This window comes from Silurus aristotelis (assembly GCF_946808225.1).
Source record: "Silurus aristotelis genome assembly, chromosome: 11".
Classification (NCBI taxonomy): Eukaryota; Metazoa; Chordata; class Actinopteri; order Siluriformes; family Siluridae; genus Silurus; species Silurus aristotelis.
In genome coordinates this window covers 12,217,247-12,360,943 of record NC_139584.1, presented here as the reverse complement: position 1 = coordinate 12,360,943, position 143,697 = coordinate 12,217,247, and the positions used below count along the sequence as shown (strand labels likewise).

Here is a 143,697-nt window from a genome sequence, read left to right as displayed (position 1 = left end):
TATGATGCCATTATCACCACAAAGTTGAAAAAGGGTTTCCTTCCTTAAGAATTATGGGTTTTTTTTAATCCATGTATAGTTACTTATAATGCAGTGGAATGTGGTGACAAGGTACTACCTGTTAGTATTGCATTATAACAGATATTAAACAGACACCTGCTTCTCTTTTATATCTCTTGAAGCTTGATATGTTATTAAGAAACCACAGCATTCTACATTCAAAATCTATATAAAGGATTAAAAATTTTCCTTTACTTAAAAAAAGGATTTGAGAGAGAATACCCTTACCCTTAGCATTAAATCCTCTGCATTGACGTAGAGGGTCACCATGCTTTACATCCTGTCTTCTGCTCCTCCTACAAAAAATACAAAGTCCAAAAAAGATTCAAACAAATATTGTATAACAAGTTTGCCTTGTTCATTACACAGCAATACTGTCGAGTTTGTACTGACCATTACTAACCTTTTGGTAGCCTGTGTGAAGGGGGTGCAGCTCTCTCCATCCCATGCACAGTAGGGGTCACGGGCCAGGCAGCAGTCTGAGCAAGCCTTACCATACACGCCACAGCGATGCAATGACACCTGGGTAAGACCTGCGTCTGATGTTACGTACAGCTGTTGCTGTAGAGATAAGAAGAGAAATACTGCACAATTAATTGTCCTTTGGTTTTTATTTTATGTAATAAATCATAACACACTGTTATTAAACTCCTAAATCTGAATGACCACAATTAAAAAACACTTTGGATGCTCTGCTGAACTCCAAAACAAAGTTTTTTTTATTTATTGAGTGTGTGAGGATTTACTGCTATTGTCCTTATACTACAGTGGTGACAAACATGTCTAGTTTTTATTTTTTTTAATGAATGACATTTCCTAGACATGGTAGTTCATGTTCTCAGTTCTTCTTCTTCTTTCGGCTGCTCCCATTAGTGGTCGCCACAGCGCAGCCGTCTACATACTGCACTGTCCTCTACATCTGCCTCTTTCAAACCAACTACCAGCAAATCATCCTTCACCAAATCTATAAACCTTCTCTTTGGCCTTCCTCTTTTCCTCATTCCTGGTGGCTTCATCCTCAGCATTCTTCTACTGATATACCCAATGTCTCTTCTCTGCACATGTCCAATCCATTTCAATCGGGCCTCTCTCACTTTGTCCCCAAAACGTCCTACATGCGCTGTTCCTCTAATAAACTAATTTCTAATCCTGTCCATCCTAATGAAAATCTCAGCATCTTCAGTTCTGCCACCTCCAGCTTCACCTCCTGTCTTTTAGTCAATGCCAATACTCTTCTATCACAAATCACTCCTGCCACTCTTCTCCACCCACCCCACCGTGCACGCTTTTCTTCACTTCTCTAACACACTCTCCATTACTTTGCACAGTTGATCCCAGGTACTTAAACTCATCCACCTTCTCCACCTCTTCTCCCTGCAACCGCACCACTCCACTGCCCTCCCTCTCATTCACACACATGTACTCTGTTTTACTCTTATTGACTTTCATTCACCACATACCTCCACCTCTCCAGGCTCTTCTTAACCTGCTCTCTACTCTCACCAAATAAATCACAATATCATCCGCAAACAACATAGTCAATGGAGACTCCTGTTTGACCTCGTCCGTCAACCTGTCCATCACCACTGCAAACAGGAAAGGGCTCAGAGCCGATCCTTAATGCAGTCCAACCTTCACCTTAAACCAGTCTGTCGTTCCTATTGCACACTGCTGTCACACTGTCCTCATACATGTCTTGCACCACCCTCACATACTTCTCTGACACACCTGACTTCCTAATACAACACCACAACTCCTCTCTCGGCACCCTGTTGTACGCTTCCTCTAAATCCACAAACACACAATGAAACTTTTTCACCTTCTCTATACTTCTCCATTAACAAGCAAATATTGCGTCTGTGGTGCTCTTCGTCTTCATGAGACCATACTGTTTCTCACAGATGGTCACCTCTTCTCTCGGCCTGGGTTCCACTACTCTATCCCATAACTTCATGGTGTGACTGATCAACTTTATTTCCATGTATTTACTGCAGGTTGCCCTTTTTCTTAAAGATCGGTACCAGCACACTCCTTCCCCATTCCTCAGGCATCCTCTCACCTTCCAAAATCTTGATTAAACAATTTTGTTAAAAACTCCACTGCCATCTCACCTAAACATCTCCATGCTTCTACCGGTATGTCATCTGGTCCAACCTAATTTTCACTCGTCATCCTCTTAATTGCTGCTCTCACTTTCTCCTTACTAATCCTATCCACTTCCTTTCACCATCTCCACACCATCCAACCTTCTCTCTCTCTCATTTTTATCATTCATCAGCTGCTCAAAATACTCCCTCCATCTTTTAAACACACTTTACTCACCAGTCAACATATTTATTGCTCTTACTTTTAGCACATCTTTCCCAGCTCGGTCCCTCTGCCTTAACGATCGATACAAATCATTTTCTCCTTCCTTAGTGTCCAACTTCACATACAGCTTCTCAGATGACTTTTCCTTGGCTTTTGCCACATCCCTCTTTACCTGCTGCTGCATCTCCTTGTACTCCTGACTACTTTTCTCATCACCCTGTCAATCACAATTCTGTTTCGCCAACCTCTTTCTCCTTATGCTTTCTTGCACTTCCTCATTCCACCACCACGTCTCTTTGTCTTCCTTTCTATTTCCAGATGTCACACCAAGTACCTTTCTAGCTGTCTCCATTATTATTTCTGCAGTAGTTGCCCAATCATCCTTCTCCTTCTTCAGTCAACAGTAGCCCAATTTCCACCAGTACCCTGTTGGCTAATGATACTTGTGGTGGTTGTTGGTAACCCGGGCTATGACTGATCCGGTATAAATTTCTGATTAGTGATCCGCATATTTGATTTGGCACGTTTTTGATTATTTACACATAACATAATAAAATGTTTCTATCATGCTCCACTTTAAAATGTTGAATCGATGTTAACAAAGCTACTTTCAAATGTTTTACCCTTTTAGCAGATATCCTCATTGTTTTAACAGGAACTGGAATCTGTAGAAAAAGGAGAAGGTATTAAGAATTATACACTCACTAATATTGCAATGTTGTTTAATTTACTTAATTTACCCGGAAAACTTCCACTTCTTCTAATGTCAGCTCTTCCAAGGTGGTTGGATCTTTGGGCAGAACTATAACCTTCTGTACTGTTCCACGATCTGTAGAGTCAGAAAAAATGAACAGGTTTGGTTAACCTTTTTTGGTGATCGTTTTTAATAAACACAGCCTAATAGATTAGCATGTAAAAGGGAGGAATTAAAAATAAATAGATAAAATAAAAGTAAATACAAAATGTATATAATTAACCTGTGCCAAGAAAAAACACCTCGTATCTCCCATCTACAGCATCCACCTGGTCTACAGCGATGGTGGTAAATCTGTAGTCTACACCTGATCTCACCACCAGGGGGCGCTTGTGTATAGGATAAACAGGGTGATACATGAGCGGGTGCGCCCGTATGAAGTTCACAGCCTCGTCTGAGAACGCCTTAGTGGAACTCAAACTTGGTGTAAACGTACCTCCTGGACACTAGAGGGTAACACAGAGCTATGTTACTAGACAAATAGCAATGCAGACAGTAATTCTCCTCAGAAATGCAGAAAATCCACAGAAAAACTTATAAAGATTTTTATTATAAATGTTTAAATGTGAGCAACTCACAGTTCCAGGTCGAGGATAGGGGATTTTTCCTGTGTACATTGTCCATTGGTAGTTGTGCCCATGTTTGTGGGCAAAAGGCCCATTGAATACATTACGTATGTCAGTCATAGAGTACACACACACAGCTGAGCCCTTAAAAACAGACCTGAGACAAATATTTGAAACTTAACTGAGCACATATGAAAATTTTATCTTTATATATAGAGTAAAAATGGAAGTTATCCTTACCCTGCAGTGGAGAAAACCGCATACACCATAGGGTTTCTCTCATCCTGTGTGGGCTGAATAAAAACGTCTCCTGAAAGGGAGATGCATAATTATATTAATTTGCAGGTCACTGACAAAGATTTAAATATCAAACTTAGCTCAGTATAAGATGTGGGTGGCCACCCAGGCTGGTCTGTCTAGTGGTAGTTGGCTGGTTTGCCTTCTGATCTTTTGATGCCAGCCTGTCTAACAGGAACTATTTTGACCAGTTAGAATTAAACTGACTAACTAACAGCTACCTCATACTACCATCCAGTAATTGTCCGAAACCATCTGATTTTACCAGCTAAAACCAACCTGTAATTTTCCAAAACATCACATAAACAATCAAACCTTACAGACCAGATAACCAGCCTGTTGCAAGTGTTCAAAACCCCTTTAAAATCACCAACCATCATAAAACCATAAAATGATATAGAACCATTCTGCTTATATAGAACCACTCTTGAGTAAATTAGAACCAGCTTCTCCAGACAGAACCAGGCTGGTCATCTAGAATCAAGCTGACCATCTAGTATCAGTGTCAAAAAAAACTATGACCAGCATACAATGGTCGAAACTCCTTTAAAACTGCCAAAAACTTACCAGATAGAACCTGTAAAAATCATCCAAAAAAACTCACCAGAGATCCACTAAACCAAATAACCTCCCAGCTTGACCAGCTAAATCAAACTTATGTGCACAGAACTTTATAAATATACTTTTAGTGTAATATCCATTTAATTATGAAGTGTGTTCACTTTACTCACTCAGCTCATCAAAGAAGGTCTCCACACCGTCCTCACCCATCACAGAGCACACTAGCCTGGCTTTCAGAAACGTTGTCCACTTGTTAACTAAAGACTTCTGGCCTCCTTCATCATTCTGGTAACACAAACACATTCACACTCATTGAGAAAAAAAATCGCTATATTTATTATATCTGACTATAGATCTGTCACAAGGCAGCTAATACAACTGCATGCCAGCAAACTGCATATACATTTCTTTGTATAATTTCACATTATAGATGAGACTCTATTGTTCATTAACTATATGCTGTGAGTGATGTTTTATCCAGCCAAGAATAATTTTAGAAATTTCTGGTGTTTACATTTTTTCTTTTGCTTTGTGATTAAATACCTTTAACCATAATACCCTTGACCACGTTTTTTTTTATTTTTAATGACCTCACCAGACACACTCTTCCCACTCTGGCCAACACGCTAGGGCTTGCAGTTCCTCCAGAATCCACACTCTTCTCCCGGAAGAAAAAGTAGAGCTTGTCATCATTCTTCTCTGAGCTGTCAGGAATTTGCTTTATTTGAATGAACACTGGTTCTGAAATAGAGATAAAGAGAAAATCAAGGCATTTCATTTTGTCTTTATTACTGTCATAATAATTCGGTATCCTTAGTAACTACCTGATCAAAGTCACAGTGGTTTAAATTAGGCTAACAATGCCGACTGAATTTTTCTGAATATATCACAGGAAGGAAAAAGCTAAACTAAGTGCACTATCAGGATAAACAGAACAATTATTGACACATGTGATGCTGATAGTGCTGGAATTTAACTGTGTGGCCCCCCAGAAATGTTACTAGGAGATTAGTGGCAGAGTTAAGTCTATGATCTATGTTAAATCCTATTACATGACATTGATATTTGGACCACTGAGGAGATATAGAGCATGTCATTACATTATACCAAATTTTTAATTGTATTTAATTACCAGGTGAGTGAAGTAACCCACTTATAATGAAGTGGACTTAAACAGTTCAAATTTAGAAAAATAAATCCATATCCACAACACCAAATACCTACCATTGAGCCACTTAGAGTCATATTGCTCTGTTCTAATAGCTGTCCTGTTCCCCATCGTCCTAAAGATGGCTGGATCAGTGGCCATGAAGTCCACATGGACACCAGCATACAGGTTGCCATCTGCAGTACAAGAAACAAAAATTGTGTTTGTGTTTTGTGCCGGGTTCAAAGAACGAGTAGTTTGCTGGAATCGACTTACTGATGAGAACAGCTGCATCTTCATGATTTGGGTCATATGAACATTTACCCTTCCCTGAATCCAAATATCCAGGGACCAGCCTAAAAAGGTAGTCCTACAAAGATAAAGGGAGAAGTAGACAATGGAAGAGGCTTTAATAATTTATCTATAGGCTTTGCTTGTCTGTGTATGTAAAATATGTATACGTGTGTGTGTGTGTGTGTGTGTGTGTGTGTGTGTGTGTGTGTGTGTGTGTGTGTGTGTGTGTGTGTGTATAGGTGTGTACCTCAGCTTTCCAGCCTCTACTGATGAAGGTACAGATGGGTCTGTAAGCTCCAGTCCCACAAGTATACAGATGAGTCCTGTTCCATGGCTCAATCATGCGCACAAAGTTGGCACACTCCCCCTGGGAAACAAATACAGACAAACCTGCATGCTTTCACAAGAAGTATTTTTAATTTCTATGTATATTCTATATGCATTGAAAAATGCATTTTTTTCAGTTTATTATGCTTTGTAAATCATAAGCAAATTGCATAATCTGTGTTTTAAATCTGCTATGAAGAAGGGAAAAACAATAAATGAGCTAACACGCTGTCAAAAACCTAGAATCGACAATGAGCTGACTAATAAGTTCTCACTTTATAAAAGGATTTTATGTCAAAACAAGTGAATGGCATGAAGATTTACATTTACATTTATGGCATTTAGCAGATGCCCTTGTTCAGACCGACATAAAAAAGTGCTTTGAGTCTCTAGCAAAGAATAAATCTACACTGGTACGCTAGATTACAAACTTAATATAAACATAACTCTTGAATCCTACAAAGCAAACTTGCAAAGTGCTAATTTAGGTTTTCAGGAAGAGGTAGGTCTTCAACCGTCGCTTAAAGATAGCCAGGGACTATGCTGTACGGACATCTAGGGGAAGTTCATTTAAAGTACAGATAATATGCTATTTAATTACCAGTTGCTTTTACGGAAATGACAGCTCTGTGAATAAGCAGATTTGTATACATGTGCAGTCAAACAGCAGTCGTGACTTACAAAAGTCATGCTTCATGCTTCTCATCTTTGTGAGACTGTGTGATGTTCTTGCGTTATGACCAGGGCTGTTAGAACAAAGCAGCTCAAAATGATCTGAGCTAACATTTCAGTAGAAGCCCGGTGCTGCAAAAAACACATACCTCCAAATACTGTCTATAAAACTCGTAGCGACACACACATGGCCCTAATTTACAAAATGGAGACAGACAAAACCAAACACAAAACCAGCCACCACTAATTTTCCAAAGTTCAGTACACCAAACAGAAAACACAATCCATTTCCTTGCAGTTTGTTGTCATGGAAACTTCCTGCATTTGGCAGGATTTTAATTTCATACAAATGCCTATGAATAAGGACAGGAACAGCACTTCATTGCATGTTGCAGCATGCATGTTGCTTAGTTTGGCTTGTAGGTCAGTTTCCTACATAACTCACAAGGATTTTCCCCACAAGCAAACTAATTACACATAAAAACAGGTCTGTTGCATTTAGTATTCAGCAAAGGTACTTTCACTCATTAATTTTTTTACACAAATATCTGTACTTTCTCCTTATTACATTTTAAAAACAGATTACTTTAGTTTGAATCTATTTGGTGACATGATCAATATCTCGCTTCTCACTGCGTGCAGTTTTCAGCCCATCAACCTATTTCTTGTCATTATGTGGCTTTTCACTGGATCACTGGTGTATCATTTTCTGGGTTCTCACACACCACAGAAGCAAACAATGAGCACAGTAGAAGGCAACAAGATGTATGGGGCTAACGAGGATGAGACAGAGGGAGTCAGTGATGTAAACATGACTGAGAACAGACACATTCCTGATCACCTGATCATCATCTTTTCTTTGCTTGTGTTCTATATGGTGGCTGTTCAGCCTGGATACTTTCATTAAGTAACAACATTTTAATTATTTTGTTTTAATATATTATTATGATGTGAGGTTCGGTTACCAGCATGACACTAAAACAGGTAGCTACTTTTTACTTAAGTATTTTTTTTATTTTGTTATTTTGTTGTATTATACATCAAAATGTCCTTTTTTATTATGTTGGAAAAAATTTTCACATTTTATCTTCCTGAGGAACCAGGATGGCTGCAATTTTTGGAGTCGATTCATGACAAACAAGTAGTAAAACATCATAGTGAACTTGTAGTAGACATTAAAAGGTGCAGACTCACATGTTTTCCTTTCCCTGTCATCTGACACTCCCCCTTTCTTTGTGTTGGAGCAGGCCAGTGTATCTGAAAGAGAAGAATAGTGAGAAGCTTGATCCTTGAATACACAGATCGTTTGTTTAGTAACTGTTCATAAAGATGATTTAGATCAGCAATTTTGGAACTTTTGACATCCATGATACATTAATGAGATGAATACAGTAGATATGGCATTTATCTAACAATATTACAAATGCTCAAGGACATGTTCAAGCTCTTCTTACAATGAGAGGCTCCTTGTTGACATTCTGCATATCCAGGGAGACAAGGTACTCGCGGCTGCCCAGGTAAAGACGGCCCTGATCCTGGTCCATGTGGAGGATCCGGTAATCGCTGGTGTTGAAGGATAAGCTGAACGGTCTTGCTGTCCGAGTGTCCATTAACTCTGGCAAGGAACAGTGACATACACATGAGAAATTTTAAAAAATGATGACTGCATTATGTGTTAACATGGCTTTCTAAATGAAACATAAGCAAACCAGCAATTACAGTTCAAACTATGTGTCATCTGGATACTGTGAATACAGAGAAGGTAACAAATTGAACCTAATAACATATACCTTTTAAAATAAAATGATTGAGATAGATTATCGTAATAGATTTCAACCTCTGTCGGGAGGTCATGTCTCAGTTTGTGTTCCATTGGCAGTTTCCTTGGCAGTCTTTACATCCACTTTGCATTAAAGTACTGTGTGGTAAATACAGGTTTATGAGCTTTTTGTCCTTAATGATCTTACAGCTTATGCAAAAACCTGGTGTTCCTAATCTGCTTCCTCTGGGAAATCTCCTTGCAGGGAGTTAGATCAATTTTCGCAAGCATGATGCAGAAATTCTTGGGAGCAAAGTTCATTTAACTTAGCAATAGTTTGCCAGGCTGCTATCTCAGTCAGGGGGAAAATGCCTTTTTCAGAGATGATCTTTCACACATTCCTTATTCTTTTTGACATTCAGACATTCAGTATAATCATTAAGGTTATCAGAAGGCCTTAAAAACAAATTACCAATAATTCAGTATGTGGTAACAATTCCAGAAAACTGTCAACACTTCTGCTAACATCTGTTTAGCATACATCTATAATAGTAAAAAATGAAAAACTTCCTCAAATTTTTGGTCTTCATTTAAAACTCACTCTGAAACCCTGACATAAAAAAATTATCTGAAAATGCTTGAAAACCCTTCCCAGTATTTACAATGAAGAGGTTTACATAAGCATATATCTGGCTAAGTGTAGCCTTACTAGGACTCAGATGACTAGTGTTCTCATCTCACATGTGTTTATATGCTTAAAGGCTTCTGTCCCACCCCAAATACAGGAGAGCAGAAACATTGCACCAAACCTGACATCATCGTCTCTTCCTGAACACAGTGTTCATTATGTATCAGGGATTGATGTAAAAGTGGGTTAAAGTTGATCTTTAGTTATTACACTGGACCTTAATAGCTGTGAGGTGTTAATGCAGTTATATTTTAAGCACTGACTGTGAAGAGTTGCTGTAAATAAAATGATGCATTCTCTGTGATCCCACCTTTTAAAACTTCTCACCATAGATGCTGGATGAACTTGAGAAAACATCTACATGTCTAGCAGTTATTACAAGGAACACATGGAAGCCTAAATTAATCATACAAATATTTTATATTTAGATAATGTAAAGCTCTCTTGCACACACTATGTGTTTGTTGTGTAACACATATTCATGTCGCTCAGTTGCATTATATAAATGTCTGCTTGTATATTAATGCAGCTGCCCAGTATAGACAGGGCTTCTTTGAATCTATGTTTTGAGAGCTTCCCCTTCCTTTGGAGGTCATCAGTGACTAATCAATAAGGATGTTTGTTTTACAGAGAAGTCAGGAAATGCGTGTACAGCTTCACACCATAAATGCTCCGAATAGATATCATAGTTGTTGTTTTTTTGCAGCATGACATGGATATGCCACTAGGACCAGACCTCTAGGCAGACAGGACAGGGTGGATAAGAAAGAGGAGGCTCCTGAACATTTTGCTTCCATTCTCCTTCCTTTACTATAAACACAGGACACACAAATGCAGGCAAAACCCAAGTAGTCAAAAGTGGACACTGCTCAGAGTTCAACACAATCTCACCACCATATATGGATATGCTAAACAAAGAGGTACAATAGTGACCCGAGCGATGGAACAGATCTTGTCAGGACTGTTTCTAGAAACATACTAGACAGGCGAAGGGAAAAATGCAACTGCTTGAGAACAAACCAAATCTATTTTTAGCAAATTTTTGCAATTTTCACATGTAGAAAATAAAGCGGGAATTGCCTGGCGTGGACTTCAAGAAAGAATTTCATTAAAGAATTTCTTTTACTTTGATTTACCTTTTATACAAAGAATATTTTATTATACTTTAGGTTATGGCTCTTACTTTAATTAGTTTTTCATGCAGGTCTGCAGACCCAGGTGAGCGAGGGGACAAGAAACACATGTTTTAGTACTCAGTGCTCACAGAACTGAAATGCTCTCATGTGTGCAATTTCTTTGCACGCTCACTTTACTGCTCCATGGTATTGAATACCCTGTGCAGAATACCATACTGCTCTGCATGCTTATGCAATTTTAAACAAAGAGAAAATTAGTTTCTATTTGAGATCATTCACAGCTCAGGTTGTTTTTACCCTGTGTGAAAATTTGGCATGCCACATAAGTATACATATCATTTAACCATGTCGTGTTTGCTGCATCCTGTAGTTCAGGTTGTTTAGGTATTTTCTCTATCTCTGTATATTATAGACTTCCACTGAGAGTTTTGCAAACAGCCTTCCTCCTCTTCAGGCGCCTTCGAGACAAAGGTCATCCCTGAGGCGAACAATGAACAATCCACCTCTGAGAACACAGAACACACCAGAGCCAAGCAGAGAATTGGTCTTTTCCGGCCCAGTGTTCTTGCTCTGGGGGAGGAGAGTACATCGGGTGGGGAGGTTAGGAGGAAAGATGTGGGCAATCGATCCATGGGAGATTGTTCTCATGTAGAAGAAACAGAGCAGCCTGAGTAAGAATAGTGTGAGTGCATGAGTAAAGAATGAAACCAAAGACCACAGATGAGTTTTAGTTGAATTACACGCACTAGTGATGAAGAAAGGAGGAATCAAGCAGTCAATACTGAGCCAATTTCACCAAGTGCAAACAGCTAAGTGTTTTCATGCAGGTTTCTTGACGGTGAGATGTACAAAAATATTTTAGCCTTCGGCACAGATTTTGGGACTTACAGCTGAAAATGCCCTACCTAATTTTAAATGTTAACAGTTCCCAATAAAAATTTGCTACATACACAATTGAAATATCTTTAAAAAAAAAGACACTTTGAGCTTTACTGTCCATTATTCAATGTTGATGTTATAGAAAGATAATATGTTATAGAAAGTAATAAATGATGAATCAATCCTGGAGCAATCCAGAAAAGTAGCAGGTTAAAAGCCACATGTCTCATGAGTTCATATTTAAAATTGAATGAAGATACCATGAAAAATGAGATACCTACAAACATTTATCTGAGACTATGTCTGATCCTTTGAGAGCCACCTGCGAAACTCAGGTGCATAGAAATGAATGGCTGACTATTAAAGACTTTTGGTATACATGTTTGGTATACATGTATTACATGTCTGCTTGAGGCTTAGACCTTTAGAATGATGCATAGTTAGTCATGGTTACTCTTCTCCCTTTTTATTTAATCTATTGCTAAACATTAACACCTGAGAACAATGGGATATCGGTTGCGCTGGCGCAACCCTGAAGACTAAAAGGAGAAGAAATGTCAAGTATTTTTCTCAATAAATACGCAAATGTTCACATGAGTTTCCTGTAAATCCTATGGTCTGCATTGTGGTTTTTCAAAAACTCAAATCATGAGAATTGGGTCAAATGTACTAATGCTTCTGTGGTGTGTTGCAGCTTTCTTCTTATAGTTCCTGATAATTCAGTGAAATTAAAAACAACTTTTTGCTGACAAAAGCACTTCACTCAACTACAGGGTTAATCTAGTATGTAGGAGGCAACCTGATTCAACATTTACTTATCTTTCTTGCCAAAACAGTTTATATGGCAAAAATAAGCTCATCAGGTATTCATGAAAAAAGTTCATTTCTGACATTAGCAATTCAAACCATTTAGCATCCACAAAACTTAAGCAACATATTAGTATTCTATGACCTAAGTGGCAAAATGAAACAGAAAAGAACTTCACTAGTGAGTGGAGCGGAAATACGGTTAATGTAAGCCACACAGCAGTGGCTTGATGTCTAAACAGTTACTGGAAAGTATGACGTGTAAACAGAAAATGTGCACCGAAAATCGTTTCATGGATCTGGTAAAATCCAGAGGCTTAGTACACTTCAACACTAACTTTCTTTTCGGCTTCTCCCGTTAGGGGTCGCCACAGCGGATCCTCCGCACGTTTGATTTGGCACATGTTTTACGCTGGATGCCCTTCCTAACGCAACCCTCCCCAATTTATCCGGGCTTGGGACCGGCACTAAGAGTGGCTGGGGATGGTTCCCTGACCGGGAATCTAACCCGGGTCACAGCGGTGGGAGCGCGGCATCTTAACCACTAGACCACCAGGGGACCACTAGTACACTTCAACACTAATCTTACCAAAAAATTATCCGACTATTTTAACAAAGTACACGTTGCAATTATTACATATAAGCAAAAAAGTGGTTCGTTGTTTCATTCAAACATCATTTGATTCCTAGATTCTGGCCAGGATAAGAGGCTCATCTCAGAAACGCTGGAAATTTACCCTGGATAGGACACCAGTCCATTACAGTACGGCATGCACACACATTCCCATGTTCCTTCACATGGAGGGTCAATTTAAAGATATCAATCTATTTATATTTTTTTTAGAAGTATGAGAAAACCAGAGAACCCAGAGGAAACTCACAAGTGCCCATGATCAAACCAGTGAAACTATAGCTGCAAGGCAGCAATGCTATCATTTATCATCTAAGTGCACTTTTAAAATAGGTGCAGTAAGGGTTCCTGGGCTTAAATACATTCTCACAGCTTTCTGAAAATAATCCACCATCTAAATATGTAGCCATATAATGGTCTCATTTCACATATGAAGTACAGTGAACCTGGCACATTGTGGAGAACAGCAGATGGAATATAGACAGTAAACTGTCACTTAGTGTGTTTGTGTGTAAATATGGGAAACCCCACTGGATGTTACTGTAGTTACATTTTGGCAAATGGCCAACCATGATGAAAAGTCAGATTTATTTATTATTTTTTTTTATGGATACAACATGAGTCATGATCTGTGGGATGTGCAGATGTGGACCTGGCAAAGTTTTTCAGCAGATTTCTTTAATACTGTAGAAGAACTTATTTTTATATGAAAAATACCCAAGGGCATTTTCTTTAGTTGTATATATGTATACACACGTTTATACTGTAGTTGTGACATGGGGTGCACATGATTGTCAAGTGTTCTAAATATACCATAAATTAATACTTTTCAAGTTTTCAAGTAATACTCTTATGGTGTATTAAATTATGTAAATCATCAGGACACCAAAGAGAACTTTGCTATGTTTAATTTCAGGATATATATATATATATATATATATATATATATATATATATATATATATATATATATATATATATATATATATATATATATTAGGGCTGTCAAAATAAATGCAAATTTATATATTAGGGCTGTGTGTGTGTGTGTGTGTGTGTGTGTGTGTGTGTGTGTGTGTGTGTGTGTGTGTGTGTTTGTTTGTGTGTGTGTGCATTATTGCAGGCTAAGCTTTCTCTCACACAAAACACATTTTAATTATACAATGTGAGCAGGTGATGCTTTGATGCAGTAGCAATGTATTAAATTCCCTTTCCACAATTATCTGTGGCAGTCTAAAATGTCGAAACAGGAGTAAGTAAGATTTGTCATTTTATGATTAATTCAGATAATTCTTATTTACACAGTCGTGTATATTAAAAGTACCCATGTGTCTGTCTTTTTTAAATTGTGCAAGTCAGATGTCTTTATTTATTATGTGTGTGTGTGTGTGTGTGTGTGTGTGTGTGTGTGTGTGTGTGTGTGTGTGTGTGTGTCTGATTGTCAGTGCTGACAGGTTAATGTACTATAATTACTGTAATTGTTCAGGATCAAAGCTTCATCCACACTGAATGATTCACTAATCTTTAAATACTTAAAAAACTATAGCAGTTCCTTCTCATACATTAACAATTAAACAAAAGAACAAACTTCTGGGAAGAATTAGGAGGCAATAAATAAATAATAGACCTCCTAGGAATAATGATGCAAATAAAAATAAAAAACATTCCCACTACTAAACACACCTACTACTGGCAACTGGGTGAAAAAACATAGTTAAGGAAATGCAAATACAACGGTAAAGTCGTTGTTTCCACATTTCATCTCTCATCTCATAGTGCATATTACTATTATTATAATTTCCTTGGATGTTAAACAATAAGCCTAGACGGAGTGTGTTACGAAGCGAGTATCCGTTGCAAATCTGGGTGACAACATCCACCTTTTGTTCTCTTTTAGAAACAGTCGAGCAAATGACAGGAACTATGCAATATTACGGCATGTACGTGTGTGTGTTACTGTGAGTGTGTGTTTGTGTGTGTGTGTGTGTGTGTGTGTGTGTGTGTGTGTGTGTGTGCATGTGCGTGCATGCCTGCCTGCAGGCAGATAAATGAATGAATGGCTGAATAAAACAGACAAAGCCAGAGAACAGTCGTTGTTTTAAAATAATACAGGTGTGTGTGTGAGTGTGTGTGTGTGTGTGTGTGTGTGTGTGTGTGTGTGTGTGTGTGTGTGTGTGTGTGTGTGTGTGTGTGTGTGTGTGTTTGTGTGCATGTGTGTGTGTGTGTGTCTGGGTATCTGTGTATGTGCCTACCTTTAAAGGCCAAAGCCACTCTGGGAGCCGAACGCAGGATGCAGGATACCCTGCAAACACACACTACCAGCAGCAACAGGATGACTCTGGTTCCCATAATGCCCTTGTGACTTGAAGTCCGATAGAAACCTAAACAAAAGAGACCAGCTAAATATATCAAAAGGGCATAGAAAGGAACACATACGATATGAGACGTCAAAAAACAACCGCAAAAAAAACCCCCAAATAAATAAAGATGGAAGAAAGGAACAACACTGAGATGAGCCTGATGCATCACATTTTACATATCAATATTTTGCCTTTATCATGTAACTGCTTGAATGGGCTTGTCATCATCCTCTTGCAAATTCAATGCATCTACCCGATTTACATTTGGATTCCATGTTTTTATCAGAGGACGGATACACCGGCTATGCATCAGAGTGTTCTGCCTGCAGGTGAAAATGGGATCAGCAGGAAATAGCATCACATCAAACACCACACACCTGTGTAACCATGCACTGAGCAGCACGTGCCTCGGAAACACCGGCACTGCCAAAGTGTGTTAAGCTGCTGTAAACTCCTGTCACACTGCGTCACATTATAACCTCTAACAGGACATCCCTCCAGGCCCAGTTTAGATCTGTTTCCACTAGCTATTTATCCAAGCCACTGGTGTATGACATCATGTGATTTGGGTACAAAGGTGATGTGACAGGGGCAGCCGTGCAGGGTGTGCATTTTTTGCCCCCTTTCTCAGCTTATAAAAACAAATGAGGGATTATTAAGTGGCAGCAGTGAGGAGCAGCTGACTCGAAAGCATGTTAAAACCCGTTATAATCTTAGAACAAACACAAGTGCTTTGTATATTGACATTTCCATAATGAACTCTGCACATCCCTTTACACAGTTCTACATTATTACAATGTACAGCTCAATTTCAATGTTGCCTTTGTGCATATATGTATAGAGAGATCAGGAATAATGCTCTTTGAAACAAATTGATGATGATAATAATAACTATCAAATTCACCATAGTTCTAGACCATTTTAGAACTAGCTCTTCTATTTACATCAAACCTTATATGTCCATTATGCAAACATAGTATGTCAGCATTTCTAAAAAACAAAAAAAAAACAAAGACACTAATTTAAATAAATATTGATTATAGACAAACAATTATACAGTACATAAAAGAGCCCATGAAAGTTTTTGAAAATTATTAATTACAACAAATGTAAGTAATAGAACATATAGAACTAATACCTAATAAAAGCATCTGCTTTTTGCTGCACAGACACAAACACAGCAACTAAGTAGAGAATATGTCTGACTTTTGGCAGCTGCCCGCAACACTGAATTTCACACACCTATTCTAGAAAAGCTACAACAGGTTAATGTGTGCACGGCCTAGACAACACCTCAGCGTTTAAAAGAGGGATACATGAGCAGCATAAAATTAACTTTGTCACCCAAACTGCCTCCAAACTCTGACCTCAAATCACATCTGTGAGAAATCTGTCACTCTTATGTAATTTATACAGAATTAATAAATCATATGCAACTGATGTGAAGAAAAGCCTTTATTGTATCGTAGGTATTTTGCCCAAATCCCTTACATAGAAATTTTAGAGAACCTAATAAAATAATAGTTTTATGTGCCTTTTTATTTTGCAGTATTTTGCTAAATAGAAATTTGGAAATGTATCTAAACATCATTCTCAACTTCTAGCTCTCTAGCTCTTTCAAATATTTTGCTCTTGTCCCTCTTTGCCACCACTTTCTAAAATCCTTGCAGTTCACAGGCACTCCACAGTAAAATCATTCCATGCATATTTTACTTGAATAAATAATGCAACACTTCTCTATTTTTGTAGTCCTTTTACTTGTGACTAAAGTTTTAAAAAGTTCAATAGCCTGATTTTAGTTTAGTGCCTCTGACAGCATAGACTATAATTAATTAATTAATCATTCAAAGTCAATCAGATTCTTATCATGTAGTAACTGTTTTATTGTGCACTCCGCTGGCACTAGGTAGAAATATTTCCTACCCATTTTTTTGCTGCTCCATTTGGCTTACTTAAGGTTTTTCTGCACATACAGTTTCAGCACTGAATCAGCACTGAAATAAATAATTATTTATTCCGATATTTTAATGGAAAATTTAATGAATTCAAAAGTTGTACAATGCCATTTTAAGTAGCATACTTTCGGAAAATGTTCATAATGATTAGAGCATGCAATCATTGTAAAACATAAATGTTGTATTTAATTTTAGTTTTTATATGTATTTTTGTTTGGGGTCAATTTATAACATTCACAAGTTCTAAGGCAACCAAGCATTAGATGGGAAAATCCTGATACTTTTAGAATAATAAATATATAAATAATAAATTTGTATTTAATTTGATTTTAGTCTTTTATGGTGCTAATAAATACTACTATTTTAGAAAATTTGTTCTTATGAAATAGAATAATTGACCACAAAATGACAATTAGAATAATAATGTAAATGTCTTGCTTGTTATTAGGACATTATTATATGTTATTATGCCCATTCTTGTGGAGGGTGCCAATAATTCTAGTTTAACAAAAAAAATTAATTGCTCAACCACCATCAACTTTTAAATGAAGTTTGAAGTTCTCTTTGGAAAGCTGATCTGCACATTGTAAATCTTTTTATGTGGCAGCCTCGGGTTCCCACTCAGCACATCTAGAGGCTTGTTTTGGAATGCACTACATGCCCAAACCGCCGGATAGAGGGAAGGAGAGATGGGTGAGGAAAGAGGGAACATGTGAATGAGTAATGGTGTGAAAGAGCAGAGTTGTTAAGAGAGCAGGAGGATTGAAAGCATGAGGCACTGATGTGATGATAATCTCTCTGCACTATGGTTAGAGATGGATATGCCTGTACTGCAGGAGAGATTGAAATCACAGCAGGTTAGGAATTCCTGGGGAGGCCTTAGAAACAAGCTGCAAAGAGGTTCATAAGTGCACGAAGATTGAAGCCTGGTGGGAAATTACACTGAGGGAAAAAAAGACTAGCAGTCTTTCGGGTCATTGGCTCATTCTCCGAGGGTGTTGGGATTGCAGCAGGCATTTTTTTTTTTTGCTGCCTATTTCTGTCTACTGTCTTTTTCATCCACTCACCTCACCTTTTCTCTTTTCTTGAGTGTTTCACTGGCTGACGATCAGACTCTGCTTGATCAGATCTGGCTTCTTCTCACTCAATTGTCAGCACAGGTCGTACGCTCAGGTGTTATCACATGCTGATTCTGGCACTGCTTCTGTTGGAAGGTGTGGCAGACACACATACACAAGTTCAAAATAGACATACATCTGAACTCAGCTATTTAACCGCAAGAGCGCACACACAAACACACACACACACGTCTTAATATACTTCTAAAAACCTTCCAAAAAATACATTTGGTCCAGACCAAGAAATAAACTTTATGTCCAGACATATACACACACACACACATATACATACAGGTGTAATCTCACTGATGTATGCCTATAGAAAAACAAGCCTCAGGCTAAAAAAATTAGGTCATTATGGGTTATGTTTCCACCTGCTGAGGTGCTGAGTTGAAAATCTCAAGCCCTATGTAATTAGCCAAGATTTCTCTTTCTCTCTTTTTCTCTCTCTCTCTTGCTCTCTTTAAGCAAACTGTCACTTGATAAAACTGAGTATTGAGGTTTTTTTTTTTCAAAAACACTTCACACCCTAAAACAATTTTTCAGGACACAACAAGAACTGCTTTAATTACGTGCGTGCTAGACATCACACATTGAAAAACTGTGTGGCTCGATTAGACCTCATTATCTAACAACTCTATATAAAGTCTATATTATGTACTGTATGCAGGGCCTGTTTTTCATGTCTTATATGAAAGAAGACACACACAAAAAAACAACTATTCTTATACAAAATTCAATTGCAACTGGTTCTCATTTTATAATAAAATAAATTCTCTAACAAACCGAGTGTTATAAAATAATTAAATCAATGCATACAGACAGAACTGTACTCACACTTTGTACATTCACACATTTGATTAGGTTCATTTCTTCACATTGTCTATCACAGAAGTCTAAAATGCATCGAACGACTCTCCTCAAGAAATCCACAGTCACATGTCAAAAAAAAACAACAACAACTACACAGACACATTAAAGTACAAACATCGATTGGTTTGATGGTTACAAACCCCTCTGTGTACACTAACGCCAGACCAGTATGAAGTTAAAAACCCGTTAAGCGGCCTATTTATTGCTTCAACGGTTAAGTGCGAATTGGCAGGTATGGACTGTTATATTTTCATGTACACATGCATTATAGATGACTGCACTCTACCCGAATGGACTTCTTATGAATTATGAATACTAAAAGCCGAAATCTATGACGTCCATTACATCCCGCTCCAAATTTATACCTTTATTCTAAACGTTTTTCTAAACTTGGCACTGAAACAATCAACTGTTCAAATGTGTATTGAATGTGAACTAAATACAAAAAAAGTACTGCAATCCATCTTTTGATAAAAACAAATGAATGTTGATTCCACCTCATTTAAATTTGTGGTCTAATGTCTAAGATTGATTTATATTGTAAATTGTAGCATTGGATGAGGGTATGTTTTCAAACTAAATCTTTTTTCATCACATTATATTGACTTCTAATGTTTTACCTGTTTGAGACTAGAAAAAGAAGCAAAAGGGCAAAAACAGCAAGCAATTTTCCAGAAAAGACACAACAGACACTTAAATACTTCAGCTCTCTAAAATTATTTTTGTATTTTATTTTCAACTTCATTTTTTAACCTCACTTAGTTTTATCAGCTCACTCACATGGACTTTGATGAGTGTAACGTTGTGTAGCAGAGTGGAAACTTTGGTGTGCTGCTGTGGCTCACTCCAGGTCCTGAGTCTGACACTAATGACGAAATCACCTAAGTGAGAGTAATTTTTTCCAGAAAAAAAAACCCCCCACCAAAATGACAAGAAAACCAGAAAGTCATCAAAACCCCATACGAAAGAAAATGAAACGAATCTTACTCACTTTGTCACCAAGCTTTTCTGCTGTGCAAAGAAAGGCGAAGCTGACTTTTCTCTTTTTTTGGCGCAGGTGAGATTTTATCACCACATTCCTCCAAGTCTCGATGTGATATTCCTCAGTCTTTGGGGGGGATGAAGAGAAAAAAAGCAAAGACGCTTTAATCCGCCCAATAGAAGTTCACCTTGAAAAAAAAAGAAAGCGCTTCAATGTCTTTCACTCTTTTCATGTGAATCCTTTGCTCACGGCGATCGATGTACTGTGAGCGTGTGTGTGCGTGTGTAAGAGCAAGGAGATAACTCGGAGTTACTGCGTCGATCTCTTATCTCCCAGACCGTGAACGCTGAAATGCAACAAAACGCCAGAGAATCTGTTTCCCTCCTGCTTTCGTGACACTCCGACGAAAGATAACTGTCCGAGTCTAAAAAAAAAAAAAAAAACCCAAAGCAAACAAAGTCCTGTAGTCACGTAAGCTCTACTCGAACCTCCGAGGGTTTCCTAAGCCATGGCAGGTGTTCACTGCTGGATCCCTGTATAACAACTCCCTGCCTGTCACACTCCCACTCCCAACCATACACAATTAACTCATTACACACCGAACAGTGATACACCGAACACAACTCCCAAACTAAGAAACAATAACATGAATGGTACACATACATGCACATACATAACTGGGAAAAAAAACAACAGAAGAGTTCAGTCAGAGTATACACTCCAAGTTATCCCAGGCAAGTGGCAAAAACATTGCCAAGTTCAAATGTGGTGACAAATGACCACACACACACATATACACACAGGCCAGTGTTTCTGTGTTTATATGTGTTGATACAGCTGCATGAAGGGTATTTATTCGCATACACTCCTGAGCAAGAATAAAGCAAAATCTAAAGCTTTTTATGATCTTGATAAAACCACTGCTCAGGAAATTAGTGGCTTATCGTGGGAGAGCTTTTTCCTCAGATTTTTATTTAAAGTCTTTTTTTTGCAGAAAGAAGAGTGTGTTGCTTTTTTATTGGACGGCTTCAAACTTTTTTTTTATGAAGCCAAAATTGTGTTGAATTTTATGTCAAACATTTTTATTTGTAACATCATTTTACCTTTGCAGTCAAGGAAACAAAATAACTTATTTTCCTGTTTCTAGCTTTTTCGCTGCAAAAGAAAATAAGCAAATAATGGCAAAAAAAGATAAAAAGATATTGGATTTGTTTCATTCTTGATCATTTCCTGACCAGTGATTTGTTTCGTAAAAATAAAAGCTTAATACTTTGCTATTTTTGGGCTTTGACATTTTTTCTGCACAGGAGTGTATTATAATCTATGTAACTAAGTGGTATTTTTGTGAAAATAGGTAAACAGCTAGTCAGATAGATAGATAGATAGATAGATAGATAGATAGATAGATAGATAGATAGATAGATAGATAGATAGATAGATAGATAGATAGATAGATAGATAGATAGATAGATAGATAGATAGATAGATGAATCAGGAATGCACCCTTGTATTGGACATCAGTCCCACTGTGCACACAATTATTAACACACTTATTTACACATCTGGGCATTTTAGAATCTATACACCAGGGAGACATAAACAGACAGTGATTCAAGTTTAATGGGTGCATGAATCTGAGGCTGCACTACTGTGTTATTTACATTCTATTAAAACATTATAATTGACGTTAATGGACGAACAAAACTATAAACTCTAATTAAATGGCATATGTTCATAATTGTGTTAGTATTATTTTGCCAATTCTGGTTACATTCTGACAAACATTTATGCAATTTTACTCTCTAGTCTTCCAAATGTGTGTGATGTCAATGGTGGCCTATATGTTTATCACATTTGTTATTTGGTTCATCTTGGGTAATAACATGAGTGTAATTGTTAACTTGACATTAAAATATATTCCCATGTTTCCCCTTAAAAGGGGCATCTTATATACAGTTTGGTTGCTCTTGAGAAAGTGCTCTTGTTTGACTGACAAATGTCTGACACCTGTCCTATTTTGAACAAAGGGCCCCTGTAGAGGAAACAGTTAGAAAAGTTCACCAAAGGGCAATAAAGCGTTCGAAAATTCCCCAGATTCTTCACTTGGCATTTGTGCGGCTAACGACAACGGAGACAAAAAATCACCGGGGGGGAAGGACTGTGAAAAGACTCTCCCGCACAGAAAATTGCCTCGGTGCGGTTATGTAGGCCTCAAAGAGTGCTTTACTGTGTGCATGCGTGTGTGTGTGTGTGTGTGTGTGTGTGTGTGTGTGTGTGTGTGTGTGTGTGTGTGTGTGTGTGTGTGTGTGTGTGTCTGTGTGATCACTTTGAGAAAAGCTGAGATAGGCCAGTGTACTACCATCTCCTCTGTGTCAAATTCAAAAGGGTACATAACAAATACCCCCAGCATTTTACTTAAGCTACATCCCTACAGTAGTGCATGTCAAAATAGTCTGCCACGCAGACACAGAGTACTTTTTAGACATTACCTACTATTTAGTGCAGCAGTTCGTGAATTTGAACATAGTTCAGCCTTGTCGGTCCATGTGAATATAATCATAGGTAGTGTAGAGCTTTGACAAAGCTTACTATTTAAAAAGGTAGTATGTAATTATGGCCATATATTCTGATTGTGGCTTATATTAAAACCACAGGATAGTTTAGGTGTTAATTCAACACTTTGGAATTAGGTCTACTTCATTTATATATCTTTCAAACACTGTATTTTACTTTGTTCATTTGCTAGCAGCCTTTATAATTTGTTCAGCAGCCTTTTTTTTTCTTTTCTTCTCTTTATTTTGTCCTTAAAGCTGACCTTCAATGACTGTTTGAACAGTGAAGTCTTCTTTTCCACCGCCTGCTTTGAGGTGTGCCTCTCAACTCTCTTCTTTATTACTTTCTTCCTTTTGTAGTGCGGTGCGGATGTGGAGGTGGTTTCTTGTCTTTTTCTTTCCTTGTGGGAGGCATCCTTTATTTTCCTCTCTGAGGAAGTGACTAAAATGTGAGCTTTATGCTCGGGTTTCTGTGTCCCATTCACCCACAGTGGCCCTGAGCTCCAGAACTTAGCTCCTCTCCCATTCACTCCCTGCAGCATTCAGCTTATGTCAAAGGCCAAACACTATGACTGATCCATCATGTGGTCTACGGACAAAAAAGCAGCAGGTTTATGTGATTATAAGTGGTCAGGCTTTATTATAAGGGTTTGAATATTTTCTCTGAAATGACATGTAGCCCGACACAAAAGTAAATGTTTTGATTACAATCACAAATGGTGAATGGTGATTCATGAAAATGTGCAGACATAAAAAACTAAGATGTTGTCTAGACTAGGGGGTCAAACACATGTCCTGTGCAGGTTTGTGGTTTCTCATTTCCGACACATTGTATTCAATGATAATTATTAATTCATTCATATTCATTAGCCACTTTATCCTGGTCTCGGTTACTCCGGAACACACAGCATGAACTGGGGATACACCCTGTATGTGAGGCCAATCCATTTAAAGGCACAATGAAGACACATTCACACTATCAGTCATACCTTGTGACTGTATAACCTTGTGACTGAACCTAGCAAGAGTAGTGAGGTTTGCTGTGCTGCCCTGCTGGGAGTCATCTGGTGGTAAATAATACAGTCCTATGCTATGGTCTGTTATAATAAACACTCCTTTGGTTAAATGATAAATTGTTCACAATGAACTCAATGGAGAAGCTTTACACATTATTCCTGTATCTGGTTTCAATTTTGCTTAGTTGGAGAAAGTTTTCATTGTGGGTGGTGTCTCAGGGGTGGTAGCACAGTGGTTCGGGTTTTGAGCTCTAAAGATTGTGAAATCAGGGTTGACAGAGAGCCACTGTAAGGTCTTTACACAAGACTCTTAACTTTTATTTGTTCAGGTATGTGTTTAGTTATGTATCCTCTCTCTTATAACCAATGGTAGAAAATTTATCAAGCAAAAGTAAAAGTAAAAGTACTGCCACTGGAGTAATAAATCACTTGAGTAAAAGTAAAAGGAGTACAAAATCACTCAAGAGAAAATATAGCATCTGATGAAAAAAGTGCTTAATTTTCTGTCTTTTTTTAACAAATACTGTACGGTAACTAACCAAGTAAGATATGCTAAAGTACTAAACACCACCTCGATTATCGAAAGCATATTAAGAACGGTAACAATTACTAATTACTTATAGGGTTTCAATAACTTGCTAGATAATTTGATAGACAAATAGATCTTAATACAGAGCTTCATACTGTAAAACATCAGAAAATCTGGCTAGCTGGCTAGCCAACTGTGTACTTATACATGTTGTTATAGGTTTAGATGCTGAGATGGCAATAATTGCACTGCATTTGTAAATTATTATCAAGCATTATTTAAAACAGGGCACATTTGATCGATTCTACCGATGAAAGGGATCATCAGTTGCCAGTGTCTCAGTTATTGCTGCCTCTTTATAAGCATTTGGGGACAGCTGTAGACTCTTTGACAGAATTCTTCTAATGTGGAGAATGTATTGTTATTTATTTACTGTGTAATGATGAACAGAAATCAGTACAATAAAGTTTTATTGCTATTTTAGTATAATGCTTTAATCCTACTCAAATCCAGTCCTACAGTTAACCACAAACTCCTGTACTCAAGTTTGTTACCTTACACACCATTTATAAGCCCCATAGGACAAAAGCGTCTGCCAAAACATAAATGCAAATGTATGCAAAATATCAAAACCACTTGCTGCAAAAACCTGCAGTGCATTTCTATTTGTTTAAGTAGGTGCTTTGTTAAGTGCACAGGTGTGGTGGTTTCCACAAGGGATTAACTCTGTCAGATATACTATAGCTATACATCCAGTCAACAGGTCCTTTGAAATGCATGGTGATTATATATTTCTCACACTTTTGTGGAAATGACAGCAAGGACCCTAAGATAAACACTATACCTGGAGCTTGATAAAAGATCAAACGAATAAGAGGTATGAAAACACGCTCCTGTCACATGACCTCTAGGTGCACAGTCAAGGCACTGTATAGATCTGCACAAGAATGTGTGTCTTCATGCATGTAAGAGCGTGTGCTTGTGTGTGTCCTGGCTCACCTTAAAACAGGATTTCAGAATGGAAGCACATTCCTTCTTCATGGTCCTTCAGTCTTCATCGGTTCCCCCCCAACAATACCCAGCAGGCAAAGGCTTTTTAGTTTACATACTAACTTCAGAACAAAACTAATAACTAATATCAGGACAAAAGTGCTGGGTCAATGTGAATGTGAAAATGTACGGTGTGTGGGACCATCCTGCATATGTGTCTGTGTGGGGTAAACCTGTCAGCAATTTAGCGTTAGCCTAGAAGGGGCCAGAATGGAGCAGTGTGATAATGCCCTTTCTTATTAAAGATAGATGCACTGCTGGGTTTATTTTCACTGAGGTGTGTGTGTGTGTGTGTGTGTGTGTGTGTGTGTGTGTGTACTGCTCTATTTAGCAGGAACTAAAGAGTCTGTTTTGGCTTTTCAGCTGTGTGATGGGTTCTTTCTTAAGGAGGCCCAATGAAACACACATTAGCTTGTTTTGCTAAATTTGTGAGAACCTTCCAGTGACAATTAATAATGAATGTAATTAATTCTCTCTCTCTCTCTCTCTCTCTCTCTCTCTCTCTCTCTCTCTCTCTCTCTCTCTCTCTCTCTCTCTCTCTCTCTTCTGTTTATAGGGTCTTGTATTTGGATGATGCATGCAGCAGTATTCTCAGATGATTATGTGTTAACAATTAACACTGAAGCATTGAACATGTTCCTTTGTATGTTTCTTCTCCTGTACACTTAATGTGTAGAACAAAATACACAGAGGCCCAGCTAATAAGTTTCACCATTAATCTCATTTTCTTTTTTGCTTCAGTTCTTTCACTTGTACTGCTGCCATTGTATTTTATTATTTTTTCCAATTTTACTTTTTTTAAATGGCTTTTTGCCTTTATGGTCAGTATGCCGAATAATGATGCACAAATTCAAATCCCCAAAAAGACATTCATGTATAGTAATAATCAATAGTTTAATAAATTAAGTACTGAAACACCTCTGAAACACTTCAGCACTCATGTGCCAATGCTTTTATTGTGCTGCTGCAACATCTAATTATTGCAAGTAATAACTTTGTTAACTTTTATGATTAATGTGTACTCTATGGGTCTTGCTAACAGGTGGTGTAACAGGTGCTGGTGCACACCTTATATAAAGTGGGGTTTCTGTTTATGTGGAGTTTAGAAGAGAATTAACTGAAAGCCTCTTATGATAAACAAAAGACAAAAATAAACATCAAGTGAATGAAAAAGCTTGGACCATGAACAGCACAAAACAGATTTAGTCGCCATGCGGGAGAATTACATCATACACATTTGCAAGCAGTGACAGCAGGAGACAAGCGTAGCCCATAATTTTGTGTAATTCATGTCCATGTCCTATAATAAAAGGAAGGCCTGATTCTCAACTGCAGGCCCGACTGCATCGTTTTTTATAAAATCTGGGCAGGTATTTGCTGGTGGAATATTTATAGTATTGCATTAAGAAAGAAATCAAGTGTGGTTAAGTGTTCCATTGCAACATTGACTCTCCTCTGTCGAGGCCTGCCCAGAAATACCTGGCTCAAGGCTGTCTGCAAAGTCAAAGTGTCAAGTTTGTGTATTTAATGGTAATTTTCTATTGACCTCGGTTGTTTCAGTAATGAAACTTCAGGTTGCTATTATATTTATTAATAAAGTTTAACAGTTTGCACTAACTGTACATAATTCTTGGTAATTCTATGATCATTATTTGCAGTGGTACATTTATGCAAAAGGTCAATATTTAGTATTACAAGCTGATTCAGTGGTGAAATGAAGTAATTTCTCTGAGACACATTTCACATTGCTACATCTATTGATGATCTTGAACAGGGGTCAGTCAAACAAGCTATGCTTTACAGAAACATGGAACTTATTCTGAGAATTTTTTTTCTACAGGCTGCAGTAGGATAGTAGAAAGTGAGGCATTATAGATATTATTATAGCATTTATTTTAAAGTAGTGTTTTAGGAAAGGAAGGAGAAGCTTTAAGAGTTAAGAAGCAAACATCTAAAGGGATTCCTGAAAGTAAAAAATTGCTTTACAATCTTAGAACATTATAACTGTTCTGCTTTAGTTGCGCTTGTGGTATCTACTTAAAAAGAACATACAGTTCAGCGTCAGTTCAACAGCAAGCAGAACATCTAGAGAGTAATAAATGATGGAAGAAACTCCTGACATTAACTTGCCAAAACACCTGTGGCCTTAATTGCACAATTGTTTTTAAAGTAGTTCAAAAGACGTTTGTGGGCTCATGATCATTTTATTAGATCTTAATCAGTGTTTGACTCTTTAATATAATTTTATTAATAGATTGGTGTGTTAAAAGTAACATTAGAGTCTTTTTACATGAACTGATTTAATGAATCACTCACTCAGTCTTGTGACAAAAAAAAATGATAATAGGACCATTATAGTCATAATAAATCATAGTAATTTGAGTACTGAAGTACATGTGAAGGCAAATACTTTTGTACTTTTACTCAAGTGAAAGTTTAAAGAGAGCAGTTTTACTTTTACCAGAGTAATGTTAAAGATATTTGACTTTAAAATGAAGTTAAGTTTAAAGTAAAAGTTTACCCAAATATAAATACTTCAATTACAGATAAGTGAAAAAAACTGCTTGAGTACAGTAACTAATTAGATTTAATTCGTTACTGTCCACCACTGTTAATTTGTCAAAACAATTTTGAGACCTAACTGCATATAAAAGCCACAAAGTAAGTCCTTGTATATTTTGCAAAATATCATTTTGGCTATACTGCCCCCTAACGGAGACAAACAAATGTTCAAGTCTGTAACAACATTTCTTTTATATTTTTGTCTCTCAGGTGGTAACTGTCATACCTTCAAAATGTTCTAAAAATTTTAACATGCATATTTGTTCTTCTCTCAAGAAAATTTCAGTAATAATTTTTCTTGGGAAACAGATATATACTAAATTAACAGTGTAATGTAAAAGCTCAGCACCCTTTTTGTTTTACTAAAGAGTGTGGTACTGACTTTTATTGCTACTTGTAACATGCTGTTGTTCATGTGCTCTCGCCATTTCCTTCAGTGGCCCAGTTACAGGCACAGTTTCACACTTTATGAATACGCCTCGAGCTCTTTAGCTGAATTCTTACCTAAGGATCACTAGTTGCTGCGACTGCACAGCATGTTTGTTGAACTTTTTTCCAAAATGAAATTATTGATACCAATGATTACTTTTAGAAATAATTGCTATAGGGCCTTGCCAGAGAGCTCTTCTACACGCCATGATCATTTTCTGGAACTTCTTATCAAGTGATAGCTTATGTGAAAAAGGTGATAAGAACAATGAAGATGTTGGGAAAATGCTGGAAAGAATTAAAAAACAGGTAGAATTTTTGTTCATGACTTAATTTTTTATTAAAACTTTTATTAAAACCGTTTTTTTATTAAAACCATTTTTTATTAAAAAATATAAATAAATAAATAAATATTTAAAAAAGAGGCTTAATTAAAACTTTCAACACAACACATTTATTCACAACGTTCTTTCTTTACTCTGATATAAAAAAAAATAAAGATGCACACACATATATGTATATATATATATATATATATATATATATATATATATATATATATATATATATATATATATATATATATATATATATATATGTGTGTGTGTGTGTGTGTGTGTGTGTGTGTGTGTGTGTGTGTGTGTGTGTGTGTGCATCTTTATTTATTTTTTTAAACAGAGTCAAACAGAAATTAATAAAATTAGTGGCATTACTATGTATTTGACAGCTATAATATACAGTGAGGAAAATAAGTATTTGAACACCCTGCTACTTTGCAAGTTCTCCCACTTAGAAATCATGGAGGGGTCTGAAATTGTCATCGTAGGTGCATGTCCACTGTGAGAGACATAATCTAAAAAAAAAAATTCAGAAATCACAATATATGATTTTTAAACTATTTATTTGTATGATACAGCTGCAAATAAGTATTTGAACACCTGTCTATCAGCTAGAATTCTGACCCTCAAAGACCTGTTAGTCCGCCTTTAAAATGTCCACCTCCACTACATTTATTATCCTAAATTAGATGCACCTGTTTGAGGTCGTTAGCTGCATAAAGACACCTGTCCACCCCATACAATCAGTAAGAATCCAACTACTAACATGGCCAAGACCAAAGAGCTGTCCAAAGACACTAGAGACAAAATTGTACACCTCCACAAGGCTGGAAAAGGCTACGGGGAAATTGCCAAGCAGCTTGGTGAAAAAAGGTCCACTGTTGAAGCAATCATTAGAAAATGGAAGAAGCTAAACATGACTGTCAATCTTCCTCGGACTGGGGCTCCGTGCAAGATCTCACCTCGTGGGGTCTCAATGACCCTAAGGAAGGTGAGAAATCAGCCCAGAACTACACGAGAGGAGCTGGTCAATGACCTGAAAAGAGCTGGGACCACCGTTTTCAAGGTTACTGTTGGTAATACACTAAGGCGTCATGGTTTGAAATCATGCATGGCACGAAAGGTTCCCCTGCTTAAACCAGCACATGTCCAGGCACGTCTTAAGTTTGCCAATGACCATTTGGATGATCCAGGGGAGTCATAGGAGAAAGTCATGTCGTCAGATGAGACCAAAATAGAACTTTTGGGTCATAATTCCACTAAACGTGTTTGGAGGAAGAAGAATGATGAGTACCATCCCAAGAACACCATCCCCACTGTGAAGCATGGGGGTGGTAGCATCATGCTTTAGGGGTGTTTTTCTGCACATGGGACAGGGCGACTGCACTGTATTACGGAGAGGATGACCGGGGCCATGTATTGCGAGATTTTGGGGAACAACCTCCTTCCCTCAGTTAGATCATTGAAGATGGGTCGAAGCTGGGTCTTCCAACATGACAATGACCTGAAGCACACAGCCAGGATAACCAAGGAGTGGCTCTGTAAGAAGCATATCAAGGTTCTGGCGTGGCCTAGCCAGTCTCCAGACCTAAACCCAATAGAGAATCTTTGGAGGGAGCTCAAACTCCATGTTTCTCAGCGACAGGCCCGAAACCTGACTGATCTAGAGAAGATCTGTGTGGAGGAGTGGGCCAAAATCCCTCCTGCAGTGTGTGCAAACCTGGTGAAAAACTACAGGAAACGTTTGACCTCTGTAATTGCAAACAAAGGCTACTGTACCAAATATTAACATTGACTTTCTCAGGTGTTCAAATACTTATTTGCAGCTGTATCATACAAATAAATAGTTAAAAAAAACATATATTGTGATTTCTGGATTTTTTTTTTTAGATTATGTCTCTCACAGTGGACATGCACCTACGATGACAATTTCAGACCCCTCCATGATTTCTAAGTGGGAGAACTTGCAAAATAGCAGGGTGTTCAAATACTTATTTTCCTCACTGTATATTACACACCCCTCATATTTTTGCAACTATTTCAGTATATATTTTCAAGGGACAATACTATAGAAATGAAACTTGGATATATTAGAGTAGTCAATGTTCAGCTTGTTTAGCAGTATAGATTTACTGTCCTCTAAAAATAACAAAGTGAGTACACCCTATGTGAACATGTCAAAATCTTAAAAACATGTCTTAAGCCTCCTGGGCATTGAATTCACCAGAGCTGCACAGGTTGTTGGTGGAATCCCCTTCCACTCCTCTATATCTGACCTGCTGGATGTTAGACACATGGCGCTTCTTCACCTTTCGCTTCAGAATGCCCTAAAGGTGCTCAATAGCGTTCAGGTCTGGAGACATACTTGTCCACTCCATCACCCTCACCATCAGCTTCCTCAGCTAGGCAGTTGTCATCTTGGCGGTGTGTTTGAGGTCGTTATGTGTTGAGAAACTGACGTTCAATCCAGTTTCTGAAGGCAGGGCATCATGTTCTGCTTCAGAATGTCACAGTACATGTTGGAATCAATGTTTCCAGCACTCATGCAGCCCCAGACCATGATGCTACCACCACCACTGTAGGCAGGACACAATTTTCTTGGTACTCCTCAACTGGGCATCGCCACACATGCTGGACACCACCTGAGCCAAACAAGTTTTTCTTAATCTCATCAGAACACAGGACATGGTTCTAATAATTTATGCTCTTGGACAGGTTGTCTTTAGCAAACTGTTTGCAGGCTTTCTTGTTAAACAGCTTCAGAAGAGGCTTACTTCTGGGAAGCAAAGTCCATGCAAACTGACTTGTAGTGCGCAGCGTATGGTCTGAGCACTGACAAGCGGAACTTCTACTTCTGCAACTTCTAAAGTAATGCTGCAGCACTAATGTCTGTTTTTAAAGCCAGCTTCTGCACCTGACGCACAGCATGAGAACTCGACTTCTTCGATCGACCCTTGCGAGGTCTGTTCTAAGTGGAACCCGTCTTGGAAAACCTCTGTATGACTCTGGCCACTGTACTGTATTTCAGTTTGGGTGTTTTGGCTCGTCTTATAGACTCGGCCATCTTTGTGAAGAGCAACAATTCAAATTCTCAAATAGTTCTTTGCCATGAGGTGCCATGTTGAACATCCAGTGTTCAGTATGAGAAAATTGTACTCAAAGCACCAACCTTTTATTGCTCTAATACAAGATATGTGTATTAGATTAGAGATTAGAGTAAGACGTGTGTGTTTATAAATATAAAAAACAGTATATTGAACACACACAATACACACACAAAATAAAGCCTTTATTTAAAAAAAGGGATATTTATTTAAAGACAAATCATACCATATATGTGAAATTTGTAAGCTATAAACTTCAACACACAAAAATAGCTTTCTTTTCTAGTGCTTCAGGGGAAATACATTTTAAAATTACAAAACTAACAAATTATAAACCCTTAATTAAGGGTTGAAATTTACACTCAATAAAACATCTTGAATGTATAAACTTAGTATTCTTAGTTTTGCCAAACGAAAGTTAAGCTGTACGTGTGGCTAAGGCATGAAAATTACAAATGGCAGTTGATTACTTACAAATCCCAATAAATAATTATAATAATAATAACAATAATAACATGATGAGGGATACAGCAGAAAATGGTCAGTGCTGCCTATGATGATACAGGGAAAGTAAACCCTACATATACATATTCATACAAATGTATAATTAATAGTTTAAGAACATTATAACGCAAATAGTTTACTGATAGTGAGATCACAACACCTGGTCTAATGAGTTTTGATTTATTTTCATGTCAAAAAATAAAAAACTATAATTATTAATTACAGCCTGTGACTGCTTATAGCAAGTTGATGCACATGTATTTACAGTGTGCTGCCATCTATTTGAGTGCCATTATTATAAAGAAAGCTGCCATATAGTACAAACAAGAGACCAAGTTTCCTACCATGCACAGAAAAGGTTTTTCATTGTGGCAGAAGTGTTTCTGCTTATTCTTACAAAACAATGTTTTATAGTTATGTAAATGCATTTATAACTATTAACAAATCAGAGCAAAGTAACAAATCCTATTATATTCAATAAAAACACAAATCCACTGTAATAAACATCCCTGAGTGGTCCAGTTTTGGTTCAGAACTAAGTGCATCTAGTTCATATTTATCTAGAACACACCCTTCAAGAATGATTACCACAAAAACATTTTTTTAAAGAAATTACAAACTCACAACCAACAAATCTGGTTAAAGGGTTTAGATTTTGTGGTATTGGTCATACAAATCCTTATGCATAGCAAAAAAATACATATATGCATGCATCATGAAAAAACAAGCAGAAACGGTGCTGTGGGCAAACAGGAACTTTTAACTGGTCACAGTTAAAGTAAGTGTCTGGCCCACTGAAAATTACCATGCAATTAACAAAAAAGTATGCTGTAAAGATTGTACATATGAATTGCTTCCTGCCATGTTAACATATTAAACTTTCTAGTTTTTATATCTACATCCTGTTCCTTAGAGCACACTATAAATGACATCATCTTGAAATATCTTGTATTACAACCAGAATCGTTTTTATTTTTTGCTACCTCTTTAATAATGGACATGATTTTTGATTGATCAGACATGGTACATTTACTTACAATAACAATGCCCTAATGAGTCCATTATTCGATTGAGGAATAACACTAAACTTTATCTGCATACTGAGGTTAGTTTTCCTCATCCTCATTCACTTCAATATTTTCTTCATCCTCTTCCTGGCCCAGCTCTCTGACTTCGCTGCTGGCTGAGTGACACAACTCATCAACTTCCTCTATATCTACTTCCTCTTCTTGCCTCTCCTCAGTGGAAGATTCCACCCCTTCTTCATCACTGTCAGCTGCACCTAAAACAAACATGTAATAAATAGAATGATTAAAGATAAAAGAAACAGTAAACTGTTAAAACATGTCCTGTTTATTTACAACTGGTATTTACATTATTTAATATAATATATATGTAAATACAAGGTATGCTGCTAGGTATCAATTGATAGCTGTTAAATAGAAAAAAAAGAGCGTCTATTGATAAAATACAGTTAAGAAAAAAATTAGCCAATGATATTTAAGGTTACAGTCAAGGCAGTTGGGCCCGCCCACTGCTGGCAAAAAAGAGAAAGTAATTGTGCAAGCAGGAGCTATAGCTGAGAAAAGAAGCTGCTTCTGAGTGCGGGGAATGATTTTGCTTTTGCAAACATATTTTGTCTTTCTCGCCCGAGCTTGTATTGCGTGCATGAAAATACAAACCTTGTGCATGTATGGGTTTAAAAAGAGCATGCCCGCTCCCCTGTTATCATACATCTATTATTTGTCTAATACATCTATTTTCTCCTCGCACTTGCAATTAACCATGCACGTTATTTATTAATACATAGCTCATATTATGTAGCTTAAATAACAAGCTCATATTGATACATTACCACCATTAAATAAATACATTCTTGAAGTATGCATATATGTAGTACATAGCATATTCTACCATTTTCTATAACCTAAAAGCCATAAGCATATTGAAAATTTTTGCATGTTATACAGTAGTTGTTCATTACCTGTGACTTCACCTTCTTCTTCAACATCATCATCATCATCCTGATCTTCTAAATCTTTTTGTCGGTCCTGGCTGACCAGTTCCTGGTCATCATCCGAATCCGATATGATCACACACTCATCTCCGTTACTGTCTTGGGCTGGTTTGGATGTGCTAGCAGAAATAGTGAGTTTAAAGAGTGAACTGTTCTCAAATTCTTAATACATTACAGCTATACAATGTACAATATAAAGGTTTATTCAAAAAAACTGAACCGATTTCATTACGCAATATAACAACTGAACGTTTCCGGAAGAACGACGTGACTACATCGCCCCTGTGGCAGCCATTCAAAACTTAGATAACTCCTCTTTCAAATGGTCATTGATTCATTTTATTACGATGCTTGAGAACTGAAGCAATGCGTCATGATATCTGTTTATTCTTTTTGAATAACCCTGTACAATATATACATATTCAACTTGAATTTTTTGAACACACAAACAAAGCAAAGATTGCATGATGAATAAATATTTTTTTGTGGATTTTATTACCCGCCATTTTCTCTTGGCTCCCACAGTGGTGTCAGGTAATACCTAAGAGGGTCTTTGTACAGGTCATCCTTCAGGATCTAGATCAGAATTAGGTACAAATGCATAGCATAGTCTCATTATTGAGCCTAAATGAACCAAATCAGTAACAAACTGCATGAATGCACTTACATTTCTAATTCTTTCCATATATTTAAGGTCACCCTTGTAAGAAACGGTCTGTGCCATATAATAAACTCAACTGTATTTTATGTTATATATACACATACACTACAATTCCTAATTATTCAAACAGTGTCAATTTGTCTCTGTGAAATACCTTTTTTCTGGATGCTGCATACGGATACCACATTTGTCTTTTATAGCTTAAAAATGCAATTTTTACCTTCAAATGTATATATGGTGTATGTATATATAAATGTATTTATAAAAGATGTAAAGAAGATAACCAGACTGTAGTTAGATTTAGACACATCATATGTACTGAAACAGATAGACACTAGGATACAAGTACTGTATGCTTTCCACTCCAAATATATAAAAACAGCTCAGCTCCAGTTTTTCTGAGTGTATTTTTTTTTTCTAATGTGCTTATGTTTATTTTCTCCATTTCCTTTATTTGCACTCAGTTAAAGGCACTTAACACTTTACTTTGGAGTATGAAGTTTTCTTATGTTGCAGGCTGATACTACAATCTTTAAATTTTTTATTTTTTCTCATTAATCTACAAACTCGTAATTCTTAATGGCAAATCCTCTCTTGCTGGCCTAGGTTGTATGGGGACTATCTGTGAACTGCCACATTTATTTATTTTTTTTATCTTTCCAGAGCTGTTCCAATCAGGGTTCTGGCTGGGACATTTAGAGTTGTCCTTAAGCTACTCCTGTGTTGTCTTGTCTGTGTGCTTTTTATTGTGTGTTGTTTTATTAATGATATCTATGTACTTTGCGCCGATTATCTTTCCCTCGACCCTGACCAGTGGCCAAGTCTCTGCTGCAGAAAAACTTCCCTGCAGCATCATGCTTAACTTCTGAGATAGTTTGGGGCAGGTGATGAGCGGTGCCTGATGTCCTCGAGACATACTGGTTAGAGTAGACACTAAACAGCTTAATCTTGGTTTCATTCGACCAGAGAATCTTGTTCTACACAGTCTAAGTGTCTTTCAAGTGCCTGTTGGCAAACTTCAAGCTGGCTTCCATGGGTTTTGCACTGGGGAGAGGCTTCTATCTAGCCACTCTGCCAAAAAACCCAGATCATTGGAGCTGCAGTGATTGTTGTCCTCGGTCACAGCGAACATCAAGTTCTTGGTCACTTCTCTTACCAAGCGCCCCCCGATTGCTCAGATTGGCCAGGCGACCAGCCTTTGACCTCATGGCTTGGATTTTTGCTTTGATATGCATTTTTTAGCTACAAGGCCTTAAATAGAGAGGTGTGTGCCTTTCCAAATCATGTCCAATTAATAAACATTTCCACAGGTGGACTTTAATTATAGTGTCAGCAACAATCAAGCGAAATGGGAGGCACCTGAGCTAATGTTCAAGTGTTGTTGCAAAGGGTCTGTAAACTTATATACATGTGACATTTCAGGTTTTTTTTTTTTTTTTATTTACAGAAATGTCTGAAATTCTGTTTTCACTGTGTCAATATAGGATACTGAGTGTAGATTAATAAGAATTTATTTGAACAATTGTAGTATCAGGCTGCAACTTAATATAAAACAAAATGTGAAGGGAGTCTACAGATAGGAATGTGTGAGTATGTTACAAAAATTGTTGGGGTTTTTTTTGGTTCATGCCTACCTGTGCTATTTCATCCATCCCAGGACTACTGTGGTCATCAAACCAGTGGAAGAAGCTCTCGTAAATGCCTCTTGAATTCCGCCTTGGTCCTCCATTTCGCGTCAAGGACTGTCCATGGTGCCAAACAATTGGTGTTGAGAAAGAAACTGGGGATCCTGAGGTGATAGCAATACAATCACCATAAGAAAAATTGGACTTGGTAAGAAAGTCCATCATTTAAAAATGACCAGCAGTTCAGTGATTTTACCTCCCATTCCAAGATGGAGCTCTTTTACTATGACTTTGTTCTGAAAAAACGGGTTCCGGCGGAAATTAAAGCAAATCCGGTAGCCAAGTTTGTTGTTTTTGAAAGTCTCGATCTGTGCAAAACACCGTATGGGTAAGAAGTGTTAATGAAATTTGTGTTATGGTAATAGAGGGCAGATCTAATCATGTTATTGAAAGGTCATTAGACATAGATTAACAGAAGCAAGTACTTTACCTCTAAATTGATCATGTAGCTTAGAGCATCTTCATCATTTTCATCAATTTGTGCTGACAGGTGTGGGTGGTTGAGAAGCTGAAATATTATTTGTTAAGCAGCAAATATTTTTTTAAATTGGTTCGAATTAATACAAATGATTGTGTAGAACAAAAATCATCCTGTCCAAGTTTTAAGAAGTAGAATTTCAGTCAGCAGTCACATAGTGTTATAGCATGTCTAAACATCACACAACATTAGTAAGCCAAGAGAACATAAAAGCAGAGCAGAACACTCGCACATAGAGACGCAGTGTGTTGTACATAGTACACAATTCTTTAAGATATCATCTAGAAAGCACCTACACAGTGCCTTCCCCTGTGCAAGGCTTTCTTGGGTCTTGGGTCATACTCTTTATGTTTAGATATCTTAAAACTGAGTTGTCCAATCTTATCAGTGAAGGACCTTATGGATTGCAGTTTTTCATTTCGACCAAACACCCGATAGACATGTGAAATACAAGATCAACTGATTATACAGATCTTACAGATGAAATCACTTGCAGCTTCTGCTTGGTTGGAAACCTGCAGCCATAACAGCTCTTTGCAGATACGTTTGGACTTGTCTGACTTAAAGTCTATTAATGTGCAAGGAAAAGTTAAAGCATGAGGAAAATAAAGATTTTTTTGTGTGAGTATTAGAATGTGAGAATATACTCCCTTTTTTTTTATTTTTACCTAACCAGTTTCTTTAATTCTATACACACTTACTCGGGAGGACAGGATACCATGTCAACTGATATGTTAGGACCAAAAAGCTCAAAAAGCGACTACATCAGTGAAAGTGAAAGAACAGTCTGGGGAAAGTGATAAAGCCCTGTTGGCGCACTTTGGAAAAAGGATACGGCGGTGAGCCAGAATCCCGGGATGCTCTGCGCGATGGCGGCGCGCTGCTCGAGGTGAGGACGCCGCTGCCGGCCCAGGCTGAGCTCGAGGCGCCGGTGCAGGCGCGCGCCCTTCTTCTCCAACGCATCCAAGCGCATCTGCACGTGCGCCAGAAGCGCGACGGAGCGTCGCAGCTCGGGGGCCATCTGCTCCGACACTATGGCGCACTCCTCGCGTTCCTGATCGTCGTCGTCATCGGACGAACTGGCTGTCAAGGACGACCCGGGGAGGGAGTCCTCCTCATCATCATCATCGTCGTCGTCCTCTTCCTCCTCCTCATCTGCGCGGCGTGCGCGCACCCGCGCCTCTACTCCGGCACTTGCAGATACAGAGCCTCTGTCCTCTGCGCGTCCGCTCCGCTCCAGGTCGGCTCGGCTTTGATTACTGGCCGTGTTTTCACCGAGAGCTTGCTTGGATGAACAAGGCGCTTCAGCAGCTACTTCCCCGCCTCTGGTGAGACTCGCCAGTGCTTCTGCAGCGACTATGGTTGCGCAATCTGAGCGCGCTTTCTGGCCTTCGGACGACTCTGCGCCTCCATCTCCGTTCTTCCGTTTACTTTCACTCATTCTTTCTGTCCTCTTTGTATTTTCAGGTGCACCGCTGGTCTCCGATGCGCCATTTTTGTGCTTTAATCGAACCCCGTCCTGTTCAGCGCGTTCACGCGTATGACTCTCTCCATCTTCCTCCTCGGCCACTCTGGGTCGTTTGGACAGCGAGGAGTCATCCTCCTCCTCCCCCTGCAGTCTCGGGCTCGCGCTTCTCTTCTTATTGCATTCGGACGGCTTGTTGCTGCTGTCCGGCGCTTTACTCATGTTCTATTCAGCAGCGAACACTTGTTATTGTTAACTTACGTATTTGACTCACTGATACGGGTGAGCTTACCGATGAGCTAAGCTAATCAACTAATTCGATAGCTAGCTAACCCGTTTGCATAGCAATTCTCCTCTGCGGAGTTACCTTGAGTTTTCAGGCCTACCTCGGCTATATGCTAACTATCAAAAGTGTTATTTTTCTCCGCGCTGACAGCACTGCTGCTAGTAAAATGTAAAATTTTCCTACTTAGCCGTGTAATAAGGCCTCGTGTTTCCCAGTTCCGCGTACTTGTTTATAATTTGTCCTTCCGTGCGCCATTTGGCTGAAGCCAAATGCTCATACGAACTAGGAAAACAATGCTCTGATTGGCTGAAACGCGCCGCGCAATACCTTCCTCAGCCAATGATAAAGCAGATCAGCTGCATCTCAAGGACAACACAAACGCGTCCCTTTTCACGTTCAGCACACGATTTTCATTTCCGGACTACAAATATTAGATATTAAAAAAACATCAACAAACACCCAAAACGACGCATTTTACACTCAAAGTAATATATTGTTTTTATTTTGTAACATAGGACATATTTAAATATAATAAAATATCACACGATTTGTGTTACATATGATATTTAGGCGTTTTACGTATAGAGGGCATTTGTCTTTCTGCAGCTAAAAGGTTCAAACGCATCTGATGAGAAATACCAAAAAGTTCCACTGGATTTCAAACTGCAATTCAATTTTCACGGTTTGCAAAATCCGAAACTAAATTTCATCTTTCCAAAATGTGAATTTTTAATCGCTTAAAAAAAAAATTAAAAACCCAACTTATTTTTGCACATAGATAAAAAAAAAATACATGTAAATACCGAAACCCTGAAATTCAGATTTTTATTTTATTTTTAAAATTTTTAAATTCACAATTACAATAAAATGTATTTAAGTAATTAAATACAGTTTAGTTATTTGGCACGTCAAATAGTATAAGGTCAAATGAAAATTAAAAATTACTCATAGATCAAATTTGAGGTATTGGTGTGACTTAACACTGAAAAATGTTCATTCACGAATACAGCATGGAATAGTGTGCCACCCAGCTCATGTCCTGGTCCCTGGGAAAAAAAAAGGATACAATTGGTCATTATTAGACTCTAATCATATGTACTTTTGCATTTATATTTTAAATGCATCAGTTAAATTCACCATACGTATGAAAAAGAGTTGCATTTCCCATTTCACTTATATCCTGACAGTTCACTGGACAGTTGAGGAAGTATACCTGTGCAATTTCTGCCCTCTCCTTCTCAGAAATTCTGCCTCATCCACTGTCCAAACAGAGCCTTTCCCTCCATCAACACGTACAAAGCACTTATGGAGGCTTAGGTTGTGCCGGACTGCATTCTATATTTGTAGGGAAAAAAGACAAGACAGCAGTGCATTATACATTATCAGGTTTCTGTTCACTGCTTTAGTCTACTGACTCACACCAAATCTTTCTTATTAAGCTATCAAGGCTGTTTCTGTCAGTTATTCTCATGTTTCAATCTGTTTAGTTAGATAGGTGTGATATCTGTGGTTTGAGACTTCTGCTTGTGGCCAGAGTCAGAGCTACAAGGCATATTTTACCTTCCATGTGGCTGTGTTATGACGGAAATAGAAGAACTTGCGTGTGAACCAGTGATAGATTTCATTCAGTGTTAGATGTTTTTCAGGAGATTCAAGAATCGCCTAAAATAAAAGATACAAGTATGTACATGTAAGTATATATATGACTGATTAATATTAGAAAGAAAACCAAACAGAACTTTGTCAGTTGGAAAAACATTCAGTGCTCACCCACCCATCTTATCATGGAGGCATAAGTAAATGGTGGCCTCATGTTTGTGTATTTGTAGCACTCAATACTGGGGACGAGTCCTGCAGAATAAATGCAACATATTCAACACACAGTTACATCAAATCAAAAAGTTCTTTGTAGCACAACAATTGTTGGGCATAATCACAGAGGTAAGCACGGATACCACAGAATACAAAAGCCAGTCAAATAAAAAACTTATTTTTCTTCAACTGATACTTGACTATGCACCAATTGGGGGGATCTCAGGAACACTGAGCACAAAGCAGATTAAATATCAAATAGCATCATACTGTATGTCCACATTCTATATACAGTGTTAATCGTTGACCTTTCATATTGCCTGTACTCAAAATATCTCTGCACAATATCACTAATACTGATATTGACATAACTGCTATAACATGCCCTAATATCACTACTGCTTTTAGTGACATGCAAGCCTTTTGAATAATATTAATCAAAGATGGTAATGCTTTTAGTTCTATTGCTAAACTGAAACCGTTTAAAAATCAGAAGTTTTTTGTACAGGGTTGCTAAGGTGACATGGTGAATATTTCTAATAATATGTGGCCATGAACTAATATATCATGGTAGTGGAGTAGGAGTGATTGATATTATTACTTTATGACAGGCTTTGAAGGATGCACAAACAGGTATCAATGCCATTGCAACATAAACCAAGTAACCATCACGTTACCTTAGACACTAGGAATGTTTTTGGTTTACTGTGTGTGTGTGTGTGTGTGTGTGTGTGTGTGTGTGTGTGTGTGTGTGCGCGTGCTCGAACCTGGTATAAATGGTGTTGGGATCTGCCAGTATTCTGGTGGTAAGGACTGCAGACTTGCTGTAGGAGCACTGGTATGCTTAACCCTTGGGTTAGCCTGGAGTAGAAGAGCAAGTGGTCAATTGCTGTTAGAGGACTGCAGACAGTGTATGAATACTACTTATCCGTTTTAAAATTTCATCATAAATCATGCATTATGCCATAGTTATTTCAGTGAAATTGCTTACATCAGACAAATGCAGGTACATGGAGTGTAGCCTCTGCTTCTCCACAATCAACTGCAATAAGTATGCACATCATCAGCATCACCAGTGACTAAGCTTTAAATCAATATGCTTCATAAATGTTTTGTGTATGTACCTGACTCTCCATGTGTTCAACCATCTTTTTCTGCATTTTCCATTGTTCAATGGTTTTGTCCCCAGGGCTGTGCTCCGAATAAAGATGTCTTTATAGTTTTCAATGAATAACAAGAATTTAGCATTAATTAGCGTTTTTCATACAAAATCAATAAAGATGGGATGTAAGTTAAAGAAAATTATTTGCATAACAAAAAATAAATACTAAATGTCATGACTTACTCCAGGAAGTGATTATATTCCTTGAACACTTTCTTGCAGCCTGGCCAGGTGCACACACCTTTGTTAAATAAAAGGTTTTCTGAGACGTGTGGAGGACTAGAAAAGAAAATAAATCTGATCAAATATTGATTGTGGTGTATTTGTTAAGTTAGGAATAAGGTACTGGGATCATCTTGAATATAAAAACCTTTTATGAAATTATTTATTGAAAAGTCTAGGACGAATACTAGCATAAAACCCTACAAATTTCAGATAGTTGGTGGCAACTTTGCTGTACTGAGAATTTAGTTTTACCACTATGGTATCTGTTTCCCATAATAATAATAATACTAATAATTAAAAAAAGGTTTTCTTATAGATTACAAAATTTAGAAATGGGCATATTATATAATATTGATTCATCAGGCAAACTATTAGTTATTTAGGGTCTTCTGTATTAGTCCACAAATTTGATCAAATCATGATCTATGTTCTGACCTGCACAATCGAAAAAGAAGAAAATTTAACAAAGGGTTTTTGAACATCAAATGCTTGGATCACTGACAAAAAAAAATAAAAAATGAGCAAGGAGAAAAGAGTGAAGAGAAAAAAGGAAATAATTTTCAATTATAGTTAAACATTGTGTTTGTCTATTGATTTTGTACTCTAGTCAGAAGTATGAGGACACTGACTATCACACCCATGTCTTCAGCTAACTGTTGTGAAAAAAACGCATAAAATTGCATTTAATTTCTTTGTATGATGTAGCTTTATGATTTCCCTTCCATAAAGACATGGTTTGTTGATGCTGGTTTGGAAAACCTTAAGCAAACTCCACAGAGCTTTAGAGACCCCAGCACTTCAAAACACCTGTCAGACACCAGATTGTCATCGGCCTAAATCACTAGTGCTCTTGTGAGTCAATAAACCTATATAACAATCCAAAATCTAGTGGAATGCTTTTACAGAGTAGTTGAAGCTGGTATAAATGCAAAAAGAGATCTATTGATTCAAATGGTTTTGGAAAGGAATATTCTACAAGCACATCTGGTTATAAAATCACAACCAGGCCTAACCAAGCTTATTACCATATAGAATATATATTGTCATTTACAAGCAATTTTTTTGACACTGTATATTGGAATTAATGCTAATGTCATAGTTTGGTATTGCAGATCTCGTAGATATGAAAAGATATTTTAATACTGGGTTAATTATTCACTGTTATCAGATTTAGTATGACTTTTGGGCCGTTCGCCAAAACAGGAATTAAATTTACTTTGTTCCAAGGTAGGGTGTGGCCTTAAGTTGAAATGCTTATGTAAAAAAAAAACCTGTTCGAAATGCAAATTCATCTATAACCAAGATAAAAAAAAAATAATCCAAACACAATGTAACTTTGTAAAACCTCATTCACTATGTTGATTTATGTAGTAAATCAACAGTCCATATTTCAAGCTAGTATACAAATTAGGTAGTTTCACTACTTACTCTGTACGGGGCTCAGTTCTGCCCTGAGCAGGACTTGGTCCGGAAGCATTGACTCTGGTGGGATAGTTTGTGTCATAATATGCCAATCTGACTGGCAATTTACTATCCATTTCTTTCTTAAATACAAGTTCAGTTGAACATTCACTCACTCTAGACTGGCTGGACAAGACTGCAGAAGGCATAGGCTTTTTATTAGAAACTCAAGTTTTATTAAGACAGTCATTTATGAAGGAAAATATCAATTTGGTTTTTTAAGAAAGTACCATGTGGCAGAATTTGGTTGCCTTTGCGGAGAACTGATGGTCTCTGCAGGATGGACTGCAGATGTTGCTTGCTGTTTTTTTCACTGGTGCCCTGGACACAGTAAACAAGTGGTGACATAGGCAATATATGTAAGGAATAATACACAGTGGGATGCTGTAATATTGATCAATGGTGTGACACAATGGCTGATTTATTTTATAGAATCTTTTGTTTACAAACAGCACCCTAATGCTATTTGTTAATAGTGCTAATAACACATTTCTGTATTATAGATTGGCACATTTACTTTGCAATTATTGTTGAGAAGCAGCCATGGAACATGTTAGTTCCTGATATAAACAGTTATTCCCTACCAGCCCCTCTCTCTCTCTCTCTCTCTCTCTCTCTCTCTCTCTCTCTCTATCTATCTATCTATCTATCTATCTATCTATCTATCTATCTATCTATCTATCTATCTATCTATCTATCTATCTATCTATCTATCTATCTATCTATCTATCGATCTATCTATCTATCGATCTATCTATCGATCTATCTATCGATAGTCTTCTAATACTGAAGACTCCTTCTAAAAACAACCTATTATGGAAAATGTATCCAGAACTACTGACCAATCAGAATCAAGCATTCAACAGCCTGGTGTTATGATTAGGGTACATATAACATACTTTTTTCAGTTTTTGGCTCAAACTCAATATTCAGATGTAGGTTCAGACCACAGTATTAAAAACATTTACGTAAAGTAATAAAAAATAGACATGCTGATTGATTTTGCCTTCTACTATTGTTTCTTCAACCTTTCATTTACTTTTCTTTTCATTCTGTTCTTCACACTAAATGTCATTTAATTATAATTTTCTCCTCCTGTTTTTTTCAAAGGCAGTGTTTTTTTTGCTCCAGTTTAAATGGGAGTGAAACTTTACCTTTGTGATGATGCACTGAGTTGCTTTTGAAGATGAATTGTCTGCTGTATACGTTATCTGTGATCTGGACTCAGAAGGCTCCTCTAACAGCCCCTTCTGATCCTTTGCACTATTGCTGCTGTCTTGTCCTCCACTTGTCCCAGCACCGTTATGAAGCATAGCTGCAGTTTATATAGACGGTTAGTTATTATTTATACCCATTTTTATTAGTGGTAGACTTTAAATCTGTACAAAACTGCATGAAGGTGTTCATATTACAGCATATTCAAAAATGCATATTTATATGATACTTATTAAAAACTGCTGTTGACCTACAATATAAACAGGCTTACCCAAATACAATTCCTTTAAAATGAAATACATTTGATATATCTGAGCTTATGTTATTTGACTTGAGCTTATGTTATTTGACTTGACTTTATTGACTTTATTATAATTATTTATATATTTACTTTACTGTATTTGTGTTCCATAATGTTTTGGCAAAATATAATTATATGTTATATGTTACTAATAAAAATACTTTACTATAAAAATACTATTTTGTGTTTTGGACTAATTTTGAATAATTACATATATTGTTAATATGTACATAAATATGCATATACATACACATATGTGTATAGCAAATGAAGCATTTAATATTACTGAGCATGTTGTTCAAATGAGTAACTACAATAGAATGTCATAAATCACTGAAATTCATTGAAATATAAAATGATGAAAACCTGTGTGCTAAATTTTTTGTGTACAAAATGTAACAGTTAACTATACTTGAGTGAAACAGCTACAGTTTTAAAATATCAATCTCAGATCAAGTAACAGTCTACCCAGATGATGACATTGCTATAAGCTTTTTTCCATTGCATAAAACAACCAAAGCTGGATCAGACACATCCATTGGATTGCTGATGTTGTCTATACCAGACATTTTGTTTCAAAAATATGAAACAAAACCATACACAAAACAAGCAACAAAAAAAAACAACAAAAAACAAAACAAAAAAAACATGCATATCCGTGTGTTTTCTGCTGTTGTGGTGTTGCACAGGTGTGCAATGAACTGAAGACGTGGGAAGCAACCTGTGGACCACAGGAAAGCTTGCAGATGGAAACAACACATACATACGCGCACACACAAACTCACACACACACACACACACACACACACACACACACACACACACACACACACACACACACACACACACACACACACACACACACACACACACATCCGCCTTGTCAGGGCCCCCCAAGTTAAGGAAAAATAAGCTAAAGTGATTCTCTGTTTACTTGCAACAACTGCTTTTTTTTATTTTACCAAATTATTAAAAAAATTATTATTATGTGTTGCATTTGATGTCAGTAAAAAAGAGAATTCTTTCTCTAAAAATATTTTACTCTAAGACAGGAAATCAATGTTATACTGCCTTTGCATTTTAAAGGCCATATCACTCAAATACCTATACTTGTGAAGTGATTATTTTTTTTTTTTTTGACAAATTTACAACAGAACATTAAAAAGTACTTTCACCTTTGGATTTTTGAATGCTGTTATTGAATGCTTTGTGGTTTAGTTTTCATGTTTAGGCCTGAACTGCGTTTTTGTCTGCTATCTCTAACAGGTGACAGGTGACATTTAGGCATGTAACCACATAGAAGTCACTTTTTTTCACCCTGGGGGTTTTTCTAAAAAGTCAGAACTTTGCCAGAATTTGATAATAATAAGAGGAAGTCATTTGTTTTGCAGGGGTTTGGGGGTGAATGGGTGCACTTAAAAATATTTTTTTGCTCATTTCTTCATCCAATTTACTTGTAATGGTAGCAAAAACATAATGTTGCTGACAAAAAAAAAACTTTTCTTTTTTAATTTGAGAAATAAAGAATTGATCGTAATATAAATGCCTACAATTTCTTGAAATTTATGCATTAAATAAAACACTATGGAACATGCCTTCAAAAGAAAATAATCTGCATAAGATCATGGTTACCAACCTGAAGTTGTATTTCTAATACAGCACATAATAGTGTCATAAAAGTGTCATCCTTTTAAATAATAGCAATATGCCATAAAATAACATTTATGATTTTAATACTTTATAGTTGTTTCATGTTGTGAAACAACTGTGAGAAATTGTAGTTCTTGTTATCACTTACATAATAAACAGCTGTTCCCTTTACTAGTCCCTACTTTATATTTCTCGTGAAATTAATAAGACATGCTATCAAGAACCCGTTGTTTTCTTTCCCTGGAAATGCATAGTTCTGTATTGCATATTGAACTTGAAAAAAAATTGTATGGTAAATAAATGTACCTGTGATTTGAATTATAGCTGACAGTACTGTCTGAGCTGTTCACACCTTCGGACCAATCATATTAGAGAATTTAAGCAGTGTAGTGTATAAATCTAAAACCACATGCAAATACTACAGGAATCATAGTATTCATCCTTATGCTTGTTATCATAATACTGTCTTAAAACTATTCCGATATTATTTCTAACAAACAATGTTTTGACAAAACCAATATAGTCAGATACAAAAGCATGTAATATCATTGCCAATCCTTTCCCATCCTTCCACTAAATATTTACATTATTAAGACCAAGAATAACCCACACATGAACAAAAATGGATTCGGTCACCATTGCTAACCAGTTTTCCTTACACCACAATACGAAAAATGTTATTCATAGCTGTGTGGCAAGGCAGAAACCACTGCTTGCTAGTAACATCAAGGATGATTAGTATATCAGAGTTGCCACAAAACACCTGCATGAACATTGAATCATTTGTCAGGTTTGAAACAGATACAGGAAACTGAAACTTTATGAGCAATAGGACTATATTATGGCCTGTCATTCAACAAGACTATAAATAAAATGCGCCATTTGTGCTCGAAAACTCTACTAATTTACATTTGCTTATTTGCCTGAGGCTTTTAGCTAAAGCGAAGCTTACAAGGGAGACAGGATTCAACTGAGCAGTTGAGAGTTAAGGGAAGTGATCAAGTACTAGAAATCCAATAAAATCAACTGCATAGAGACGCCTTAGATTTATGACCAAACTTTTGATGTCACCCATATGAGGATGGGTTCCCCTTTGAGTCTGGTTCCTCTCAAGGTTTCTTCCTCATATCATCTAAGGGAGTTTTTCCTTGCCACTGTCGCCACGGCTTGCTCATCAGGGACAAACGCACACCATTCACCTTCACTGTTGTTTTCTGTAAAGCTGCTTTGAGACAATGTCTGTTGTGAAAAGCGCTATACAAATAAACTTGACTTGACTTGGCTTGACTATAGATTTGCACATTTATGCAGTTATCTATCAAGCCGATCAGGCAATGCATAAAACAATAAGATACAGGTCAAAAGCATTAGTAAATATATTCAAATCAACACAGAGTGCATAGAAAGCATCTTGTGAGCATAGGGTCTGCAGCGTGAAATAGACACGAGCCTAAAGCCATCTTGTTAATGAGAAAGATCAGAGAGGAATGACCAGTCATGTACATGGCAGAAAGTGTGTCATGAATAAAATCATCTCTTTTACTATTTTGGTAAACAGAAAAGCATCTTGGAAAGTACAACACATGAAATTTTGAGGTGGATGAAATATAACAGCAGAAGGGTACATCAAGTTCCATTTCTGTCAGCCAGGAACAAACATCTGAGGTTATCATGAGCACTTTCTAATTAAAACTGGATAGATAAAGTTTGAAAAAAAAAACATATTGTCCATATTCAGTGAGTCCCTGTCCCTTGCAGCTTTAAATACTTGCTCTTGGCTTTCAGGAGTGGAAACCAATTTGGTCAGTTTAGCATGTCCATCTTAAGCTTCAGTGTTTTGTGCATATTTGTAAAGAGTGATTATATAAGTTACTATATCCTTTCTGGCAGCTCATGCCAATCCAGCCTTGCTTATTAACATTGCAATTCCACTTTTAAAGCTGTCCTTCACTCAGTATTTTTTATTCTGATGTTGTATATTAACTGAAACTCTTGACCTGTATTACCACATGATTGACTTGATAGATTTTACCACACCCATATGAATTGTTATGGCACATCTAAATTCACATTTTATCGAATATGTTTAGTCAGTTTAATGTACTGTTATGCACTATTGTTAGAGTCAGTAAATTAGATCTTGCAATTCTAGTCTGAAATGTCTATTATAGTCCATAGTTTTTAAAAAATTCTGAGCTTTAAAACACATTAAGAACAAACTTCCAACAAGCAAAAATATGCAGGAGACATCGATACTTAGGAAACTGACATCTTAAGAATAAAGTTCTTGAGCCACTAGTGAAGCTCTTTCAAATATGTATTTATTACATGTACAGAAGACACTGCACTTTGCACAGCCTTAGACAAAGCCAAAGCTTTCAACCTTGTAAATGTTTTCAACAAAAGACCACAAATAAGTACTAGTTGTAGGAAGAACAAAAAGATCTACAACTAAACATGAGAACTAGGGCATATATGAGCGCTACCCATACTCTGACTGTTAAAAAAGAGCAGGATTACAATAAAACATGTTTTGTCTAGTTGGCTGCCATATCCTCTGCCAGTGTATCACTTCTGGTGATAAGTGCATATTAGAATGATATCTGTATGACAATGTTGTCTAATGTCTAATGTTTTTGCCTGCGACTAGTTTGGAAGTTTCATTATGAATAAGCCAGTGTATTACCAGTGTCCTCAAAACTGATTATGCACATATATTTTATGCCTGCATTTAGTGACTATAAAACAACCAAATTGGAAAATAAGCATCATTAAAATTATATGGTAATTTCACTATTACTCTGAACAGATCTGTAAATAGAAATGTAATATCACAGAATTTGCTCGATTGGTCTACTGATGACCTTCTACTACAGCTTTTGACATTCCACTAACGATTCATTCTGACTCAACAGTCTAGTTAATAGTATTTATTTTTCCATTACTTGTATCCTTCTACACCCTGCATACTAAAAAAGATAATGAAGGGTGAAGAAAATATAAAATCAGACATAATTTGATGTTGAGTCATAATGAATATAACATCCGTGTTAGATGGGTTCCCTTTCTTGAAAAATGCGTGGTTAGCCAAGTTGACAATTTTCGCTTGAAGCAGCACAGCACAGAGCAGCTAGCCACAGACTAGTTTTTTCCTTTTAAATTCATATGTAAGATTTTTTAAATCTATTTTTCCAATTACATGACCAACAATTAACCAACCATTCCCAATTGCATGACCAGCTATTTACCTATACATCTGTATAAATGATTAAATCTCTATCTACAATGTTTATCATTAAAGATGCTCATATTGTGCTTTAGTTATTAAAATGTGCACATTTCTACTACTTAATCATAATCTCATTTTTACTTGATCCCCCATGAATATGAAAGCCCAATTATGTTTCTATATAAGTATCACTCTATGCAAATGCAAAACTGATGATCTGTTTGTTATATCGCAACACTTCCCGTGACAAAGGTACACTCCTTTATATTAAAACAGTACTAGATGCTGATACAGATCGAGAACGCTATGTGCCAAATACATCCTTTCATCAGTCCCACATAACTGTAAGAATATAACAAATGCTATCCATCTTAAATAAAATACCTATTAGCAGGATTAAAAGCAAATCATTGTTTAGTTCCTTTATATGTTACTGGATTTGGTGTTCAAAGAAACTAACAAACACATATATTATAAACTTCACCCAGGTGATGTTTTGTCCATTTTCAGAATCTATAACTTACCTTGTGATCTTTCAGCACTAAAGAATACTTGTATTCATGTTGAATGAAGTTATACTTTTCACTACTATTACTCTGTTCAAGAGGCAAGGAGTGTGTCACCGTTACCTCTTGCTGCCTTTGTCTGTCTGTCTTTCCCACTCACTACTGTATGTCTCAATATGGTTTCTGCAAGTGCAGATCCTTTCAACAGGAAGAAAAACCATAAATGAGTTCTCTAGTAAGTGTCAAAGAAAAGATTCTCCATGTGCCCTAGATTGTGACTGTAATTGAGGAAATGAACAACTTTTTAAACTTTTAACTTTATGTACTTACGTACTTCGTAACTTAGTACAGGTTCAATCAATCAGATCCAGTTCTATAGAATATAAAGCCATACATTAATGTTTTCATAAATTATTCACTTTAGTCAAGCTATTATAACTAAGCTTATTTTTATTCATTAGTACTATAGTACTAATACTTCTATGCTACTGATTGACAGGTTTTAAAATATCCATTGAAAATTTGTTTATAGTGATATCAGCTTAATATTCTAGAATTGCCTTATCAATTCTTCAACCTGATGCATACAGGAAATATGAATTGTAAAAGGAAAGCAAAAAAATAAATGTGCAAAAATATGAATAACTGTAGATGCTGTAATAAATAGAATCATTGACTGAGGACTTACCCGTTGTCTGCTGATGAACATGTACTGGTCGAATGGTCGGGTCATCCCCTTTATAGGTTTCAAGTTATATGCAAAAGTAGCATCACTCTCTGTATATGTGTGTGTGTGTGTGTATGTGTTTGTGTATGTGTGTGTGTGTGTGTGAGTGTGTGCTTTAATATTTTGTGTATTTGTGTAAAAAAACAAGCAGGTATCTCTATCAAATTTTTACAGTCTCCATCTACACATCAAATACCCAAGTTCCTAAAATTATTTGTATATATATATATATATATATATATATATATATATATAAATCCAACGAAAGTGCTGTCACATTCACATAAAACCAAATGTGCAAAATAAGTTCTAACATGTGAGTGGCATTTTGATGAATTCAGAAGCGTGACAAAATATGTCTATTCATACTTTATTAACCCAATGTTCTATGTATATATTAGAACGCAAATGGTATTAGACGCTGTTACATTTTTAAATGTGATGACAACATTACACAATATTATTATGTTACAGAATCTTTAATAGGTATTTTCCAAGTATTTGAATTAATGACAATCAAATATACCCTTTTAATGGAAAAGAACATGGGGAAGACATTACGGAAGACAAAAAATAACCTGCTACGTATTTGGAAAGTCCATTTACAGGGTATGGTGTATGTGACGTGGCACAAATGGGGAGGTAAACCTATGTTCGTATGTACGCACCATGCCAGATTCGTCTTGAATGCAGGAAAAAAACCTGCATTCAAGTTCATCCTGTTATTGGTTTTTGAGCAAATTGTTCTGAACATTATGTTTGCTAAATCATGTTTTTAACCTAAGACATCAAGCTATGCCAAATCCTTTTGCTCCACATTGTTACGTCTTCTTCTTCTTCTTTTTCTTCTTCTTCTTCTTCTCCTCATCATTATTATTATTATTATTATTATTATTATTATTATTATTATTATTATTATTATTATTATTATTATTATAATACATTTTTGCTAACTAATCTTTTTTAAAACACTGTCTTCATCTAGTTAACTAAAAGATGTAAATAAAAAGAAAGCAGTAGCTCCACTGATCATTATTGTGTACATTTGCTAAGGCAAAAAAATATATATTATGTATTAAGCCCTGGGTTTTTTTACCCTGTATCCAGTTTATGGACACATCACATATTTCTTCTTATTTTAAGCTCAGTTCAATATGCACACTAACAGACAGGGATAAATACATAACTTTGACATCTTTTTAAGTCATAACCAAGCAGATGGATGGTATAGATTATGCTTATTTTTTCCTATATTTCTTAATCAAACCTGAATGTGGAAGTGAATTTTCCTTCCTAGTGCAACAAATCCCTCCAAAACAGTATTCATATTTGAATAATAGTGTCCACAGGATGTGGTGAAACTTTACTTTTTTTTTTTTTTTTTTGGAAGTCGGATGTACTGCAATTTACTGCATATCATTCATTATAAGCACTAATAAAACAAAATCATTTTCTGAATCATTTGCTCAACTAGTAACGGCTGGAATGTTGACATTAAAAACAAAGCAATCATAATGACAAAGTGCAACAGTAGATCAGATATATTACAGCCTTATTTAAGTAGTTTCTTAAATAATTTTACTTGCTACTTTATGTTCTTATATAACTTTGTTATCCAACTATTCCCACATAGCTATCCATGTTTTGGCTTTATATGTACAAAATGATTACTGTTGATATGTTGATATTCCTAGAACACACCCATAACATCCCAGCATTAAATCAGCATTTTTTTCAAATGAAATTGCAGAAAAATTAGAAACTTTTCAGCATTTTTCCCAGAAAGTTAGGAATATAACTTTTATCGAAATAAACACAAGTACTATTGGAAATCTTGTTCTATAGCTGACTCTGTGATATAAATGATAAATATTCAGTAAATGACATTTATAGTAAAACATCATGAACAAATGAATTAAGTAATTTTGTGTCCTGCCTCTGCAATTAGTTTAGGCATTGTCAACCTGTCTATTACTTGTGATTGGATTGTTAATATAACAAAGCTACATGTGACTGACTTAATCAATTAACCATTTAAAGTCTCTGTCTTTATCATTCAGTTTTTCATTCAAGCGCATTTTGAGAAAAACTTAGTAGCCATACCCATGTGGATAACATAAAGATCTATGATAAATGTGACATGTGACTCAATATCTCTCCTAAAGCATCTATGATTGAAGGTCTTACAGAGAAATTCTAATGAGTGTCATGAATAAATACATTCATGTATCTCACAGTAATTTAAATCAGTGAAATTTTGGTACATGTTTACTTCTGGGAAAAATCTAGCCACAAAGACTAGATTCCATTATTTTACACAGCCTTCCATAAACAATGTCTGATATTAGATTCAAAATGGTTTCCTTAAGAGGCATAGAAATGATCTAGACATCCCATCTACTGATTTTTAAGTGAATGCTGAATAATGCTTTCTTGCTAACTTAGAGTAAGGTGTACAATTTACTTGATGACTCTAACCCAAGCTGAATAATAAATGTATTCACAGCTTTCAGTGGTCATTCAATGATTCAATAGATTGGACACAAGGTACATTGTGCATAGCGCTATAAAATATATGTGATGCACTTCCTGCTTATGAGTATTTATACAGCACTTTCATACTTCACTGTGTAATCTAAAAAAAAATAGATTGATAATAATTCTCTCTCTCTAGCTATATATTATCAGCATATCTAAAAAAAAATGCTGAGGGGAACTGAGCACTACGATTACATTTTTATATGTTTATACATGTTTATAAATCTTTCTACAAACACCAATCAACGTCTTTCAACCGAGCTTTGTAGCCTACTTTACATGGCTCTTCAGGGTAAAAGCAGTTTGCCTTATTTGCTGGATAGTCATTCATGTTTATGGTAACATAAAAAGGTCTACTGAAAATAATCAATAACATCATGAATAAAATGAAATCATTAATTAGATTTTTGCTTAGCATTTTAATGGTTTGCCATAACCCAAATACATATTCAATAACTTAATACCTTTAGTATTAACTCATATCAGAGATAACTCTAATATTAACTGGATTATTTCGGTTAAATACCGAGCTTGCATAACAATATATGAAATATCATCACATAAATAATATTTGATCGAGAATAAGAATATATTAGGGAGTAAATTTTTACATTTTACAAAGGAAGCAAGTCTTTTTTCTTGGGATAAACTTATTTGATTGTTCATGTCTTTATATTGAGTGATATATTTATATTGAATTCTCCTTTAACAATGTTTGCAGACCTTTTTTTCACAAAACGAACACACTCAGTTTTAAATAAACGTGTTACGAACAAAAAAAGGCCAAAAAATGTTTACTTTCCAAAGTATATTTGGGAAAAGAAAGTTATTATTATTATTATTATTATTATTATTATTATTAATACACTTCTGGATTGAATCTGTGGGTATGATGAGTTTAGAATAGAGATAGCAGAGTGTGATGTCTGACTAAATACACTAACTGGAAATGGTCCAGAAACATATCAATCCCTTTGTAAAAAATAAAATAAAATTACATTGTGGGAAAAAAAAAACACACTACAACCAGAGATTAAAACAAAAAGGTTTTGTTACTACCCGGATTAAAACCCTTAAACCTCGTAGCAGGGGGTAAATAGGTAAATGGGTCAGGGGGCGTGTGGGTTGTACGAGAAAAGGGGGCACGGATCCGCCACTAGGAATACTTAATCTGTGTTTTGACCCCTGGAAAACGATGGACACGCCACTTCCTTCTAAATTTAGCCACATTCTCGTCGGCTCGCAGTGCGCAACTGAAGTGCCGAGCTCATGTAGTAGTTTATGTGACCAGAATAAGCCGCTCGTCCCTCGAGATTGGCTGCAGCTCCGCCGCTCTCCATTGCTGCTATGCGGTTCGGCACGTTCTGAGGGCACGCGACATTGAACGCCGTCGTCATCCAGCCTGGAGCACATCAGCCATGGCGCAGGGAAACCATTTCCTAGCCATCCCCAAACAGGAGGGCCTTTTCATGACCATTAAGAGCGGGCGGGCCGAGGAGAGCCGCGATGATTTCAACGTCGAAGACGAGGACGATGAGGAAACCGAGGAGGACGTGCGCTTAATACCCCGGAGCTCGCCCGTGCCGAGAAAGCGCGGCCCTTCGATCGCCGACGAGACCGCGGAGTACATGCGGATTCGCCTGGCGCTGCCGCCGCGGAGAGTGTCTTTCGCGGACGCCACGGGAGGCGATCTGGTCGACGTGCGCGAGTTCGCCGCGTTCGATTCCGACGAAGACGAAGACGATGCTGACTGGGAGGAAGAGGAGGCGAGGTGTCGCCGAGCCTACCTCCAGCCCGTTTACCGCGTGTGGCCCGAGTTCCAGACCCGTGCGGAAAGTGAGCTGACCCTCGCGGTGCGCGCGCATAAAGTGGAAGTGGAGAAGGTGACGGCGGTGCAAGACGAGCCGCTCGCCTTCGACACTCTGATCCGCGTCTTCAACGTTTCTTATCACAAATGCGTCTACGTCCGAACGACCATGGACGGCTGGATGACCCAGTCTGAATCCACCGCCGAGTATGTGCACGGATCTCACGACAACGACACGGACAAGTTTTCCGTCCGCCTCTCCTTCGCCGAGCCCTATCTCTTTAACGGAGCGCGGATCGACTTTGTCGTGCGTTATGAAACGTCTGATGGAGAGTTTTGGGCAAACAATTCGGGCAGGAATTATTCAGTGACCCTTGTCGTGTCCTATGAGGAAGACTCAGGCCCAGAGAACAAGGTCGAATATCAAGAAATTAAAGGCATAATGAAGCCATCAAAATACAGGTAAATGCCCTGCTGCGCGTGCAGTATAAATAACCACATGACAGAAGTCGCCTAGCAGCAGCTATGTTTGGAGCTGCAACAATACCCGCAACTAAAAACCCATGGCATTTGTTTTTCCACTGTCATTTTGTATTGATGTGTGCTGCTTCTGTATATCCTTATTTTTATTTTTTTTTTAGAAAATTAAGCTCACACACACACACACACACACACACACACACACACACCTTCATCAAAACACATTCATCTTTATCAGGCAATCTTTAACTGTCCAGAACCCTGCATCCACTGTAGCTTCAGATCCATGTTCTCCACTGCATCCTGAAATGGTCTTCTGCTGTTGTAGTCCATCAGCATTGACATGGTTTGACACGTGATGCTTTTCTGCTCACCACAGTTGTAAAGAGTGCTTCTAAATTAAATAGTTTAAAGATCAGCAGATTCTTAACCAGTTTACTTGGCAACAACGGCAAGTAAAATCTAAGTAAAAACTCGCTGAGGTCAGTTTTCCCCTGAATTTGATGTTTGATGTGAGTATTATTTAATGCATGTTACCTGTATCTGCATGATTGGATACACGAGCAAGTACAGGGGTTCCTATTAAAACGGCCAGCGAGTGTATGTTACTGAACAAACGATTCAACTGTGTTTTTTAAGAACACCAAAGGCCCGAAAATCTTTAAATACTTAACAATTAAAGGTTTGAGTTCTAATAGATGGCATCAGTATGTTATTAGATCAAACAGCACATTAATAAAAAAAACTATTTTTAAAATTGTAATGATAAAAGATTTGGTGGCAATTTTCTGATACATTTTCAGTACTTTTTGCAAAGGTATTAACAATCATAGTACCAAAAAAACTTTTTGTGTTCAAGCCGCAACCCAGCTGTGATTGCTGAATGAAGCGTTGACTTTTAGGCAGCAAACAGTTAACTGCAAAAATATTAGATATCATACGAATGCTTTGCTATCGTTAATGATGTTCTTCCTTGTTTATATAAGTGAGATCATACTAATGCTATGCTATCGCTTATGATGGTCTCCCTTGTTTATATAAGCCCAACATCATTGTGTACTGTATAAGGATTATGGAATGCTTATCGACAGTGACAACCTATACATACACACAGACACGAAAATAGCAGTTATCCTACAGGCAGGAGGGGTATGAAAATAGGAAAAGGGAGATTTCCACTTGACCTTTTCCTAGAGGCTGCTTTGTAGAAAAACTGAATGCTGCAAATGACATGAAATGGTTTTTCTTTTTTTACGAATGCTAACACCCTAAGCTCTTTTGATGGTAGTTCCTGTAAGTTGAGCAGTATTAAGAAACCCAGTGTTCCATACTCCAGCTACTTTCGACCTTTCCCTAAATGTCAAATGACACTGCTCCCCAAAAGCTGCTGAACAAAACTAAAGGTCATCCTCTGTTTTCTCTGAGGAGCAACTATCATTCCAGAACAGCTATCATTAAGTCTAAAACTAGTGTGCTGTTTCTGCTGGGTTATTACTACATCCACACGGAGCTTTCATTTATGCATATACAGAAGGAAAATAGTTTGGTGTTATCAATTATTTTATTTTTTTTACAGAGTGGTGTACTTATGTTTGTGTGTCCAGTTATGATGGTCACAACTCCCTCTTTAAATTAATTAAAATAATGGCTATTTACAAAGTGTGTAATTCGGCAATCATTAGACTTGCACATTATACGTAATCTAAAATCCTAAAGTACCTAGCAAATATAACCGTTCGCTTAGCCAGCATGAGAGTTAAAGCTACCCATTGCCACGACATATTTTTGTAATTCCAATACACCCCCCCCCCCCCCACACACACACACACACATTTCTGCTTCCTGCCAAATGTTCCCAGACCATATCAAGTCAAGTAGGCTTTTCTGTAATTTCAACCATATACGGTTTAGTACGCTACACAGTAAAACTAAACGGTTTCTTCCAGGATGAAGGTGCTACATAAAACAACATAAATTAACATGAGATAACACAAAACTAGCTGGAACAAACAGACTTAGCCGCAGAACTACATTAAGTGCATGTCTACAAACACGATTTGATTTAAACTACAGAGCACAATACAGCGAGCTAATAAAACTGTAACACTGCAGCACTGACAAATACACAGCTTAAAGATGACCAGGGTATCTGTGTACACTGCCTATAGATTTAATATTCTAAAGCTTGATTTATTTTCTGCGAACTCTTCTAAACTGTCTCCTATTTTTATTTATTTTTGTATATTTTTTACAACAAACCTCTGAACCGTTTACCATTTTTAGCTTGCTGTGCAACATTATTAACATTAACAAATAGAATTTGTGCAACATAATTCTCTTTTTATTCCATTGTGCAACATAATTCTCTTTTTATTCCATTCCAGCACAGAAGATGAGACTGACTTCTCTCTTGACACAGATGAAGGTATGAAATATGAAAACACCAAATAATTCTAAAGAACTACTCTATTGTTACTAACACAATGTTGTGACATATTTACTAGAAAATGATTGATATTAAAGAATGTAGGCAAGTATTAATATAAATAATAGTTTACCATGTAAATATACTGGGCTGCATAGTTTTATTTTCTAATGTTTTTTTAACCACTGTCACAAATTATATCATTTTAGGGAATGAGTTAAATATTGAGAAACGGTCATCTGTTGAAATTTCCTCGTCTGTGTGTCCCCTTGTTGTTGAGCCGGAGATTGACATTGAGGTAAGTTGTGTCATTCTTACCACATTAACCAGTGGTAACAAAAAATGGTGATTTAAATAACCACTTACTCTGAATGCTACATAGCTTGCCTGTTGGGGATTAAAACACACAGTTTAAAATAATAATTTACTAAAATAAGTGTATGGCAGTACCTTTTGAATTTAGAGGTTGTCAATGACAACAGCCCTTTTAGAATTTCTGTATTTTTGTCTTAATCAGAGCCAAAAGTCTAAATACTCTAGATCAAGAGAATTTATTTAGAAAAAGTATCCCTTAAATATCTCACACCTGATGTTTTAAAAAACGAGCCATGCTTTAATCAAATCAGATTCCCGTAAGTGTTCATGAGGCCACTATTTGGCAAACATTTAACAAGAATGGGTTGCATGGCAAGATAGCGAGAAGGAAATCTCTACTCTCCGAAGAGAACACTGCTACCCAACTGAGGTTTGTTCAAGACCACATGAATAAGCCAGACGCTTGGAAGAATGTTTTGTGGTCACATAAATCCAGAATAGAAGTTTTTTTCTGTTTAATGTAAAATGCTTGCCATTATTGGTATACCTTTGAATTCTGGAGCAAATTCTACAGGAGCATGTGAACATGTGTATTAGAGCTTACAACAGTCTTTTGAGCAGGCGTGGCCTATGATTTCCTAGTATAGAGTTCTGTAGACATTGTGCACTTTAATTCAATAATTAAATTTAATTGTTTTTTTTGCATTATTCAATTGGATTCTCTTGATCAAGCTTGAGGACAAAGAACCTTCCTGAGACAAGATAAAGATTAGATCACATTTCAGATCAAATTTATGCAAAAATACAGAAAAATGTATAAAGTATAAAGAACATATATTAATGATTAAATGACTTATTGTTGTTACATGCTTCCTATATCAGGTAAAAAATGCACTATTGGCTAGTAGTCACCTAGAGGAGTTGTCACTTAGCAGTCGAACTGCAGTCTTTGCAGCAAAAAAAAAAACCACTCTGCCCTGTGTATTATTAATGGATGCACTAGACTTTTTTAGTTTCCTTTTTTTGCAGTGGTTTTTCAGTGGTTATACCATCTTCACACACACACACACACTCTGCGATGCATTATATCAGTCAGTGTAGTGGACTGTGCTGTGATCTCATTGTGCTTAGGTTTATGGGGTTCATTTCAGTGCATATAACAAATCAAAATGGGGTAAGTAATAAAACTCATGGGCATAGACAACTCAGAGGAACTGCTTGTGGAAGCTTGATCCTTAACCAATTAAACACTGTTTCTTTCTGACAGTTTAGTACTTAAAATCTAACTTGTGACCTATTTGACCATATAACCATTCATTCAAAATATACAACCCCAATTTGAAAAAAGTTGGGACAATGTGCAAAATGTAAATAAAAACAGAATGCAATATTTTGCAAATATCAAAAATCCACATTATATTCACAATAAAACACAATGTTTAAACTAGTAATGTATAGCGTTTTAAGGAAAAATAGGTAATTTTGTATTTGATGGTTGCATTAAAGTTGGGACCGGCCCATGTTTACCACTGTGTAGCATCATCTCTTCTGTCCGTATACATCTGGGAACTGTTGCAGTCGCTGAAGTTTTAGGAGAGGAATGTTGTCCCATATGTGTCTGATACAGGATTCTAGCTGCTTAACAGTTGTGGGTGTTTTTCTTTGTATTCTTCATGTTATGTCATGTTTTCAAATGTGAAAGTTCTAGAATGCAGGCAGGCTAGTTCAGCACCCACAATCTTCTACTACGAAGTCATACTATTGTAGTAGATACAGTATGTAGTTAACATTGTCTTGCTTATATATGCAAGTCTTTCCCTGAATGTCATTTTCTTGATTGAAGTGTTTGTTGCTCTAAAACCTGTATATACCGTTCAGCATTGATGGTGCCTTTCCAAATGTGCAAGCTGCCCATTTATGCATTCCCATACCGTCAGAGATGTGGCTTTTTGAACCCTTTGAACTGCAGATAACAAGCCAGATGGTCCCTCTTCTCTTTAGCCTGGAGGACATGGTGTCCATGCTTCCAAAAGGAAATAAAAAATGTTATTTGTTTTACCACAGAACAGTTTTCCACTTTGCCTTAGTACATTTTAAAAACTCTTTGGCTCAGAGAGGATAGCGGCGTACCTGGATCAGGTTCACGCCTTCTTTGCATGATAGAGATTTAACCTGCATTTGTGGATGACTTGGCAAACTGTGTTCACAGACAATAATTTCTGGAGGTGAGCCAGTGCAGTGATTTCTATTACAGAAATATGATGGTTTTAATGCAGTTTTGCCTGAGGGACTACTCACCTATTGTGCATAAAATATGTTTTTCAGATTTGCAAATCATTGCATGCTGTTTTAATTTACATTTTACACAGTGTTCCAACAATTCTGTAATTGGGGTTATAATTTACTTACTGATACTAAATTAATTTTGCTGTTTGTTTGTCAGCCTAACACAATTCATTTAAACCACTCACTTTTTTAAATGCCTAGAGTCCCAGGTTCTATTAGTACTCATCTTGCACTTTTCCAAGGTTAGCATGTTTGCCATATTTTCTATATTTCTCACTTTCTCAGAGCCTATTCTCTGAATACAGGGTGCAGGCAGAAGCACAGCCTACATTAGATCCCAGTTCATTTGAGAATAAATATACCGGTACATAAATATACCGGAAAGAAATGTTGCCTGGACCACTTATGCCAGTAACAGAACTATGATAGAAGAAAAACTATGCCACTTGCCAGTGGTATTTAAACCAGTGAACTAGGTATTTGAACAAGTCTTTGGTGCACAGACTCTGGAAGCACTAGATGATTGCTTCATCTGTCTGAATCAGTAAATACATAACTGGCCGAAAAATAGAGTTAAATATTAATAGTTATTTATGACTCACTGGAATTGACATTTTTATTTTCTGGATACTGTTTTGTGAAAATGTGTCTCAGTGTCAGTGTATCATGATCGTCTGTCTCCCTGCTAAAACATCATTGTACATTATTTTTTTTGTCTAGCATCATAATAAATCTGTAAGCATTTCAGAAGCTTTGGCCATGATTCTAAAAAATGTGATGCTTTTTGCCACATAAAACTCATAAAGCGATTTGTATTGATGTAAAGTCTCTGCTTGATTAAACGTGAATTAATGATTATGAATGCCAAAGCATGACCTCTTGCTCACTTTATAGGTATTTGTGTTTTAGCCAATGCAAAGCTATTCTAATGTGCTTATCAGCAGCATGCAGCCTGTGTGGCACAGTAATAGTTCAGTAAACTTAATTAATATCTTTGCGCTTTTTTTGCTTATTATTGTGCATGTGAAAACTGCAAATTATTTGGATAATGCCTTAAATTATTCGGATAATAAATTGGAGTGAAATGCCCATTTATAACAAGGATCAAAATGACTTCTGTAAATCAACTGCCAATCTGTCCATTTTAAGCCTGCACAGAGATAGCACATGTGGAAATCACCAAATTACTCCTATCCTAGAATTTCAGTTGCAATTTTGGGATCAGTGTTGGAGATGGAATTGTCAATGTTTTTAAATTTATTTCTTTATCATGCAAATTGCCAAACTGTGGACAGTAAATCTACTTAGACCTTCATGGCTGCCACTAGTATCTTGGAGCCAAGTGTTTTCCCATACTGTAGTTCTCTTATTGGACCCAGTCGTGTTTTATTTTCTTCAGTAATGTTATCAATAGTAATTATGTTTTGCTCTTCCACCTGGACAGCTCATTGAAGCTTCAGCAAGAACTTAGGTAATGGGCACGCTGCACGCTAACCTCTCATCTTGCTATTCTTATCATTTCCTTCATGGCACGTGGAAAGCAAGAACATTTTGTACAGAACACTGACGGTTCTCTTGTCTTTGGTACAGTCTTGTCTTTGTGAAAGAGTTAACTCCCAGCAGGATTATTTTTGTTTAAAACATTCGTTTTAGTGCTTCATTGCATTCCCGTTCACGTTCGACTACATTGCATGCTTTATTGTATTGAGTTTCAATCGATGTTGTATATCTGTGTTTTTTATTAAACCATTCTTAAAGCCTACAAAGATTAGGATCTGTAATACTAAATCATAAAAATTAGGCAACCCAAAAAATTTTTTATTCTATTAATAATTCAACTTATTTACTTCTCAAGAAATGAAGTGGATTACTGATGAGCCCAAGATGATTTTTACAGCAATAATATAAAAAATGGGCCTTTTAATAAAAACTTATTTGAAACATAATTAAAAAAAAATAATTTCAATATAAGCCCAGTGATATTTGTTTGTCACTAATATTTCTAACTATAGTTGTTAATAGGCTATTGTGCTAATATATACTCATACATGTTATGAATTCCAATAAAAAAAAATATAACGACAGATGCACAGCTGTTACCAAATACATATCTAGGCTTAGAAAACAACAGCATGGACAATATTATAATAGTGATACTAATATCTTTGGTTCATTTATGCTTGTGAATGACCCAAGGCTAAGGTATTACAGGTATTTTTAAAGGTTATGAAAGATTTACATGTCTCACAAGTCCCATTCTATCGTTTCACCCAGTAAGTGTTACAAGTATGACACAGAGCAGTGTTTTCATTTAACATTTGTCCTCTTGATTGCAGATTTCTGAAGCTCAGCTTTCTCCTTCTAAAGCTAGCGGAGAATCTACAGTAGCGGAATGTCATCATCTAAGTGCTGACAAAGAGGATGAACATCCTCTACAGGATTTGCCTGAAAATCCACCGCAAACAGACCATCCAGACAAAGGCACTGAATTACAAATATGCACTGAGGACAGCACAGTTTCTATTCAGAACAAACCCCCAGATAATGACACTGTCATGGAGTCTATCAAATCCAACCAACCCCTTTGCCCAAATCAAGATAACTTCCAGTCAGACACTGTATTCCCAGCTCCTTTTGACTTAGAACTAACTTTACCAGCCATTTTTCCAAGCAGGCATAATATGAAGGAAGATATCGCAGAAGATTTAAAAGACTATGGAGAGAATCAAGAAATACAGTTTGGAGAGAGGAGTGGGGAAGAACTTCCAGACCAGACCAGTGATGCAGTAGAAGCAGAAAACACTGAATCATCATTACAAGAGCTGCACGAATCAGCACAGCATTGTTCCTTTAATGAGTCGATTGTTGCCAGTGCAACTTCAGGTGAAGGAGATTTTAGTCATACCACAGGTCTTTACATTTCTGATGTTGACCCCTTATCGGAGAGTCCTGAAATGATGAAACCTGATGCTATGGTCAGAAAGCAAGTAGTAACCGAATATCAACAGCAAGTTAAGAAGAAAGAACTGAATGAGGTACCAGCTGTCCTTTCTGTGAATGTAGACACTTCATCTGGCTCTGAGAGTGCAGCCCGTGAAGAGGAGAGCCCAACCCAAACATCTCTTTTAAGTCTAACAGCATCGTCCCACAGTTTTCCCACCATTGTAAAAAAAGCGCCACCTAAGTTTGAGGATGGCGAATCTGCTATGACACAGAAGGAACCTTTCTCTAATGAAGAGTTTGAATTGTACTACGATGACCCTGCTTCATTTCCGAAACAAGAAGAACTGGAAATGCAACCTGCATTGCCCTGTAAGACCTTAGAGGCTCCTAAATCGGAGGTCGATGTGATTTTAGGTACTCTGGTTCCATCCTTTGCCTTCCTAAGTGCTGCTGTCTGCTTTATTGTTGGGTTCCATGAACCCAGCATGTTCCTCATCATGGCACTCTTCCTAGTTTCCCTTTGTTTTTAGTTTTTTCTTTTCCTTTTCAAAAACCACCTTCCCAAGTGCCTTTTTCAGAATGAAAAAAATACTACAAATACACCTAGATTATTATAAGTGTTCGTGGAGATTACATATTAGTTATATATATTAGACAAACATTATTTATTCAGAGAGTTATTTTTTTTATGTACTACTAATGACTTAGGTAATATCACTGTGATTAGTACTAATTTCAGATTGCTAGGTTATCTCTGACTCGGTTCCCGTATACTACTAAGTACTGTAAAATGTAGTACACCATATGTCCAGATAAGCAGGATGTCTATGGACAAAAGTATTCCATCAGCTTTGCAAGCAAGGTGCTTATATTGCACTGAAATTAAATATTTATTTGTGTAAATAGTAAATAACAAAAGCCCTCTGAATATTATGGAGTTATTTATGTATCTTATCAGAAATACACTTTAAAAATGTCACTCAGTTATTCTTAGCATCATCAAGCTATTCCACCTGGAACCCACTCTATAGGTGGAACCTTTATAGGGTGCTAATTGAAACTTTGAAGGTTCTTCCAGACGGATAAACTAAAGAACCCGCAACCTTAAAGATGTACCTTAAAGATCTTTTTCTTATAATGTAATTGTTGGACGTATTAACTCATTTGTCTATGACTAGTATTTGGATGGTATTGTGTCCCACCACTAGGAAACCTTGTTTGTAGTCTTGTCACGCCACTGATCCTTACTTTTTCCTCTTGTGATATTTGAGACGTGTTGGAATATACAGAGAACTGACCAAGTGTTATAATTGTTTTGCAGACACTTAAGATTTGCATGACATATTTTATGAATGTGACCTGATAATAGTTTGTTCTTGGTCTGTTTTACCCCGATCAACAGAGACTCTTGCCATGTAAGAAAGATTTGTGAATGTTAAATTGAATGGTGTTAAAGAAAGTAGTATAATGTAAAAGTTAGATAGTTGTGTTTTGACGTTTCAGGTGAAAAAAAATCTGACCAGCAGTGGCTAACTGTGGTAAGCACATTCAGGTACAATTAAATCAATATTTATGCTTTCTTCGATGTAACATCGCGATACAGAAAGTGTTGGTATGGATTCAGGTTCGGTGGTTACATACCAGGAGCTTAATGAATTGATGATGACAGTGTTTGGCTAATGCAGTAGCAGCAAAATTATATCTCGATGCACAAAGCCATAAAAAAAAAAAAAGGATATGTTGTTGACTAAATTGAAACGATCACCTATACGTGTACATGACTGGATGTTCAGGTACATTTACAATTTAGAATTCGCTAGATCAGTTAATGCACTGCTTATGTAACTGTACTCTAATCATTACTAGATATCCTTTAACTGGCACCATGCAACGGTTTTCATATATGAGAACCTCCACTAATCACAGGAACATTTATTATTTATTATGGAAAACCTAAATTGGGTGTAGTATTTAAACTTAATCTTCACTGCAAGTGCAACTTTCATGTGGCCAAGTAGCAAAAATCTGTGTAAACTTTGATCACCAGAGGTTATATATTACTCAACTAGGTCATGTGATTAAGCTTACTGTCATTAAATATATCAAATGCATGCACCTTACTGCTTTGTTAAGTTGCAGATTTGTTGTGACTTTATGTAAACTACATCCAATCCAACAGCACTCACAAATAAACACTGACAGATATCCAATTGTTGTTTTCTGTTTGTGCATCATGTACCTTATATTACAGCAGATATAGCTTAGGGTCTTTGTGTTTATTTTTGCTCAATCCAATTAGTTCTTGAGCCTTTCTTTTCCATAGTTGACATTATAAGCTAATGTGCACATTGGTTTATTTGCTATTTTATAGCCTGTTAGCAGTACCTGTGAGCTAGCATAAACTGAGCTGTATTTTTGGAATTAAACATGGCTAGCTCTTTTGAAAGATCTTTTGGATTGTGAGATTTTGGCTGAGCCACATCTGCTGCCAATTTGCCAATTAACTTTGTGCTTTTTCATCTGTAGATATTATAGCTACGTCACACAAACTATAATTTACACGACCAAAGCACTATGCACATTACTTGTACCTGCCTTAGCCTTCCAAGGTATTTCAGATACAAGCTGTGTGAACATGCAACATAGCTCTTAAATCTAACTACTCTCCATATTGTGGATAGAAAATTCCAACCCAAAGTTAGAAAGAGAGGGGTCTGTTGGATGGAAAAAACCTACTACAGCACAAGATATGTGATATAATTTAGCTAACGTGGCTAAGTATGTGTGGTATATCAAGTAAAATACACTCAGAGGGTGTAGCAGCACATTTCCACAAGCCCAGCAGGTAGTGGGATATACTGTATATAATGCATCAAGAAGAACATTGACTAGGTGCCACAGGTTGGAAGTTCAAAGTAGAAGGTTACCATTATAGCAAATGTCATTACTAAAACATTCCCCAAGGAAGAAATGATGATATGGAAACTATTCACAGTTTTTGTGAACAGGAAACTGGTGGTTTCCACCATAATACGCTGTCAGGCTTTATATCACTTGCTGTTGGCTTTTAAAACAGGGAAAATACAACAGCAGATAAGGCCAGTTATAAATACATTTGGTTACAGTACTAACAAACAGGCAATGTTTTCAACTCTTAAGGGACTTGAGAACCTCTTTTTGTTCCCAGACATCTGAACTAAAGCTTGTGCATTGGTATGACCTGCTGTTTAATTCACATAAGTATACGTAGGAAAACTTCTCCAACAGGTCAACATTAGCAGTTAATCCTGTGTCCCACAAAACAAGATCTGTACATTTTATACAGAATTAAAAAAAGAATTGCTAAAATGAAAATAGATTAAAAATACCCCTGTATATTAAGAACATATAAATTAAACCTTGACGAATCATCTCAGAGTGATGACCTTTTATGGTTGACATGAATAAGTAATTATTTCTATAAAGCATTAAACAGCACCAAACTTGAAGCAGATAGTCTTGTATGGTTCCTTTTCACTGTGCAAATACACCTGCAAACTTGCTGCTTAGGCTTAATTAGATTTTAGAGGTTTCATTATAGTGGTCAGTCATATATATATATATATATATTATATTTTTAAGGCTTTGCTTTAGACAGTTAAATTGTCAATCAAAGATAAATAAAGACAATCTTTAAAAAGAAAAACATAGTTCTTCATGCCTTGGTAACGAATATTTATTGATTCAATTCTCAATAGTTTGGTCATCTGTTTCTTTCATAGCCATCCAAATTAACTATCAAGCAAAATAATTACAAACAAAATCACAAGCAAACAGCCTCCAAGCAATAGCGACAAGTAACATTATTTGTCAACATTTCCTAGTTGTGTTGCTCAGTATAAATCACAATTGGAATTGTCTGTTGTTTGAGATGATGGCCTAACAATAATGTTTAGAAATGACAATTCTGAAAGAATGGGAATGTTGAATATGAAATAGATGTCAAATAATGCATACTGGGGGTTACATTTTATTTCATTTCGAAACAAGCATTTCTCAATGGTTCTTTGGATGGTTAATGGTTTTCATTTTTATTGCATTTCTATACCACAAAAAGAAAAAGCCCTTGTGCTAAATGAAATATTTTTTATCTTTGAGAGTGGATAATCTTTCCAACATGACATTTTCACCATGTTTTATCTTCATGAAGGTTATTTTTTCTTTTAAATAAGCATAAGCTTCTTAGTAGGAGACTTTCAGACATGACCCAAGCCTCTGATATCAGTGAAAAAGGTCACACATTGCTCTGAAGTCATCGTATCTAGTTACAGAGAAACTTGCCGAGTCGGTCAAGCTACACTTCAACTAAAGCCCTCAAACCACCTCTATTTGACCTCAAATGTAAAAGACACCTAATATTAATTTCACTGTTAAATGTAAAAAATAAAATACGAATAATAAAAAAAAAGATTTGTAATTTATTTTAATCACTTTTTACTCATTACAAATTTGTGGAAGCTGTACATAAATGTTCTAGCATTTAACTAATTAGTAATAAGTCAGTTACATTTTAAATCTAGTTTTTATTTAACATCATTTTTCCTGCTGTACAAACTTTTAAATGGTAGAAGACGTTCATTCTGATAATGCATGTCAGCAAAGAAAACCGAGTTTAATTGAATTGAATCTCTGGCTAGATGGCTTATCAGAAATAACATGGTGGCTTCAATTCTAAATTCCCGTTTTATATGAAAAATCGTTTGCTTTGAACGCAGGCTCTGGCCCTCAAACTTGGAAGAACGGGGTAATTTGCAAAAACTTTCCGAAATGATCAAGTTGATGTTTCACCCACAAGTACAACATTAGGACCAGAATATGTGCAGTATGCCACACACACGAATGAAAAAAAACACAAAAATACAATTTAGCTACAATAATACAATTGTCTCAACAGTAGGAGAAGATGATAGTCTGTTAGGTACAGACAGTTGACAAAAGGAAACAACAGTAGTTGTTACGCGGCAAAAAACATTTTGCTAATGTAATCCGAGTTAGGATGAGCATCAAATGATGTAAATCATATGCCCTGGTCTTATCACACACACACACACAGTCAACAGCACTGATACCAACTGAAAGATTTGTTTGTGTAAAAAAAAAAATTAAATAAAAAAAAAATAAAAATCTGGTGGCCCAACTTGCTCTCTTTTTGTCCTTTAATACATCACCTGCCTATATTTTACAGGTTATTGCTACAACACAGAACATAATTAACACATTTAAAAAATACATTTAAACAGTACACTCTGAATGTCACTACACAGTCATCTGCACATCTGTGTAGCCTCTGCTATGCTATGTCTTTTCCTAGATATTTATCTTGGCACTGACGATACTGTTTTGCCCCCTGTTGGTAGGTTTGTGAAATCACAGTTGCGAACAAGTACTGTTTTCCAGGCAAATATCACCAAACGTTAAAAGATTTGACATATCATTGGGTTCAAATGACTTTACATTTGAATACAAATGCACTTGACGGACATCCATGTTTTACATGTAAAAAATAAAATACCTTCTCGTTAAAATAACTATTAAAATAAAATAAAAAAAAAAAGGAAAAGAAAAAACAATCCTCTGGAAAAACTGGAAAAATATCTGACACTTGATAATGAATTAATCTACAAAGAAATGTACATTTTCACATATGTAATGTAGTGACATGTGACCTCATGACATCATGCCAAATGTCAGGAAAGAAAGCTGATGAATGATTTATGGAAAAGCATTAAAAAATATATATAAAACAAGGGTGTCATTCTCCAGTTAACTTCAACCAGTGAAGGTATTGAATTAGCTGAGGTGTAGAATCAGAGGTATGAATCAAAATTTCCCACACCTGGCACTCGTTCAATAAAAATACTGCTTTGATAAAGCAGGACACACTATGAGAAGAATTGTGTTTTGTTAAAATTATAAAGGACATTCTGCTATTATTCTTTACCGACACTATTATGTTTAGTGACAGCTTGCCCTGGCAAACTCCTCCAGTCTTTGGGGTATCTAAAACAGATATTTTCGACATGTCGGCATACCGCATTTACACTCTACACGCATACGTTTCTTAGGAGAGCCTGGAAGTCGCGTCAAACTGAAATTAGAGTCCATCTTTGTGCTTTCTGCATCTACTGGATCGACTGGAAAGAGAGAGAGCGAATAAAAGTAAGTAAGTAAAAATGTTACTAAAAATACACTTTCTCCAAGCTATGTTCTGTCATTTTAAACAGTGAGCCAGTTAGAGAATTCTGGAAAACATTTACTCTGCATTTTGTAGTCAAAGGTCAGCTCTTCCCCTGCTTTAATTGCACGAGTGGCAAAAAAAGCTATCCGTGGCAGTCTCTCGTCCAGGTTTTCTATAAAGACGTTGTACACCTGAAGATTTGGATCACACTGTGGAAAGAGAAAAAGATTAGTCGTCATACTGTTGTTCTGGTCACATGTACAGGATATGGGCTGTTATGTGCATATATAAAGTATACAGTTTGCAGGGTAAACATGGAAGACATGCATGTACAAGTCCTGCAGAGACAGGCCCAGTAGTACTCCAAACTGGAATCAGAATCAGGTTTATTGGCCAAGAGTGTTGACGCATACAAGGAATTTGGTTTTAGCTGTTAGTGACTCTCAAAGTACAGACATATTTACATCTGTGAAGAGGTCTTTGCATTTGTGTGTGTGCACACAAACTATTTTGAGGTAGACTGAGTAGTTATTGATGCTATTTGCATGTAATGTGTGTAAAAAAGGTGGGGGCAGGTTTAACACGTCTCAGGATCAGAGAGGATTCTGCATCTGCAGTGATATGGGGAGACGCACTGCCAGTGTGGTTTAGCGAAAAGTTACCAAAAATTGTTTTTCAAAGGTGCAGCAACATTTATTGTTGCTTATTATGTAAAATACCTGAACACTCACATTTAGCCCCGGATTTAAGATTTTAAACACTGGCTCAGTTTGTACATTTGTGAAGGTGTTTTACTCTAAATTGTCTTTCTTTTTGTTAACACTTTAATAAAAACTAATTATAAAATTGTTAAGCAATCAACAAGTAAAGACTAAAAAAGCTGGTAACTCATTCAAACTCTTGTCCCCCACCCAAAATCAATAACATACAGTAGTTGTGAATAAGGAACAAACACCTCAGCTGCTCCACAATGTGTGTGTGTGGGGAGGAGGAGGAGGGGGGGGGGGGGGGTGAACAAAACATTTCTCACACTTACACTGTGATTGACAAAGTGAGAAATGTTGCCATAGTGTGCTGCATCCACCGTATATTCATCATCCACATAATCCAGGTCAAAAAGGTATGTGGCTCCTTCTTTATCGTAGACATGGCCACGCCTTTCTGCTTCTTCTGTAGTGATGATCTGAAATTACATTGACAAGCTCGTAAAGAGACTCATTTAATGTAAGCACACTGCAAAATGGGGTAATAGTAAGACATTCGCATTAGCAAGTGACAATCCTGGAATGTCAATCCTGTTGCCTGTAGATTGTCTTTTGTGGTGTGCAATTTTTTTTTTCCCCCCATGAATTGAGATGGTATTATCCAAAAAGTTATACAGTCTACACTCTTGGGTAAAAAAAAATTGGCCAAGCCCAAAATAGCAAAAATAGATTTATTAAACTTTTAAGGGTGCTAAAAACAATTCCATGTTCAAAGAGCAAGAATTATACTACTAGATTAGCTTCTCCCTGTTCTATCAATCCTGGATTCATTTTTGAGCATGTTATTAGACCCTTGATGAGCTGCATCTGCTGCAGCAGATTAACAAAAAGCTAGAAAAGATATAATTTTTATTTGTTATATACCTATCAAAAATTTGCATCATGAGTTTATCTTTGTTCCCAAGAAGACTATAGAAGTGGATTTCCCTGGTTCTAGCTCCCCCACCCCAAACAGTTCACTGCAGCAAAAGTAAAAAAAAAAAAAAAAAAAATCATTCATTCTTGCTCATTTTCTTGAACTACCATTCAAAATGTCATTTTGGCAATTGTAGACTTTTTTGTCCATGAAATGCTCTGTGAAATTCATACATAATTTACACCATTATACCTTGTGGATAAAATTGAGGTTTTTTTGTTTTTTTTACTTTATTTGGATGCCAAATGCAGTGTATTGGGGACTAGCTGTATGGAGAAATAGCATAAACAGATGTCCTTGCACTACACTGGTCAAAGGAATCGTTTAAGCCATTTGTTTGTCCTCAGAAAGGCTCAAGTGTTTGTGCTCTCAATGTTATTTTGCTGCTGTTGCTGAACTCAGCTGTTGTCTTTAGACAATGAAAGTCTCAAGGTCAACGTTAAACAACAGACATAGAAATACTCCCATCTCTTTTAAAGGTTACTGGGGAAGATATATGACATAATAACCACAGTTCATATTTAAGCACAGGCAAATTAAGTTGCAGAAAAGAAAAGAAATGAAAAGAAAAGAGTCTGTAGTGCATTACCTCTCCTACATACTCCATGACAAATGTGTTCTTGCGGATGCGCTCCATGGTGCGTACCCCCCAGCCCCTGCCATTGTCAGTCCTAAAGATGCACAGTGAATACTGAATGCCCCTCTGCACGACCCTGTTGTGGCAGTCGGGCCCGCAGCAACACCGCCTGTTGCATTCGTAGATAGGTAGTCCAGGCCGAATGCGCACTTGTCCCAAGTCGTTGTAGGCAAACTTGTGCTGCGATACTCCGGCACAGCAGCCCCCCACAGGACTGTTCAGGCAGTCTGTACACTCACAGCCAACAGCTACCTCATTAAGAGAGATACCGTCGCCCACTTTATAATCGTTAATGTAGGTGAAGTTCTTAGGAGGACCCTCCATGTCCACCAGGTTTTCCACGTGGATTTGACCCTTGTTTGAGCCCAGGCTATTCAGTTGATTTTCCCAGAGTTTGAGGATTTGCCTAAGCTTTGCTCGCTGCACAAGATGGGAAACAATTGAAGCGTCCAGTTTTTTGGGGACGTTGCGCTTCTTTAACCGCAACATCTCGCACATCAAATCCTCCCAGAACTGGTTAAGCAGATCGGTGCACTTGAGGTTTTTCCGTGGTTCCCACGAGTTCATGCTTTCTGGATACCCCTTCCATTTGACAAAATACATATCCTGTGTAGGAGATAAAATCCCTTTTCAGACATACACCTTTACACAGTAAATTAGTTATTTATTAGAAAGGGGATAAATAATTGTCAGATATTACATTCAACAGGGTTGGGATCTAGTGCAAACAATAAGAAAACTCCAAATAGATGACAAATTAAAGGAAAAACTGCTGTCTTTTTCTTTCTAACTCATTACTTTTATCCTAAGATAAAACATTTATGCTGATGGAAGTTTCCTTTTCCATGTTCTTATTCATGAGTCATAAAAAACGTTTTACAAAGATGGAAACAATGTAAATGATAAGTTCTGTTCTTTGCAGTCATCAGTCATTTTCCTGCAAAAAAAAGATTTTTGGTACAGAGGCACTTATAAAATACTAAAAGACTGCTAAATAAATACTATCAAAACAGAACTTTTGCTTTCATAAAAAGTAACATTTTACCAGAATGTCTGTTGCAGTTTAGTTGGGATAAAATGTTATAGGTTACAAAGTTCTTGTCTATCTAGATTACTAATTCACAGTATCAAGCGAAACCAATATCTAATTGTCTGTTGTTACCTGTGTTTCTTGCGTTTTACCATTAGTGACGACCTTTCTTTTGAAGTTACATAGATATTCCACTTCATATTCACATAGGTTTTTCTTGTTGATCCCCAGATCTCTGCATTTGATACCTTTCTCTCGGCAGAACACTTCAAGGTGGTCAACAGCAGCAAGACATGCCACTTTGCAATCTTTAAAATAAGAGACAATTTAATGTACACAACTTTAACATTAACACTTGTACAATTATATAACTGAATCATGCATTCATTCAATCAACTAATAATGCAGATATAGAATGAGAGCGCCAGATAATGTTCACATTATTTTATGATAGAGGGAGCAGAAAGGGTTACGCAGTGCCACAACAGTCACAGCATAGCATAGCATAGCAGATCAGATCAGATCAGATCAGATCAGTAACCGAGACCATTAACTGTTGTTATGGTTATTTTGACTGTGGCATGCAAGTTTGTGCCAGGCCGGTTTCAGTGTTTATAAAACTGTTCGTCCCTTGGGATTTTCACACTTAACGGTCTATGATGTCTATTTAGTGCAAAACAAAACAAAAACATCCACAGATGGCACTAGTACATTGGCAGTCCTGCAGGTGGAACAGTCTTTGCTGACAGGACGGCTCTTGTAAATCAAAACCAACACTATGTACAACTGCGATGTGCAGAAAAGCATCTGAGAATGCACAGCAAATCATTGATACTGGGCAGATATCGCTTATATTTGTAAACTTTCTCCTTTTAAAACTGTTTTGCAAGAAGAGTGGCAGGAGTGATTTGTGATAGTAGGGTATCTGCAAGAGTGAAAGGGAAAGTTTATAGGACTGTGGTGAGACCTGCGATGTTGTATGGTTTAAAAACCGTGTCATTGAGTAAAAGACAGGAGGTGGAGCTGGAGGTAGCAGAGCTGAAGATGTAGAGGCTTTCGTTGGGAGTGACGAGGATGGACAGGATTAGAAGCGAGTTTATTAGAGGGACAGCGCATGTAGGACGTTTTGGAGACAAGGTGAGGGAGGCGAGATTGAGATGGTTTTGACCTGTGCAGAGGAGGGACATGGGGTATACCAGTAGGAGAATTCTGAGGCTGGAGCCACCAGGAAGGAGGAAAAGAGGAAGACCAAGAAGGTTTATGGATGTGGTGAAGGCAGAAATGTAGAGGACAGAGTAGAATGGAGACAGATGATTCGCTGTGGCGACCCCTAACGGGAGCAGCCAAAAGAAAAAGATGGTTAATTGAAAGCATTTTTTTTTTTGCAGGTTTAAATCACAAAGTCCTTCAGGTGTGCACCACCATTTAAGATTTATAGGGTGACAATTCGTGCAAGAAATATAAATGGGAATGGGAATCATACATCTGATGTTGAAGATGTTTGTTCGGTTTGCAAATTGTTCTAAAATTGTCATGATGTGTTTGAGCCAGATAAGTGATGAAATAGACAGAAATAGGATGTCAGAGCAACCTTCCTGTAAGAGTCTGCGCCCACAACGCAGAACTCAGCCCCCACCCTATCTTGAAGACTATGAGGTGCAATATCCTATGCAGCATTCACATGGACAAGAAGAAAAGACACAGAGATGAATCTAGTGTGTTCCCCCCCGATCATAGTGATTCTCTTCCTTCAAAGTTCACATGCTGATGACATCGACGCGACTGCTGGAGCTATGAGCGCTCTGCATTCGGATGTTGTCAAACAACCAGATAAACTGTGGAGCCTTTGTTGCAAAAGGACTTTGTTGCTGCACAGCTTCAAGATCTGGAGAGGGGAAAATAGGCAACTGTGTGAAGCTCAGATGGCTATTCAGGAGGAACTCCAACAATTTCAAATCCTTAATAAAGATATGTAGAGTTTAACAGTAAAGCTGCAGGCGGCTTTCCTAGCTCCTCAACCACAGCGAGTCAAAGAGACTCGAGTCCCATTGCCCGGAACTATCTGGTGGTGCCCAGGCCAGTGGCCTATATTCCGCGGCCTACTCCCAGCGGACCCCAATCGCCACAGAGAGAGTCCCTTCAAGTCAAAAAGCATATACATATGCCTACGGGACAAGCCCACAGCCTGATGCCCATAAAACAGTCAACTATATCCTTCCTTGATGGGGCGGCTTTAGAGTACTGGGTTGTCCGGAGACGTCCTAAAGGGGCCCGCATCCAACAATTCCAAATTTCACCCGTCCTGAGTTCGCTTATTTAAAGTTAGCCCTTGATAACATTCTCCCTGCTGATGCAACTGAGCTCTTCAAGAATCAGGTTCTCCTAGAACACCTCAGGTTTGAAGAGGCTCACCTAATAGCAGACGTATTACTGAATTTCCCTTTGCCATACACAGACACTATGACTGCACTTACTGGCAGATTCGTTCTACCTTATCAGTTAACTTTAACTAAGATAACAGCAGTCATGGATGCTCCTGTTCAGTTCAGCCTGAAGATGTAGCCAGTTTCGATAAGTTTGCCCTCCAAATTTAAGCTCTAGTGGGTCTCCTGAATTCATTAGATGCGGAACTACAGTGCGGCTCACATGTAGCCTGCCTGCTTACCAAACAGAAGATTTAACATTAAGAACAATTCGACAAGATGTTAGGAAATTCAAAGGGGCAGCAGTTTCCTTTAGGGTGTGCTAAATATAGCAGCCCGAAAGGAGCTACCGGATCAAAAATGCTTTTACCTCTGAACACTTAGGTTTGGCTAAGCACTCTCTTTCCATTGTAAAGCTCCAACAGAGATACCAACACCTGAAAGGCATCCCTTTACAGCCCATTGACAAAGTACAACCCCTCCTTTTAATAGGAGCAGACCATCCTTATCTTATAACACCTATTGAGCCTGTACACCTGGCAATTAAAACCAGACTGGGTTGGACATTACAAGGCCAAACATGCTTTCTGCAGCAACAGCTACAGCCTCAGCAATGTTTACCTATTTCCATCACCCCTCAAATGGAAGAACTATCCCGGAACATAGAGAGACTTTGACAAGGTGATAATATTCAACACATGGATGAGAATGAGAAATTAGTCACATGATCAAAGCAGGATCAAGTGGCAATGGCAACACCACTGTTAAAGAAAAGCTAATATGCCTCAACCTTGTACCTCCAAGGACTACGTTACGCCCAACTTAAGAAGTACAGAGCGGCGATTGGCAGAGTATTCAGTGAAGGAAGTTCTGTATAATGAAGAGATTAAGAAACTAGAGCTTGTTACACCAAACAGGTAAAGTCAAGGCCCACCATTCTTACTTTAAGCTGAATTAGAGTGGCTAATTTTGCCATCCTTTAAAACCCCTGAAGATAAAGTGGAAAGGAGAGCCACTGTATTCTGCAGTGTCACACAAACAGCAAATTTCTTAGATTCCAGTAAGTGCAGTTCCTAGAAATACCTTGTTGAATCCACAGTTCAACACCATCAGAGTGACTTAAATCAATGTAGTTTACCTACAACTATGTGACAGCAGAATATCTCCTCTTCCATAACATCCAACAAGACAGCTTTCCAGAGGAATACGAATATCTAAAGTCTGGTAAGCCTGTATCCACTACAAGCTGATTACTCACTTCCAGGGTGAAGAGAGAGAGTTAAGAGATGCCTTAATGGATTGCAGCCAGAAACTTCATCAACATCTCGCCAAACAACAGACTGAATTTCTGTTCAACCCGCCCAATGTCCCTTCCTTTGTTGGCAGCTGGGAGAGAGAGACCCGATCTCTTAAAATGCCCTCCGTACAGTAGTAGGTGCACAAACAGTAACAGAGGAAGTTCTTCAACCAGTACTTATCAAAATAGAGGGAATTATCGAAAGCATACCTCTAAGTTCTCCTCCAATGTAGCTGACTTAAACCTAATTATTCCAAATCTCCTGCTCATGGGGCAGCAAGAGAGCTCTTTATATCAAGTGACCGATGAACACATAGGAGGACGTAGCTGGATACAAAGTCAAGTTCTCACTGATAATTTTTGGCTTTTCAAGCTCAGTGAGACTCTACTTACCTAATCTCCAGCTACGACACAAATAGCATTCAGGGACTAAAATCCATGCAGTTGGATCTGTTGTTATGATGGTTGACAATCAGCTACCACAAACCTTTTTGGTTGTTTGGGACAGTGATAAGGACATTTCCTGGAGCAGATGGACAAGTAAGGTCTGCAGAGGGTCGATTATACACACGCCCTCTCATTAATCTACCAGAGATAGCTGATGAGGACGACACCAAAATCAAACCGACAGACATTAAACTCGATTTAGAGACAAATATGCCTTGCGGCAGTGTAGGAAAAGGAGTCCCCTTCGGTTGTATTTCTACGCTTTACCAATAGATGGAGCTTCACAGTTTACTATTCATAAGAAGTTACCTCTGCGTCGTCACAGTGCACCGGTCTCCATAAAAAGGCCAGTAAACAACAACAGCTAGCAGATGACAGCAAGAATCACACCACACGCGATCAATCCTAGACCCAGTAAAGTTTGAGTGTTCTGAATCCTGTACCGTGTTTTTACTGACACGCTGGGGCGAGTACAATCTCCTGATCAACGCACACCAGATAGTGAATCTCCCTTACAAGTGGTCCTTCTACGTAGATAGTAAACCTTCCTAGCTGCGTTCTCTTTTTATAAAGACAGTTTGACAAAAAAACATTTTGTTAAAGAAAATGACGTCAAAAACAGAGGCAGAGCTGCAAGGAGGAAGTGTGAGTAACTGTGTGTGAGTGAGAAAAACAGCAGGAAATATTAAGGTGTTTCATACAAAAATGTTCCTGACAGTTCCGGTAAAAGGGCCATTGGTACTATTTTAGAGTAGGATCTTCTAATCATTTTCCTTTCCTATGTAAATAGTTAACACGGTGAAGATTTCGGGAATAGATCATGTGTTGGGGGTCGGTCCGTTATAATAAAAAGCTTTGAAATGGTTGACTGGTTATGAAATTAAAGCTTTTACTGTTTTGGGAAATACACACATCCCTCACACTTCTGATGCAGAAGTTTGGTGAAAGCGTTTGGTTGGTCGGGTGAAGCAGGGAAAGGGAAGTTAGCATGCTGGGATCTCCATGCCAGCCGAAAGCGTAAGCACTAGCCAGCTAACGAGCTAACACACAATAAACGAGGATTTGGGAAATCTGATCTCACTGCGTTCCACGTGTGCAGTCTGATGTTACCCAATCTACTTTAATAAACCCGCCTGGATCTCTTTAAACTGCTCAAACTCTAAGCATGAAGCTGGAGTGGAAGGATCCACTACAACACAAGGACCGAATAAACCGAATCCCTGAACCCATAAACACTACACCGCAGCCCGAGTCTGCACAATATAACTCACACAACAACCCGGTCACAATGCCGCCCTTAGATCGCGCTGCTGTAGCCTGCAAATCTTTTATTTATTTACAATTAAAATCCCTCGTATTTAAAGATCGGGAGGAGGAGTGGGGGGAATAAAACAAATTCTTACCTTTCAAATTTTCCGCCATCTTTCTACTACCGCCAAAATTAAAGTTAAAGCCTAACTCAGCGATTGGCTCGCAGCCCCTGTGACCGACAGCTCTCCCAGCCAATAGAATTTGAGTATAGAAATACGACACGCGTGACGTAAAGGTTTAGGTCCTGATATAAATTATTGAAATTCTCAAGATTATTTTGGAAAGATATGGAATTCTATATTAATTAAAAAAATTAAATGTGGGATAGAAATATGTATATTTGATGTGCTGTTTTATACAGAACATGAAAATTTGAATTGTAGACCAAACTTTTCTCATTTTATTAATGACTTCAAATTGCATGTAAATCTCTTAGAAGAAACAAAAAACAAAAAAGCAGTGAAAACATGTAATGCTCTAAAAGCATTTAAAATGTATTTAATTTTTTAATTTTAATTTTTTTATTTTTTTATTTTTTTCTCTGGAAGTGAGTGTAAATTTGACATGAGTATTTAATACCCCTTGTTCTTTAAGTATTTAATAATAAATAAATAAATAAACGTGTGTGTGTGTGTGTGTGTGTGTGTGTGTGTGTGTGTGTGTGTGTGTGTGTGTGTGTGTATATATATCATCTTCTTCTTCTTTCGGCTTCTCCCATTAGGGGTCGCCACAGCAGATCATCTGCCTCCATACCCCTCGTCCTCTACATCTGCCTCTTTTAAACCAACTACCTGCATTTCTCGCCTCACCACATCCATAAACCTCCTCCTTGGTCTTCCTCTTTTTCTCCTTCCTGGTGGCTCCATCCTCAGCATTCTCCTACTGATATACCCCATGTCACTCCTCTGCACATGTTCAAACCACCTCAATCCCTCCCTCACCTTGTCTCCAAAATGTCCTACATGCGCTGTCCCTCTAATAAACTCATTTCTAATCCTGTCCATCGTCATCACTCCCAACAAAAACCTTAACATCTTCAGCTCTGCTACGTCCAGCTCTATCTCTTGTCTTTTACACAAAGCCCCATACAACATCGCAGGTCTCACCACAGTCCTATGAACTTTCCCTTTCACTCTTGCAGATACCCTACTATCACAAATCACTTCTGCCACTTTTCTCCACCCACTTCACCCTGCCTACATTCTTTTCTTCACTTCTCTAACACACTCTCCATTTTACTTTGCACTGTTGACCCCAGGTACCTAAACTCTTTCACCTTCTCCACCTCTTCTCCATGCAATCGCAACACTCCACTGCCCTCCCTCTCATTCACACACACATGTACTCTGTCTTACTCCTACTGACTTTCATTCCCCCTACTCTCACCACAAATAACAATGTCATCCGCAAAAATCATAGCCCATAGAGACTCCTGTCTGACCTCATCCGTCAACCTGTCCATCAACACTGCAAACAGTCAAGGGCTCAGAGCTGATCCTTGATGCAGTCCAACCACCACCACACTGTCCTCATACATGTCCTGCACCACCCTCACATACGTCTCTAAAACACCTGACTTCCTCATATAACACCACAACTCCTCTCTCGGCACCCTGTCGTACACTTTCTCTAAATCCACAAACACACAATGCACCTCCTTCTGACCTTCTCTATACTTCTCCATCAACATTTTCAAAGCAAATATTGCATCTGTAGTGCTCTTCCTCAGCAATAAACCATACTGTTGCTTACAGATGGTCACTTCCTCTCTCAGCCTGGCTTCCACTACTCTTTCCCATAACTTCATTCTGTGACTGATCAACTTAATTCCCCTGTAGTTACTGCAGGTCTGCACATCTTCCTTATTCTCAAAGATCGGTACCAGCACACTCCTACTCCTTCCTCAGGCATATTCTCACCTTCCAAAATCTAGTTAAACAATCTTGTTAAAAACTCCACTGCCATCTCTCCTAAACATCTCCATGTTTCTACCAGTATGTCATCTGGTCCAAACGACTTTCCACTCTACAAATCCTTTTCTCCTTCCTCAGTGTCCAACTTCTCCTACAGCTCTTCCTATGCCTTTTCCTTGGCTTTTGCCACATCCCTCTTTACCTGGTGCTGCATCTCCTTGTACTCCTGCCTACATTTCTCATCACCCTGTCGATCCCAATTCTGTTTTGCCAACCTTTGCAAAAATCTACCACCATCTGCCCTTCCACATTCCTCTCCTTACAGCCATACCTACCCATTACCTCCTTATCACCTCTGTTCCCTTCACCTACATGTCCATTGAAATCTGCCTCAATTAGTAATCTTTCATTCCTAAGTACCCCTTCTACCACTTAATCTAACTCACTCCAGAATTTATATATATATATATATATATATATATATATATATATATATATATATATATATATATATATATATATATATATATATATATATTTATTTATTTATTTATTTATTCATTTATATATATATATATATATATATATATATATATATATATATATATTCATTTATATATATATATATATATATATATATATATATATATATATATATATATATATATATATATATATATATATATATATTTATTTATTTATTCATTTATATATATATATATATATAAACTCAAACATTTTTTACTTTTGAAAGAATTAGAATTCTACTGTATGTAAATCTCTTGAATGAAAAGCAACACAAGAAATTTAAATATTCTGTTTCTAATTCTGTTCTTTTCTTTTTTCCAATTATATATATAGATTTATATACAATTTTGTGATAAACAATATCTCTCCATGACTACTGTATTTATGTATATAATTTATTAAGCATCACAGAAAAAAAAACATTTTTAAACTAAAACCTGGGAATTATATATAAAATCTGGTGGTATTTAAAAATAATTATACTGATTTCACCTTATATTTTTATTCAGTACACGATTTTATATATACACACATTTTATATATACCATAATGAATAAATATTTTAAAATACCACCAGATTCTTTTATTTTGACAAATAAAAGTTGAAGTGCGTCTTTGTTTCGTTATGGTGTGGTGACTTGGTAGCTCATGGATCAAATCGGCTGTTTGGTAAAGATGGAATGTTTCTAATGTATATATCTTTATAAATATTTAATATATAAACATTGCATTGATCTCGGTGTCTGTGGGGTTGGAGATTGCAGATCTGTGAGTTGACCTGCGTCATTTAGGTCATGTGATGTTTATTATAAGATCCACGGGGGTTAATAATTGGACTCTTTTTGGGATCATTTATAATACTAGGCTAATTATAATCTATATAATGATTTAAAAAGTGTATAACTCAGTATGGCTTATTTGAACTTGAATGTTTTCATTGCAGGAATAAAGGGGATCAGTCATGGTGGTCAGTGCACGACAGATTGGGACTGCAGCTCCAGTCCTCCTGCTGATTGTGCTCGTGTGTGAGGCGATGCGCTTTGCACACGCGGATAAGGTGAACAGCGAACTGTTTTGCTTTTCTGTCCTTCCTATAGGGCTTTCACATTATACTCTAATCCACTAAACTACACTGTCGTGAAGGTATAAATAAGCTAACAGCGCTTCCAAATAGATTTCTTACAAGTGTGGTAAAGGGGATTATTGTGGACTGCTGTGTCACACACAACCAGAATCAGTCTATAGGCAATGTACTGTACACTTTATAGCCAAAGTTTTAGAGACACCTGATCATGTTGACAATTTTTACTGTATATATGTTCTTTTCAAACTGACATAATATTGGAAGCACACCATTGTCTAAAATTTCTAGTCTTCTTCTTTCGGCTTCTCTTATTAGTGGCCGCCAAAGCGGATCATCTTCCTCCATACCCCTCGTTTTCTACATCTGCCTCTTTCAAACCAACTACCTGCACGTCTTTCCTCACTACATCCATAAACCACCTCCTTGGCCTTCCTCTTTTGCTCCTTCATGGTGGCTCCATCCTAAGCATTCTTCTACCGATATACCCCATTTCCCTCCTCTGCACACGTCCAAACTATCTCAATCTCGCCTCCCTCACCTTGTCTCCAAAACGTCCTACATGCTCTGTCCCTCTAATAAACTCATTTCTAATCCTGTCCGGCCTCGTCACTCCCAATGAAAATCTCAACATCTTCAGCTCTGCTACCTCCAGCTCCACCTCCTGTCTTTTACTCAATGCCACTGTCTCTAAACCATACAACATCGCAGGTCTCACCACATTCCTATAAACTTTCCCTTTCACTCTTGCAGTTACAAATCACTCAGGGCTCAGAGCCAATCTTTGAAGCAATCCCACCTCCACCTTGAAACAATCTGTTGTTCCTACTGCACACTTCCCTGCTGTCAGACTCTCCTCATACATTGTCCTATCTAGTATTCCTTGTTTGCTGTAAAATGTAAATTTTCTTTGACTGGAACTAAAAAAGCTCATCCTTTTAAAGAATCAGAATGGTCCTGAGCAGTGGTGGTACAGCGTTAAGGCTCTGGGTTACTAATCATTATATTAGGTGTTTAAGCCTCAGCACTGCAAAGCTGCCACCTTGAGCAAGGTGTTTAACCCTATCTGGTCCAGGGGTGCTGACCATGTCCGACCTTGCACTCTGACAAAGTCAAGATTTGCAAACATTAGAATTTCCCTCTTGGGTTTAGTAAAGTACCATTAAAAAAAAATAAAAGTAACTTTGGGATGAATGGGAACGCTGACTCCATCAGGGCCTCCAAAGCTGACCCTGGTAATACTCTTGTTTCCCCATAGCCACACTCCAAAATCCAGAAGAATGTCCAGGGGCTGGTCCACATGGCTTGTGTGCCAATTATTTGGATCATTCCAGCTTTCAATATTGTTATGCTGTGGTGTGATTTGATGAAGGCAGATGGAGATAAGGAAGGCTATCGAGTGATAGGCTGCTGTGTGTATTTTTTAGGTGCTGAAATATTTTATGAAATGGAGCAAAAAACTGCCAAGATGACAATTTGGTTGAGCTGTTGTACAATCCTCAATATAACCACTTCTGTGACCATAACTGAACTCTGCATACATGCTTGAGGATGGCCAATTTTACAACAAATTTTAATTTGTAGTTATTTTCCCCCAAAATTAATCTAAATTTAGATACCAAATGGGGGGGTGGGGGGTATAAGTACATCCTTCCCATTTCCACAGTCAGAAAAAGAGTAAATGGAAATGCACATTATTATTTAATCATCAGGAAGTGTTACAAGCTTTGTAAAATCATATCTTTTAGCTATTTGGCCAAGAAGAAAGAGTCTCTGCCATGACCTCAGAGAAGAGTTTTAAAACAGTAAAAAAAAAAAAAAAAAAAAAAAAAAAGTTACGTTTTAAGAAATATTCCCCTGTATATTTGCCTAATGTTCTATTTATGTAACTGTTGCAGAGTATTGAAGATGTGCGTTGCAAATGCATTTGCCCTCCATACCGAAACCTCAGTGGCCATGTCTACAACAGGAACTTCACCCAAAAGGACTGGTGTGTTTTGTGTTATTCAGTCTGCACTACTAAAACTTTTTTTTATACATCAAAGTAAAATGAGCAAATGCTAATTTGTGTGCTTGAATCCTTTTTGAATTTTATTGACCTGAATATTGTTTATGTACATATATTATTATTTTGCCTTATAGTACCGGTATTAATGAGTAAAACTGTAGTAATCTCACCACTGTTAAATCTGACCCATTTAAGTTCTCACATAAAGTATGTAGCTGTCTTTTGTCCACCAGATTTTGTTTATAAAAACAGCACACTGCCATTCGTGTATTGAACACCCATGCCAATACATACTACATACACCTCTATAAAAGAAACAAATGCATGGATCTTGTAACCTGTTGAACATATTTGATTTTCTCACCATTGTAGCATTTAAAGTAGCTGTGTATAAGGAAAAATCTGTATATGTTTAAGCAAAGAAAAAAAAAATCCCTATTAGTTTTGATGCCCTGTTTTATGAATTACATACTGAAAACTTGATTCATCATTCTGGGTGCTCAGATTTATACTATTTTAATGACTAATGCCCATTATATTTAAAAGTCTTAATTGAACACTTGATTCAGTTCGTTAAACCAGCAAGTGATGTGTAACAGGTTTATACTAAGAACACAGGTTTCTGATTTTGTGGCATATTTATGAGTATGATTTGTGTATTTACAGTAACTGTCTGCATGTAGTGGAGCCCATGCCAGTGCCTGGTCATGATGTGGAGGCATATTGTCTGCTCTGTGAGTGCAAGTATGAAGAGCGAAGCAGCAATACCATCAAGGTATTCTTTAGCACATAATATGAACTCAAATGTGTCTTGATATATTTTTAATATGAAGAAGAATTTACAGAGTGGAATAATTTAATGGTGAGAGGTTGAGGTGCTTCTCTGCTAAATGTTTTTATAATTTGCTGTATCCATCCATCTATCCATTCACCCATCCATCCATCACTCCATGTAGCCATCAATTTGTGTGAATTTAGAAAAAGTATTACAGTGGAACCCCGTTGTACGAGCATAATTCGTTCTTGAAAATTGCTCGTAGGTCCATTTGCTCGTATGTTCGAACTAATTTTCCCCATAGGAATAAATGTAAAAGTGATTTAATCCGTTCCGAGATCTCATTCGATCGCTTATTTCTGCACCTAAAAGTATTTGTAGCCTATTTTTAAAAACAAATACACCGCTGGTCCAGGTCCCAGGTCCCCTGGTGGTCTAGTGGTTAGGATGCGGTGCTCTCACCGCTGCGGCCAGGGTTCGATCCCGGGTCAGGGAACTAACCCCAGCCACTCTTAGTGCTGGTCCCAAGCCCATGTAAATGGGGAGGGTTGCGTTAAGAAGGGCATCCAGAGTAAAAACATGTGCCAAATCAAACATGCTGTGATCCGCTGTGGCGACCCCTAATAGGAGAAGCCGAAATAAAGTTTTTATAACTATGCCCCAGACACAGTACAAAACACAGGGCTACTTAATGATAAAAGTAAATTTGAAGTACAATAAGAAGTAGCAATTTGCCTTTCATAATTTTATTGAACTACTGAATGTGGGTTGGTTTATTTTGGTTGAATTGGTTCGGTTTAAAATGTGGGTTTTACATGGTCCCTTCTGGTAGGCTATTTTGGTTTCTAATATAAACTTTTTTCGGGGGCAGTTTTGGTAATTTATCGAAACTAAATTAGTTTATGGATTTGTTGCATTATAGACAAAATCATTGGCCATGGAATCAAAACCGATTATGAAGCTGGAAAGCAGCGCAACTTCTAGTAAAAGTCAGCTTCTTTAAACAATAATGAATGTCAACATTTCAAACTTTAATAACAAAAAGCATGCAACGAATGGACATTTGCTGTAGAATCCAGGAACAGGGTGTTTACATTAACCTCAAATCAGGAATAGTGTCTCAAATGTATTTGTATCGGTTTAGAACACATCCAGTTTATTCGGAATATTCTAATCATATTTGGTTACTTCCTTACATTTCAGGTAACCATAATCATCTACTTGTCTGTGGTTGGTGCTCTTCTACTGTACATGCTGTTCTTGCTTTTGGTGGAGCCTTTGATACGCAGACGTGATTCCTATAGACAACCACTACAGAACGAGGATGACTCTGAGGTATAAACGTTAGCAGCAGGTCGATAGCTCATCCTGCTCGTCTCGTCATTCAGCTGAGTCAGTTTATATTCAAAGTTATATGTCTACAAATAAGTACTCATAGGTCAGCAGTGAGCTAGTTTATGAGGCTGGGTAAATCTGACTGGATATCCAGGTAAAGTGATACCTTGCACTTCTGCTACAAGAACATGGAATAGGAACTATAAGTTTTGGACCTACTATATGATGTTACTTTCATGTACTCTTATGTGAATTTTCAGTTTCATAAATACTGAATGTGTTCTGTCTGGCTCTATAGGATGTGTGGGCTCCAGGTCGAGGGAACACTGTGCTGGAGCGAGTGGAAGGGGCTCAGCAACGCTGGAAGAAACAGGTTCAAGAGCAGCGTAAGACTGTGTTCGATCGCCACAAGTTGCTTAGCTAAATTCTCAGTTACGGTGATACTTAGAAAAGCCAGCTGACTTTCCTAAATTTCGTGATGTATTTACTGAACTCATTTTACTAACAATGGGACCACATTTGGCTCATGTTATCAGTGAGGCTTTTTTTTTTGTTTTTTTGTTTTTTTTTGCATAGTATTCTGTTCGCTATTGGAAGCTCAGTTAAAATGAATGTGCTTTAAATTGAATTACACTGAATTTATTAGGATTGTTATATGACAGAGAATTCCTAATAATAGCTTCCCTGCTAAAAGTTATATTCTATATTGCGAATTTTGTGAAAAAGGAAGAGTTAAGGTAAATCAACATAAAATTCATGTTCATGTTACATGCATATGCCTTTTGCACACTGTTTTATCTTCAGTAGAAAACGTTTTCTTCAATTAGGAACTTTGTGAGTAAGATATGAGTGGCTTTGATTCTGGGATTTGCACTGATTTCCATTCCTAATGTCATGTACTTGGCAGACTAAATTCCAGACCAAATATATGCTGATTGCTCTGATTGTTGTTAATATATAAGCTCTGATTGTTGTTAATATATAAGATGTTTAGCATTTGACTGCTTAAGGTGTATTATAGATCTAATGCAGATTTTGGATTTCAATTAAGATCTCTGGTTTTTGTTTGGATCATATGTCTAATAACTGAAATGGCATGTTTTAACAGAGATTCTTCTGCTCAGTTACTGTACTTGGCTCTATTGGCACGACTGGCAATATTTATTATTTTTACATTTATTTTTTGCGTCAACTTTGTAGTTAATTCTTTTTCACTTTATTGGGTACATCTCATCTATCTAAAAACATCATAAGCATAATATTTATTTACTGTATGCTTTCTGTTGGGTATACAGTTGAATTGCTGATGTTATGTTTAATTTCTCCGCTTTATCTAAAAGCTTTGAAAATAAAATTTTCCAGTTAGAAAAGGTTTAGAAATTACTTCCATTTTTGAAAAGCTGAACCTATTACTGATCCATTAAAAACAATGCAATATAGAATTAATCCTTAATGAAGATTATAGTGTCAAAGTAGGTCATTTCACTTCTGTCTCTGATATACTCTTACCAATGCTTTGGTTCTATAAGGATGAAATTAATTGTGCTCGATGAGTAATTATGTTGGTATGTACCCAGTAAAATGCTTGTGGAGTGTAGGTGCAAGGGAGTTGCAACAATTAAACATGCAACTAAGTGTATGTCACACTTCTATTTCAGAAAACATCTTTCCATGTGTTGTATTGTCGCACAGAGAAATAAAAATAAACAAAGTCTTTCAAAGGTGCACCAGGGTGTATTATTTCTTTTGCTGCATATAATCTATTGTATTGTGAATCCAGTGTTACAATAAAGATGTACTCTATAATACAATATACAATGGATTTGTCTTTAATAAATGTTTAATGACCTCATAAAATAAAAAAGGTTATTGCTAAACCTTATGAACTTATTGAATGAACTTATTGTGTCAGAAAATGTATTCCCCAATTTTAACTTTTAACATTTAACTTTTACCATGTTAAATAACATTTAATGCCATCTTGCTGTCACATTATGGTACGTATTTTTTTCTTTTTCTCATTCATTCTATCTAATTTTTTTATTATTTTTTTATTTAGATCTTTCTCAGTTTGTGTGTATGTATGTGTCCCTCTGTTCTCCAGAGTATCTTGGCTTTCATCTCTCATAGTCCTGCCTGGGCAGCTGAAGCTGCCTAACTCCTGTTTCCTTCGGTCCTGTGTCCCCACCCATAAAGCATGCTCCCACCACCCTCTTTCTCAACCCCAAGCATGGACAGTCAACACTTTTCTATATATAAACCTGACACAGGCCAACTGCACCCAAATGCTCTGCGCTTCTCTAATTTCTCCTTGCTTGGTGTACTTTTCCAAGCAGGGGCCAGGGCCAAGGAGTGAGAAGAGGCCTTGACAGAGCGAGAGGGAGAGCTCGAACAGGACAGAGGGTTGAGGAGGTGGAGGAATCGTGAAGGTCTCACATGGCCATCTAAGAGACCAAAGGATTATAAAGTTGGGGTTTTTGAAACTGGCTGTTTGACTTCTAGGTATTTTATTTTGGATTCCAAAATGGATTCAGGCGGAGTGCCAGCCCTGGCCTCGTTCATCATGAACGAAGAGGAGCTGAAGAGGAAGCAGCGGGAGAAGCTGAAGAAACTGCAGGCCACTGGAGGAAACCCCCGGCCGGCACGCTCGCTCTTCTTCTTTACTCTCAAAAACCCCATCCGCAAGAGTTGCATTAACATTGTGGAGTGGAAGTATCCTTCAATAACACACGCTCATTCATACCTTGCGTTTTCATGAGGTGGTGAGATGGACCTTAGTTGTGCTTGGCAGTTTAATGATGGAAGAAACATACAGATTGTGAGCTTATCACTAATACCAGGAATAAATAAAATAGCTAGAGAATTAGTGATTTATCTGATGTGGATCTGTGGCAGATTTTGTTGTCAGTACCCACAAGGATGAGCACAGGTGGGGAAGTATTGAAATCCAATAATAGCTGAGGTGATTGTGTTAAGCTTTTGTTATTGACTCCCTCATTGTTAAATATCATCCCTGGTCTTTGCACTACCTAAGGTGTTAAGTTCTATATAGTAGAGGACTGTTGAATTCAATGAATAAAGCCAATAAATTGTGTTAAATGTTCAGCTAATTAATTTGTAGATATGTTCAAGGTGAGATCTAAAACACTGGTAGTGTATCATATTGTTCACCAGCTAATATAAAATGTAATCAAATTATTGTGTTCATTTAAAAATGGCCACACTGAAAAAATCAAGATGCTATTTACAAATTCTATTATTGATAATGTATTATAGATAGTAGCATATTTGATGCATACAGTAGATGAATTTGAGACATTCTTAATGACTAATAAGTACATTTAAATGGTTTGACAATATTTCTGGTGCATGCAGCTGTTGTGTGAGATCACTTTGGCTGGACATGATGCTGACCTGGCAGGGAAATTCTGAGGTGCTGCAGTCTACTGGCAGGAATGTGCATGCAAACACACACACACACACACACACACACACACACACACACACACACACACACACACGCGCGCGCGCGCGCGCTCTCTCTCTCTCTCTCTCTCTCTCTCTCTCTCTCTCTCTCTCTCTCTCTCTCTCTCTCTCTCTCTCTCTCTCCTCTCTCTCTCTCTCTCTCAGAAATTCACACTGACCACTGTATGGTGGCTTAAATAACTGTTTTGTTAAAAGAGTTTCAAGGGTTGAAGCTTATCCATTTAAATAGTTGTTAACAATCTAATAATAAGTCTGCTGCTATGACAAACTATTTAAGGAAATATTGAAGCTGTTTTAAGAAGTACTCTGCCTTCAACTAATAGTGGTTCAATTTGAACTTGACCTGGACGTGGGGCCTTCCTTAATATTGCCCTGACCTTTTAGTTTGAAATAATTGTAGATTTCTGTCTCCATTATTAAATTAAAAAGAGCTCATGATCAAATGGCCAACAAGCGAGATACTAATTATGAATTAACTACAAAAGACAAAAGCACATTTGATATTTACCTAAAATGCACTGAAATGGCTTCAGCAAAGACAAGTTTGCTGTTCAAATATAATTTTGTTTGTTTTGCAGTGTGCTAAAAGGTTTAATTAATGATTAATTTATTGAGGTCGCTTATAATTCTAGTTAGAATTTAGAGAAGCAAAAGTTTCCAAACCTTCTTTTCTTGGTTATCTACATCTGTGAAATGTTGCATAATGACTATGAGCAAAAAAGTAAATTCTACATTAAAGTAAACTTTAATGTCGATTCTTCACAAGTCATGCATATTCAAGACCTTGTTACAAAGGCACCTGGTGTCAAGTGTATCCAGGTTTCATTCCATTAGTTCAGTGCTTGTTCTGCCATATTGTATTTGTTTTACCAAGTCCAGTATCTTCCTGAACAGTCTGCATCAGACCCTTTGAGATAATCATTCTACTCACTATCTTTGCTAACTGTGTGGCCCTGGCTGTGTTTCTCCCAATGCCAGAGGAAGACACCAACAACACCAACACTACCTTGGTGAGTAACAGCTCCAGATATAAGCAAAATTACCAGAGGCTCAAAACACTTAGCAGTATTTAACTGAGGTAATGTAAGCTGAAATATTACCTTACTGTTGTAAATACCTATGTATATCTATGTATCTAACATGCTATTCGTAAAGATTCATATTGACAAACATTGCAAACAATAATTTATTATATTGTTGTATTGTTTCTGTGTTTAAATAAAAAAAAAAACCTTGTCCTTCAAAGTCCTTCAGATACGATTTGCAAAGTACATAAGATTTTGCTCAACTGATTAAGCTAAATGCTTAACTCATGGCTATAAATAAAGTGTATTAACTTGAAATCGATGCTTTTTTGTTTCATAGCACCTGTTTAACTGGTGCTGTAGACTGAATATATAAGACCTCTGTTTTTGAAGATCATGGTTCATAGTTGCTGGGCTACAGCTAATCTGTTCTGCTGCATAATTTTTTATGTGCTTGGTTGAATCTGCTGAAATACACCAGCTGACTCTCCCTGCACTTGTGGAACTCAGGGTTTCCATTTAGTCATAAATAAAAATAAAAAAACCTTTAGAAATGTTCTTTACTTTTAATAATATAACTTCTATCAATAATCTACTATAATTAATAGTGATACAGGCATTATTCACCTCATGCAAGTGTTTAACACAATTGCTTCTGTGATCCAACTAAACTGCATGTGAGTCTGTAAAATATTTTGACTTTGAAATTAAAGCTTGATGACTGGAGTTGGTACTGGTTTTCATCCTGGACTTTATATTTAGACCCACGGTCAGGACTAGTAGTGATCAAGAAGCAAGCAATCCACAGGAATGAGTGTGAGGTTTAAAGATACATACATACTGTATATAACACCTAGAGGTGTATTTTAAAACTATGTTTCAAACTTGTGTGAAGTTTGTTGCTCATATTACCATTTTAGAATGTCTAGTTGTTACAAAAAAGCCTTTTCCTCTTCAGAGCCTTTTTCAGAGTATGTTAACTCTTTCATACGTAGCATCAATACTTGAAGGCAATTCGTAAGTAATTCGAAAGTAAAATATAAGCTGAAAATTTTATAGACTCTGGATTTATGCCCCTGAAATTAACTCTATCATACAAGTTCTGTGCAAGGAATGTACACCAAAAATATTGTTATTTTATGTAAAAAACTTTGTCAAAATCTGAATGTTGTCATTTTTTATTTAGAACCATGATGAAAGACTTTGTTTGGTTTCAGGTATAAAGGTTTATTCTTTTAGTTTACACATGATGCTTGTTAATATGTGCTATGTACAAAATTCTTAATTTATATGATAAACGTTGAATAACAAAAAAGGATTAATGCACAAAAATGTTAATGGTAAAAGGAATAAAACTCATAATTAGCTAAATTCAATACTTCACTCAAGCAAATTTTAAATATCTGCGTCAGAGCCACACAGTATGCCCAGTCATATTCTCAGATTTCTAATAGTGTGTTACTTAATAGAGTGTTGTAGTTCAGATGACTCTAATGTGTGTCATGATTTCTACAGTTACTGTCTATTTACCCGTGGCTGTGACATTAACTTGTAGCTCCACCATTCCTCAGATGTGCATCATGAAACACAAGCTGAGAGCTGTGTGTTACAGCCTCTGCCCAAATCAGCTCTCTAAACAGATGTTGCTTGGTCAGATTTCTGTAGCAAAGGTTCTGAATTTTCTGAGAGTCTGATAATTTGATTATATTTAGTTTTTAACAATCGATACCTCATTAGCTAATTACTGTACATTGGGACATTTGTGCTTGTATAAGACTGCTGATCTGAGTATTTTGAGTAGTTGAATTTTAAATGGAAGATTTATAGTCAAGGATTGACCTACCTAACAGTTCAACAGAAGAAAATAAAGTTGATCTCTTCCTGAAAAATCTAATGTATATAATGCTGTTTTAGCATAGTTAAATGAAAGAGGTACCTGCATAAGCTTTATATAAAGTAAATGAAAGAGGAATTGATTGGAAATCAATCCTCCCATGCAATTGTTTGCAAATTACAAAAGTGTAGAAGATCATTAGTGAATTAATGAAACATTAGTTTTCAAATTGGCAAAGTTTAAACAAAACAGTCACTATATGATTAGTGTTACTGGTTTATGAGCATAAACAGGTGCTGTATGGACACTTTACAAAGCCCTGTTCTTTGAGCATTTCCCATGTCTTTACCATAGTGATGCAACAACAGAAAACAACATACCGTCTGTACCTACTCTGTACTCCAATTATTTGTATCTGCTTTTTTATTTAAAGTAAAAGTGGGCATGGCTCAAACCAGACCATGTTTTTTCTTTTAGATAAACACTTTGACTATGTCCCAAACATGCTGTTCAATGAACTACATATGTGCATGAGACTGGTTTTATTCCCATTCCAAATAATGATGTTATATTTGTTTGTAGCTGCCCATTATATTTTTACAGCAAATGTAGTTGGTTTTATTTCCTAAAACAAATTTGTATTCCTGATTTTAGACCCTAAACAAGGCAGCTACTAAAGACTGATGCATGTTCATCTTCAGATAAATCAATAATTTATTGTCCTGCAAGCTTTATTTTAACATTTTAATGCACTGGAGTGAAAGTGAATCATCTGATTTCTTGTAATAAAACACAAAAAAGCAGTGCATCTCATATTCATATCTGTATTGCTATTATTTGTTCACTCCCTATAGTACATTTATATTTGTTTATAACTAAAACATATTTTCTTTTCAAGTACTGAATGGATTTATTTCAGTACTGTAGGTACCTTAGATGTGTTAATCAAAATGGATATTCTCTAACAAGGTTGTATGTTGTTCTGCAGGAGAGCCTGGAGTATGTCTTTTTATTTATTTTCACTCTGGAGTGCTTCTTGAAAATAATAGCGTATGGGTTATTATTTCATGAAGGCGCATATTTACGGAACTGTTGGAACATACTCGACTTTGTCATCGTGTTCATGGGGTAAGACAAATCTGTGCACTGATCTCGTATCAATGCCTTTAAAACCAAATACTAAATCCAAATACTATAAATGACATGTTGTTCTGTATATGTTATTTTCAGTATTAATTTGCATGTGCTGATTTTTTAGAAAGTAATTCTTAATTAGTGTGTAATCATTAGTATAATTTTTTTATATTGACTTTTTGTTATATTTTCACTAATATATAACTGCTGTTATATTGTTTTACTGTTTCTGATATCTTGTTGCAATTTTTCTAATAACTATGATTTCTATTCTCCTTTTTAGGCTCTTCACCCTGGCAGTTGATACCATCAATGCAATAGCTGGAGTCCCCACGGAGAAAGGAGGAGGGTTCGATATGAAAGCTCTTCGAGCCTTTCGAGTCCTCCGACCACTTCGTCTTGTCTCTGGAGTTCCCAGTAAGTTTTTCCTGCATTACCATGCTGCTCTATTGTATACCAAACATGGAGTAATTTGTTTCAACCTGTTACTCCTCCACAGGTTTGCAGGTGGTTATGAACTCTGTTTTGAAAGCTATGTTGCCTCTTTTCCACGTCGCTCTGCTTGTCTTCTTCTTGGTCACCCTTTATGCTATAATGGGTCTGGAGCTGTTTAAATGCAAGATGCACAAGACTTGTTACTATGAAGGCAAAGGTAGGGCCAAGTTTAATCTACTGCTGTCTTCTGTTGCTTTGATTTGATCAATTACCAACTACGAAGGCTTTATATGTATGTGAAAACCTTTTAATATTTCATAGTATTTTATAGTGCATTAATAAGGCATTATATTTTTTGTTACAGTTATTTGGCATTGCAGTTTATAGTAATGGATATAGTGCATTTATAAACTGGTAGCAGAAGTCAATATGTGTGCATTTATTTATTAAAACAACTCTCAAAGAAATTCAGACCCTGTTTTTACAAATGATATTGTGCAGGAAATTAAAAACTCAAAACATCATGGCATCTCCCTATTATGCAATACACTAATGATGGTTCAATTTCTTTGGTAGTTATGCTATAGTATAGCGATGTGTTATAAGCATTACTTATACTGTTAGTACTCTTGGCTGATAAGCTACTGACCCATTACCAGGATGCTTTTATTGAGAGAGACTTTTGTACTTTGCTCTGAATAAAGTTGTGTGCCAAATGCCATCAAAGCTAGAATGCAAATACAGTTATACAATTTATTTTAATATATAATGTACATAATACATAGTGAATGCATTATAGCATGGTATGAATTAATTTGTAAATTATTATACATATAACCTTTCCTGTGTAGTATGTTACTATTCTGATAATAGGGATATTTTCTCATAATGAATTAATACTATACTACTACTACTATAATACTACTATAATTTTGTCTTGCATCACAGACATTATTGCCTTAAGGGAAAATGAACTGGCATCACCTTGTGCCCAGGCTGGAAACGGCCGGCGCTGCACCATAAATGGCACAGAATGTAGGTCTGGATGGCCAGGACCCAATTGGGGCATCACCCATTTTGATAATTTTGGCTTTGCCATGCTCACAGTGTTCCAGTGTATAACAATGGAGAGCTGGACTAATGTGCTCTACTGGGTAAGAAACACTTGCCATATGTGCATTTACACTAATTAAAAAAATTAAATAAAATAAAATAAAACACAACAAAAAAACTGGCTAATTTGTGTCTTCAGAATAATTAAAAGTTATTCTTATGTAATGTTCTAAAAGTAAAGCACAGCTTTTGTTGTCATTTTAGGTTAATGATGCTATTGGGAATGAATGGCCATGGGTCTACTTTGTGTCACTGATATTGCTTGGCTCTTTTTTTGTCCTCAACCTGGTTCTTGGCGTCCTCAGTGGGTAAGTCATAAACCTCTTTGTTTGTTAGAAACATGCAGTATGTTTTTTGATCTAATAGGCCAGACTTTTACAGTTGGAGATTCCCTTTATGAAGTTTATAACCCATAAGTCTTCCTTTATATATTATATATCAACAAGTTCATAATTTAACTGTTTACTTACTGTACTATTGCTTAGTGTAACCTACTATGTGGTTTGTTTACTTATGTCTTTTTCATTCTTTCTGTAGGGAGTTTAGTAAGGAGAGAGAGAAATGTAGGTCCAGAGGGGAGTACCAGAAGTTACGAGAGCGAGAACAGATGGATGAAGATCTGAAAGGATACATGGAATGGATTACACATGCTGAAATTCTGGATCCTGATCAAGAAGGATTAGGTGCTCATATACATGCATTAGAACCTATAGGCTGTCGCTGGTTTTCCTTAGACATGGGTTTCTCTTTCATGATACCATTTTGTTCCTGGTTATTAAAAAATGTTAATTTGTGACAGTATTATGACCATGATTTCTTTTGTCAACAGGTCTTCTTCCCCTCAAGGATAGTTCAGAGACAGACAGCCTATATGAGGAGGGTTTAAACCGTGTAGTGTATTACTTGTAAGTGTATTAAAAAGTTTTTATATTATTATTATTGCTATTATTATTGCTATTATTACATATTTTTTCACAATCTGATTTCTAGTCGCCTTGCTCGCCGCTATCACCGTGTCTTACGGAGAATGTGCACTGTCTGGGTGAAGTCCAAAGTGTTCAACTGGCTGGTGATCCTGGTTGTGTTACTCAACACTCTCGCCATTGCCACAGAACATCATGACCAGACTGAATGGATGAACCAGTTTCAAGGTCTGTCCAGAGAAGCCAAATGGTTTGCAGGAAGCCGAATGACTTATGAAATCTATGATTTTCAAGTTTACGTTTTATGTTTTTGATTCCACAGATACAGTCAACAAGATCCTGCTCACCTGTTTTGCAATTGAGATGGTCATGAAGATGTATGCGTTTGGCCTACGAATGTACTTCATGTCGATCTTTAACCGTTTCGACTGTTTCGTTGTTACTGTGGGCATCCTGGAGCTCATCCTGGTCTCAGCAAATGTGATGACATCACTGGGAATTTCTGTGATGAGGTGTATTCGACTCCTACGTCTGATGAAGGTTACAAAGTGAGTTATTTTACTGAGGACACTAGTAGATATCGATACAAATCCAGATTTACTGGTAAACGGGGACACAATAACAAATTGTTCTAAGAAAATAAATCTAACATTTTATGGGGCAATTTATATCTCCCCATATAACTCCTCTTTATGTCTTTCAGGTACTGGAAATCTTTGAGCAATCTTGTGGCATCTCTGATAAACTCCATCCGTTCCATCGCCTGTCTGCTCCTCCTGCTCTTCCTCTTCATTGTTATTTTCTCACTCCTGGGCATGCAAGTTTTTGGAGGCAAATTTAATTTTCCTGACAGGCCCTTGCAGCGCAGCAACTTTGACAACTTTCCTCAGGCTCTCATTAGTGTATTCCAGGTACACACATTATAACAAAAAATACCTATAACTTGATAATACGTTATAATAATAATAATAATAATAATAATAATAATAATAATAATAATAATAATAAGTACACATAAGCGTAATTCATAGAGCATTAATGTAGTATATAAAAATGCTGTACAACCAAATAAAAAAATGACAAAGTATGTAATAAAAAGTGATATAATTACTATGTACAGTAAACATGTGTAAACGTGTAGTATAAGGTGAAATATAAATATTAAAACAAAATTAATACAATAAAACTAAAACTCTTCAGACACTATTAAAATTAACCGAATGAAATACCAAACAGGGAACTTTCTTTTAATTATGTCAATGAAAAAAAAACATTTCAAAACAGTGCATTGGGCTCGACAACTTATTGCAAAATTGTGTTGAGTTTCTTAAATTTGTGACATAGTAATCTCACGATATTAGATGTATTTTGGATATTTCTTTTAAAAGATCACATCCTAATTGATGTTTTTTTGTTTTCCAGGTCCTGACTGGGGAGGAATGGGATTCCATCATGTACAATGGTATTATGGCTCATGGTGGACCAACTTTCCCAGGAATTCTTGTCTGCATTTATTTCATCATCCTGTATATCTGTGGAAACTGTATCCTTCTGATCTGTCACGTACATGTGAAACACCACTGGTGATGGTAAAACTAGAAAAAAAAATTGTAAGCCTGTTTTCCTGAGCTGTTGTTAGTCATCCTCTTAAATGTGTTCTTGGCCATTGCTGTTGATAACCTAAGTGAAGCTGAAAGCCTTTCATCAGCACAGAAAGAAAGGGAGGAGGAGAAAGCTAGAAAGAAACTTATGAGGTATGCATACTCAATTAATTACCCATAAAACTAGAGACACTGTATTGCTTCTCTCCCTTGAAAAGTTGGCATCTCATACAAGTTCTGTAGAATCCATTAATTTCTTCCATCAGAGGAACCCAGCCACAGAAGGGTGAGGATGAAAAAGCTGTGGTGGTCAAGAGCAAACATAAGGCTGAAAGCATGCCCACGACAGCAAAGGTATTAACACTCAATGAAACACTGTTTCCTTATAGTAAAATTCTATAGTGACATTTCCTAATTTTCAGATTATTGATCAAGACATGGAATGAAGTCAAAGCTAGCAATATTTTGTTATTTAATATTTTAATATCTGTTTTAACCACAACATACAAGATATATTTCCACAAAATATATTTTCTTAAATTGAAAGTATAAATCAGTGTTTATTTACATTAACTAAACCATTAGACCTAAATGATATAAAAGAAAATCCCAATATTTGTGTCCTTCAGAAGAGGATGGCATCCCCATTTATTCTGGGTGCTCTTAAAGTTTATTTTGGAGTTCAAGTGATTTTTCATTGCAACTGTTTTCTCTGGTATAACCTTTAAAGGTTTAAAATTACATCTGGATTTTTGTAAAGCTGTATTGTAACACTCATTTGTTAAACATGCAATAGGATTACAATTAAAAATGAAATTTAATATTACCACACAGTATAACAAAGCATTTCCTTTGCAAATAAGCTAATATCCATCTTTGAATTATCTCATTAGGTATGCTTATGTAATTTTTTTATCTTCTTGCCACGTGTGTTTCCTGCAGCTTAAAGTGGATGAGTTTGAATCAAATGTTAAGGAAGTGAAAGACCCATTTCCTCCTGCTGACTTTCCAGGTAACCAACATAAACTCTAAAACCTCTTCCTTGGCTTAAGCTGAGGGACTAAATTAAGCATCAGTATAATTGCAAGGATAGCTGCACTATTAAAGGAGATGCTAAATACTAACCACATGCCTCTATGGTCATTTATGGGTATGATGTTAAAAATAATGAACTATCCATAAACAGGGTAGGACTTTCTAAAGATCAGCAGTTTTCAATTTTTAATGAGCTTGGTTCACTTTGCTTTGATATAAGTTAGGTAATGTTTCACTCAATGTCCAAAAGTGAGGTCAGTTTTATTCATCTGGAATTTAAACTAACAGGACATTTTTTTCACCTGCAAACTCTCTTTGTTGCTCAGGTGATGATGAGGAGGAAGAGCCAGAGATCCCTCCCAGTCCAAGACCCAGACCTATGGCTGATCTTCAGCTTAAAGAAACAGTGGTTCCCATGCCCAATGCCAGCTCTTTCTTCATCTTTGGCCCAGAGAACAAGTAAATTGTCCTCACCTTAGAATTCTCATAGATGTTTCTCTGTGAAAAGCCCTCACATGTATACTCTAGTGTAGAGTTTTTCCAGTTAGGTTGGAATGAGGTTTTTCGTTTATATTCAATCATTTTAAGCAGTCTGTTAAGTTGGTATAAGTTCACCACTACATTAATTAATTTATTTAAAAAGATCATCTTAAAAATACAATTGTAATTAGATTTTTAGGTAGCATTTAAACCAACCAAAAAATAAAATGTTCCTTCAGTAGGTTTTACTTAGATGAATGGAAAGTCAAATCAGATTAATAGTTGTTGGCCAGACCTTTGAGTTTTTGTACTTCAGGTCTTCAAGTATATTCAAAGCTATTCAAATCTTCAAGTATGACAGATTAGAGGGACCTTCTATACTTCTATTTTTGCAATAAACACTTTTTCCATTGTCTTGTTTTCTTGTTTGTTTTTCACTGATAGGTTCCGTAAGATCTGCCACAGGGCCATCAATGCAACCCCCTTCACAAACTTCATCCTTCTCCTTATCCTCCTCAGCAGCATCTCTCTGGCTGCTGAAGATCCCATCGACCCCAAATCCTTCAGAAATAAGGTGCCAACAGACAAAATACAAAGTGCCTTTTACTGCATTATTGTTATTGTTATAGTAAAAATACCATTCAATTAATGCTAAATACACTTGACATTTTACAGATTTTGGCTTATGCTGATATTGTCTTCACAACTGTCTTCACCATTGAGATTGTTCTCAAAGTAAGTGGATATTCATAATTTTAGAGGGCCTTTTTATAAATGCAGAATTATGACACATTATACTGAAATGAACTTAACTATTTTAAATGTCATGATTTAGATGACTGTGTATGGTGCCCTCCTACACAAGGGCTCCTTCTGCCGAAACTCCTTCAACATTCTGGATCTCATTGTTGTTGTGGTTTCACTCATGTCTATGGGAATGGAGTAAGTTCTTAAATTATAATAGTAATAATGGACTTTTCAGCACTGAATGTGTGGTCTGTGCTGAACAGTTGTAGCATCTATCTATCTATCTATCTATCTATCTATCTATCTATCTATCTATCTATCTATCTATCTATCTATCTATCTATCTGTCTGTCTGTCTGTCTGTCTGTCTGTCTGTCTGTCTGTCTGTCTGTCTGTCTGTCTGTCCGATAGAAAGATAGACAGACAGACAGACCGACAGACAGACAGACAGACAGACAGACAGACAGACAGACAGACAGACAGACAGACAGACAGACAGACAGATAGATAGATAGATAGATAGATAGATAGATAGATAGATAGATAGATAGATAGATAGATAGATAGATAGATAGATAGATAGATTGTTTGAATGACTGACTGGTTGATTGATTGATTGATTGATTGATTGATTGATTGATTGATTGATTGATTGATAGTATTGCTGTAGCTTATGCATTTAGAAATTATCCTGTTTTACAAAATCTATGTAAAGTGGAAATGGCATTGGAAACTGTTAAAAATCTGTTAAAAATTTGTCAAATTGTGTTCAAAATAACTATTAATTTGACTTCTGTAAAAGGGAATAATAGAAACTCACATAAATGTCACATGTCAATCTATGTAAGCATGTAGGACATCATATGGAAAAATGTTATCTAATGTGAAAAGGACTAAAAATCTTTTATTAAAAAATAGCATTCTGCATAATAAAACATTTATATAAAACCTATTTTGATGAGGTCATGGGTCCAGCTTTATGCATATTTCTGCATATTGTGCAAGTTAATTTTGTTTATCTTTTGCTGATATATGTTGCTGAGTGTATGGATTTTTTCCTATACAGGTCCAGTGCTATCTCTGTGGTGAAGATTCTCAGGGTGTTGAGGGTTCTCAGGCCACTAAGAGCCATTAACAGAGCCAAAGGATTAAAGGTACAACTTGAAATAAAGATTATATTATATAAAACACGCTTTTATAGTTTGTATGCAGCCTTTAATGCATATTGTGACTGGAGGTCATTCAACTTTGGATACATGATTCTAAATCTGCTTTCTTTTTGTAGCATGTGGTCAGTTGTGTGTTTGTGGCCATCAAAACTATTGGCAATATCATTCTGGTCACAATGCTCTTAAACTTCATGTTTGCTTGCATTGGAGTCCAACTCTTCAAGGTAAGAAAACCATTCGAACAGCCTTGGCAGATATTTCGTTGGTTGTATGGAACTAATTTGTGAGAAATTATTATGTTGTTGTTGTTTTTTTCTTCAGGGCAGGTTCTTCTACTGTACAGATCCACTGAAATTGACTGAGATGGAATGTCAGTGAGTCTTTTCTTATAATTCTTCCATGATGTCACATCTGCTATTCAGATCTGTTTTTACATGCATTGCTATATTTCTTCTCCTAGACATAACAAATAATGTTCAAATGCGATTCTTTTTCTGTAGACAAAGTTTTTCTTTGTTGTTATCAGGGGGAATTATGTGCACCATGTGCAGAACTCTCCTCATGAAATGGAGGTCCGTCCACGGGAGTGGCTCAACAGTGACTTTAACTTTGACAATGTATTAAAAGCAATGCTCTCACTCTACACTGTATCAACATTTGAAGGCTGGCCAGAGTAAGTATGAATGAGGCATAGCCTTTATAATTTGCAATTCTATTTTTTGAAAATGCATGATAAACTCATCCATTTGCAGTTTCATGTGCTTTGCTAATGATTCTTAATAATACAATTTATTGTTCCCTTGTTTCATGTCCACAGGTTGCTTTATAAAGCCATAGACTCAGATGCAGAAAACAGGGGCCCGGTTTATAACAATCGTGTGGACATTTCCGTCTTCTTCATCATTTATATTATTATAATAGCTTTCTTTATGATGAACATCTTTGTCGGCTTTGTCATTGTGACTTTCCGTGAGCAGGGAGAGCAGGAGTACAAAAACTGTGAGCTGGACAAGAACCAGGTAACCAGGAAAACATATAGAGAACATCTTATACATTTTTATCACCACATTATCTGTGTAAAGCTGCTTTGAGACAATGTTCATTGCTAAAAGCTCTATAGAAATACATTGAATTGAATTAAATTGAATTAAATTGAAAACATGAACATAAGTACATTTCTACACTTGAATGGAGTAATTCCTAGTTTTCAGTGTTAAATAAATGCACTTTCCATAAAGTAAAATGACTCGTTAGTGCTTCATTGAAAAGACCTAAAAGCTTCTTGAAAGTTCCTTTAGTGAATAACAAATATATACCTTGCAAGACAAAAAAAAAGAATTACAGATGCAAATACTACATAATACAGACACAAATACACATACACATACACAAATCACATTCTACATACTTTACATTTTCAACATAAGCCCTATCATAATACTATAGTATAAAGTATTGATTTATAAAATATCCAGTGTACGTACCCTTAAATTGATTAGGATAATATTAAAGTTTCTGTGATGTAAGGATAAAAGAACACTCCAAGATATGTTGTAATTGAAAAATTATCAGTGCAGTGGTCAGAATAACTCCATATGATGTTGCATAAAGTAGCCCATTTTCTTTCTGAACTGCACACCTCATCTGTGTTTTTTCCTCTTTTACCAAAGTTGACTTTTTAGAGCCTTAGTTTCTTTAATCTTGTATAGTTCCTGTAATCCTGTATCTTTTTTTTACTGTAGCGCCAGTGTGTACAGTATGCACTGAAAGCTCGGCCCCTCCGCTGCTACATCCCTAAGAACCCTTTCCAGTACCGGTTTTGGTACTTGGTGACCTCCTGCTACTTTGAGTACCTCATGTTTTTCCTCATCATACTTAACACTTTGTGTCTAGGAATGCAGGTGTGTGCTTTCTCTATTTTATTATAAATCCAAGTCTGAGTTTCCCCTTTTAAAATATCTCTACTTCTACTAATAATTTTATTTAACAGTAATTAACTAAAATTTTTTTTATGTTTTCTGTAATGCAGCACTGTAATCAGTCAGACCACATCACAAAACTGTCAGACACCCTAAATGTCATCTTCACAGTTCTTTTTACCATTGAGATGATTGTCAAACTTATTGCTTTTAAAGTAAAGGTAATGCAAACATCAAATGATTATTCTTTTAAACATATTTCTGACTGAATTCCTCCCTGAGATAGTCTATTCATATTCTTCTACACTTTCTGCAGGGCTACTTTGGAGACCCTTGGAACGTGTTTGATTTCCTCATTGTGATTGGGAGCATTGTAGATGTTGTCCTTAGTCAGGTTGATGTAAGTACGAGAGCAGAAAATTGTGTATATGAGCCAAAAATGGAGAAAAATCTAGCAAAATAGCCAATAGGAAAGTAGTCCCCAATGGTTTTTGTACTACAAACCAGTTACATACAAGTTGATTGTACAAAAGCAAGTGAGGGAAATTGGCAAAACATGTTCATTCTTAATATGCAGCCCCATACTAAATAATAAAAGGCCCTGTATGCATAAAGCCAAAGTAGTCACTCACATTAGATAATCAGCTACATCAAGCACAGACTCCTCTCTCAGTGCTCAGCTTTTGCTCAGTAATTTGTTTATTTGTACCAGTGTAATTTTTTGGTGTTGCCACCACTCATTAGCCATTTTTTATTTACATCTGTTCAGTACCACACAAGATTCTCGTTTCTTTGGGATTTTATTGTCACTATGTGATTTCATATTTTTGATTTTCATATCTCATCTTAGTTTCTCCTTTTCAGGCTGCTTTGGAGTCCAGTGGTGGACTGTACTGCATCCATGGCTGTGCTGTAAATATCAATCTGGTCTGCATGGGCCTTGCTGTGTGAGCCTGCTTACTGACCCTGGTATACTCTGACCATTTAACATAGCAACTCAAAGCAACAAAAAAACAAAATGTGTTTTTGCAAAGATAAAAATGCTCTTAATCTATGCTAAGCTATTGAAATGTTTTTCTTTTACATTAAAAAAATATCCCATAGATTTAAAATTGTTAACAGACTAACCATTTTAAAATACTTTTTGTCTATCACTCTGGTTGGTAAACCTTTCTAGGTATTCAAATTAATAAGTGGTTGTTTTATTTGACTTAGTCAAGTCATTTTTTTAGTGCTTTATAAAATATTGAGGGAGGTTAGTTATCTGAGCCATTTCATTTGCTTGTTTAGTGCTATTAATATGTACTGTATATTAATACTGCACTTAGGCACTCCTATTTAATGTATTTAGGTACTATCAACATGTACAATATGTTTTTTTTTGTTGCAGGAAACAAACCCAATGCAGGCTATTGCTGTGAGTAATATTTAAAATGTTCCTCCATTTTTCCTCCAAAAAATATACCTGTCAAGATTCCTGCCTTCTCAATGAGCTACATTTCTGCTTTTTCACAGTATGAAGAAAATGCTCGAGTCTCGATCACCTTTTTCAGACTCTTCCGTGTCATGCGTCTGATAAAGCTGCTTAACCGATCTGAGGGCATTCGCAACCTGCTGTGGACCTTCATTAAGTCCTTCCAGGTCAGAAAGAAAGTTTGTGGCAGAGATATTGAAGGTGTGATGATGATACCTGTTATGGATTGGAATCAACAAAGACCACCCTATCTGATATTACAGTGATATTTGGTTGCCAGTTTAAAAATCATTTTGTTTACATGTCTGACATAGGCAGTAGACATATATAATTCATTTATATCATAGTGCTGTTATGAAAACTAAATAATGTTTAATGTTTACATCTTTGCCAAGCTTGTAGATACTTACTAGATAAAGCTAGAAGTCAGCTTTGATATTTTGACAGCTTTGCAATTTTATTATTAAATGCTAATTAATTTAATTATAAGAATGCTAATATTAATTAAAAGTGTGGGGTTAGGATTGAACTAGATTTAACTCTGTTACATATCTATGGCACATTTGCTATTGTATTTTTAACTATACCTTTTTATGTAATTTTTTGTCAATTTCTTCTAATCACTGCTTTCTATGAATCAGTATGTTCAATAATTGTGTTTATAACAAAAAAATATAATTTTCTCTTTTTCAGGCTTTTCCTCATATAGCTCTTATCATAGTAATGCTTTTCTTTATCTATGCTGTCATAGGAATGCAGGTGAGCATCCCTAAATTTCTAATACTGGTACAATTATTGTTACAGTTCTGCATCCATTTCATCTTAATGAATCTTTTTTCTTCTGTATAGGTATTTGGTAAAATTGCTCTAGTGGATGGTACTGAGATCAACCGTAACAATCACTTCCAGACATTCCCACAAGCCATTCTGATACTGTTCCGGTGGGTCAGATGTCTACTGTCATCATTGTGTTGCAGATATGGTCAAATGAATCAAATTGCAAATTGATTGTTTCTATTACAGATGTGTTACAGGAGAGGGTTGGCCAAAGGTCATGCTGGCATGTATGTCTGGGAAGCTGTGTGATCCAAAATCAGACTATGGCTCAACTCCTGGAGAGGAATACAGCTGTGGAACAAACTTTGCTGTGTTTTACTTTCTGAGTTTTAACATGTTGTGTGCATTTTTGGTAAGTTGTAAAAAAAAAAAAAGAAAATGAAAAAAAAAAAGATTTGTTCAAATATTTTTGGTAAACCTCTAAAGTGGCTGGTAAACTTAAAATTGGTTGATTGTTAAACAGTCAATTGGTGTTCTATTCTGCAGATTATTAATTTGTTTGTGGCCATTATTATGGACAACTTCGACTACCTGACTCGTGATTGGTCAATCCTTGGTCCACACCATCTGGATGAGTTCAAGAAGATTTGGGCAGAATATGATCCTGAGGCAACGTGAGTCAAACACAAGTTTAGGTAATACATTATAAGTTTTTTTTTCAAGGGAATTATTATTGAAAATAAACAATTATCACTTTAATTTTAAAGGGGTCGAATTAAACATCTAGATGTAGTAACACTTTTACGAAGAATCCAGCCACCACTGGGATTTGGAAAATTCTGCCCTCATCGCTCAGCTTGCAGGGTAAGCCAATTAAATCTGTAATTGTAAAGGTAAAAAACAATCAGTTGTATCCACAGTATATATTAAAACGACCTTGGAATCATAAACATCCACTGCTCAGTTGTATAGATGATATCATTGTAAAGTGCTCCGTATAAGGAAATCTGCCAAATGTAAATTCTATAAGTGACTAGTCTTTTTAAAGTTCAAACATTTTTATGTTTTTCATTTTTGTCCTTAGCGATTAATTTCCATGAACATGCCCCTGAACAGTGATGGAACGGTCACCTTTAATGCCACGTTGTTTGCTTTAGTTAGAACAGCTTTGAAGATTAAAACTGAAGGTATGAAATGCTGGGGAAAGTTTTAATGCTGTATTATAAACAGTAAATATTGGTAAAAACTGTTTTATAGAATCTCTTGTGTCTCTTGAATATCAGGTAACTTTGAGCAGGCTAATGAAGAGCTCAGAGCCATTATTAAGAGTATCTGGAAACGAATCAGTATGAAACTTTTGGACCAGGTTCTTCCACCTATTGGAGGTAAAGAATGCATGTATAAGTAATGGACAGTCTTTTGGACAGTGGTCTTTTTGGTTTCACGCTGCACTTTTTTTTTTTTTAAGGAACAAAAGTTTATAGCTGCTATTACAGAATTTTTTAATTTTTGATTTTTGATTACATGTGGTGTATTTGCTTGGTTACAGATGATGAGGTTACTGTTGGGAAGTTCTACGCCACCTTCCTGATTCAGGAGTACTTCCGTAAGTTTATGCAGCGCCAGGAAGAGTACTATGGTTACCGGCCTACTAAAAAAAGAGCAGCTGAGATTCAGGTGTGACATGCTTTTGATATTTCATGTTATAATGGTTTAAAAATCTGAGTTAATATTTTGAGTTAGGTCATGACCTAATCCCATCCTAATTCGTTCTGCTTCTTGTTAATTTTGCTCACTAGTGCCCTTGACACTACCTGTTCCTTTTTTTTAAGCTCATCCTAACATTTATTAACATTATCCGTTCTTGTTCAGGCGGGTCTGCGCAGCATTGAGGAGGAGGCTGCCCCCGAGCTCCACAGAGCCATCTCAGGAGACCTTATTGCTGAGGATGAAATGGAGAGAGCCATGGCAGGGGGCGAGGAGGGCATCTACAGGGTAATTCTGTCTTATTAAACAATGCGATAATCGTATTATAACAACAATTTTCAATAAACCTAATAAAAGTCTTATTCCCTGTAAACCTCTAAAAAACCCTAAATTTCATTGCTGGGAAGAAAAAGCACACAGACAAAGAAAGTTTATTCCAAGGTTTAAAAGGGATTCAAAGCATTATTTGTCACATGCACTTTCATACTTGGTACAAGGTGCAATGTGATGAGATGTGATATCTCTAAATACTGAGATCTAACAAACAATAAATATACAATACAGACTGTATAAGATGGGTATAAAGTAAAGGAATATGGGAGTGTGCAAGCTGCAGATGAGTATACACATAATACACTTATGAAAAGATGTATGCATGTATGTATCTATATAAACCAGTGGCGGGCCGTGCATTTGGTACCTGGCCCTTCAGCGAGGACGTACCCAACCTAATTCACCTTTTAATACCACCACTATCATGTCGCAATTATAAAAAGCATCAATATTGTACAAAAACAATAGACAAAAAGTCTAACTCAGATGTATTCTATGTGCAGCGTGCTACAGACGTGTTTTGCCAGTCAAACTTGGCTGTTACAGTTTCCCTCTGACCAACCAATCAGAGGGCGGAAAAATGCTGGAAGCAGTGCAGCCAAGAGAAACGCTATAAAATGAAGAGAATAAACTGTTCGGAATAAATTAATACAATGTCATAAAACTTATATTAGAATTTAGGTTGTAAATGTAGGTCAGTGCTCTGTTTTGGCCAGCAGAGAAGGCTTTGCTGGCCCTGACCGCCCACCACTTATATAAACATGTACATGCAATAGTGTTTTGTTTGGCAGTCCATCATAGTTTGCCTTGTGTGTCCACAAGTACACAAATAAATGATATTTTAAAAGGAAAAATATTTAAAAAACAAAGTTTTCTTGTTTTCATTTTTAGCAATCGCTATATACTGTTATCCCAGTTTAAGGAGCTTTAACTGGTTTAAACCTCCACATAGATAATGTATTTATATAAAAAAAAATTTAACCTAGCTTGTTTCAGGATTGAATAAAAAGTTAATATTTTCCTCATTCAGAGAACCGGGGGTTTATTTGGAACCAATGCAGACCCCTTTTCATCAGAACCCATTAGCCCTACAACAGCACAGACTAATCAACGCCCCCTGCAGTTCTCTGAGAGTCGCCCGGAGGATGTGGAGTCTCCACCTGACTCTGTGTTCCTCCACAACACTGAGTTCTTTCCTGTAACACCAACCAAAACCAACATCACCAATAATAATGCCAACTTTACAGACGAGTAAGTACTTTACATATTTGCACCACATGGCGTTATTCCCTGCTCATGGACAATTAATTCAGAATACAATACATACCACATTTGGTAAAAATGTATTGCTCAATTCGCAGTAAAAACTCAGCTATTATTTATTTGCCAAAAGACTGAGTCCACTGGGTAGCTCTAACTTATTATAATTTTACTACCTAGCACTGCATAAATGTTTTTTACCAAGAGAAAAACATTGGAATAAAATGTATTTTACCAATCAAGCTTTTCTTGTTCTCTCTTCTAGCTTTATATATGAAAGAGAGTCACCATCACTTGCTGGAACCAGAGGCCAATCCTTTGAAGATATCAGTAAGTATAAAGAATATATATACAGTATACATTTGTTATACGTGTGTGTGTGCGTGTGTGTTATTTCTTTTTTTTTTATAACAATTTGTTATTAAAGAATTCTTGTTTAAAGTCCCCTTTGATTTAAAAAAGCAATGAACCCAACAGGAGAAGTTGCTATGCTTCCCAGTAGAGCATCATCATCTTTTAGAGATGTTGAAGACAGACACCAGTCAGATATTACTGTGAGGAATGACATCACTCAGGTATGTACAGCATATAAAAAAAATGATAAATTTGGTCTAATTGACATCTTATGGTTGTTTAAATGGATTTTGCTTTGTAAACATGTTTTTGCATGTAGTTTCAGTGTTTTACTGTTTCCTCTTGCAGTTCCCTTATGATCCTACATATGATAGAAATGAATCTCTACCAGCAGCTGATAAACTCATCCAACAGGTAAACTGCAGCCTTATTCTTATAAAACATACTCATCCGTGATAACTAGTCGAAATGCAGCCAAAGCCACCTCTTTTTTTTTTTAGGCATTAAGAAATGGTGGCCTTGAAACCATGGCTGAGGACCCCAAGTTTATTTCTGTGACTAAGAAGGAGATGGCAGAGGCAATGAAAATCACCGTGGGTGACATGGAGGAAGCTGCTCAGGGCATTCTGAATGAAAAGTGTGGGAAAACAGTGAAACGCAAAAGACGCCCTATTCCGGTTCCACCCAGCGCTAAACCTGCCAAATCAAACCAAGCCACCACTGCAGTGTAGGCTGTTATGCTCTGTCTACTTATTTCATGTCCTGACAAGGATACTTTAACTCTCCACCAGCCTTATCCTGAAAAAATTCAAATCCACTTGTTACTCAACCTCACATGCTCAGCAAAAAGAAATAAATATCTTTAACAGGCAATGCAAACAACCATATGAGTGTAGTTTTGCCTAAGTGAGGTTTTGTGTTTATTTGCTCCTTTAATCAAAGTGGAGTGTTTTTTCCCCATTGGAAACCGTTCAGGAGGGAGAGAATAGGACAGAAAATGTCTTATTTATTTTATTATTGTGAGCAAGATGAGTTCAATCTTGTTTGCATCTTGGTCTTAATAGTTAATGTTTTAAACATTTGAATTCAGTCAGACTGTTTCTGAGAATAATTTGTGATCTGGTTAAGAAATCAGCAGGTATTATGAACAGCAGTATTAAAAGGATTTAAGTAGAGTATTAGGACTTAGTACTGTACAAAAGTTATAAAGGACTCTGAAAGATTAAGATGCTTTCAAAAAATAATTAAATGTAATGTTCTGTAATGTAAGAAACGCTATACCATTTCAAACAGAAATTGTTGTTGCTGCACAGATTCTACAAGCCTTTTCTCACTTGCTTCTTTCTTACCAAGTAAAATCCTAGGCAGTGCTCCTGACATTTTTATTTGAGGTGTTTGTCTGAATGTATTACTTTCATAAATGACATATACAGTATAAATGTATCATAACATTTTTGTCGAAAATTGAAGTTTGGCACTTTAATGTAGAACACGTAGACATCTAAAGTCTAGATTTTAATTGTTTTGAATTAAGGCGCTCAGACTTTTGTACAGTAGTGTAGGTTAAAATACACTTGTTGAGCAGTAACAGGAAAGAAAAAATGAAATGTTAATTACATGCAAGTGTATGAGAATTGTTTGGATAAAGGTTTTATGATGTTAGATAATGTACCTGTACAGCTGTATGCAATGGAGTTACTCTACATTTGACTTTTGAACTTGTCGTTAAAGTCAGTTACGCAGCAGCCAGGAGTACATTCTTTTCTTTTCTTTTTTTTTTTTTAAGAGTGCTGTCTGGTATGGCAGTAAAAAGTTATCTTTTCCTTTCTTATTTTAAGATATCTTGTTTTGGAAAAACAAAACAGATGTAGATTTCCTAAGAGGACTCGGCAAATGTATACTTTAAACACTTTAGCTACATTAATCAGCTATTCAATAGACTTTTTGTATTAATAGCTTATTAATGATCTTTTATAAGCTTAAAAATATGAACTTTATTTAAAACAACCACTAGAGATTATTTTGTTTGATGTTTACTAATGGACTGCTAAAATATAAGCCAAATCCACCCAATTTCTGTCACATTGATTTCCTCAAACCAGGTTTTGATTTTGTCTCTCAGTGTATATTAAACAGATTTTTAAATAAACTGATACCATAATAATACTATAATACACACTATAAAATACTTCAGTAAACCAAATTATTATCTATCTTATCTCTTTTTAAGACTCTTAATCTGATTAGCTAATCACTATTAGTTCAGATTTTTATTTCTGTTTTTTTATTTATACAGTATAGATATTTTATTTTTGAATATTTGGTAGTTTATTTTCACTACTGGTAATGTTATCCCGAGCTCTTATGTTTCTTTAAAATAAAAAAAAAAAAAAATAAAAAAAAACTGAAGGGTCAGTATGTTGGACTGCTTACAACAGACTGCTGTTATAATGCTTAATACTGGTTAAGATGATTAACGTAGACGTATCAAAAGAACTAGACTGAGGGGATTTTTGGGCTTGCTGCTGAAAATAACTGCTGATGACCGTGTTATACAGGCCACTTGACAGGCTTTCAACAAGAAAAAATTGATTAAATGAACACGGACTTGATATGGAGACAAAAAAAAACCCAGATGAACACTTTCTACCCAGAAACCATGGGTGTTACACTTTTGCACTATGGCTATATTATGCAAGGTCTGTCAGCTACCTTAAGCAAAATGTTATCGCTCTGGAATTGTGCAGCCCAGGCATTATGCAATTGTAAGTAACTGATATTTTGCCCATGTTTATTAAAAATACACTGGGGGAACAAACATAATGTTGTACTGATTTAGTCAATATTACCATTAACACACACCATCATTACATCTTAGCAGCTCTGTGAGTACAGTTTGCAAAGACTGTGCTGTCAACTAATAAGTGAAACTGAAGAGCAGCTTCAATTTCTATTAATGCTTCAGCTGGTCTGATTCCTAATATAGCCTAGAAACCTAAGTCTTCAAAACACAGGAGAAGGAAATACATGCTAAAATAAGGAACGTCATCTTGTAAATGCTGCCAGGATAAATATATAGAACATGTTTTTCTTTGAAAAGACCAAAGGAGTTACCGTATTTTCTGGACTATAAGCCGCTTCTTTTTTCCCCACGCTTTGAACCCCGCAGCTTAAACAATGAAGCGGCTAATTTATGGATTTTTCCTGGGTTTTTCCCGGTTTCACAAACTTCAAGCCAAAAAACTGAACCCCATAACATTAGACTAATGAAATTGCCGAACGGGTTCAGGTGAACCAATGAAACTTTATATTAAATCAGAGGCGCTTCAACTGAATCAGGCCGCACCACATCATAAATATGGATGAGGTTCCTCTGATGTTTGACCTGCCGCTCACTCGGACTGTCTACATTAAATGCGAATCATTCGTCACGCTGAAAACAACCGGGCATGAAATAAAACAAATTTCACCTGTGTTCTGATCTGCACGGCATCGGGAGAAAAGGTACGAAAAGGAGAAAACGTACGACGATACCAAAAGATAAACTCACGAGAGAAATTGTTGTGAAAGGAAGGAGGAAGACAGTGAACAATGACTTTCTTGGTAGGCTACTGTTTAGATACAAGCCGTGTAACAGACACTGTCTTTCATTGAAACCTGTGTAAAGTTCATTAGTTTCAGTGTAGACTCCTGTGGCTTATAGACAGGTGTGGCTTATTTATGTTCAAAATAAAAATCTTTGTAAAATTTAGTGGGTGCGGGTTATATTTGGGTGCGCTTAATAATCCAGAAATTACGGTATTTAAAACCATAGCAGAGCCATCACACGATAAAATAAACCTCAGACATAAGTGACAATTCTGTTTATTTCCATTAAACCAATATTACAAATGTGTAATGAATTATAATCTGCTGTTAAGCAAAAAAAAAAAAAAAAAAAAACCTAACCAAAAAAAAGCTTAAAATAAATTGGTAAATAAATGAAAAGACAGCCCGCTTTCTGCTCTGTCACATGAACCAAAGGTTCTCGCTGTTAAAATGTCTACAGTGTGGACACCTATTTATGGAGCCATGTTACTTTCAGCAGTTCGTTTCAAAGTACAATTGGTTATTTTTTTTTTACGTGAAGTAGTAGGGTTTTTTAACGTTGATGCCGTACTCGGACAAAGCTGGGGTCAGGTCCTCCATCGTCAGCGTGTACTTCTTATCCTGCTTTTCAGGTTGAAAAAGACAAATAAAAATGTGATTAGTAATAGATCAGTGAATCATGAAATGAAGAATTTGAAAAGTTCTGCTTAATAAAAGTCCAGAATGCCACATGGTTCCTATACAATTACATCAAGATAACATTTCCCTAATGTGTGTTATACAGACCCAACTTACCTTTGTCTTGCTCCGGGAGCTTCCAGACGCAGTACCCTTCATTTTACAGTGCTGCAGTGCATCGTTAGCAATGTCGGAGACAAACTTCTGGGCCGCCAATGAGATCAGTCGGATTCTGAATAAACAAGTGTTTCACAGTCATGACTTTATCTAGTTCAGTGATTTACTGCTGTTTATAATAAATAAATAAATAAGAAATGATTAAGCAAAGCGGTGCCACCTTACACAAATAGTTCTTGTCTTTCTCTTTTTATAGGAAGAATTGTCAGTATTTGCTCTTCATTTTGTCAGTTTCTTGCCTGCCTCACAAACCTTTTCATTACTAAACACTGCCCAAAGTTCTTAAATCCATGTGACAAATACTGCAGTTAAAGCCTAAATTATAATACTTACTAACGATAACCATGTTTTATTAGTTAAAACTAATATAAAATCCTAGATCTTTTGTTTAACTTGGGAAGAACATAAAAATCCGACAAAAGGTTTGTTTACCCATTAGAAGTTATACATGGTTATATAAATATATACCCAAAGCGTGGAGTTTGTAGTTGGATTGCAGTATTAGATTTTGACGTTTGTGGCCAGAAAAGTGTACATTAACCATAATAAGGCTAAATCACATAAATGCCTAATCCAATCTTTAGTTAGGGAGCAATATTATTATTACCACTGGATGTTCAACATGGCCAAGAACTCGGAGAGGTTTAGAGAATTAGAATTGTTGCTCTCCACAAATATGGCCAGGGCTAAAAGAAGATCGGTAAGATTCTGAAACCGAGTTACAGCACAGGTGCCAGAGTCGTACAGAAGTTTTCCAAGACGAGTTCCACTCAGAAGAGTGATGTGCGTCAGGTTTAGAAGCTGTCTTTAAAAACTGCATGAGTGCTGCCAGCATTGCTTTAGTGGTTGCAGAAGCAGAAGGTCCGCTTGTCAGTGCTCAGACCATACGCCGCACACTGCAACAAGTCGATTTGTATGGCCATTGTCTCAGAGGAAAGACTCTTCTGAAGCAAGCTTGCAAAACAGTTTGCTAAAGATAACCTGTCCAAGAGCATGAATTACTCCAACCATGTCCTGTGGTCTGATAAGATAAAACTTGGACAGATAGTCTCCAGCAGGTGTGGTGACACCCTGGTAAGAAGTACAAAGAAAATCGTGTCTTGCCTATAATCAAGCATGGTGGTGGTAGCATCATGGTCTGGGGCTGCATGAGTGCTGCTGGTACTGCAGAGCTGTGGCTCATTGAGGGAAACATGGATTCCAACATGTACTGTGACATTCTGAAGCAGAACATGATGCCCTCCCTTCAGAAACTGCAGTTTTCTAACATAATAATAATAATGACCCAAACACACCGCCAAGATGACAACTGCCTTGCTGAGGAAGCTGAAGGTGAAGGAGATGGAGTAGCCAACTATGTCTCCAGACCTGAACCCTATTGAGCACCTGTGGGACATCCTCAAGCGGAAGGTGGAGAAGCACCATTTGCCTAACATTCAGCAGCTCCGTGATGTCACAAAGAGGATCCCAGCTAGAACCTGTGCAGTTCTGGTGAATTCCATGCCCAGGAGTATTAAAACAAGTGCTAGATAATGGTGCTCACACTTTGGACACAGTTTTGACATTCACTTAAGGTATACTCACTATTGTTGCCAGCTGTTTTGACAATAACAACTGTATGTTGAGTTATTTTTCAGAGGACAGTAAATCTGTACTGCTGTACAAGCTGCACATTGACTATAAAATAAATCCAAGTTTCCTTTCTATAGTATCGTCCCTTGGGAATATATACTAAAATGGATGCTGAAATGTAAGGGGTGTACTCGCTTTTTTGAGATACTGTTTACAACTGTATACTGTTGTGCTTTAATGTAAACAATCTACACTTACATCCTTGGATCCGATGCTTCAAATCCTGCTCGATTAAGATAATATCCTGTAACTGCATCTGGGATCTAAAGGACAGAGTAAAAGTCAAATTAAAGGTCAAAATAATAAGCAAAAGTCAAATAAAATTAAATATTTGAACAATACAAAATTATTAAAAGGCTTAAGGACTCACTGTGGGTGTGTAATCTTCCAGCTGCATCAAGAAATCAGCCAGTGGTGTGCTAGAGATGACGGGCTTAACATCACCGTTGGCTAATCCTGTTGGTACGTAGAGCCCGTTGGACACTGAGGAGTCTGATGATGGCGTTGCCATGGCAGCTGAAGTCGGAACTATTGGCAGATGATAATTATTGAATAACACATTGGCAATATAACTGCACTGTTCTTATAACTATGAAAAATAACATTCTCGTTGGATATTTCACCGTTCATTCATAGAAAAATCAGGGGTGTGCCAACTTTTTAGCTCAATGGCCACACTGGGTTTTAACATTTGACAGATAGACCAGTAAGAGATAGGGGTTGGGGTGGAGAGGGGTGAACTAACCTAAATTACATGTGAAACCCATTACCTAAGAATTGAAGTAAAATCTTTATTCAATTCCACTGGAAAGTGTTGCTGGTAACTAAAATACTTTGCTGAGCCTGTAAATTGGCTGCTAAGTCAATACACCTCATCAGTAGTCTTCCTTGCATTGACTGCATGCTGGATAGAAAAATGGTGACTGATTCTAAATTCCTTATTCCTTAAAAAAAACCCAAAAAAACCCACAATCAGACTTAGGAAAAAAAAATCCACTTCTTAAAAACACTGCATTCACATCCACTTTTTCATTCCACTATGCAATAGATCAGGTTTTTTTCGTCCAAATATTCACACTATTGTTGCAATAATTATAGAAGTCACATGACAAAAGAACTAACGACACAAACCAGAAGAGATGAGAAGTGAGCTACTCATTCTGTTTATCATAATTTGTCCTTAGCTGCAGTCATATTTTCATAACTGGAACTATAGTCAAAGTTGGTGTATGTAGACGTGTTGGTGGATCTGCTTATTAAAATTTTATCATTTGTATTTAGTTTTGATCAAAGGAACGAAATGAACTAGAGGAGTCCAAAAAATATCAATGTAAAGAACCAAGTCACTAAAACGATCAGATTTCACGTCACTAAAAGGCGCTCGCGCGGATAGTGAGCAGTAGTGCTATATGTGGGCGTGTCCAGCGGCGCGGCAAAGCTGAGAAAAGTGTAACTTCCAATGGGAGTGAAGATGGAAGAACACGTGACCGTCTCTTGAATCGATATCAGTGGGTGGAAAACGACCCCCAAAAAATCCTTCGGCAACAAGAAGTAGACCCGCTCACTGGCGACTTTATACCGCTAATGTCGACTTGCAGTGATTAAATCAACACAAACAAACCGGACTACGGAGTCACGATCCGGTCAAACACATCACCTGATATACTGATCCACAGTCCGCTATAGTCCACTGGTTTCCTGTTAAACCCTCACACGCTGCTACTCCACTCACCAGTAGTGCTGCCAGTTTGAGGTAAACTGCTGACATTAGCGGCGGAGTTGCTGTTTGGGACACAGTTCATGCTGCTGCTGCTGCTACTGCTGCTGCTGCTGCTCGGGGTGGAGGAGTTCGTGCTCGCTGCTCCGCTCGGCGCTGCCTGGGCAGCATCGACATTCATCCTGCTTGCGCAGTGATTTACACAACCCTCTGAACTCAGGAACTTCCAAACGCTCAGTAATTAAAAAAATACGCTTTAATAACTGACTATTGCGTGCCACCCGCGATATTATGCAAGTAATAAAGTAAACGAGGGGGTTTCTATAAAATATTAGTGAGTAAATCTCACTGTATCCCTCCGAGTCCTAAATGTGTTTTGTTCGCGTCCTTTCACGGAAGAGATGTGAAGCAAAAAGTGTTCACGTTTCCGCTACGTTTATGTCCCGGATGTTTATTTTCAAAATAAAAGCTCCACTCCGTTCGCGATGAAATAAACATACTTTTACGGTGTATGTTTTTATGAATACCCTAAATAGGCACAACTTCAATTTAAACCTATAAAATAATGATAATAATAAAAAAAAATACATCATTTGTTATTAACGAACCAATTACACATTTATGGAAAAAATATGTTGCTAAAGAAAATCTTTCTAGTGTAATAATACTCTTAGTAGCACATATTGTACCTTTTGCATATATCCTTTCCCCTAAAAATGTCTCTCTGGTATACCTTAGGTGTACAAACGTGTCCATTTAGTTACATTTTATTACATAAAATAAAATTTATTAAATTTGAATAAAATAATTGAAATACAAGGTTTTTTTTTTTTTTTTTATAAAACATGCATCATTTATAGTACCATCCTAGTAACAATGACATTGCAATATAAATAAAGTCACCAAACAACTGTTTCTCCCATAGATACACAATTAAAAAATTTACAAAACATAACAAGCCCAAGCCCACTTACATAGGAAAAACAAGAATAAATATACTTACTCAAATGTCTTTACAATTTCAATGCCATTAGCACCAGTCAACCAAATTTTGTATATTTTCTATTACACCATTATGTAAAAAAAAAAGGCTCCACAGTGAGAGCCATTATTCACAAATTGCAAAAACATTAAAAAAAAACCTTCCCAGGAGTGGCCGGCTGACCAAAATGACCCCAAGAGCACAGCGTCGACTCATTCAAGAGGTCACAAAAGACCTTACAACAACATTCAAAGAACTGCAGGCCTCACTTGCCTCGGTTAAGGTCAGTGTTCATGACGCCACCATAAGAAAGATACTGGGCAAAAATGGTTCCAAGACGCTGCTGAGCAAAAAGAACATAAAGGCTCGTCTTAGTTTTGCCAGAAAACATCTTGAGGATCGCCAAGACTTTTGGGAAAATACTCTGTGGACTGACAAGACAAACGTTCAAGGTTTTGGAAGGTGTGTGTCCCATTACGTCTGGCGTAAAAGTAACACCGCATTTCAGAAAAAGAACATCATACCAGCAGTAAAATATGGTGGTGGTAGTGTGATGGTCTAGGGCTGTTTTGCTGCTTCTGGCCCTGGAAGACTTGCTATGATAAATGGAACCATGAATTCTGCTGTTTACCAAAAAATCCTGAAGGAGAATGTCCGGCCATTTGTTCGTGACCACAAGCTAAAGCGAACATGGGTTCTGCAGCAGGGCAATGATCCAAAACACACCAGCAAGTCCACCACTGAATTGCTGAAGAAAACCAAAATTAAGACTTTTGAGTGACCTAGTCAAAGTCCTGACCTGAATCCTATTGAGGTGCTGTGGCATGACCTCAAAAAGGCGGTTCATGCTCGAAAACCCTCCACAGTGGCTGAATTACAATAATTCTGCATAAATGAGTGGACGAAAACTCCTCCACAGTGCTGTAACAGACTCATGGAAAGTTATCGCAAACGCTTGCTTGCAGTAGTTGTTGCTGGGGTGGCCAGACCAGTTATTTGGGCACACCGGGCCATGTAGTTTTGGATTTTTTTCCCCCTCAATAATAAAAACCTTCATTTAATAACTAATCACACCATTTACATTTACATTTGCGGCATTTAGCAGACGCCCTTATCCAGAGCCACTGTATACCCGGCTTCCAGGGAACTAAATGAGCACTCAGTGCTGTAAAAAACAGTAGCTCGGTTGTGCTTGGAATGATGCTGACCCAGACAGGAGAGAGAAAAAAGGTTTCATTAATCAGGCCATTAAATACCTTAACCAAGATCATGGGCACAGCACAGAACGTGGAGGAAGGCATTCAGAGGAGAAAGACTAGGAGAAAGGCTATACAGAACCTCAGCATCCCTCCTTATTCATGAAGTTCAATCAGGCCATTATGTTTGCTGTTAGTTAAATTTGTTACTATGACTTAATTTACAAGTGTGCAGGGAAGAGGCCAGGGAAATTTCCACATCACCAACAGATGGAGACATTCAATTGGAATCCCCAGATGTGGTAGGAAAGTGTGATGGTGCTATATACCCTACTTTAAGTCAAATATGCATTGAATTGAAGCCAGAGGTTTTTTTGGTCATTAAGAGATAATATCCCTTTAAAGACATAAGCCATCAAGTCAGACAAAGATGGATGATAAAATCTAGGCCAAACCACACAAACCTTTTTAATTCTGACACAGGGGGATAGAGTACGAACCAGAGGGAGAAAGGAGGACACAGAAAACTAAGATACATAAGCATGACAAAGGCTCAAGCATGCATTACTTCAGCAAAGACAAAAGACCACAAATAATAGTTTAATGTTACAAACAAATATAATTTCTATGAAGTGGAACCACAGCCATATCTAGTTATTTACCAAATCTGAATTAAAAAAAGTTATTAATAACTGAATCCAGGTCATCCATTTATTTTCAGTATTCTACCCTGATACCTAACTATCAACTCGGTCACTTAATAGTTTCATAAAAAAAAATAAATCTATATATAAAAAAAGAAATAATCATGTTTTATTAAAACTAATAAATCCAAAATATTCATGTTCACTGAGTTTTAAACTTTAGAAACCTAATGTATCTGATATAGTGAATGCTATGTGGAGTATGTGCTCATTAATCTCCTCAAAAGAAATGACCGATGTCAAACTAATAAATTCAAATGTAAACATTTTATTGCCATATGAATTATACAAAAAAAGACAACTATCAGCCATATATTAAAAAAGAATAAGCCTCCACAAGAATGAAACCCAAACTTCAACTTCATCAAGGCAGTAACAGAAAGATACAGTTAAAGATGGTTCAAGGTCACTGGTACCGTTTTGAGATCTTTGCGAATGTAAATGTGAAAGTTGTTTGAAGACTTTAATCTAGAAAATGCTTTTGTTGTTTTATTTGCTTGAGGCATGGCTGCCTTAAAGCAATTCAACATTGTGTCTGGTTCAGCATCAAGGAGATAACTCAGTAGATACTATTCCTCTGTATCCTTAGACTTTCAAGATTTTCAATCAAGTACTTGAACACAACTAGAAATTTACACATACCTGCTTCAGGACTGGAAATAAAAGATTAAATATGTGGGCTTACGAGTTTAAGCATTGGATCAGTTACTTTAGAAATGAACTAAAATCATGAATTTGGCAACTGTACTGGGTCAATTGTTTTCTTTTTATTCTGAGCACATCAAAGATGTTAGAGCTCTCATGTAACTGAAAATTACTGCACAACATTCACTACTCATGAACCATTTCTCAGTTAATGGTCACATTTTAATGTCAACACCACTTGATACTGAACTCGGGACAGTTAAAAGAATGTTGATAATAGAAGCGAACATTTGGCACATCCTTTAAATGAAATCATAAATAGACTGAAAATCCAAGAATCAAACAGTACAAACAGTGCTGCCTGCAGAGAAGGCAGGGTTCGAAAACACTGGTCCATAAGCCACGAGTCGGTACGTTACCAGTAAATACATTTGCAACGGAAACACTGAAGTTGATGAGGGTTTGAAAGCCAGCTAATTGTATAGTGTGTTGTGCTGCATAGAGTTTAGCATCATCAGTTCAAGTGAATGTAAAGCTACCGAATACCGTAGACATCCTATTCATTTGTGTACCTTTAACTTTGTGGTAACAGTTTTAGGAAAATCCACGTGTCTAAACACCTCTTTCATAGTGTATCTGATGTACATTATTTTCATAGTAAAATCAACATTGATAGTGAAGCCTTTGAGAAGAATCATTTTTGTTATGCCCCTCAGGTACTCCAGTGTTTGTATCAAAAATCTACTAATATATATATATATATATATATATATATATATATAAAATAAAATAAAATATACTCACACACACATATACACACACACACACCCAAACACGATTATTTGCTCAAACCCCACATTTAATCTGCAGAACACTCAAATACATTTGAAGTCTATAAAGCTTTAAAACATAGTCATGCACCTATTTGCTTATTCATAATACAAATCATCACAGCCTGCCAATGACTCCAAATACAATATCTTTAACAGGAACAAAACAGGATGCATAACAGGCCACTCCCTCAAAAATTAAAAGTACAGAAATTCTCACATTTAATTCATAGAACAACACTTTGTAAGAAACAGCTGACATTGTGAAGGGAGACAATTTGGCAAACAAATTATGGAATTTTAAGGAGACAATAAACATTTTCAAAAGGCCCCTCACTATACAAAACTAAATGCAGTTTATTTCTGGAAAAAAAAATATTTGACTCTTTACACATCTCTGTGCTAAAGTGTGCTGTGTCTCACACAAGTTTTATATTTAAATGACAAACAACTGAAATCCATTTATAATTTAAAAGCATCCAAATGGAAGCATGAATTTGGTCTACAACAATGTGCCCTTTTTGTCCATAGTAAAATATTTGCAGAATCAAAGTTATTAAAAACGTATTTGCCATTCTGATGTTACACACCATGCAGGAAAATAAAAATCTACTTGCTGCAATGTTACAAAGTATATTTTCAAACACACTCTAAAGGGATTTGCTAAGAGAAGTAAATGACTATTATAATGCCAGCACCAGATTACATTTCAACATTTCCAAATGCATAAAGCTGTTTACTGGCTATGGTGTGCGCACACACACAGGCACCTGACACTAAAGCGTTAGTGCATGCATTTATAAAGAGGAGATGAGTTTTTAACTTTGCACTGCTTAGAGCATCTTGGTTAAAACGTACACAAAAGGTATGAACATGTCTGACACAAAACAGACGACGGCTTATTGATGTGTGAAAAAATACTATGGTTTTTTTTTTTACAAAGACTGGCTAGATAAACAATAATGAGATAACTAAAAGGCAGGAAATGTTTGTGTGTGCAGGGGGTTTGTGAGCAAGAGACTCCTCATCATTGATAAAGCAACAGAAACTGATGTTAGAGATCATTTGAAGGGGAAGATTGTCAGGGCATCACAGTTTTCTTTCAAAAAGAACATACAAAAAATAGAATCCAACACAGCAGAACAAACATGCATGTTCCCAGACTCCTTTTCCAAGCGACAGTGTAAAAATAGAGAACTCTTTTAGGCAAGGCTTTTTTTTGTTTAGTTTTGTGCAAACCCAATTACCAAGGATACCATGAAGCCTAGTCACAATGCATGACGCTGAATACAGAGGATCACAAGGGACTGGATGCTCAAATAGGAACCAACAGCTTAAAATAAAAAATTCCCTTTAAAATAAAAAGTCACCCTGTGCATTGCTTATTTTACTAAGGAATACTATGATACTGAAGTTGAAATAGAAAGCCCTCACATACATGCAAAAAGGTGTGTTAAACTATATCAATTAGGCAAGTGACACACCCAGTCCAGTGCAAAGAGTCACATCCTTAGGCAACACCAATTTCAAAATCAAGAGAGAGACAAAGAGTGAGGATCTAAGTAATCACTGCAAGCTTGCAACTGCCACTATGATCACTCACTAAGGAAGGGAAGCTGGAATGAAAACCTCTATATAAAAAGAAAAATAAATCATTGCATAGTATCTCTGCTATGGTGCTTTGATACACATGAAACTGACACAAACATGAGGAAGATGAGGATGATTAAAGCAGAGCTCTAATAGAACTGGTGGGTGGTCATTTGAAGGCTGACTGAAGATTTTTGAACGCCGCTTGTCTCTGTTTCTTCTCCTCTGCCTGCCGTTTCTTTTCCTCCTGCTCGTTACGGATCTCCGCCTCGAAACGGTTTGACTCGTTAATGGCATGGACCTGATACAAGAGAAAATAGCTTTTATTAACGATAAGTTGTAATATTTATTGTAGCCTTCCATTGGATTACAAGGAACCATGAAAGTGTTATCTTGACAAGAACAATGGTGAGAAAGACATAGCAGTGCAATTTCAAGTAAAGCCAGTACTTATGCAAATAATAAAATAAAAACACCTAGCATATAGAGCATGTCTTTTGTTTGTTAAAGCATGTTAAAAAAAAAAAAAGCTACTCTATCCACATTTTACGTCGCGAAAACTCTAACGATCTCTCTTCTCAAAACAGTGATAAGTATGATTGCTGTAACATAGGTACCAAAGTACAGTGTGTGTATAATAATCTAAATATGATCATGAGATAAACTGATTTAAAGGTAGACAAGGGAGACTTTACATGGTGAACCATACACAGAGTTATTGGAACATCCAGCGGAGGGAGAATTTTCTGTGGCATTTAATGTTTAAAGTGGAAATTACATGTTGCAACCTCACCTTGAACACAGAATTTCTCCTAAATCAATATGGTCATGTACATGCCAACTCAACAGCAGGTAGTATAACACATGACACTTTCTTATGCATGAATGAATTAGTATAATGCACTGTGTGTGCCCGTTTTTAAAAATAAATCTGTTTACATAAGGACAAACTAAATAGAAAAATTAAAAAAAGGACTGCCTATAAATACCAAACTCAATGACTAACATGATGACTAACATTTTATTACTTAATTGTTTAATTTATTTGAATCTCTTTAAAATTTTATTTGTGAAGACCCAACAATAAATAGACATCAAATATTTTTTTTGCAATTAAGTAAAAGGAAAAATATATATATATTACTTTGGCTTCAAAGAAAGACTTTGCTCCTTTCACACCCTCAGTGGACACGTCAATTTCAGACAGACGAGCTAAGACACACAACCCGCTGTCCTCTGCCAGCTCCCCTGCTGCTGCCTTCCTGAAGATCAGGAGGAACTGAAGAATGGAAGGAAGGATATCACATTTCACTATTATAAAATGAAATAAAAAAAAAGCAACTCTAGATAGCACATTGTTAAATGCTCATTTACCTCTCTGAAGTTCAGTTTGCCGTCCAAGTCTTCGTCTACCTCTTTGATCATATTCTTCAGGCCCATGTGAGTCTGTGGAGCACCGAGCTTCTCCATCATCAGCTTCAGCTCCATTAGGTCAATGTAATTATCCTTCTCAGAGTCATATCTGCAAACATACAATAATGTTAAAGTTACTTCTGCACTGTACACCTAGACAGAGAAGCAGAACTCAGAGGAATATTTGCTGTAACCTACAGGGGGAGGAAAAGATTAATCATCCTAACAATGGGGAGAAAAACTAAGAAAAATGCAATCATAAAGCCTGAATTTGTTTTAATCAGTATTTAATAATAAGATTAATGCATTAAGTAATCATACAGTCTAGACAGTTGTTTAATGACTCCTGCTGCACATGGACTCAAACTAGCACTTTAGGGTTCTTCAAACTGCCACTCCCTTTATTTATGCAGAATACTACTAAAGCAGCTTTCCTTATAGAACTACTTAAACTGACTTTCTACAACACCATGTGACTGAGGTGAGCTGAAACTAGCAGACAAAACAAATAATTGATCTAGTGAGTGTGAGCACGCGCACAAGCAACGCACGCATGCAAGCAATGCACATACGCACAAAGGAAGCACAATCAACAAGATACTTCCTCATAGCCTCAGTTTTCATGTGTGTAAAATTAGATATGCTTGAGAGGCAGTTCTCAAGCCTAACCACTGAAGCTTTGGAAGACAAGTGAAAATTTATCAAAACCCTTCTCACCAAAGTTTTACACTGAGCGGTTTCTTATAACAAAACAAAAACACAACTACATGAAAATATTTATTTCCTTCTTGTTGTTTTGTGGTGTGAACTTTACTGCCTTTTAACTTCATTTTCATTTTTTAACTTCATTCAGTTGATCTCAACTTATACAGTGTTCATACTTCAATTATCCCAAACCCTCAAAGCAAACAGCCCAAATCACACAAATGTGAACACAAAATCTAGAGAACCCATCAAAATGCATTACCATTATTCCACTTTGTATTGTGATTGCAATGTGTCTTGAAATTACATGTACAAACCTAGTTTCTTAGAGACCTTAATTCATACTGCAACCCTTTATTACAGCAGATTTGGCAAGTCACTATTTCATAGGTGCCAAGATTTTCTAACAAGGAAATCCCATGTTCTAACAAGGAAATCTCATTATGGAGGAGATGGCTATTTCGTCCAGCAACAGTAAGGGAATACTAAGTCCAGTGTGGTTTTTTTTTTTTAACCAACCAAGATCCCGCTGACACAAAAGACAAAGTAAGTGTCTTTTGACACTGTTAATTGACAGGGCACCTCTCATCTGGAAGTTGTCATGAAGTAAGAGTGCATGCCTTTAACCTCTGCTCTTCTGTCCTTTTTACTGAATTAAAATAACAGTCTGGCTAAATTCATCCCCATTTAGTTTGATCACCTCTTTTTGCTTAAAAAGCAGATTAGCATTGCCTAGGTCAAAAATCATAAATCAAAAATGTACATGCTGACACAGTTTCTGTAGATGTTGGCACCAAAGGACAGTACCGGTACCATATCACTATGAATGCCTAAATCTCAGTAGGGTCACTGCAGTGGGTTGGCACACCAGCATGTACTCAGTAATGGGTGTTTCTGCCCCATTAGCTCAGTACCCCCATCCCTGTGCCCATACTCTTCATGAATATGGAGTCTAATTCTATCCATCTGTCTTCACAGCTGGCAACAGTACTACTGTCACCAGACAAAGGAGCCATGCTGGGGTCTGTCTCACACCCCCTACATACACCTTTTACTCCCATATTAAATGTGTACTGCACTGTGTCTGACAACTGCATATCAATTATTCAATATCTAATAATCCTGTGTGGGTGTCTGTGTGTGCGCTTTCAATTAAGCCTCAAATCCAGTTCCTGGGATGTCAGATCACCGTCACACTATCTGCTGCATCATGTCACACCTAACGTCAGCTCTTTATGTTTGCAAACTAAACTAAAATCCTACTTACCATATGACACTGGGCATGTTTATTGAAGGAGATGATAGAGGTATATAAAAGAACAGGAGAACTATCATGTACTACAGCTTCACAAACAGCAATCAGGCTTCCTGAGTATCACTGGAGCAATGAAGCCTCCGAACTATGAAACAATGAGTGAACGCAATGAGTGTAATGATACATCAGCACTAATGTGACTGTAGCAAGTTATCAGCGAGACCACATAGTGGGAGAAAATCAAAATGAAAGTCAGCTGAGCCCTTTCTATCTTTTTATTTTTAGTGTTCTAGTCACCCAAAAACATATGGGTATTTGGCATGCATTATTTTTAATGCATTAACTCATGACATGTCCACAAGTTCACGCTTATATTATAGAAGTTTTTTCACAAACCTGTATCTTCTCTCTTTTGGAAAAAACTTCCATTGCATTTAATGCCTCCAAAACAAGTTCCTGCAATCACATACATTACAGCTAATATGAACAGCTGTTCCATCACCAACCTCACGTTTACCCTCCTTTCTGACGTTAATGAGGAAAAAGAAATCGCTACTCATGTTAAGAACTAAGAAAGCATATTTTTTTTGCAGCAATGTTAAGCACAGACACTGAAAAATGGTAAATAAATCTCTCTTTCACAATATCAATTAGGTCTTTTAATTAAAACCCAATTATGTTGAACAGCTGCCAAATAAAGTGAATGAGTTTGTGCTATACAAATAAAACGCAACTAATTAAATAAAAAGAATGAATTGTAAAAAGTCTGTGATTTTGGCCCTATGTTCAGAGCTACAATAAGCTAAAAAGAAATTACCTTCTGTGTAGATTCAACAGAGCTGTAGTATAAAACAGAATGCTGAATAGGATCAGTATGCATAATTTACTAGCAAGTAGTACAACCTTTGCTTTTCTGCAAGTATAATGCAACCAACTGCCACCCAAAACTGTATATATATTTATTTATACTTAACATATTGTTTATCAAATCTATGTTAAACTGCCTGCATGCAACAAGAACTACACAAGGTCACTTGACTTGAATTCAAGTAGGGAGGCTCAACAATAGGCAGCAGTGAAAAGCACAACAATGCTTCACTGTTGTCAGCAAACATTTCATGATGTGGTACAGAACACTGTCAAACACTTGAACCCTTTACTTGATACTCAAACAGAGAAAGTCCTAAGGAGGAAGGAGTCAGCATAACTGTCAGTTTCACTAAGTGCAACTCTCAGGAACTGAAAAGCAGCACTCCATTTTGACCTAATAAGTCTTTGAGCCAGACTGATTGAGGAAACTGGCCAAAGCCTCATTTCCTTGTGTAGAGCAGTGAGGTAAAGTGAGTGCAATCAACTTTCCTGTAGATCAAAACTCAGTGTTGACTCAGAGTGACTTCCTGTCCCTGACTTAAATAAATGTTATTAGAAATGTTTTGTGAATAATCAGAAACATATGCTGAAAATAGAAATAGTGATATGTACACTATTACACAATTAGAAACTGATATGCAGTCTGTTATGGTATTCACATTAAAAATGCCATGCTAAAAGGGCAATAGGACACAGTGTGTTAAATGTCTCTTATGAGAACTTGAAACAAGATGCAACCATGATTTAAAAAAAGCTTTGATTGTGTATCATCTTAGCAATATAATTTTGCTCAGTGTTGGAAATGCCGTTTTCTAATACACAAGTCACTTATTTCTAAGAATTCTTAACCTGAATAAAAGACGAAGATCCTTCTAAATCTTCAACATGATCTTAATGTCTATTCTTCTCAGGGCAGGGCTTATAGAGAAGCAGGCAGTGCAGGCTCCAATTCTATAGCAGATCGGTCGAGGCTTCGGTTACCGCCAAAGGTATTGTTAGCCAACAGGATACCGGTAGAAATTAGGCTTCATTTGGCCAAAGGAGGAGTAGGAGACTATATTCTATGTAGTAGACGCAACCTGAAAGAGATTGGGGACTGTAAGGTGTTGGCAGAAGACAGTGTAGCAAAACAGCATTGGATGGTGGTATGTACGATGCCTTGGGAGAAAAATGGATCAAAGGAGGAGATTTAGGGCTGAAAAAAAGAATGAAATAGTGACAACTGAAGGAGGAACACTGTAGTGTGAGATTCAGGGAAGAGATCAAACAGGGGCTCGGTGGTGGTGAAGAGGTGCTGGATGATTGGGCAACTACTGCAGAAGTGATAGCGACTGCTAGGAGGGTACTTGGTGTGACATCTGGAAAGAGAAAGAAAGATAGAGACATGGTGGTGGAATGAGGAAGTACAGGAAAGTATAAGGAGAAAGAGGTTGGCGAAACAGAATTGGGATCAGCAGAGTGATGAGAAAAGTAGGCAGGAGTACAAGGAGAGGTGGAAGCAGGTAAAGAGGAATGTGGCAAAAGCCAAGGAAAAGGCATATGGGGAGCTGTATGAGAATTTAGACACTAAGGAAGGAGAAAAGGATTTTCAACCGATTGGCCAGGCAGTGGATCAGTTGATCAGTCACACCATGAAGTTATGGGAAAGAGTAGTGGAAGCCAGACTGAGAGAAGAGGTGACCATCTGTAAGCAACAGTATCGTTTTATGACAAGGAAGAACACCACAGATAAAATATTTGCTTTGAGAATGTTGATTGAGAAGTATAGAGAAGGTCAAAAGCAGTTGCATTGTGTGTTTGTGGATTTAGAGAAAGCGTAATACAGGGTGCTGAGGGACGAGTTGTGGTATTGTATTAGGAAGTCAGGTGTGTCAGAGAAGTATGCGAGGGTGGTGCAGGACATGTATGAGGACAGTGTGATAGCAGTAAAGTGTGCAGTAGGAACGAAAGACTGGTTCAAGGTGGAGGTTGGAGTGCATCAAGGATTGGCTCTGAGCCCTTTCTTGTTTGCAGTGGTGATGGACAGGTTGACGGACGAGGTCAGACAGGAGTCTCCATGGACTATGATGTTTGGGGATAATATTGTGATTTGTGGTAAGAGTAGAGAGCAGGTTGAGAAGAGCCTGGAGAGGTGGAGGTACGTGCTGGAGAAAAGGGGAATGAAAGTCAGTAGGAGTAAGACAGAGTACATGTGTGTGTGAATGAGAGGGAGGGCAGTGGAGTGGTGCGGTTGCATGGAGAAGAGGTGGAGAAGGTGTATGAGTTTAGGTACCTGGGTTCAACAGTGCAAATTAAAGAAGAGTGTGTTAGAGAAGTGAAGAAAAGGGTGAAGGCAGGGTGGAGTGGGTGGAGAAGAGTGGCAGGAGTAATTGGTCAGGAGGTGGATCTGTAGGTGGCAGAGCTGAAGCTGCTGTGATTCTCATTGGGAGTGATGAGGATGGAGAGGATTAGAAATAAGTTTATCAGAGGGACATGTACACATGTAGGACACTTTGGAGACAAGGTGAGGGAAGCACGATTAAGATTTGGCAGAGAAGTCACATCGGGTATATCGATAGAAGAATACTGAGGATGGAGTCACCAGGCCAAGAGAAAGGCCAAGGAGGAGGTTTATGGATGTGGTGAGGGAAGACATGAAGGTAGTTGGTTTGAAAGAGGCAGATGTAGAGGACAGAGTAGTATGGAGACAGATGATCCGCTGTGGCGACCCCTAATGGGAAGCAGCTAAAAGAAGAAGAAATATTTAATAGCAATAATTTGTGACAGGGATTCAAGTTGTTATGCATTTGATACTTTTTAATTTTTAAACTATTTTTGGTGCAAGCCACATGTATAATGTGTTTCTGCAGTAAACCAGGTAATTAAAGCTTACTCGTGTGTAATGTTTCGCAGAACTAAAATAGTAAACCTGGCAGTGTTATTGGTCCTATAAAGCAGTGTGTAGGTCCTTTGTGGGCAAAGGTTTATACTGAAGGACTATTCAGTAAGTGGAGTAAATGAATAAAGAACTGACTTGTAGTGAGGGGTGCAAGATTCTTCCCGAATTAGGTGTACAAGTGGCTTATGTAAGCAAAAGTAGCCTAAATTACTTGTGTTTAGAAATATAAACTGGGGCAAACAGTATATGGACAAAGGTTTGTAAGTATCTGACCATAACATTCATATGTGCTCTTTAAACATTTAATTCCATGTTTAAGTCCCCATTTGCGGTTATAACCACCTCCATTCTTCTGGCAGGGTGTTACACTAGATATTTTGGTGTGGTCGTAGAAATGTGTGCTCATTCAGTCACATGGGTGTTGGAAAATTCAGATTCGGACAGAATCATATACAATTGTGTGGTGCAACTATGTGGTAACAGTTTGAGGAAGAACCACGTATGGGTGGAAAGGTCGTGTCCCAATACTTTTGTAAGCACAGCGTAATTTCCAGTATTTTACATTTTGATTTCTTTATAATAAATATTGTGTGAACATAATTAAAACGTTTTGCTTAGAATCTGGTTTTGATCCCCCTATAGAGTATTAGATCATTCACTGAAAAAAATATGATTAATCAATACATTATATTTATCCACTGTTACAAATGTAATAATGAGGTAGCCTGATGGATGAAAAAGGTTTAGCCTTGAGGGAAAGCAGCCAAACGGACAGTCCAGTTTCATTCCAGATCTTCAATCTACTGATCACTCTCACTTTCTCCATTTGCCAATCTGTGACTTAATCCTTGGTTGCTGAGCAACGGATAACCTGTACAGACATGGGAAAACCCTTGCAGCCTGAGTACAGTTTGTAAGATAGCCTACTTAAGTTACAAATGTATTCAGTCAGAAACACAAATGTATAATGGAACTCTGTGCAGTGCTGTGTGTGCATACAAGTGTGAGTGGAGAGAGAAAATGATTCAATTATTTGTTCCCTCTGCCCTGCCACAACAGAAACCCCAGGCTTTTCTGACCACCATATGCTTCTCGTGATTCAAGGTATAATAAAAATAATTGTCTTCCTTGAATTAATTTATCATTTAGACTTGTATTTGCAGATTATCGTTTACTCAAATTTATTTTTGAAACGTATTAATTGTAGCACTGTAGTAAATGTAGTTAATGTTGATTGACCTTTGAGGTCATTACCTTTTCAGTAATGCAGTCTTCAGACATGCTCCCAAAAAAACGCAATCTAAACTAAAATCAAGTTTAATATAATATTTTTTTTTCCAATTTTGAGAAAACGCCCTGCTTAAATATAGACCTAGTACAAAGCCATGTACTATAGTGACTCTTCTAGCTAAGCTGTTTTTCACAAGTGAGAAGAAGCTGTTACTGGTGTCAAACAGTCAGTGTGCAAGTGAAAATGTTTAAGGAAATGGTCATTTAAAGAAGCTGCTCCAAAGAGGAGTCATGGTTTACTCAGACCACCTGGTTTGGCTTACATGGAATCATGTGGGACATGTCAAGCCCGATGTCAGTTCACATAGAAAATTTTAAGCCGCTTTTAAAACAAAGCAGTGTGATGTCCCAAGCTTCCGGCCAGCTGTGAGACCTCAGAGCTCAGTCCTATTCTGTGAAGGGTCACAGGAAACTACTTTACAAATAACTACACATGGTTTAGCCCTTTTAATGTTGTTCTGGCAAATTTAGCTAAATGGATACAACCATTAAATAATTGTATAAGAAATAGAATGTTTAATGAGCGACAGTAGTTTTGTTTTCAGGTTCAACTGCAGTTAGAAAGTCAAAAGAAGTTTTCTAACATTTTAAAATGCCTTGAGAATGTACTGATATAAAAAAATTTGTGGCTGCAGAGCACACTGCAAATATTCCAGATATGGTATTCCCATGCAAAAGTATCATTTCACAAATCTTCTGTAAACTGACTAAATAATAAGCATCTTAATGTAAAATAAGTTTGTGTTTGGGATATTTGACTACTAACTGAAGGAGTATGGATCTTTCACACGCCATCAAATTCAGAAGAAAGATTTCATCTTATCTGAAACATGCTAAGTTAAAAGTTAGAGATTGCTTACCGATTTCTTCGAAAAATTCACAGAGCATGACAAGTAGTTATAACGCAGCCTTTAAGAAGAGCGAAAAACTACAGAGGAAACCATTTCACAACCCATTTCTATATTGACACATTCATATAAAGCAGGGGAAGATCAAGCAGTCATAATGGAAGCAACAAACATAGGCTATCAGCAACATAAGAAACCAAAACATACACAGACTTATACTTCTAAACAAGCTTGCTTTTCTATATATAGCTGCTCGTTGGGTTAGCAGGTTCAACCACCAGAAGAAGAAAGAAGTAATTTGTTCTCCTTATTGATGTTTTCATATAGTATGTTCAAAGCAATCCTCAAACAATGCATTTTACATGCAATGAAAAAAAACGATCACAGCTTTAGTGAAATATTTTGCTCATTTGTCAAGGGCACAACCACAATATACTGCATGATCATATGCTCCTTTGTTTCTTTTGGACTGTATTTAGACTGTGTTTACATTTAGGAAAATCTAACAAATTAAGCTGAATTAAAAATATTGCAAATAATTTAAAATACATCAATCACAAACCAGTAAGAAGTGAGGACAATAGCAGCCCAGTGTATAGTTCAAATTTAAACCTCACTACTACTGTATGCACCGTTTTGTTTAATCAAATAGCAAATTACCAAGATTTTGTAAGTGCTTATCAGCTACTTTAAATTGCCTTAAATCCCTTCTCTGAACAGAGATGCAGATACTTTAATGTGTACCTATGCATCAGTATACTGTAAATCAGCCATGAGTTACTACATCATTATGCTATCAGCAGCAAATCATTGTTTGTTTAAACTAGTCAGAATTCTTCAGCACAGGGAAGTACAGCTTATAAAATCTTCCAGATACAATGGCTCATGCCATTCCACACAGCTTTTGTCAAAGTTGAATTTAAAAACATTAATATGGTTACTGGTTCATTCCTGTTACTTTTGTTTTTCTGTTATTATCAATTACTTGGAGAACAGTACAAGGTCTTTTGTCTTCAATAAAAAAGTATGCATTTAATAAAATGAATGGACTCTGAGGTGAACCTGCTGTTGAAGACACTCCCTCTGAAGGGATTACAAATAAAGGTGATTAATCCACCTGCATCAGCCAATGACTGCAGACAGCTCAAAACATGAGTTTATTTATAGCAGAGGGGTACCTGAGAATGCTAGAATAAATATCCTGTACACAGTATGCATTGTAGAGGCCAGGTTGGGGTAACAGCAGTCACAGTCATGTTACTGACTATACTGTATACTGAATATGTGCATATGGCTGTTCTTAACAAGTGGCCAAGTTTCTATGCTGCCTGCTGCTTCTATGAGTCATTCAGTGGCGTGGACGTGTGGCCTGTGAATCATACGTAGGATTGTGTAGGAGTGAGGGCAGCTCATCTTTGCTTGTAATGAAGAAAATAAAAGGAAACTGCCACATACTATAAAGCAAACATGTTGCAGGTGTGTTTTCCCCATACATTAGACTAACGTTTATTCTGGTTCTTGAACACCAGACACCTTGTTATGCTTTAACCAAATGCTAACTACCTTGAAATGTTGAGAAAGAAGAGGTTCATGTTGCGAGGAACACCACCATTCTTTTGCTCAAAGAGAACATGATCTAACAGAGCATACAGACTTCTTTACCACAGGGGCAATAGAGGAATGAGGAAATGGGCAATTTAAAAATTATCACATTGTTTCATTCCCAGTGGAGAGCACAGAATCTCTATTTAGGGATAAAGTAAAGCAGACCTACAGAACAGGCGTTTATCTCAACATGGTTTTGACTTAGTTTTTATAACATTAGGATGCAGCTATATGGAGGAGTCTTATTTTTGCTTCATTTGCCGTTCTAAAAAGCCACAATGCAAACTAATGCCAAATGTGATTTGCCACATAAACACCACACCGGGAAACAACCCAAAAATGCACCAAATCATTTTTGTAGTTAATATTCATGAATCTGTTCTTACATATACAGCAAATACTGTGCTTGGGATCATCTGGGCAAAATAAATCATCTCTAAAGCATGTTTTTGCGAGATAAGAGGAAACCAACGTTTCCAACGAGAACCAAAAGGAAACCCACACATACACGATTGTTAATAATTTAGGCTGTGAAGCTTAATTACACTCACAGGGTTTGGAAAATCAAACTCTTTCATAATAGAAAATGAAAATTTTTGTTTGAAAGCACCAACACCAACTGAGTGAGTTATAACAAGACATTACATGCCACTGCATTTCTAGGTATTTCTGATGTTATCTTATAGATTAAATATCCTAAGGAAAACATTGATGCACATAAAAACATGCATCATTCAAAGTAGGAACACAGATCTTATGTCTGCCTACAGAACCCAACGATCCCCCTCAAATGCGCACACAGTACAGAGCCAATAAGCATATGCACAGAGTGAATTAAGCAGATTGCATTCTCTTTTTAAACCCACTAATAGAAAAGAACAGAGCCCTGCTATGCTGGCCATGGGGATTATGCGTTTATCTGGCTAATCATATAAATAACATTAACAAGTATTGAAAAAAAATATGTATTTACTAAGAATCTTTAAATATTCAGATGAAATTCCACAGTACTCGGTATACAGCTCATGCATTCCTGCAAGTATATTCACCCTTCAAGATTGAAATACACAATAGTCTTTAATAGGCAACACCAAAAGCAGATGATCAGTGCAACAGGTTTAGGTTGATTTCCCGAAAGCAACACTTCACATGGGTGTGTTTGGGCAGATAAAAAATGTAAAATCTTGTTTCTGTTTAGCACTTTTTTAAGCACATTTAACAGACAAAACTGTACATTGGAATACATGCCAATAATGCAAAATTCTCTTTAGTTCACCTCACTATTGCAACTTGTACTAACTATGCTCCAACTAAACAAGCTCTACTTTAAAGCTTCATGTCTTGCCATTTTTGTACAAGCCTTGCATTTGCATATGTAGGATACTGAACTGGGATTTGAAATAAACTTGTGGTAAAATGCCCAAAGCCTGGGCAGAACCAGCATTGCTCCTCTGATCTTTTGTTATTGTGTTCTCTTCGTTATTGTATTTGCTCAACCCACGGATGACAATCTTTGATCAAATCTGAAAGCTAATCTATACAAATGTGATAACACCTTAAAAGATATCACATCAGCAAAATGTCAAAAGTAATAATGGAGATTATGTTTCTAATGAAGACTCTTTCTATTAGACACCTACTGCACAATTTTATTGTGGCGACAACCTTAACATTCTAGTGTAATAAAACATTTTGACAGCTTGCTGATGGAATACAGAACCCATGCTTCCCCAAACCCCACCTTTGTTAATTTCTAACCTCAGGCATCTCAAACTTTATCACAAACCAACTGACAGCACAGAACACAATGTGTTTTGATTCATCTTCTACCTCAACCATTTACCAATGCCAACCAGTTTTATTTATTAAACAACAGCATGTGCTTTTTAAACATTTTTATAGTTACATTTCATTTCTATGGAATGTTTTCAAAATAAAATAAAAATAAATCCCTATTATCACTTGCATTATAGCAGCTACAAACTTAAGTTACTTTAGAACAGTAAGGTTTTCTTGACCAGAAGAGTTTTTAAGTTACTGTTTTACTTTTGACTGTTTAAAGTGCTGACACTGGAGACATCTTTACAATCCATTTGTCCATAATACGATATGATGGAGCAAACCTTAAATTAAGTGGATAAAAATTAACTTGTGGTTGGTTTCACAGCTGGCACAGTCAGCCTAACCAATTTGTTGCACAATACACTACAGTGCACAAACTGATTTTATTTACTTATTTACATAAGTTTACTTATATTAAGTAGCATGCAAAATTTTGATAAGAGAAAACGTTTACAAAATACATTAGATGTTTTTATAGTCCTAGTGTTAAATGACTACATGTAGATCATTACATCATCTTCGATATAAAAAGTGCTTAATCGCACTGAGAGTTAACACTTCGCAATCTATTCTCATTCATTAATGCCACCTTAAGCACAGGGTCAGATGTGAAATGTAAAAGTCAGACCACAGTACAATCAGTACAAAGGGTCAATCACTGCTCTGCACCATTCACGAATGAGCTTAACGCAGGAAACAAAACAAAAAAACAGTACATAAAAAGGTCAGGATAAAAAAAGAAAAACCTTTACTCAATTTGGTAACAGTTTAACTGCAGTAGCCAGTCAGCCACATCCCTTTTCCCCACAACAATGCAAATGTCAGATTGGCCAGAACATAGAAGCAGTGAATTCAAGAATGACAACACAAGGAAACAACTGGTTAAATCATTTTTTAATAATTGTATAAAACACTGCCAGAGTGATTATACAGCCCAACCTTTATGAGCTACTCCCCTCTTTTCTGATTAGATCTGCTGCTTCCTGCATGGACAACTAAACTAAATGAATAGAGTGACCTAAGCTCTGTGAAAAAGTCAAACTCCTAATAATAACAACAACCTAAAAACGAGGTTGATTATCAACTCACTGGCAGAGATAGAGATAGAGTCTTGCATAATATCCCTTATCTATGTGGACTACACTGGCCATAAACTTGAGCAGCAGGAAAATATTGAGTGTTGCAAGCTCATTTTCAGAACGCGCATTACAACACCCTTAGGGAGCCATTACTACTGGAAGCCTATTACAGCTGCACCTGGGGCAGCAGTAAATACAGCTTTGATGAAGTCCTTCATGTGAGAGCAAAAGAACAAGGAAAGATCTCTGCATCTGTTATGTGGCATGAAATCTGCCAAGAAAACAGGCTACACTCAGTCATAGCAGTCCAACAGCTGTTCATAAAGAATCAGTGAACTCAGTAGGGTCAGCAAAAAAGGGTCACCAAAAAGAAAATGCCCATGTAAAGCTGTTTTTTTTTTTAAGAATCACCTTAAAGAAACATCAATGCTTTTTGTTTATCACCATCTGGCTCTTTTAGGCATGAGTCAGTAACTTACAATATCTAAAAAAATCTTTTCTTGCTGAACAGAAAACAAAACATGCACAAGTTCACGGTCCTTGTGCAAAAAAAAAAAAGAAAAAAAAAAAACCACTTTGCTCACAGCTTTAGCTGATTGTATACTGGACAGTTTTCTGTGGTAAAACAAAGACAGCTCTGTCTGTCGCACAAAAAAGAAGAAGAAGGTGATGTGTGCAGAGGAAGTGCGATTACAGTCTTAGTGCAATACCTCCCATTAAAAGGGACATTTAGAAACTGGTTATAAACCACAGCTGATTGTCCCCTTAGACCCAGCAGAAAGTCTTCAGAGAATTTACATCTCAAGAGAAACCCTGAAGTAATTAATTAACTTTTTTCAATTATTAAAGCATACAACATTGGGCACAGCTGAACAGGAACGCAGGGCAGGAGGTTGGGACACAGTTCTTATTTATTTTTCTTTTTTTGCCACACTTCCTCTGGGAACTACTTGTTCAAGACAATTATGCTTCTTGTGCAAATGGCACTAGGAAATGCAGTGTTGAGAAGTTCTCCTAAAACTAAATGTGCATCAAAATGATCTCACTTTATAGGGCTTAATGCAATGATGGCATTAAGTAGGTTATCTGACTGTGTGTGTTTCAAGCAGCACAAAAGAAGGCAGCCTGGGTGGGGCTGTCCAAGATCTTGGAATTATGACACACACACACACACACTTGTGAGACACACCTATAGCATAGGCACAACACTTGTGTACTCAAAGATCACTTGCCACATTCATGCCTGTGCACTGACGAGATTGTAACTTGGATTGTGGGTTTGTGTGATGACCATGACCTCGTTGAAGAGCATGAACAGATGAATGATAAGCTTGAAAATGCTCAGTTTTTCGCCAAATCCATAATTTAACGAAACAAAGATTTGTAATTATACCACGACACTGTTTGTAGACTCTCGTGCTATCGCATGGATGGCAAAACCAGTATTACACCTACAACCTATGAAATAATGGCTTGCACACCCCGCGCGCGTACTTACTGCTTAAACATTTTCTCCATGTCTTTAATCTGCTTCCTGGAGAACTCCTTGAACTCGGTGTACGGGTTGAAGACCTTCATACTGGGCTGCTGGTGATCGCCCACTCCCTCGTTCAGCTCGCCGCGCCGCTGCAGTTTTGCTCCCAGCTCTGAGTCGGCGTTGGCCGTGGTCGTTTTCTCGTGCGCGCCGTTCTCGCGACCCTCGTCCACGGCGTGCGGCTCCTCCGCGCCCTCTTCAATCTGCAGGCGCCGGTGAAGCTTCGTTGACAGCTCGTCCGAGGCCATGTTTTTGTCTCCTGCTAATAAACCGCTTCTCACAAAGCTCGCTGCCCACTAGACAAAACACATGGGTTCTTAAACACCAGTCTAAAACGTCTGCGGTTCGCACGCGACTGTCTACAGGGATAAAGGAGACCCCTTAGGAATGTTCTTTTGCGTGATGTTATCTTCAGTTTGTAACGCACGAGCTCTAACCACGCCGGTCAACGGTTCCTCCGGTGTCCAACACAATTCAAACAGACAGCGCGCGCCTGTGTGTGTGTAGAACTCGCGTGCACTGCAAGTAGAATAACTACGCAGTCCTCGTGACGTCACGCAACGCCTCTTAAAGTCGCGACACACATTTAGGCAGGAAAAATAAGGACTTTTTAAATGTTTTATAAACCACATTGAAAACCACAAGAGCTGCCTAAGGTGCCATGCACGCATAAAACATATATAATAATATATACAAAGACATTATTTATGTGTCCTCGTAATCTCATTATTACTTTTACTCTGTGTTGAGCCCAAGACTAGGAAATAAAAAGGTGCTCCTGATATGGCTGTTCCACAGCACTGGTGCAGTGACTGCAAAGGCATAGTCACCCTTCAGCCTCACCTGAGAGCAAAAAAACAGACAGAAGTGACTGAGTTGAAGACCTCAGAGGCCTAGAAGTCAAGGCTATCCCATTAAAAGCTTTAGAAACAAATAAAAAAGACCCAAAATTGGATGCTTTGCAGACACAGAGCCTGTGCGGAGAAGCTAAAACCTAAGTGATGTGATTCCTTCCTTGCACTTGGCACTTAATTGAAAACAGTTATGCCTATATAAATAATGATTTGTGTTTTTCTGCATGTGCAATTTATATTTTTCTCCATCCATCTGCATTTTTACTCTAAATATTTATTCTTCTGTGTATTCTTTACTGTATTTATTCATCATGCTTATTTGTTTCCTCATGCATTTATAACCTATTGTCTTATATATTTATTTTTTATGAGTATTTATTCCATATTACTTATACTACACAGGGTAATAAAGGAGACTGAGGACACAAGGCATGGCCCACCCAGGACAGTTTGCCAACCCATCACATAGTCACTCATTACTACAGACAATTAAAAAATTCAGCCTACAATTGTTGTCTTTGGATTTGGGGAGGAAAACAGAATCCACACACACACAACTGGGACTCAAACAATTTGCCTGGAGTATTTGCTGTATTATGCTGAGTAAGTAATTAATTTCTGTGTATTGTCCTGGGTTTAGTAATGTATTTGATGTTGATATATAAATAAAATTAATTATACATTTACTATAACTAAATCATGTAAACTGCTAAGTGTTTTGTGATTTGCATATGATCATGGTGTGGCATGTATAAATCAGTATTAACATTGAACACACACACACACACACACACACACACACACACACACACACACACACACACACACACACACAGTATTATACCATGCACATTAAATTAGTGCAATTGAATCCACTTGCAACTAGATTCATTCATAACTTTAAAGATGGTACTTATCAAGCAGGTGCATGAGTTTGTGGATCAGTAACTGTAGTGTGTGGGTGGGTGCATAGAGGATAAAAAGACTGAATGAGTCAGCTGTAGCTGTGGGCCGATTTGTGACTCATGGGAAGCTGAGTTAGGCTGTTGCGTTGGTCTGAGATATGCAACACACACCCCATTCTACACGAAAGGAGGAGCCATTAGACACCGAAATCCCCATCTACCTGCATTCTCTCCATATAAGGAGAAAGATAGATTGAGGCATTAGATTTCTCCACACTGAGAAGGGGGTGTGTATGTCACTCATCATCTCAATTCTCCCTCCAATAAAAAGAGAGTCATATGATTATAAATAATGATTCCTGCTGAATCAATCCTTTCTCATGAACCATTTGTGTTGGAAGAAGAATATGCATCGAGTGCAAAAACAGTTCTAAATAATTACTAAATAGTATCAAAATAATTCACAGCAATTAGCAACGAATGAATCCACATGTACAAGAAATATAGTATTATCTTAAATAGATGGTGGAGATCATCATTAAGTGGCTGTTCATGTTCTTTTTGATTGACATTTTTGTTGTTTAGTCTAGGACATGCTAAAAGAAAGGTAAAGAAGACCATGCTGCTATAATACAATGACCAGGCCACTGACTTGAAGTAAACACAAGTGTAACATTACCATCTGTTTCCCTTCCCCTAAAAGACAAATCTGGGTCAATAAGGGGTGAAAATATGCTTACATTACATCCGTCATGTCATGGGAACAAGAACCAGGGAATAACCAAAAGACTGAACACATTTGCTTTAGAGCTCTGTGTATACAAAGCAATAATGTATGTAACTGCCTATATGGTGGTCAATGTTGTTTTATACATTATGAATTATATCACGTGACCAATGTATAATTGTGGTACAGGTGTAATGCGTAATGTTTTCAATATGATAGACAAAAGCCCTGATATTAAAAGGACAGTAGGCTTATTTATTCAACAAATCCACATTTTGACATGGATACATTTAAATTATGTTGGAAGTGTTTCAGTTCCTAGAGCTAATGCACAAATGTATTACTAAACTCAAAGTATAATTATTCATAAAATACTCAGGTAACAATTTAGAATCAATTCTTAATTCGTGTTAAAGGAGAAAATAATAAACTTATGGTAAATCACACCCCCTATAACCAAAGAACCAAGTGTGAAAACATTAGCTACATTTGCTCTCTCAAATGTCAGCTAGCATGACAACATTTCTATTAGATGTCATTCCTGCTGTCACAAATGTTACACTTTAGAAAATCAGTTGAAGCTGTCTGATTCTAAACAGTCTAATGGTTTTTAATGTATGTGATTATAGAGAAGCACAGTGAGGTTTTTGGAAAATGTATTGAGTAGACTGTGGTAAAGTAAAAGTCAAACACATTAGTTGAAAGAAAAATACAGGTAAAGAAGAGCATTTAAAAAACAGACTTAATACTTGTACCTTTGTACTCTTGTCTATATAGATGAAATCCTAAATTATATCATGTAGTATTAGTAAGACAAGGTTTTAACAATGTTAATTAAATTATTTTGTAAAGATATTTAAGGCATTTTAAGGCCTAAAAGGAAAAGATTTGTTGAGAAGGCATTTCTTTCAGAAATCCTGCACCCTTAGCAGAGCCACTTTAGGATTCCAGAGCAATGAGTCATTATGATGAGTGATTATGATGGTGTGGCTTTTTGTGATGATGTATTAGAAATATTGAGATTTTTTTCAGAGCCATCTGTACAGCCTGATTTTTCTGACTGCAAAAAATATAACCTTGACAAATGCATTTGATTAACAGAATATATTCTTATATTAAGCAAAATACTATGGTATACATTTCCCCGTCTGTTTGGCATACAATATTGTGCAAAAGTAATACACATAATCATTACATTTGTTTAGATATCTCTGATCAAATGTATGAGACACTGAAGACAAACAAAACTGCTGTTGACAAGTAGTGCTGTGTTCTTTCTACTCTGGTTCTGGATTGCCAGTTTGAGCTAAGCTGTAAAATTATGTTTACACAAAGTGCCTTTAATGTCTGTGTTAGTGTTAGTAAGTGTTAACTGTTTATAGATTGGCATAGCAGTTTCACTTTACAAGGCATTATAATTTCTTATACCACAGTATAGAATTCTGATTGGTCAGAATGTAATGGAACTCTCTAGCAGCATTTAAGGTTTATATATGTTGTATCATTCTAACATGTTATTGTTTTAATAGTAACAAACACACTGACGTTATATGAATGCATTAATCACACAAACAAACTGTTTATACTGTTTCCATGAAAGGGTGTACATGGTCTGCAACAATGCTTAGGTAGGTGGTACGTGTCGAAGTGACATCCACATGGATGGCCAGATCCAAGGTTTCAGAGCAAAACATCCAGCGGCTTGCCTTCTTCCCATAGTGCATCCTGGTGCCATGTGTTCCCCAGTAGAGCCAGGCACACACACTCGGCCATCCATCAGATGTAAAAGAAAACATGATTCATTAGACAAGACCACCTTCTTCCATTGCTCTGTGGTCCAGTTCTGATGCTCACGTGTCTATTGTTGGTGCTTTTGGCGGTAGACAGGGGTCAGCATAGGCACCCTGACTGGTCTGTGGCTATGCAGCCCCATACACAACAAACTGCGATGCACTGTGTATTCTGACACATTTCTATCAGAACCAGCATTAACTTTTTGATTAAATTGAGCTACAGTAGCTTGTCTGTTGGTTTGGACCACACGGGCTAGCCTTCGCTTGGCCAATGTATGCCTGATGGGTGTACATTGATTACTGTAAATAATTTTGCAGATTTTTCACAATATTACAATAAATCCGGTGCTGGTGAATTGCTTTGGAAAAACAATTTTGGAATGCAATGTAATGAAAAATTCATTAACATTACAAAGAGGCACATCACACCACCTTGTTACCTGTCACTTTATTTTATAATGATGTTGGCATATTGTTAAAGGTACAGCTATTTCCTTTGGCAAACTAATTACTTCATACATTTTAAAGTGCATTTTTATATAACTTTATATAAAAGTCATTCATAGGTCCCCTGGTGGTCTAGTGGTTAGGCTGCGGCGCTCCCACTGCTGCGGCCCGGGTTCGATCCCCGGTCAGGGAATCAACCCCAGCCACTCTTAGTGCCGGTCCAAAGCCCGGATAAATGGGGAGGGTTGCGTTAGGAAGGGCATCCAGCGTAAAAACGTGCCAAATCAAACATGCGGATGATCCGCTGTGGCGACCCCTAATGGGAGAAGCCGAAAGAAAAGTAAAGTATATAAAAGTCATTCATGTTAAGGACCTAACCTAAACTAATGTCAACTTCAGTGATCTTAATGCTTTGTTGTTGCTCTTGCACACTAACCACCCCTGCAGCCATTTTGCAGCTCTCCGGTTCTTTGTGTCCATTCATCAAGATG

General features: G+C 36.9%; 10 protein-coding genes across 24 annotated transcripts in view; 3 read left to right on the top strand and 7 right to left on the bottom strand.

Annotated features, from left to right (window-relative positions):
- sema3ga (sema domain, immunoglobulin domain (Ig), short basic domain, secreted, (semaphorin) 3Ga) overlaps positions 1-20,912 on the bottom strand; it is a 22,761-nt gene extending 1,849 nt beyond the window's left edge. The window contains exons 1-18 of one of the 9 annotated variants that reach the window (XM_083553863.1): positions 20,182-20,806; positions 19,159-20,059; positions 18,276-18,407; positions 15,141-15,269; positions 8,443-8,603; positions 8,183-8,245; positions 6,237-6,356; positions 5,972-6,065; positions 5,773-5,892; positions 5,144-5,289; positions 4,719-4,833; positions 3,931-4,000; positions 3,703-3,847; positions 3,348-3,570; positions 3,111-3,199; positions 2,994-3,035; positions 464-621; positions 289-356 (exon numbers count right to left, since the gene is read on the bottom strand). In XM_083553863.1, coding sequence (XP_083409989.1) covers positions 289-356; positions 464-621; positions 2,994-3,035; positions 3,111-3,199; positions 3,348-3,570; positions 3,703-3,847; positions 3,931-4,000; positions 4,719-4,833; positions 5,144-5,289; positions 5,773-5,892; positions 5,972-6,065; positions 6,237-6,356; positions 8,183-8,245; positions 8,443-8,603; positions 15,141-15,237 — 1,711 coding nt within the window. In that variant the 5' untranslated portion in view covers positions 15,238-15,269; positions 18,276-18,407; positions 19,159-20,059; positions 20,182-20,806. Of the gene's footprint in view, positions 1-288; positions 357-463; positions 622-2,993; positions 3,036-3,110; positions 3,200-3,347; positions 3,571-3,702; positions 3,848-3,930; positions 4,001-4,718; positions 4,834-5,143; positions 5,290-5,772; positions 5,893-5,971; positions 6,066-6,236; positions 6,357-8,182; positions 8,246-8,442; positions 8,604-15,140; positions 15,270-18,275; positions 18,408-19,158; positions 20,060-20,181 lie in introns of all 9 variants that reach the window. The other 8 variants (XM_083553861.1, XM_083553862.1, XM_083553864.1 and 5 more) reach the window with 8 other exon arrangements.
- An 11,028-nt stretch (positions 20,913-31,940) lies between these two features.
- On the bottom strand, positions 31,941-39,181 carry tspy (testis specific protein Y-linked). Its single transcript, XM_083553875.1, has 7 exons — positions 37,937-39,181; positions 37,054-37,131; positions 36,820-36,931; positions 36,573-36,727; positions 34,777-34,853; positions 34,245-34,396; positions 31,941-33,542 (listed from the first exon to the last, which is right to left on the bottom strand). Exons 1-7 carry the CDS (start codon positions 38,786-38,788, stop codon positions 33,367-33,369), a joined length of 1,602 nt encoding a protein of 533 aa, XP_083410001.1. The 5' UTR covers positions 38,789-39,181; the 3' UTR covers positions 31,941-33,366.
- A 143-nt stretch (positions 39,182-39,324) lies between these two features.
- Positions 39,325-51,142, bottom strand: foxp3a (forkhead box P3a). The gene is made up of 12 exons (XM_083553885.1): positions 51,102-51,142; positions 44,667-44,827; positions 43,743-43,833; positions 43,480-43,648; positions 42,010-42,105; positions 41,789-41,876; positions 41,656-41,706; positions 41,432-41,525; positions 40,627-40,703; positions 40,413-40,514; positions 40,066-40,187; positions 39,325-39,898 (listed from the first exon to the last, which is right to left on the bottom strand). The coding sequence occupies exons 2-12, from the start codon at positions 44,823-44,825 to the stop codon at positions 39,850-39,852; spliced, it is 1,098 nt and encodes a 365-aa protein (XP_083410011.1). The 5' UTR covers positions 44,826-44,827; positions 51,102-51,142; the 3' UTR covers positions 39,325-39,849.
- A 1,370-nt stretch (positions 51,143-52,512) lies between these two features.
- LOC310733028 (protein phosphatase 1 regulatory subunit 3A) lies at positions 52,513-66,144 on the top strand. 2 transcript variants are annotated; one of them, XM_083553871.1, is made up of 5 exons: positions 52,513-55,947; positions 58,350-58,390; positions 58,600-58,688; positions 62,436-62,462; positions 63,328-66,144. In XM_083553871.1, exons 1-4 carry the CDS (start codon positions 55,097-55,099, stop codon positions 62,460-62,462), a joined length of 1,008 nt encoding a protein of 335 aa, XP_083409997.1. In that variant the 5' UTR covers positions 52,513-55,096; the 3' UTR covers positions 63,328-66,144. The 2 variants fall into 2 exon arrangements, with proteins under 2 accessions (XP_083409997.1, XP_083409996.1); XM_083553870.1 differs by lacking the exon at positions 62,436-62,462.
- Positions 66,145-69,111: 2,967 nt separating this feature from the next.
- suv39h1b (SUV39H1 histone lysine methyltransferase b) lies at positions 69,112-79,182 on the bottom strand. 4 transcript variants are annotated; one of them, XM_083553884.1, is made up of 6 exons: positions 79,069-79,182; positions 73,631-73,806; positions 72,421-73,074; positions 71,188-71,334; positions 70,231-70,360; positions 69,112-70,107 (listed from the first exon to the last, which is right to left on the bottom strand). In XM_083553884.1, exons 1-6 carry the CDS (start codon positions 79,085-79,087, stop codon positions 69,974-69,976), a joined length of 1,260 nt encoding a protein of 419 aa, XP_083410010.1. In that variant the 5' UTR covers positions 79,088-79,182; the 3' UTR covers positions 69,112-69,973. The 4 variants fall into 4 exon arrangements, with proteins under 4 accessions (XP_083410010.1, XP_083410008.1, XP_083410007.1 ...); XM_083553882.1 differs by lacking the exon at positions 79,069-79,182 and adding an exon at positions 78,589-78,890; XM_083553881.1 differs by lacking the exon at positions 79,069-79,182 and adding an exon at positions 77,706-77,862.
- Positions 79,183-81,998: 2,816 nt separating this feature from the next.
- On the top strand, positions 81,999-88,493 carry tmem9 (transmembrane protein 9). 2 transcript variants are annotated; one of them, XM_083553889.1, is made up of 6 exons: positions 81,999-82,086; positions 82,361-82,474; positions 84,397-84,488; positions 85,173-85,281; positions 86,485-86,616; positions 86,915-88,493. In XM_083553889.1, the coding sequence occupies exons 2-6, from the start codon at positions 82,379-82,381 to the stop codon at positions 87,038-87,040; spliced, it is 555 nt and encodes a 184-aa protein (XP_083410015.1). In that variant the 5' UTR covers positions 81,999-82,086; positions 82,361-82,378; the 3' UTR covers positions 87,041-88,493. The 2 variants fall into 2 exon arrangements, with proteins under 2 accessions (XP_083410015.1, XP_083410016.1); XM_083553890.1 differs by having other exon boundaries at positions 82,033-82,108.
- Positions 88,494-88,837: 344 nt separating this feature from the next.
- cacna1sb (calcium channel, voltage-dependent, L type, alpha 1S subunit, b) lies at positions 88,838-112,245 on the top strand. The gene is made up of 45 exons (XM_083553859.1): positions 88,838-89,328; positions 91,007-91,112; positions 93,950-94,089; positions 94,379-94,512; positions 94,595-94,747; positions 95,479-95,684; positions 95,848-95,951; positions 96,181-96,326; positions 96,473-96,548; positions 96,634-96,794; positions 96,889-97,114; positions 97,270-97,477; positions 97,989-98,109; positions 98,206-98,320; positions 98,434-98,521; positions 99,110-99,179; positions 99,529-99,661; positions 100,127-100,256; positions 100,358-100,417; positions 100,518-100,624; positions 101,496-101,583; positions 101,715-101,822; positions 101,920-101,972; positions 102,125-102,271; positions 102,416-102,617; positions 103,341-103,499; positions 103,628-103,738; positions 103,834-103,917; positions 104,382-104,429; positions 104,908-104,934; positions 105,033-105,158; positions 105,685-105,750; positions 105,841-105,932; positions 106,015-106,180; positions 106,315-106,442; positions 106,536-106,632; positions 106,853-106,955; positions 107,052-107,153; positions 107,318-107,445; positions 107,641-107,763; positions 108,839-109,059; positions 109,334-109,398; positions 109,546-109,643; positions 109,771-109,836; positions 109,923-112,245. Exons 1-45 carry the CDS (start codon positions 89,141-89,143, stop codon positions 110,151-110,153), a joined length of 5,511 nt encoding a protein of 1,836 aa, XP_083409985.1. The 5' UTR covers positions 88,838-89,140; the 3' UTR covers positions 110,154-112,245.
- On the bottom strand, positions 111,812-117,638 carry taf10 (TAF10 RNA polymerase II, TATA box binding protein (TBP)-associated factor). 2 transcript variants are annotated; one of them, XM_083553887.1, is made up of 5 exons: positions 117,230-117,638; positions 115,868-116,025; positions 115,696-115,760; positions 113,806-113,920; positions 111,812-113,634 (listed from the first exon to the last, which is right to left on the bottom strand). In XM_083553887.1, exons 1-5 carry the CDS (start codon positions 117,393-117,395, stop codon positions 113,542-113,544), a joined length of 597 nt encoding a protein of 198 aa, XP_083410013.1. In that variant the 5' UTR covers positions 117,396-117,638; the 3' UTR covers positions 111,812-113,541. The 2 variants fall into 2 exon arrangements, with proteins under 2 accessions (XP_083410013.1, XP_083410014.1); XM_083553888.1 differs by having other exon boundaries at positions 111,812-113,631.
- Positions 117,639-121,579: 3,941 nt separating this feature from the next.
- efhd2 (EF-hand domain family, member D2) lies at positions 121,580-139,020 on the bottom strand. Its single transcript, XM_083553857.1, has 4 exons — positions 138,445-139,020; positions 124,536-124,683; positions 124,306-124,440; positions 121,580-123,462 (listed from the first exon to the last, which is right to left on the bottom strand). Exons 1-4 carry the CDS (start codon positions 138,726-138,728, stop codon positions 123,331-123,333), a joined length of 699 nt encoding a protein of 232 aa, XP_083409983.1. The 5' UTR covers positions 138,729-139,020; the 3' UTR covers positions 121,580-123,330.
- Positions 139,021-143,547: 4,527 nt separating this feature from the next.
- The window catches only part of fhad1 (forkhead-associated (FHA) phosphopeptide binding domain 1), a 16,830-nt gene continuing 16,680 nt past the window's right edge, over positions 143,548-143,697 (bottom strand). Inside the window, exon 28 of the mRNA XM_083553845.1 lies at positions 143,548-143,697. This exon is cut by the window's right edge and continues 62 nt beyond it. Coding sequence (XP_083409971.1) covers positions 143,580-143,697 — 118 coding nt within the window. The 3' untranslated portion in view covers positions 143,548-143,579.

Bases quoted from the DNA above. Each gene is read 5' to 3' on its own strand.
- tspy (XM_083553875.1), bottom strand. From the start codon at position 38,788: ATGAGTAAAGCGCCGGACAGCAGCAACAAGCCGTCCGAATGCAATAAG. The intron at 37,132-37,936 runs GTATCCTTTTTC...ATAATATTTCAG, and splicing joins CGGGATTCTGGCTCACCGCC to CTTCTCAACCACCCACACCT. The intron at 36,932-37,053 runs GTAAAGTACTTG...TGTTTTGCACAG, and splicing joins GCTACATGATCAATTTAGAG to ATCGAGACTTTCAAAAACAA.
- foxp3a (XM_083553885.1), bottom strand. From the start codon at position 44,825: ATGCTTCATAACGGTGCTGGGACAAGTGGAGGACAAGACAGCAGCAAT. The intron at 41,877-42,009 runs GTAAGTCATGAC...AAAACTATAAAG, and splicing joins GAATATAATCACTTCCTGGA to ACATCTTTATTCGGAGCACA. The intron at 41,526-41,655 runs GTAAGCAATTTC...CTTCTACTCCAG, and splicing joins TGTACCTGCATTTGTCTGAT to GCTAACCCAAGGGTTAAGCA.
- LOC310733028 (XM_083553870.1), top strand. From the start codon at position 55,097: ATGGCGCAGGGAAACCATTTCCTAGCCATCCCCAAACAGGAGGGCCTT. The intron at 55,948-58,349 runs GTAAATGCCCTG...ATTCCATTCCAG, and splicing joins ATGAAGCCATCAAAATACAG to CACAGAAGATGAGACTGACT. The intron at 58,391-58,599 runs GTATGAAATATG...ATATCATTTTAG, and splicing joins CTCTCTTGACACAGATGAAG to GGAATGAGTTAAATATTGAG.
- suv39h1b (XM_083553881.1), bottom strand. From the start codon at position 77,853: ATGTCTGTCGGTTTGATTTTGGTGTCGTCCTCATCAGCTATCTCTGGT. The intron at 73,807-77,705 runs GTTTGTGGTAGC...CTTATTTTAAAG, and splicing joins TGTCCCAAACAACCAAAAAG to ATTGCAAAGTGGCATGTCTT. The intron at 70,108-70,230 runs GTAAATGTTTTC...CTCTCTTTCCAG, and splicing joins CTTTGACTACAAAATGCAGA to TCGATCCAGTAGATGCAGAA.
- tmem9 (XM_083553889.1), top strand. From the start codon at position 82,379: ATGGTGGTCAGTGCACGACAGATTGGGACTGCAGCTCCAGTCCTCCTG. The intron at 82,475-84,396 runs GTGAACAGCGAA...TAACTGTTGCAG, and splicing joins GCTTTGCACACGCGGATAAG to AGTATTGAAGATGTGCGTTG. The intron at 84,489-85,172 runs GTGTGTTTTGTG...GTGTATTTACAG, and splicing joins AACTTCACCCAAAAGGACTG to TAACTGTCTGCATGTAGTGG.
- cacna1sb (XM_083553859.1), top strand. From the start codon at position 89,141: ATGGATTCAGGCGGAGTGCCAGCCCTGGCCTCGTTCATCATGAACGAA. The intron at 106,633-106,852 runs GTAAGCCAATTA...TTTTGTCCTTAG, and splicing joins CTCATCGCTCAGCTTGCAGG to CGATTAATTTCCATGAACAT. The intron at 107,764-108,838 runs GTAATTCTGTCT...TTCCTCATTCAG, and splicing joins GCGAGGAGGGCATCTACAGG to AGAACCGGGGGTTTATTTGG.
- taf10 (XM_083553887.1), bottom strand. From the start codon at position 117,395: ATGAATGTCGATGCTGCCCAGGCAGCGCCGAGCGGAGCAGCGAGCACG. The intron at 115,761-115,867 runs GTGAGTCCTTAA...TCTGTCCTTTAG, and splicing joins TGGAAGATTACACACCCACA to ATCCCAGATGCAGTTACAGG. The intron at 113,921-115,695 runs GTAAGTGTAGAT...TTGTTTATTCAG, and splicing joins GAAGCATCGGATCCAAGGAT to AATCCGACTGATCTCATTGG.
- efhd2 (XM_083553857.1), bottom strand. From the start codon at position 138,728: ATGGCCTCGGACGAGCTGTCAACGAAGCTTCACCGGCGCCTGCAGATT. The intron at 124,441-124,535 runs GTAAATGAGCAT...TCCATTCTTCAG, and splicing joins GCAAACTGAACTTCAGAGAG to TTCCTCCTGATCTTCAGGAA. The intron at 123,463-124,305 runs GTAATATATATA...CTCTTGTATCAG, and splicing joins AGTCTTTCTTTGAAGCCAAA to GTCCATGCCATTAACGAGTC.